Here is a 136,659-nt window from a genome sequence, read left to right on the forward strand (position 1 = left end):
ACTTATCGCGATATTACGAAACGGCGCGCGCTCTACTCTGCCTCTGACCGATATTGTCACCTGACTTCTTTAATGCAGTCTCTCCATTACCAGTCATCATTGTGATGGCCAGCAAACAAATCATGCTATTTTTTTTTCTCATTTGCAATAAAAGAAACTTTGCATTTAATTTGGTTCACCTTTTAACAAATTAATTAATTAATCGAATTATTTTATAGAAGAGGAAAAGGAGGAGGAGGAGGAGAAGAAGAAGAAGAAGCCAGGTCATTTTGTCAAATATTTCGAGTTGAGACTCAAATATATTTTTTTAAATGTAAGCCAATGCAAAGTTTGTCAAAAGAAACGTATTGTGTTTGGATGTGAGATAGTTCTCATCCAGGTAAGCCTTCTTTACATAGGCCACTCTGCTGGCCCCAAAATGTGGTCCACAACTTTCCAGAGAACTGCATTTCCACTGAGTTGCTAAATAGGCTATATTCACTTCCAAATACTTCCAGATCATTGGAAATCCATACATGCATATGCTACGTATAGATAGGGAGAATTTAACGAGCTGCTGCTTTGCTGAGACATACATGTGAAGCTGTGCGGTGGACATTTATGGGACTGAGGAAATATTAACTTTCCCACAAACCTAGCAGCAGATCCCATTTTGAAATATGTTTTTCCCTGTGATCTTTTGACATTATGTCAAAGGTAATTTCAGGCTGAGAGAATAATAAACATTAAAAAAAACATGATTATTTTAGAGTAGAGTTTCGATGGAGATGTTGGGAAATGTAGGCGAGTCGAGGAGCAGTTTTCTTCCACACATTCTTTTTATTTGTAAATAATAAAAATGAACTTTTTTTTTAAAATATAAAACATACACATCATTTGAGCCACATCTGTTATACAAACAAGTAATGTTGCAGTGAATGCTTTACTTTTTTTACTTTTTTTTGTTTTGTTTCAGTGGAACACAGAAGTTGTAAACAATCAGCAATTTGTTCCTGTTAATACTGACAAAGAAAAAAAGAAAAGGAAAACCAGCTTCACCGGACGATGAAAAGAAAAGTTAACTCTTCTGAACATGGCCGGGGGTTCAGACATTGGGTTTGAAGCAAAGAAGTGTTCAGACGACGACCTTCAGACTAGTGGTACACCTGTAGTTTTAAGCTCGGCCAGTTTGTGACCCAAGTCCACCGTCTTGCGTTGTCCCGCTGCATGGTCCCCTAATGACGTATTAATCGCTCCTCATTATATGACTTGGCCCCTTTGCAAATATCACTGAACCCAATCAAAACCCAGTGAATGGCTGTTGAGTATTTACAGTGTATGACTCTCTGTGCATCTGCGTAAATTCTTTATATAACTTAACAGTTCATGTGTTAGCATATCTGAAATCATTATGTTGAAACATAATTCATATTTCCATAGAAGTGGATCTGATTTGTACATATTTATTCATAAATCATCTCAGCCCCTTGGAGGTATACTATGATGTGGAATAACAGCAGGAGGGGCTGTGAGGTCTGCTCAGTACTACTGTATAGTGCTGTACATCTACCAGAGGGTCGAGGAAAGACATCACCGTAATCTTGAGATTTACTTTGAGAGACATTCAGCACCAGACTGAGGGATGTGGAATCGACTGCAGTTGAGTTCAAATGTCTTTGCGTAATGGGAATGGCTTCGGTTTCTTGGTTTTATCTCTTTAATATTCAAGTACGAGCAAACTGTACAACTGCATGCAACATACAAGCGGCCCTACAGTATGTGGAACTAACACACATATCTAGTTCAGCATCTTTTTTTTTTCTGTATCTGTTTTGTTTTACAAAAAAAATGTGCATGCAGCTCGGAACAGGTTCCAAAGTCATGCTCGCCCCGCTGCTTTCCTGCTGGGAGGAGTCTGCTGCTGGGAGCATTGGTGTTGGTGTGCCAACACGTCAGTCCGATTGGTTGCTTTCACATTCACAGAGATGCACAAGGGAAACTGTTAGTTCTTCTTTTTCAGTTAGTCTGTCTCTTACCTAACAACTAGACAAAGACATGAATGGAACCAGTGACGGGATTGTTGCCTTTTTTTTTTCCTATTTTAACTTCTTGTTTTTTGTTTTTTTTTCTTTCAAAAAGTTTAACTTTTTGTTGTAAAAAATAAATAAGTAATCAAGCCATTGTGCTTATGTTTAAATTTCAAAATAAATGTAAACTAAGGGTTGGATAAGGACGTGCTGGGGTGAGGGAATCCACTCTCCCCCCCCAAAAATGTGAAAAATTAGACGGTCCTGTCTTGCTCTTGCGTTTAATTTTTTTTTTAAACTGTGATTTTGAACCCTTGTGATATTTCAAAGTGACATAAATTTTATTTATTGGTCAACCTTCCAGGAGGCTTAATATACATCTATACAAAGACGACTGGCCTGCACGTTTGCCAGTGGTGAAACAAGGAAAGCAACGCTGCAAGCTAATCTCACTGTCAAGTGTAAAAATCTAAGCTGTGTCATCATCATCATCATCAGTCCCCCCCACCCTGCATAACACTTGCAGACATTTAATAGTTTTTATCTCGTGTTTTGTTTTTTCTCTCCATGCACACACCAGACTGACAACATTATCATGAGCATTTCACATACTGTAAAAACATCTTGTGCCAGTAGTAACAAATGGAAAGAAATTAACAACAAAGCAAACACGCTTAAACAGTGTGGCTTCAGAGCAGCCACATGGTAAACATACTGAAAAGAGGATTTTCTTTTTTTTTTTTTTCGAATGAGAGAGGGACCAGTTCCGAGGTCGAGGCACCAGAAGAAGGCCCTGTGCTTCCAGACTGAATACCCACGTGGGAGCATCCTGCCTGGGGGGCAGGAGTGCCGGCAGTCTTTTGGGGTTCTAGAGGAGGCCGCTGCAGAGAGGACTGCGCCCCCTGCAGGTGTGGAGGGTGATTACCTCTGTCTCAGTCCATACATTCCAACGCTTAGGTACATTTCTTTGCTATTGTTGATTCAGTTAAAAATCACCCTGCTTCATTTGATTCTCTGACACCTTTTTCTAACCTCTTGTTGTATGTCAACAGCCCTGCTTCCTCAGCATACACAGAGAAAAACGATGAGATTTTTCTGAATGGATATATGACACACTGAAATGTGGCGCTCCCTACAACAGACAAAATTAACCGCGACAGGAGTGATTGTCAGATCTCAACAAAGCTTTCTTGTTGTGACTGCTTCTGATTGTTGTTGTTCTACTTTTCCGCCATCTTTTTTTTTTTTTTTTTCGTTGTTTTGTTTGTTTTCTCTCTACAGTACGTTTTCGTGAGTTTGTTACTTGCCGAGCAGTGTAGAGCCGTTGGTCCACTAGGATCGGACTCCAGGAGGTCCGGAGGAGCTGTCGAGTGACGACTGGGAAGCCCTCCGTGTTAGGGAGGCCAGTGTCGGATCCACCAAGGAGGACGGTGGGAACAACTTGTACCAACCAATGACTGTGCTTGATAAGTCCAGCTCCTCCAAAAGGATTTGTGCAACTCCCATGAAGCTTTTATGGTCCATGCGGCCATAGTCCCCCCATACAATCACCTTAAGGAAAATTATTTGTTATCAGTCAAATTACACCGCAGTTCCTCCTGCTAAACACATCCAATCTTTCTGAATAATGTAAAACAATATATTATTATATTAAATTCTTATATTAAATATAATATATTATGAAAAATATATCTTGGGCTCACCTGTAAGACTTTACCCTGTGGGCTTTCCTCAAATAGCAGTGCTTGCTGGTACAGTGGGTCAAGTGTTTTCCGTGCAATCTTGGTTTTCTTTTTGGCTACATACGCTCCATTATTCAGCAGATAGACCTTGACATATGGAGCTGAAGGTAAAAGCAAAACAAACATTAATAAGGAACAAAGCAAATCTTCAATATAATCTAGATGAGATCTCACAGCTGTGTAGAGCAAGCATCAGCTGGGTGTAACTACAATATTACACTGAGTGTAGAGTGTTTATCGTATCATATCACAATGTGAAGAGCACATGACTGATGTCTTGAGAGAGGGGATGAGGGGTTAGTTGCTCTTTGGTGTCTCAAGGTTAGTCAAGGTTAGTCAAGGTTCTCACCAGGGAGGGATTTAGATCCTGGCTTTTGTACGAGTCCTCGAGCTCTGATAACTTCCACCTCCAACTGGCCCTTTTTCTCCATCATACCAATCTGGATGTCACCTGGGAAACGGAGAAAAGAGAAGAGGCCGTTTGTTTCATGCGACGGGCAGAGATTGATGATGTGTGTGCTGCAGAGCCAAAGGTGCAAGCAGCTGCAAGATGAACAAGTAGTCCAAAAAACCACACTACATTCATAAAAATATGTAAGTAGGAATTGTGTATTGCATACTTGATATTGTATTATATTTCACTATGTTATTAAATGCGATACTTGGTATTATTTCAATACTTATGTTGCTTATTATGAATTATTAGTTTACATTGTATTGCACCTGTTATAGCAGTTAGTACCATATTATTATTATTATAAGATGAAAGTCAGAAGAGAGGAGAGAAGTATCATCAGTATTGTACCTATTGCAGGAGTAGCCAGTGTTTGCCTTCCCACTAACTGAGCCGGTCCCAGGCCATCCAGGAAGTCACTGAATTGACTGCTGGCACCCAGATTGACTCCAGAGAAGATCAAACTAACACAGGAAAACACATAAATTTGAATAAATTATCATAAAAAGCATAAAAAGTAAGACCAATAGTGCCACACAGCAGCATACTGTACACAGTCAGCATACTTTGACACTTCAGAACTCATTTTACTGCCTTCAGGAGATCCAATTTGCTGCCAGCATGAAAAGTATCTCGGAAATTTGCACAAGAGAGAGAATCCATCACAGAAAACACCAGGGCTTAATTTGATTCAGTCAAAGTATGTGTTTTATCTTCGCATCACTGAGCCCGAGTGCTTTTTTTTTTCAAACAATGTGCTCATTATATTACACTCTGTTTACCGTCAGTCTCCTGACACATACATGCAGAGATGGAGGTGTACGCCTGGATATAACCCCTCAGAACATGCTGGCATACAAACTTTGCTGTCACATCCACGTCATTTAATTAATGGTGGTTTAGTCGGGTGGGACAGCAGCTGCAGTAGCTTTAACAGTGTAGCATTGGCTATTTGATATCCAATGAGAAAGAAAATATATCAACATTGCAGCCTAAAAACACAGGTGGAAATGTAAGGTAGATATAGACACAAATATGCCTATGATTTGGGATATCTTTAAGAGAGAAAACAAATGTATAAAGGAGGGAGACGTAGAGAGTAAAGCAGGACGTGTGCGGTTTACTCACTTCCCCTCAGAGTTGCAGCTGTTCATGCTGCCATTGTTGGACTCTCTGCTGGGCTGGCGGCTCATGTTCCTGGTCAGCTCTACTGCCATGCCGGTCTCTGTGCTCCTTTGGATAGGTGCACCCTTCTCCTTCTTGCTCTTCCCTTCTGGATGAAAGGGGAGAGACAGGAATCATCATAGAGGCCCTTATCTGGCTGAAAGATTTAATTGTCCTGAATGAGGAGCGGGCATATGCGGCCTGCATGACACTGAGGGGTAGGAGATGCTCAGTAACATCAATCTTTCCTCATCGGTCAGTTTAAAAACCTTCAAAAGACAATCTTATGAGTCAAGATGATTTCTTAAAGGGACAGTACGTAGGATCTGGAAAAATATCATGCATTTTTAAAACCAAAATCACAGGGATTTAAGAGAATGATTTTGTTTGTTCTGGTTAGGAAACAAGATATCCTGACGTTTAGTGGTTCAAGCTGGAATGCTGGATCCGACCTTTCCCATAATGCAACTACAAAGCATATTCTTTTCACACCCTAGTTGTGACTTTATGCTATACATATGTACTCTCATAATCCAGGTGGAGATAACCTTGATGACATCATTCTTCCACACCTGAGAACGGTCCCCAGAGCCACAGAAGACATGATAGAACTGGTTTTGCAGCCTGAAAAGTACCTCCCATTACCAACCATTAAGTACAAACTGAACTTCATGTGCAAAATTGACCACAGGCTGTTTTAAACCATTGTTTCCCCACAAAATAATACATTTAGAACTTGACAAATCACAGATTAAGAAATAGACTCCCTTTAACCCATGTTTTGGTTAGGAAACATAAACATTACAGAAAAATGGTGTATAATCTTTTCTTATCAAACAATTAACTAGTAGAAATAAAGTGTGTGTGTGTGTGTGTGTGTGTGTGTGTGTGTGTGTGTGTGTGTGTGTGTGTGTGTGTGTGTGTGTGTGTGTGTGTGTGTGTGTGTGTGTGTGTGTGTGTGTGTGTTTTGGGGGGTAGGGCAGCCTAGAGATCCAGTTAAGGACGTTGTGATCTCTCTTTCTGAAGCACTGCCAGAGTCGCACCCATGTCCTGCTGAATCTGGTAAGTAAACAGGAAATTGTTGGGCAGAGAAACAACCCAAACAGTGTGTGGCATCTTGGACTGGGATGCGTTAACCTTCTGACTCATAGTGTTTTCATAAGTGGTGCAAAGAAAAGAAAATGTGGTCACCAGCACTTAAACAGCATGAGCAATGCCTAAACTATCACATGTGTCAAGTCATAATTATCTTGTAATCACACTGAAATCCTAAGGTTTAAGTCCCTTGCCTGCTCCTGCTCTCATCTACCATGAACAGGAAAGAGTTTTCAAATTAAGGTTTACCTCTGCACCATCTCTACTTCCTCTCTCTCCGCTCCACATCAGGGAGAGAGGGTGAGAGGCCCCTTTAGGCTTAATGTTCTCTAATAGCTTTTTATGTCCACTAGAAATAAGGACACGTCCAGTGTTTGAGTCTAACCCTGTGGTGAAAGTACACGCTGGAGTCAGACCAGCCGGAAACTTTTTTAACTGTGTGACTGGGAGTTAAGCTGAGTGGCGACAATGTTCTGAAAAATATTATTTGGTTGTTTGTCTTTATAACTGCTAGGTCAGCTGAGGTTTGACTTTTATGCAGCAAAGAGGACACTTGCAATTTGTGGTGCTTCGGTACATTCCAATAATTGAATATAAGCACATCGTAATACCCTATTTTTTGAAGGTTTGCCATGTTCATATCACAAACTAGTGGGATATACAGTTCACAGTGAGTGTTTCAGGGTTGCCGTGGCAACTCACCAGGACCACTGATTTGTGAAGTGCTGCGGCTGCGGCGGTTGCCAACGATGGCCACCACCCGCGCGCTGAGGCTGGAGCGTCGTTTCTTGCTGCCGCCACCCACTGTGCCCAGCGCTGTGTCTGATTGGCTGCCGTCTGTGCGCTCCTGGGTGTAGATCTCTCCACTCACGCTGGAGCTCTTCAGCATGCTGCGACCCACCGACGATCGCATCTGCCGACTGGAGAAGAGAAGATGCTGAGTGACAAGTGAGCTGGTGTGGTGGAGGAGGGCTGCTGTTAAGGTCTCTGTGACTTTCTTTATACTGTACCTTCAAAAACAGCATGGTGCATGAAGTGGTGCATGATGACAATGAAACTGATTGTAGTTGAGGAAGGATGTTTAATCACACAACATGTGAATCAAATAACAACAAACATTTGGGATCCCAAAGAAGGAAATGATGATGACAGGAAAGACATAATCTACCAAAATAACAAAAACAAAAAATTTGGGTTTGGTTGTTTGATGTTTGGTGCAACATAATTGTGCCGTAATTTGGGTCATGGCGCTCTAGAAAAAGAGATTTTGGTCAAAAGCGCCTCCTGGTTATAGTTAAATTAGTGCTGATAATCATATCATGTATTAAAGTTCGTCCTTCTCAAACAAGCCAATGCACAAGGACAGAAGCTGCACAGTGATCGATGCTGCCTCCTAGGGGTTTGGAGGAGCCCCCGCATGTCCATACCCTCAGAGGGGGTCAAAGTGCTGCACGAGAGCCCAGCTATGCTGCCCGTTTCACCCATAGCCCCCAGTCTCAGTGGGCCCCTGACAGCCACAGTCCAGTGACCCATGGGATCCAGTGAACGACTGGGAAGGGGGAGGGTGGTTTGAGGCCTCTCCACTACCCCCTGCAGTGGGGTTAGGGAAGCAGAGCGAGAGGATGGGAGGGGAGGGTCCAGATCTGGAGGATGGAGGGGTTCTTGGCAGTCACAACACAGGATGCATGCAAGGAGGGATCGGAGGGATCTGAGACGTGCACAGGGGATGGCAAATCAAACACATACACAGAAAACAAGGGCCACATATCACAAAAATGACATGAAAAGTGACATGCATTTTGAAAAAACATGTTTTTCATTCAACAGCATGTGATACTAAGTATATGAAAACAAATACAACAAGAGGTAGGAAATCTGAAGAGTCATTTTACTTGATTTAAGCAAAAAAAAAAGCTAACCTATCTAGAATATAGACATATCAAGCAGGAGGAACAGGTTGAAAAACAGGAAATATAAGAAGATGGTGTTTCCAGTCATTTGAATGTATAATTTACAATGTACATTAATAATATTGCCACTGCGGATGAAAACTGACCTCTCTAGAAACTTCCCCCTTTCTGAATTATAGATAAGCCACATTACATGCCTCCTGCAACTGATTGATGCATTTTTTATAAATGGTTTCTGACTCTTTAATCTGCTTTTTTAAATTCAAAATGTGTTTTTCCGATCACAGCCTTAGAAAACCAGGTTATGTTCAAGTGTCAACATACTTTTGGCCATATGTTTGTTTTCTTATTGACGAATGTTCAAATAAAGAATACAATTGCATTGTTTAACCCACTGAGAGTGAGCTCTCTGTGTCTCTCTCTCATATCCGACTCTAGAAAGTGTGTCAAAGGCCGTGGGGCTGAGCTTTTATAATGCTCCATTTGGATTGATCTGTGCTAAGGCCATAAAGACCAGACTCTCTCTCTCCTTCTCCCAGACCTCAATACGTTAGCCAGCTAATAAGCTCTACACTACACTACATCACTTCTTGGCCCACTGAGGACCACTGGGATAGGGTCGTTTGTCCTTGTCAGCACACAGCTACAGGTCAGCCAGGGAGGAGTGTGTGTGCACACATAGAGATTGCAATTTATTTCTGCTCACTTGTTTAGTTGAAGTTTAGTTGTCATTCAATTTTGAATTATAGTTTGATATCTTAAAGGTATGTCATTTAAAAAAAAACCAATCATTTAATAATAAATGCCTCAACAAATATTAAGTTGCTGCATGCAAATTTTTCTATGAGTCATTTTATTCATAAAAAGAGTTTTCATTTAATTTAATCTAAATTAAGTCTTGTTGTGATATTTATTTCAGTTGATGAAACTTGTGTTTAACACATCAGTTCTGACAGCACCTTCACTATTGTTTGCACTGTTATCTCTGTTTGCACCATTAGCTGTGCGCCGCTGGTTTGCCGACGCCATGTTGAGAGCCGTAGAGAGGCAACTGAAATGTTCCCAATCCCGTATCTTTCACCTTGAACCTACCATGGTAGATATTTGATGACTTTGACAGTGAGTAAGTGTGACAAAATATCAAATGAGACTAAGCAAATGTTGATATTGATTGCTGATATTCTTTTGAATAACTAGGGACAACACCCTTCAGCTGGAAGATCAGAGTTTAGTGTCAGTGAGTATCCACCCTGCTAAATTCGAGCTGACCTCTGACCTTCCAAACAAAAATAAAATAATGTCACTTGCCAAGAGATCTATGAGGAATTGTCTTTAATTGCTGCCATTACAAATATATTTAATGTTAGAATCTTGGGGATCTTGGGAAGATGGATCGCTCGTCGTCAGGGATTTTGGGATCTATTGATCTTTACCTGGACTCCCTCGTGTCTCCAGCTACAGTGTGTCTCCTGCGCTTCAACTCCTGCGAGAAACGTCTCTTTCCTGCCGCCCTCCTCCTCTCCTCCTCTCCATTCACCCCCCACGAGATCCTCCTGTCCCTCTTCTCCTCCTCCTCTAACGACTTGGATCTGAGTTCATTTTGTTTGGATTCCATCATTCAGCGTTTGTTTGTGTGTGTGTGTGTTTGCATGCGTGAGGAGAGGAGACAGCGTACGCAGAAGGACAGAAACATGCAGCAGTTGTCATGCAGAAATAAAACAGAAAGACACACAGTGAATAGCGTGCGTATAACATATAACTGTAATTAAAATAGGATGGAGTGACTTAAACACACAGCACCCTAAACATCCTAATTGAACATATATATATACATGACCAATAGCTAATGAGGACTGACCTGAGTCGTCCCCCGGGTCGTTCTGATTGGATAGACATGTAGCTGGTGCTACTGAGGCGGGAGGCACTGCTGGCACGGGAGAGGCCCGACCTATCGCTTATGTCACTGTCTGACGATCTGGCCGACATGTTGTCGCTGCTATGCCTCTGTTCTGCGTACATCTACGGACAGAGACAAGGGGGGGAAGGAAAGTTATGATTATGGTCAAATTCAGAATAATACACATACAGTATAAATCATTTATCAAGTCCATAAGGAGAAGGAGGGGATCTGAAGAATGTGACTGGAAAACACAGATGCTGACCTCCCGTTTGGTCTTGAGGTCCGTCTCTGGGTCGTGGGAGGCTGAAGGCCGGTAGGAATGTACTTTCATCTGCAGCTGTCGGGCTCGCTCCTCTACCGCGAGGGCTTCAAAAAGAAGAGTAAGACACAAAGATTATGGACAAAGTGAAAAGCAAAAGACTGGGGGAGAACTGCAAACAGCAGTGTGTTCCCAATAAGGTAGACTGCAGGGAGTATCTGGAAGATGCAGGACCTGGTTTCTGACACTAGATGGAGCATGATGTGAACTGATTGCACTCAAGTGCCCTCGTGATAGGTCATGACAGAAATTCACATAGGAATGCTTTCAAACAGATAAAATTGGGTTTGCCTCATTGGGGAAAATCAGATTGGGATCTTAATTTGTCAGAAAATGACAACTACACTTGTGATTGACTGTAATATTAACATTGTCTACATTAAACCCCACCCAACTGGCAACTCAGTAAGTGAAACGAGCAATAAAAAATATGTAATATTGCTGTTCGACAAAGGTCTTCTGAGAAGGATTTTGGGAGAGATTGAGTATGTAAGACATATCATTGCAGATTTCTGTGGATGCAGATCGGTCTCTTTATTATTTACATGCTGTTTAATTGCACAGACACTCGAAACAGAACAGGAACGTTTCTGAATTGATAAATTCTTTACAACACATTCTTACTTTTAAGGTATCAGGGACGGCTGTCAGGTTCCACTCATTACATGCATACTTTTTTTTTTCCAAATAAGAAAACCGTTTCTACTCGTTAGATGCATATGCTATCATTTAAATAATGTGGCTACTGTTTTTTTGGGAAAGATTTCCACAAAACAGGAGAATTACATTTAACTTTTACTGACAAATATGGAATTCTGATGTTAATTACTTACATCACCCATCATCCATAACTTTATTGTGTCCCCTGACTTCTGAAATCAAACCCATATCCTTGCAGACACCATACCTTGCTCTATACTGCTACTTTTTGCAGGAAGCTGAGGGAGCTGCCTGCCCCTGCGACCTGATGAAGGAGTCCCCGTTGGAGAAGAGGGGCTGCCATGAGGTTGTGCTCTGACAGACACAAGGACAAAAGGAGAGGAGGTATAAAATCACATTCCTATAATTCTGTGCATCACTAATTAGAGTGAAGGCTGAAAAGGAATCACAGAGACAATAAACCGATGGCCAGTGTTGTAGGTCAAAGGTCAAGTTAGGAGGGGAACAGATGAGAACCATCCACGAAGGAGCAGAAGTGAAGGAAGTGGCACTGAGTGTGTTTACAGAGAGTATGCACAATATTTCAGTACTTCTATACATCCCAGTTACTATACTACACTTAGTACACTAAAGTACACTGGACTAAACACAGCTTCATATCTGATGGTCCACGGAATTTACACAAACCACACAAACCACTGCTGAACAGTATAAAATATTTATAATATAATTAGATTTTCACGTTGGAAGTAACTTTAACATTTGATTTCTTGTTTAGGCGTGATACTTGTGCATACAGTATTAGCACACTCGGTGTGACACAAAGGAAACCAGCACACAGGGGAGTGGAGGCGTAGTGCTGACTGTAGCATGCACCTGTCTAGCCGTGGTGAGTTTGGGCAGGACCCAGACAAGGCTGTCTGGCCAAAGGGCCTCAGTGGGCCCCCTCTCCCCCTACTGCCCCTCAGGATAGAGGTGGGCTGGATACGACTGCCATCAGCAAATACAAAGAAATGAAAATATAAAACCTTATAAAAAAAACAGCAAAATGTAATCAAATGAAATTAATATACTCATTTGGGGGCTCTCTGTGCAGAGGTCCCTAATGAAAAGATTGTGCAGCTTACACCAGGCATTATGGTTAAACTCAATAATCAATTAAATATAGATAGTTCACTCTGCATCAAAATACAAGGAAACGTTCAAAGTGCTAAGCCAAGCAAAATACAGTCATTATTTCATAGATCTCTTTGGAGAAGTTAAATTTGCTTTGACTTCACATTATTATCAGAATACTTTTCTGAAATGTGTGGCTACACTACAGTCCATTTTAACGCTCCTCTTCATTCTGAAAACCCAAACTGTGATTTCACGCAAGTGTATGACCTAAAATCTTTTAGCAGAAGCGTAGCAGCGGCGCTAGTCTAGCTAGTCAACCATTCTCTAATTCCAACAGAATTAAACACATTGAACACTAAAAAACAACAGAAAACAGAAAGATATTAAAGATTGGAAAAACAATACCAGAATCATTGTTTGCTCCTAATGACCTCAGTCTAAGAAAATAAATGTGTTGTTGTACCTTGCATCAGATCAAATCTATATATATATTTATAAATGTACTCCAAGATGGAGCAACATCCTCATAGATGCCTTCAATATTTATAAGAGGAAACTGGTTCAATCTGTATGTTATTGTGTACAGTTACAGATGGACGATAGGGGTTCACTGGATGACCAAAAATCATTTCTTGTGTCTTTTCTTGTGTGGATTAATAATTAGTACACTAATCTATCTGTATAATACTGATGAATACAACAAGCAAACACAATAGGGTGCTAAAATGATTCAGAGCATTAATATCGCAATATACAACTATTTGCTATGTAAAGGTATAGATATAGATAAAGAGCAGGGACTGAAATCATGAATGGAAATTGAATTGATGAACCTGTTGGTGCTAAGAGGAGTGTTAACTGAAGCAGCCTCGTGGATGAGAGGCAAAACGTCCTTAAAAAACCTAAAGCGAGTCCAGTCACGATGATAAACCTTTCAAAGAATAACATGACCTGGATGACTGAGAAGCTTTTTTGATTTTTGTCAGCTAGCAATAAAGGCTACATACTGCACAAGCCTTTACTTAAAGCAAAAAAAACTAATTAATATTCCAGCTTTGACAACCACAGACGTTAGATATCATCGCTCCAGAAAGCAGAGGAGCAACGGCAGTAATGAGAAGAGATTGGATAAGGTGAGTGAGTGAGTGAATGAATGAATGAATGAATGATCTTACCTGTCCCCCTCCAGGCTTCTTTTGCTGTCCCTGTGACAGTTTGCACTTGATGAATTGCTACACTGCCTGTTTCAGCAAACAGCAACCACAGAGAGAGAGAGAGAGGAGGAAAAAACAAACAGGATATGGAGAGTGACGACCCACAGAATGGCAAAGCTGAATATTGACCGATGTGTTGGATATAATGTAAAAGTGCTCAAGCTGAGGCTTTAGGGTTTGGTTTGTAAAAGCAACACAGATGAGAAATGCACATTCAGTAAAACGTTTTTCCCCACCGGCAACAGTGTTACGGAAAAGAAAGCGTTTTCAAGCCAGAGGAGTGTGTGTGTGTGTGTGTGTGTGTGTGTGTGTGTGTGTGTGTGTGTGTGTGTGTGTGTGTGTGTGTGTGTGTGTGTGTGTTTGGGGGAGGGGGGGGGGGGGGGGATTCAGCATGGGCGCTCAGCAGAAAGGGCAGGTGCAGCAGAAAGAAATAGAGGGATTACACAGCTTTAGACCACAGATATTTACAGGAAAAAGGGAAAGATCTGTGCAACGCTTTCCTTTCAGAATGAGCCCTGGACTGGATAGGCTTTGAAGGTACAAGCAGGCAAAGCAGAGCTGTAGCGTAGTGTTTCAAGAGTCGGGGGGACAGCAGGAGGGAGCAGGTCTGGTATACCTGTCTTCCTCAGGGGCCACATGTTCTACTAAGATCCTGGGGCTTGGGGGAGTCTTGCAGGGCAAAGAGTTGGAGCACCTATAGGGCGGAAGGGTGGGAGGAGGAACATCCCAAGGTAGGAGCACCGGGAGAGGTTGTTAGTGAGTAAAGGGGTAGTCAAAGCATCTGTGAATTATCTTTTAATCGTATGACATATTATCAGTCAATAGATTCAGTTCGACTTGACTCGTGGTGCTCTTCAAGTCATAGAAATCGGAGCATTACAAGCACTTCCTGTACAGAACAACCATGTCAGCAAAAAAAACATGTATAAACACGTTAAACATAAATATAGTGGAACTTAACTTAGATTATGGTTGAGTCTATAACCTGGTCTGTCATTGTTTTAAACTGCCTCTAAATATCTCAGGCAGAACACTACTGAAATTAGATTCCAGTGCAATGTGTGTAATGGTGAATTAATTCATGTATGAAAGGGACATGTGACATGAACGTGAAGGCATGCAGCATCCGAAACCCCCCCCAAAAAAACGAATTGGAAAGCTGTCGCTGAAGACACTTTTGATCATCGTTTCCCTATTCATCTTTTAAATAAAATACCAGAATCTTGTGCCAGTAAAATTCACCCGATTCACGACCCGCATTCAAAATGTGTGGAATATATTTTTATGTATATATATTTATTTGTTGTTGCTTTTTTTTTGGTACCTGTCTCTGTCAGGGGAGTGAAAGTTGGTGTCTGGTCTCAGACAAGTGGTGCTGGCGCTCCTCACTCTGTCCAGCGGCGGCTGCAGGTCGCTGCACCACCACAACACAGCAGCAGAGAGAGAGAACATAAAGAAGAGAGGGAAATAGAGATGGAAGACAAGATGTGCGAGGACAGAGAGGGTGTGCGAGCAGAGGTGTCGGGAAGAAAAGATTGTGAATGATGCGAGAGAACAAAATGGTGATGCGTGGGAGGTAGACAAAAGAAAATGTACAGAACGTGAGAAAATGGGAGGATAATGTGGAGTAAAGTTTAGAAAAACAGGCAGGAAGGAGATGGAGGAGAGGAAGGGAGAGACAGATACAGAGAGAGAGAGAGAGAACAAGGAAGGCCATCAGACAGTGCAGTAATATGTATTGGCTCTAATGCTGTTTCTCCATTTATCATAGCCAGTCATTCCTCACGGCCATACTCTGTGAGACCACTCAGATGGAAGGTTGGTGAGTTGCCATGGGAACCAGGTCTAAGTGGGAGAGGGGGCTGCTCGTAAGTGTGTATGGGGCTGAATGAGTGAAGAGGAGAGAGGCAGCCAGCGTACACGTTAACTCTCAGCTAGGTTTGCCATGTCATGCTACACCGTGACAACACCGTTACTTTGCGACAGATGTCATCGCATGACATTGCACATGATGTTTCCAGGCCAAATGCCTCACACGGACGGCAACAAGGGCTTATAGGCATTTTGTGTTTATTTTAATGCCAGGACATGCTTAAGCCTCTGCTGTGCATTGTCACTCGAAAGAAGGAAAAAAAAGGGAGAAAGAAAGCCTCTGGGTGGAGGGAGGACAAGGGGGGAGGGGGTGCATGAAGTGGGTGTATTCTTACCTAACCGTGACCTCATCAGTGAACCTGAGCACACGGTGTGTAAGGATGCTACGAGGCATGGTGCTGCCCCCTTCCTGCCTTTGGGGAGGCTTTCTCTTTAGGCATGCGGGAAGGGTGGAGCTGTGCGCCGGAGCCACGCCCACAAGAGGTGGGGGGAAAGACCCGTGTGCAAAGGAAGGCAAAGGAAAAACAAAAATGACACGTGCAAGTGACAGAAATAAGCAGAGGCAAAATAAGTGGAGGGCGAGATAACAAAAGCATGACAGTACGTAGGCTCCTTGCAAACGATAAGGAAAGACAAAGAAGCAACATTCACATTGTGGTGCAACAAAAAAATAGGGTTCCCTTCTCAACTCCCAGTTAACCTAGCTCAGTAAAAAGGGAGTATTCTCAAAAAACACAAGATTGGACAGCTTTCGCTTTAGTCGCTGGTGATTACCGGAAACACCACAGACAGCAAATCACTAAACGAACACATGAGATGAACTGCATCCTCCCGTCTGTGACCTCAGAGTTGCGGAATTAATTATGTAAGAGTGTAGAGATAGTTCTTCTTGCCCTCCCTGTGGATTGACCCCACACACATATATGGAGAGATTACATGTAATGCTCATTATATAACACAATCTACAGATCTAAAGCCATCCAGGCGGCACGTGGTAAGGAGACCCAGCTACAGTAGATCTGTAAAAATGCATAGGAGTGCCACGGAAAGGATTAGAGCAGAACGGGGAGAAATAGAGGAAATTACTTATACAGGAGGTTTATATGCAGTGGCTGTATGACGGATGCCTATGTGTTTTTAATGCTAGTTCCAAGGTAGAAAAAGAGAGAAAGTGGATCAAGATCCACTAAATCCATTAAAGAACAATACTGGTGGTTTTGGGTGATGTTGGGACTTTGAAATTGTATTGACTCTGGAAAGTGTATTCTAGTCCTGCTCAATGTGTTAAGTGTCCTGAGATGACTTCTGTTGTGATTTGACACTATAAATAAAATTGAATTGAATTGAATTTGCAGGTTTTAGCCCATTAACTGCAGCTCACATTTTCTTTAAATGTTTCTAACCATTTCCAAACCATGACATACATGTTTGAAGGCAGCCATGATTACAGTAAGTAAGTAATATAGGTTGACTGTTTAGTACATTTTGTTTTGAGCCCATTTTCCACTCCTCCTAATTAATATCACAGTTATTGTGAATCACAGACGCGCCTCGCTGAATAGAGCTGATAACTTAAGAGTTTGAAATGATAATGGTACCTGGTCCCACTCCTTCGCGCTTTGCTCTTTCATAGGTTCACACTCTTGTCCAAATATTGACACTTCTGGGCCAAAAAAACTGAAATCACGATGACCAAAGTCCCAATCCTGCAGTTTAACAGCAGTAGTCAGCAAACCAAAGGGTTACGTTATAGTGACGATGTCTACTTTCATACAGGCTTTGTTTGTAATGCAGGCTTTCTGTAATAAATAAATCAATTGATAACATCATTTATCCTGCTAATGGCTGATAGGAAAGTCATGTGTTCAGACACACTGATATCCATCCGATAGTGGTGGATGAACCGACTGACCTACGGAGTCGGTTGGTCTACATAGAGCCATGCCACTGCCTGACGAGTGACCAACTGTAGCAGAAATGCAGTGCTGATCGGTGTGTTTCAATAAAGTTTTCCTCGTCGATGCATTCTAGGTCGCTTGACACCCCAGACGACGCAAAATTATTATGTCCTTACTGTTTAGATTAGGTTTGATTATCTGATAACATATTTTGTGAACGCAATACTTTATGGTCACTCTCAAAATCCAAATGACCGCTACCAAAAAGGCAGGAAATCTGTCAAAAAAGGTCTAATATGCATTGGAAAATCATCAGAATTGATGTCAAGTATATGTGATTTGTACTTGATGGTCCAGTATGGTTCTTTAATGCATAATACAGAGGGGAAAGCAACACATACCATGTAATAGTTGAATTAGAGGCACCATGACAAAGCCATATTGCACACACTCTGACCAAAGCAAGCACAAGCAGCACAGTGGTCTGGGAGACATATGGACATGTATTGCTTTGAGAGAACATCGCTGAGACTAAATGACCCACCAACTCCACAAATGAATCTGGGAAAGCTGGAGAGGCACAGAGAAGGGTATGCAAGACTGCCGTTCACGCTAAACGCTTACCTGTAAATGTCTTTATGGATACCATTTACTAACAGGGGCATTTTGGGGGGTAGCGTGTTGCTGTATCTACCTACGCCCCTGGTTGCACGAGTGGAGTTCATGCATCATAAAGCAAGACAAGAAAAAAAGTGGGGAAAATATACAACTGCTGTGAGTGAACACAAAACAAGAATGAATAAAAGAAATTAATCAAAAGAGCTTTGCCTTCTTTGAGGTCAGCCACCGAGCGGGTCTCTAATCCCCTCACACAGTGATGAGCATGTTTGTGTGTGTTTTTAGGAGACGGTTGTGGCTGGAGACAACCGTCAGACATGAATTTATGAGTGTGCTGCTTCTACTTGATCCTGAAGTGACACTTTATTTATTAAATGTGTTTGCAAAAAACGTAGACATACATGCCACAGAATCTACAGTCCATGTAAGATAACCAACACATTCTGTTTGCATTGAAAATATCAACAATAAGTGTGTTATGATGAAGTTGTTAAAGTATAGTGAGAATGTAAATGACCATAAATGGCATATTTTATTAAAAATAAAGTTGAATGGTGGTTGTTGTCTTTTTTTAGTTTTAAGTTTTACCTGTTAGTGTGCAGGCACTCAGCACTCCCGCCCCGGATAGACCTGTGCATCTCCAGGACCTCACTGTCATTGCCATGACGATGGGTGAACAAATGAGAAACAACCCGAGAAAAACACAACAGAAGAGGATGACAACTCAGTCAGGCAAAGTGAGTTTATGAATGAGAGAAACCAGGAAATCTGAGAAATTTGGAGATTTCAATTTAGTCTGCATTCATGTTGCAATGACATTGTTAGTAGTATTAGTAGAACTATAGCTTGGCAACATCACATTTCACACATTAATTCACCAAAACAGGTCTCAACCTTTATGGAATAGAACTAAATATTAGCATGTCAAGGCTCCATGGGGCACCAGATCATTCATTTGGTAGAGTTGGCTCCCCATATGCTAAGGCTGAGTCCTTGCTGCAGCCGCCCAGGGTTCAAGTCAGACCTGTGGCCGTTTGCTGCACGACATTCCCCCTCTCTCTCCACTGTCACTGTCCTTTCCCTTAATACAAGCAAATGGCCAATAAAAATACTTAAAAAAAACGTTATTTCTCCATGATGAAGGCCAGAGCTGTGGTCACATCATTGCTGATTGACCCACTAGCTGCACCAATCCCATGCGTACTTGTTCTTCAAAGGGATGGTTTGGATATTTTTAAAGTGGGGTTGGATAAGGTACTTAGCGTACAGTGCATTACCTATAGTAGATGGTGGTTGGCACACCCAGTACATCGCGGAAGCACATGTTTTTGCCACTTTAAAAATAATCAATATCACTTTAAGTATAGGCTATATTTAGAATATTTTCACCACTTTACCTCGCAGTCAGACAGCCCTTTCTGACAGGAAACTGAAACTGTGATCTTTGCTCTTGGGAAGGTAAAGCAGTGAAAATATTCCATACATTCACGTATTGAAATTGTACAGCAGCGCATTGCTTAGCTGCCATGGCCGTACTGCTGTTTGCTTCTCCAAACGTAGAGCATGCCGACTGCCATGTAGGCAATACAATGACTATGGATGAGTACCTCACACAACCCCACTTAAAAACAGCCGAACTATAGCTTTAACATAATTTTTTTCACAAGTGGAAAGTCAACTAAAACACATTCAAAACCCCACTCCACACCGGGCGACGATCCCCACAGATCCCAACCACAGGTTACCTGTCCTCAGAGTACTCGTAGTCCGAGTCGCCGGATCGTTGGTGCTCCAAGTGGGACTCGTGGTAGCGGGAAGGGGAGTGGGAATGGGACTGGAGACGGTTCTGGTGGATCTCATCCAGACTCCTGATAGAAACAAAAACAAGGTATATGAATCTTAGTCCAGACTTAGTGATTCAGATGATTCAATATGTCCTCTCATATGCTCCTGGAGCAGAAATGCTGTTTTCCTTCACAAATTATTTCCAGTGCATCCACTTAAAGGGAATGTTAATGTCCAGTCAATGAAACACTTCCTGTACTTCCAGTTAAAAATCATTCGATGGGCACGATCCTTCCCTTTCCAGGTAGGCTTTTCATTTGAAACATGAACGAGAAAGCGTTGGGTTTCATTAATGGTTATGTCACACTCACTGAAACAGTGGAAAGGAGGAGAGATTGTAAACGGTGTCTGCATTATACGTCACAAAAACAAACAATCAAATGCAGCAGAAGCAACACAGTGTGTAACTTTGTACGCATTTATAATCAACCCACTTCCAATCTGTGATGTACATCAACCCAAGCATATATGAATAATAGCCAGTCTGGCTTTAACAGATTTGGCTACCTCCAGCTGGCAGAAGAGTTAATAACATTACCCATAATATAAATAGTGATTTGGCCAAGTACTGCGATCAAAAGCCTTAATAAATAAATGTTAACAAGCTGCAACAATTCCAGGGGGACACTGTACTATCAACACTGAAATGTTTGGACATGTAATCTGATATTCATAATTGAGACTTGTAGACAGCGGCTGATGCTGGAATATTGTCATCACACACTCCACTGACAGTCCACCCAGTCTTTCCGGCAGGTGTTGCTGACCTTTGCATGGGCACGTGTGCGGGCCGTGACCGAGCCCTGCAGGAGTCTTCTCTGTGAGGAGACACGGACCGGGAGCGATGCTGGACGGGCCGCTGCTGCTCAGGCACAGCCAACGTGCTGCCCCGCTCCCTCTCCCTGGAGTTACGCTCTGCACCTACACACACACACACACACACATGGATGTATCACACACACAAGGGCAAAAAAAAAGCAGAATTCACACATGCACACATTCGTACAACCGGGTTTGTTGATTCATGGGTACACGCATAGAAACACACGAAACACACACACACACACCCAGGCATTAGGTGTGTGTCCTTTGATAAGGATGCACCAGTTGTCAGTGTTGCGCTACAGAACTACCACTATCGACGCCATTCTCTTACAGAGTGTAGAACATCGCATCAGGATGTTTTACAGGCAAATGGCCAGCTAGCAAACAGGCTAGCTAGTCATGTGAGCTAGTCTGAGTGGCTGACTGTTTCTGCAATGGCTCTGTCCGACTTGAGATCAGTGAGATTTGCATCTCTTAGTTCTTGCATTAACCCGTGTGGAGTGCCAGATGAGACGAGAGTTCAGACTTGTAAAGCCTCTGGGGATACTAACACACAACAGCTGGAAAGAATAGGGAATTGACAGTATAATCCGCATGTGCGTTTAGGGTTATTTGCCACAGAAAACTGAGGGAAAAACATGATTTCTTAGAGATGAACTGACTTATATTTAAGTGATGGCCAGAACATAAACCTGCTTTATAGTATTATTACATAATTATATTTGTGTGGAAAAGGGGGGAAATACAGAACCAACATTTCCTCCTGCTTCATTTATCTCTTTAAAGGATCAGGAGCATCATATGACAGCATAGTGCACTGACAATAACGTGTCAAGGAAATGTATAAATAACAATATTACCAGCTGAAAAATAGAAAAATAGGCATAGTGACCTTCAAATACGTTGGAGATTGTGTAACTCTCTGACTCATTTAACTTCCTCGTGTGGCAAACCATCTGGCATTTGTGAGTGCCAAAATTAACCATAAAAGGGTAATGGATATTTAAAACCAGGTCCACACTCAACTGACAGGAAATGAAGCCACAGCAGAAACAGTCAAACAACAAAGCAGTTGTAGTGATTCTAACAGCAAAAATAGCACAAATTCAGCTTCTACTGTATATGTTCAGCGCCTTTTCAGTGAAGTCCGGGCAGGACTTGAAGCATGCAGTAGGATGGCAGAAAAGTCAGTGGAATGGCAGTGAACAAATATAGCTCTAAAGTCTAACATGCACTCAGTGCTCCATTGTTTCTATGGCCCAGCAGAAGAGGAGAAACTGTTCACTGCAGCCTCGGTCAAGTACAGTGCACTGCTAAACTGCAGCAATATAAAGGCTGCACACTACGCTGTTATTGAAAATCTGCAGTCAGGTACGATATGATGAATTACAAAAAAAAAAAAAAAAGTTTTGGCTTTCGCTGATTCAGCAAATATTAATTACTTTGATTTGGGTGCAGTTTTTTTTTCTAGCACATACAGTGCAGCCAAAAGGAGGCCGGAGGATGCAAAGAAGATGCTCTCTCACCCAGTGCTGGACTCCTACAAGCTAAGACAAGGAAATGCTCAGTACCCCCACCCACCTTTAGTCATTACCATCAAACCATCATCAAACTCTGAATCAATGATGCGATGGGACCCTGTGCACGCACACAACACACACAGAACACACACACATACAGGATAGGGTAAGGTTGAGAGGTTCTGCTGTCAGTCTCCCACACTGAGACACACAAAAGAGAAAGCTCAGTAAAGGAAAGGTTAGCAACCATGCACTCAGACGCACTCTCGGTTCACAAAACAGGGGTTAACTCATATGTACACACACATATTAATATACACACACGGCCTATAAGAAAAACTGTACGTCACCGGACATACTCTGTAGCTTTTTGCTGGGGCTGTCTCCGTGGACGTGTCTGCGTGGGAGGTACGGGGAGGGCTGGGGCAGAGGTATAGAGGACATGTCATGTGTTTGGAGTTTATACCAATGAGGAATGTCGTCCAGCAGGGCCGTCTCCAACTCTATCAGGATCTGAGAGAGGATGGACAGGGAAAGGGCAGAAGAGGCAGATGATTGAGCAAAAGAGAAACAGGGTGGGTCCACTGAGAGATGTCTGGGCATCTTTACTGCAGAAGGTCCCAAACCTTTTGGTTCTCATCAGAAGATTAGAGACCGGACTGAAAATGTAAACCTTATTTTGTGTATAGAAGAAATATTCTTTCCTATCCTGTTAATTACAACCCCCCTGAGCACTTTTTAGCTTTTATTTAATCTATCATAAACTTACATTGTTCACACTTCCATAGCTATATTGTAAATTAAAGTCAACATCCAAGGTTTACATCACATGGGGTGTTCTGGTGACCTAGAGGTTTAAAGGGCCAGTGTGTAGGATTTAGGGTGGATCCAGTGGTGAGGACATGTGTCTAAATAAGGTAGCGTGATAATATTACGATGTGCAAATTCGCCATGTGCACTGCAGGTTATAGAAGAAACATGGCAATGCAACATGGCGGACTCCATGAAGAAGTCCCGCTCCCTATGTCGATATGAGCGCTCATTCTAAGCAAATGAAAAGAAAATAATTTTACACCAATGAAAACATAGATGAATATTATGTTACATTTTAGCCAATAAGTCCCCCTAAATCCTACACACTTCTTTCCTTCTTTTACTGCCCTTTAAATCTGCTCAATCCAGTAAATCCTAGTTGTTTTAAGAAAAAAAAGGTTATTTAGCAGCATCAGCTCTTTCTGCAAATGATTGTACCATATAAATAATACATTGATATTGTGTGTGTCCCACCTCTCCCAGGAATTCACTCTCCTCCTCCTGGACTCTGGGCTGGTCCCAGACTGTGATCTCTAGCATGCGTTCTCTGAAGTCCCGCCGGTGGACGTGGGAATATAAGAAGGTCTGGTTCCACTTGGGTTCAGCGCTCTTCTTCACTGTTTTAGTCCGCCGTTTACTCTTATCACTAACAAAAGGCATGATCACACAGAGTTTACATCATGAGGGGAAACCGTGTTACTGAAAATGTCATTGGAATAAATAATAATAAGGGTGGACGATGGCAGTCCCATTGGCTGTCCCTTTGAATATATTCCCTATTACGGGTATGGCTGGTTTGTCATTCAGGTAATTACTGATGTATTGTACTTGGAGATCTTCAAAGATAATAAATACCACGGCCGTACCTCCTATCAGGCAAGAAATACATCTTGACATAGGGGTTCCGAGGACGTCCATCTGGTCGCGGTGGCAGGTCTATGGCTTGAAGGACGTTGACAATCAACTGATGGCCCACTTTGTCATACCACAGCTTCACCTGTAAAAATGTGTGAAGACCATTAGTCATATCTATATCAATTCACATGAGCCACATACCTCGGCCTCTATCGGACACAATCTCACACCTACTCATCAAATACGATGCTGGTTTGCCTTTAGCATCATGTTTCAACTTCACGATTTACGTTACATACGTATTCTATGTAATTAAATGTTGACATTTGTTTCACACAGGACACAAACAGCATCCTCCGGTGGTGAAAATCCTTTGTTTGTTCTTCTTCGTATGTCTTCATACTTCCTCCTTTACCATGTCATAATTACTACCACGGACCAAGCTTCTGTTTGACTGTTCTCACTCCCGGAATTGGGAGTGAAGACAGGTTGATCAGTCCTGCTCAGATACTCACAGAGAGCTGTCCAGGCACTACTACAGGAAGGTCTCGGAGGGTCCCGGGGCTGGTAGGGGACATCACTGATATGGACGGTCGGTCCATCTTTTGTGACTCAAAGGAACTGGATCCTGCTGTTGAAGAGAACAACAGATGTTGTTAGAAATCAGAGAGAGAAAAATTCTAATAACATACTGTATATCCCAAAAAAAACCTTCAGATATTAACACGTACTAGATTCTAGAGGAGGGTGGGATGACTCTGGAATTCTTGGGATGTCTCTGTAAAAAGAGCAAAAGTGAATTATTCAACTTCAAATATACAGAATATACAGGACAGCAAGACATTTGAAACGTAAAGAGACAGTTCAGGACTTTAGTGCACATTCATCTTTAGAAAATGAATGAGTAAAAGACTTGTGTCGACAAACAGTTTCATGGTAAAAGAAAAGCAAGAAGGCAAATACACATTTACATGTTAAATCATGTTGGGTAGTAGAGGAGAAAAGGGATAGCTGGAAAAAGGGATTCATCTCTCGGATCTCAGGCTGTCAGGGAAGGCACAATGGGAAGGGGCTCCATCCATTAAATCAGCACTACTTACTGATATGCTCTATACACTTTTCTCAAGAAGTTTTTGGATATAATTCGGTGGATAGAGCTTTGAGATAAAGGAAGGAGACATATCGAAAACGCCTGTCAATGCCATCACACAAGTACATGAGACATGATAATTATTACATGTTGATAATGTTAATCTTACCCTATAGGTCTTGAAACAACTATTTCCACTTGAGGTTCAGCCTTGGATTCAAGGATAATGTTGTACACTTCTTTCTTAGTTGCTCCCGGCAACGACTTCCCATTCCACTGCAGCACCTCGTCACCTGGAACCAAGATGGCCAACATACACAATGATGATTCAGCCACATGCTCATACATGTGACTGGAAATAGTCACTATAGGTACTAACAGAGAATTGTTCATCTTCAAGTCAAACTGAAATTTTAATCTGCCTCACTATTGGTGTGAGGAAATAGAAAATATGATGATAATGCAGGTATTGTGCATGCTTTTGGACAAATTTGTGGCTGCTTCTTTTCGCCGCAGTGTTCTGACGTCTGAAAGCTGACGTTGCTAGCAACAGCATCGTGTCATGCTTTGTTTAACGTACAAATGTTGATACAAGACACGTTTCCCCTTTTCCAACAAGACCACATCATGTTGGCTGTCGCACTTTTAGAACATTTAAAATGCGTAAGCTGCTACGTATGTAGGCTTTTCCACTCGGAAATGCAAGTTAGCATGCTAGGCTAAATAGCTTGAGTCAAAAGGTGGAAGCTAGTTAGCCCATCTCAGTAACATTAGCAGTGATTCCCACTGTATGTTGCTATCTAAATCAGAACCTTAAAAAAAAACGTTATCATTCAAGTACAGGCTACAAGTACGCTGGCTACTGCATCGAGACAATATGTTGGCACCTGCTCGCAGGTGTCCCACAACATCTGCAAGGCTGCCTTTCTTGACTTTGGTGATGAAGGCCCCGAGTCTCCCCGTCTCTGTTATCTTCCCTCCTACCACCTGCACACATAGGAGAGGAAGGAAGATGGTTAGCAACAGAGGTTCATGTTAGCATTTCCCTGCGGGACTAAGTAAATGCTCAACAGTCACTCTTCAGCAATGTCTGTTAGAGGAGGACAGGAGTTACAAAACATCACTACTGAATGCTGGGGGAATAAGTCCTAAAACCTTGAGTGAGCAACGTCTCAAAGTTAGCAAATTTTTAAATGGGTTTTTTGCGTTAGATAAGGTCTGTGGTTAACACAAGCTAAAGACATTTTTGTTTTGTTTTATTCTATAGCATATAATACAAGTTGGATCAATCCATTGGAAATTAAATCCAATCTGTTGCTTTTTGTCAAGGAAACCGGTGTGATGCTTACTTCAGGAGTTGGCCTACAAAAAGGCATTATCCTCGCAGCACTCATTTGAACTCAAACAAACGAATGATTTACAAACTATTTACAAGCTTGGTGTGATCTAGTCTGAGACCTGAGGAACTGAGTGAGGGATAGGCTGCTTACTTTCAGGCCAAGGAGGGAGCCAGCCTCACGGGGCATTGCCGACCTCTTGCTTAGCGTGATGCGTCCAATTAGGTGGTCACCCTCTTTGGATGGCTGCCATGTGACTGGATGCTACAGCAAAGGTTAGGAGGCATTGTGAAGGTGGGCAGGAGGAATGTAGGGAAAACAGAGTGGAGGGAAGAACATGATTACATTTTTTATATTTTGGTAATTTTATTAATTCCCTTAAAAAATGTAGGTGAGTTGCTGTAAGAAATCAGAGCAGAAGCAACACATTAATACTCTGAATCGGTCAAGTTCTGCTGAAACTTACATGCCACACTGTAGGATCGAGGGAATGACAGTCCCAGTCACCTGCAGGGGAAAAGAGACAACATGAGGGGTTACTTGGCCTCTGTCCGGTAGATGTACATGTATACCACACACTACGGTTTCAGTTCCAGGTTTGAGAGACTGGGGGAAAAAATCACATGTATCATATTAAATAGAGAAAGCTTTTGACAGCGTTTGGGGCAATTTTGCCTCTCTCTCACCCCCTGTACAACTTACATTAAAAAGCATTGATTTTTTGTGGTTTAACTTACCAAAACAGGGCTGAAATGCAAAAAAATACTTCAAATACACATACAAATTTATGTGTTATAAGTTATATTTACAACCAAAGTGAGGGTGCGTGCACGTGGCCTTGTCTCACACAGGTTGCTGGTTATATGCGGGGTATGTTACAATAACAATCATATTTGTATACATTAACAGGGAAAACGAGCCAAATATCGTCTTGACATCGGTAAAGGCATCGGCTATCGGCGATCCCTCTGACTAACGTCTATCCCTGAGATAATTGTCCATCGGCACAACCCTGCGTCAGAGCATCCCAGCTCTCATTAACACTGGCAGATGGTCAGCTCGAGTAGAAGAACTAACTGGCCCAACATCAGACCAGAGCAGCCTGCAAGATTCATGGCCACTTATCCACCACAGGAATAAAATAACACAAATGGGAGAATGTTCAAACATCGGTTTCAAGGTAAGTGAGATGTTCGAGCCTGGCACACAGCGAGATGATTGATTCAATGGAATCTTTTGCAAATAAAAGCGAATCAAGGTTAAACTTTCTGGGGGCGAAATATGCAACACATGCATTGCTGTTTGTCAAAAAACATTTTTACTACTATTCAATGAGAATCAAATGAAAAAAAGTGACGGCTCTGAAGATCAGAGAATCAGAAAAGGTCTGAGTAGACTTGACTGTAGTGCTGTTTGTATGAAATCTGAAAGTCCACTGAGAATGCTTGAGAGGATAAATGCTGACTCCACAGTTTGTACTGCTGAGTAGGGGTTTTTGGTTTTGGAGAATGAACACGCTGGGCAGATTACAAAAAACTGGGCTGCTTTTCTAACTGATGCTACATCAAAGCATCAGCTCTTTGCAGGTATTAACGTAGTATTGTTCTTGATAAAATCGTGCGTGCGTGCGTGCGTGCGTGCGTGCGTGTGTGCGTGTGTGTGTGTGTGTGTGTGTGTCATGGAAACTGTCCTCTTCCGCTCCATCTGCTATTTTACAAGCTCAATAAAATCCCTCCAACATGACATAGAAAAAAAATCTCTACATCACATGATCTTGAACTCCTGTCAACCTGTTTTACGCTCCCTACCTAAATTACTTTTAACACTTTCACACTTTCACACATCTATTCCCCACCCCAAAGATTTTTTTCTTCTTCTTCGAATGCTGAAAAGGCATTGGATCAGGTTGAACGGCACTATTTATTTGTGTCCTTCAGTTCACATACTATTTCAAATCATACCCCCAATTTTTGTGCTGCATATTTATTTCTGTTATTCTATGTGTAACTAGTTATGTAACTGTATAAAAAGGAGACTGCTATTTTAATTAGAGCTATTGTTGCAATGTAGCTTCCAGACTCCAGTTCCCCCAGGAAGACTGCCAGGCTTTCAAGCAAATTTGACAGTACCCAAACCGTGGAATTAAAACTTCTGGGTCTGTCATGTGATGCCATTGGGCCTAAAAATACTTTCCGCTATATCTTACATTGGAAAGAGTGGTCAGCAAATCAGTGGGTAATTTTTATTTTTTTGGCATCACATGTATGAACACTTAAATCGCTGTTATTTAAACCATTAGGGTCCTAAAAGTTGTAAGATGCACTAATAGTCGTATCCAGCCATATTTTTTTCCACAAGGCATAATGAACATGTCATTCATGTGAGTGAGCCAATTTCTGGCATCAGCGTTCGGCTTCGTATTTGCATTGGTGCTGTACATTGTGGAAAAGACGGACGTCAGATTCTCCATGTTACAAGGCCGTCAATTAGTGACGGACATAATGCCTTATGATTGAGCAGTGACTCAGTTTTCTCAACTGTAAAAATAAACTGCGCCAGCACACACAGTACAGTATAGTACAACAAGTTCACACTTGTGCTCGTTCTCTGGGTACCTTTGAAGTGATTCTGGTAAATGTAGGAATATTTCACACACACACACACACACACGCACACAATACACACAATGTGGGCTAAAGTGCGCTGGGACACAGTGTTATCCCAAGAGTAGACTTCCTCTTCCATTTCCTCGGCACCATTATCACCTTGGTGTTCTTCTTTACACTAAGGAAGTAACCCAATTACATTAAATCACTCCCTGCTTCCATTTTACTTCAAATACTGAGTCAAACCTGCTGTTTCATTAAAGCCTCAGTCTTGGAGACACTTATATATCCAGTGGAATACAATGTATTGGGCAGAATGGGAAACCACGATGTAAACACTATTTACAATAATCCTGCTAAGAGGATTCTTGGAACATATACATAACGGTGTTTACATAACAACATCCTCTTATACATCATGTCTTTTTTGTGAGTGCTAGAAAAAAAAGTCAAAGCTTGTAATCTGAGCTCTCTGTACGCATTTCCTTTAACAACTGAGCTCTGCATTAAACTCATGTATTTCTATCCCTACATGATATGTTAGTGTCATACTATACGCTACCATGAGGTTGTTTTCAAGAAAATTAAACAGAAATTAAACTTTCAATATGGCTCGGCTGTTTATTCCTATCGTTATTATCTTATAATGATCACTAGTGGGAGTGGAGCCTTTAATCTTTTTACGTTAACCACTAAATCAATTGTAATCCAGTTTATAGCTTAAATCTAACAAAGCTTACGGTTACCCGTTAGACAGGCATTTAATCAATGGGTCCAATATGGATCAGTTATTGGCTTTTTTTTAACCAATTATGACTGTACCCAACATGGTGCCACAGCAAGTTTTACTAGATTATTTGACTCTTGATAACATTTTGTTTGCAGGTCCACTATCAGTTATAGTGTTAGCGTTTTAGTTACCTGTTTTTCAGTCCAATTCTGCAGCAGTCTCCCAATCGGTTTAAACTCAACTGGGCAATCATGCCTTCAAACATGAAACATACCTAACAGTAGAGTGTGCAGCGTCTTTTTGTGTTCTTTTAATGTTACAACCATTTCACAACACAACAAAGTAAGGTTCTGACTCAATATTAATATCTCAAATATTACTAACGTGTCTATAATTGATATTTCCACAATAATGTATGAATGGCAATTATTACTTTTTACATGTGTTACAGTCTATGTTTTTTTTCACCTTATTCCAAATCAATATTCCTACAAAGCTGTTTACATGGCTAATGAATATGAAATTGTTCTTAATATTTCCCTTGCATATTACAAATAATGATGTACGTACGTCCTTCACTGTATCATTTTTCAAACTGTGTTTTTCTAGCTAAGAACAGACTGTAAACCGTGAATATGCATCAGGCCATGCGTCGCAAACTGCTAGTTACCTCAATTCAAAAGCAAATTCTGAATGTGCCGTCCAAAGAATGCTCCTCAAACCTGCAGCATACCCCACGTTTTGGTAGTAAAATGTTACAATCTAATAATGCTTAGTTTTGAATATCCAGACAGAACAAGTGTTTAGTGTTTACGTGATCCGCGTTACATTCAGAAAAATTGTCGCATGCGGAATAAAAGTGGAATATTAGTGTGCGTGTAGATATTGTAAGCGTGACAATGTGTTAGTAGTGATGAACCCACAGAGAATTCTCAGCTGGCATCGGCTTTATAAATCTTGATAGTAGCTGCCCACTCTCATAATAGAATCAGCAAAAAAACATTAACCCACTGTACACTACCTGCTCAACAGGAAACAGCAGCCGGACACAATCAACAAATAGCTGGTGAACATAGAGGAACATTTCACAGCCAGCAAAAGCTGGATAGAAGAGCCACATATTTCCCTCAGGAGTTGGTAGAGACCAAAGACAGAGCTAAAAGAGGTAAACTCCTTGATGTGTGAATAAGGCAGTTTGCGAACACATTCACGGTATCAACTTGAAAAGCAGTCATATGTCAAAAGTCATGTTCAATCTAAATTCACACACATTGAGGTAAGAATTGGTGTCGCAGATCCTCCAGTCTAGTGAAAAAGATAAATTGACATTAAGTAATAAGTAAAATGAAGTTCTCTTAAATTTGAGGAGGGTAAAGTCTAACGCGGTTGTCTATCTTTTAACTGCGAAGGCCTTACACTTCAATCATGAGGCACTTTAATTGCAGGCACATAACATAAGGTCGACACATTTAGACTTCATAATGTAATCGACCGACACCCCATTGCAACAACATTCCAATACTTGACCTCGTATTAAAAATGCACTGAACCTTATAGATCTTTGTGGGGAAACACACGTTATCTGGCAATACTTGCTTTGAGACATTCTGTATTATCACCCACCTAGCTAAAGAATGTTTAAAACAGCTAATAATCCCAATCCACACCATCTACCCAGTCCCTGAGTTATAGTAATCTGGATTAAAACATCTGGAACAGGCCCTTTCTGTGACCGGTGAGAGAGATAAGCTGATAGAGCACGGCTAACTCTACCTACTGACTCTTGAATTTAGACGCTCCCCCATGGCTTATAATACAGCCTAGCATCGCTCCTCTAATAGCACTGAGCTGCGAAATACATAGTGAAGCCAGTGGTGACCGTGCAACATGCAACCACGGCCAGGCTTGATTTCAGCTGGTGGTCCACGGTCGGCTGTTTGCGAAGCATTACATAGCATGCGAGCCACTGACCTAATTCCACAAATCTGCTGTCCTAAATCACAGGGACTCTCCAAATGAATGAGAGCTGGTCTGGGAGCAGCGGGGTTTAGCCACAGCACAGAGGTGTAGATGACACATGAGGGTAGTAATTCACTGTATGCTGGGTGGGTGCCTCATCCTATCACTTATCGTAAAGTTTTACAGTCCGAAATTAGAATGTGATGGTATTAGAATAATCTTGTGAGCTAAAATATCTCTATAACTACTACCAGGGCTATTTTAGATGCTATTGCTAGGGAAATATGGCCGTGAAGTGACACTGCAATGGAAAAGAGCTTTATCTTTCTTATTTTACTCAGCTGTTTAAGGATAATTTATTCTTTAGAGCCATCTTTTATCTGAATACTCTCCCAAATTGAAAAATGTGTCCAATCATTCGTCCATTTATTCAATCGCTAGGTGTAGTATTAGCTGCAGGTCAATCAGCAGCTACAATTAACCATCAAACCTGTGACTCTAATCCTGCCCACACTACACTGCGTAAGTGATGCAACCAAGGCTCTCGACTAGATGAGCATATGCAGGGATCAAAATTAAGGTTTGATTCAGGCGGACAGCATGAGGATCATGTGTTAAGGACAAAGCAGGATTAAGGACAAGCATGTGAGCTTTCATAGGTGAGCAGCTCATTAACAAGTTTTAGTGTGTGGAAAAAGATAGCGGAGGCTTTGCTAGCTTCAACAAATCAGGAGCCAAGTCTAATGTAAGGAAATGGGTGACAGCAGACAGTGTAAGGTATGCAAGAGTGGATATATTTAGCTTAGTAAGCTAGCGGAGTGAGCACATCTGTCTGACTGACCTTTCTCGCTGACGCTTTCCATGTCCACGTCCTCACAGCTGGTGTACTCGGGCGTGGAGCCGCCTTCCTCCTCTGAACTGCTGATGGACATCTGCCTCTTGTTGACTCCGCGTTTGCTCTTGTATGACCGCGGAGGGGGCGGCCGCAAAGACTCCGACTGGTCGGAGCTCTGAGAGTCCTTCCTCAGCAGGTTATCCCCACCCTTGTCCCTTGGTGTCCGTGTTGTACTGGGCTCTATGTGGCCTTTGTTTGGGCCCCAATCTGGAGGCACCTGTCCCCCAGGTTGGGGTCCTGATCTCACTCCACCTCCTGCAGGTGGAGCTCCCCCTCCAACCCCCACGGTCCTATCCACAGAGTAGGCTCGGTAGTTCTCCAAGAGGGCCTTGTGGTTTCCCTCCCCACCTCCACCCCTCCTGGCCAGACGGTTTTCAGGCACCTCCCCTCCCCCACCTCCTCCTTCACCAGGCCCGAGTCCGACCTCGTTGATCGCCAGATCACTATGTCGCCGCTCATGGCGGACCTTGGACACCTTAGCATGCATGCGCATCTCCTGCTCCTCCTTCTGCGGTTTCACCGGGTATCGCGCCAGATTGGGATCACTGCGGTAACGATTCTGGAACTCCTCCTCACGGCGCTGGCGCTCCCTCTGCTCCTCTTCCTCTGGGCGCCGCCGGTGCATTTCTGAACGACCCAAGTTCCCCTCCACGTCGTCGTAGTCCTGAGAATTAATTTTTTCCAGCCTCCGTCCATCTCCCAAGCGTCTCTCTCCTCTTTCCCCAGGAAGCACTCGCTCATCCAGGGATGACTGAGATGGCAACTTCCCAGCAGGTCGCCGGCCACTACCACGCCCCATGCCTCCCTTACCATTTTGTTCATGGAGAGAAACTGGCCTTTTCCTGTACAAGAAGAGGATTCATTACACCAATGTTTCACAAAGTCTAGAGAGACAGACACAAAAACAGGCATTTGTCAAATACAGGCTGAGAAGAAATATTCTGTCCTAAGAACATTCCTTTATTTGATTTCTATCTGCAAAACCTTGCTCGCCTTTATACAAACAGATTAAAACTTCTACTAGACTGCAACATTTACTGAACTCGCCCACTGGATGAAAACAAAGGGATTGAATCAAAGACCTCTCAAGACTAAAACCTGTGACCTAGCTTCTCCATTGGTTTAGCTAGAACAAACACTCATCTTTTCTTTTTTTCACCACAGGGATTAAAAAAACAACAGGAGCTTTAGCCAGCAAGCAGTCCTAGATATCTGGTTTTGGAAGAAATATGGTTCCCATTTTCCAAAAAAAGTGCAGGTGGTACATATAAAACATAATCTCGTGGCAACTACTGCAGCATAAAGATGAAAAATCACGGAAGTTGTGTCAATGCGTGTCTCTTAAAGCCTTACTTTTCCCTAGGTGGTTCACTTTGGGAGCGGGAGCCAGGCATGGTGTCAGCACCCTTGGCAGCAATGACACCAGCAGGCGGCTGATTCCCGTCCGGTGGCCCCGCGTTGGCGTTGGTGCTGGAGGGCGGGGCTTGGGATCTGGAGCGGAGTAGCTTCCTGTCCCGTTGGGCCTCACCCCCAATGGCTGGGTTGTCCAAGGAGGTGCCCAGGCTCCCAGGTCGCACCCCTGACCCCGAAAACCATTCTCCTGATTTGGTGAGAATCTCCTGCTGTTTACGGCACAGGTTGCATACCCACATTACCTACATGGGTGGAAAGTACAAAAGTGTTTGCAAGCTGCGTTTGGTGGCATTAAAGAAAGACATTAAATAAATGGAATACCTAACAAAAAAAGTGGTTAGGCATGCCTGTGACACAAAAACCTGCACAAATTACACAACGCAAATTAATCATATTGAGCTCCGCACCAAACAAATGCAGCGTTGTTAACTTCATGGGAGTGGATTCAAGTTCTCCTGGATTAGGGATGTTAAAACTAACCAATCACAGTTAACCAGCAAATCATAAAACCTTTGACTGATTAATGCTATCAGGTAAACAGTTCAAAGAGTTATGAGAACCAGAGGAAAGCTCAGAGGAGCGACTTGTCACTTAATAGCTGGTCCACCTCAAGTGACCCGATGGCGTTGTTGTGGTTGTTGACCTTCAGGGCTAACCCCCTTCAATTTGATCAGCAAGACACAAGAACGCGGCTTGAGGAGTTGAAGCACTTATTCAGCGACAAACTACGCACGCTGCATACGACTGTTATAACATTGCTGCTAACCTCCTGGTCATCATCACACACTAACTGCAGAACACTGGTGGAAACCCAGACAGACACACAGCTGACACCCTCACAGCTAAACTAATGCAGAGACTTACTAGGAAAAGTGGCTGCATGTGTCATCAGTGCATCAGTTATAGTGGCACCTTTTTAGTACTTCGACCACAGCAACCCTGCATGCAAGGCGCTACTAATGTCGGTTAATGATCGGTTAACGCGGGTCGGCAATCGGTGAGATAAACATATTCTAAATGAACATTCTTATCCTAGACATATTTTAAATGCAACTTTCATTTATCCAGGATAGTACCACTGATATGTAAAGTGTCTTTTGTACCTTCATGAACCTTCACAAATGGCGTCTTTCAGCTCACATACATCTCGGAAAGCCACCATTAAAAAAAGAAATTCCCCCACATGCTTCCCCTCCTTCCTTTGCTAGAGCTAATCAAACATACTAGAGAGCAACCACACATGACAGACTATACCGTTTCAATACTTCCATTATCTGTGAATACAGTTTGGTGGAGACTATGGTAAGCTCCGTACTGCTGTTAAATATATATATATATATATCACCTGCCATGTGGTTGTATTGCTTTGAATTTATTGCATTGTAAAATACAAAATGTATTATATTTCTATCCATTAAGTTCATGTTGATGATATAATAAAACATTATACTTTAGAGTGCTACAACAATACTGTAATACTGTAGTTGGAGATGAGGAAGACAACATTTTCTAAACATGATTGTACTATAAACAGTTTATGTATTGTTTTCACCCAAAAAGGAGAAAGAGTGAGTGAAAGAGTTCATTCAAATCAGTGCACCATCTTTACACATGCAGGCAATGATTTTCTGTTATTAAGACTTTTATGAAATGCATCAACACAAGATGACTACAGCCATGTACGATAGCCAATGATAGCATTTGATTATTCGCCGTCCAAATCAAACCCTACAACATCAAATACTCACATGTCGCCATGGCTACTGAATACCGCCTCACTTTGACAGCACAAAAACAGGATTTATCTCCCTCCGTATTTATAATCCCAACGGTTTATTTTTTCAGCGAATAAATCCAAAGCAAAGAAGAAAACAGTCGCCCGCTGCTATTCCGCTGCAGAATCTTGGCACACGTTTAAAACAAAACACCTCTGGGACCTCCAGAAACCCCCAAAATGTTACTCCTCGACGGCCACTGAGATGGACTGTTAGTAGTCAGTGTAGCAGTTAGCAGTTAGCCTTCAGCGCACCAAAGCACATTCATCATGGCCTGATTGAATCCTAGTTGGCGCATGTCCAGACTAATCTAAAGTAAATCAGCTGCCCGCACGGCCCACAGCTGTCGGGCAGCCGCCCAGCCACACACACACTACGTTCTCTTTCTCTCTGTCTACCTCCACCTCTTTACCTCCGATGAGGGGCAACAGATTAGCAGTGGCCAGTAATCCCTTCAGCCCTTCACCATTATTTAACTCATCACCAGATGACTATACCAGCTCACAGTTTAGAACTTCTAACCCCCTCCTCCATCAGCACCCTGAGACAGAACTAGACAGGTTAGAGATTAAGCCCAGATGCTCCCAACCCCCCCTCTTCATTATTTCCCAGTGCATGATGGGAGATAACATACTTAAAAAATGTACAATGTACACTAGTCTTCACCTCTAGATACCAGTTGAATTTGAAACAGCTTAAACCATTTTAACTCAATAATAAAATTATAGAAGCATATCAAAATAATCCTTCTCAATCACTCATCACTTATGACCCACTTGAAGTGTCTGTATCAGCAAATACAGATGTGGTGTTCTGGATGTTTCTGGGCATCAACCGCTACAAAAACATAGCAATGAGGTGCCAGATCGTAAGCACACATCCAAGAAGAATCTACAAAGATGGCCGTCAAAGAACCCACCCACCCACCCGCAGTAATAGTGAAGCAAAAGAGGTGAATCTGTGGTTGGCTTTCAGCAGCTGATGAGCCGGGAGGAGGGGCCAACTTTAAACTGCAACCACCAAATCCTACTCATTCTGCCGTTAAATAAAGACCTACAATTCAGGCTATTGATATGTATGACTGTGATATACATTATATTCCAATTTGATGTCTTCCTTTGAATAATTGAAGTTTTTAACATTTGATGTTGGCCTTCCTTCCATTGGCACTCAAGTAGTACTGAGTAGGGCTGGTATCAAACGTACTGGTGCCAACTTTCAATGATCTGGACAGATGTATAATTAGATAGTTCCTTATTAAAACATTTTTTTATCTCTTGTATAGCTGCAAACAATCACTGAAAGACTCCAGAATTGGACAAGAAAGAAAGAAAATTGACTTCTTTTGGGAAATTAAAAAAAGGGATTTAAAAAACTATCCAACATATATTTCTATAGTATTGATCCTTATATCTATATGGCTTGCATCTATAGTATATATAGGCTTCTTTGCTAATCGCTCCTAGTGAAGAGGAATAAATGTCCTAATCCACAAATCCACAATTAATCCTTGAATGAAAACATATAGAAAAAACCTCACATCATGGGACGACCACTCATGGCCTGTTTATTCTCAAACAGATCTCATTTTCTAATGGCACGCCTCCATGTGTTAGTTAAGTGGTTAAAGCCTACACTGCAGGTGGGGGGAGGGTAGTAAACAATAAAGAAGTAACAAAAATTGGCGCACACACACACACACACACGGGATATAATACATATAATCCTTCACTGGAGTGATTGTGCTCTGTGTTCCTGGATAGCCTGAAAGATATTGTAGGGGGAATTAATTGTGAGTGTGTTTATGTTTATGTCCATAAAATGAAAAAGTCTAAAGTCAGCTAAACTGACCAATTGACTCCGTCCGTCCAGAAGCAGCGCATGCTAGCGTCACGTCCAGTTCTTCTATTCACTGTGGAGCAGGATGTGCTGTGAGAACGTGTCTGCGTCTGTGCAGATATGCGTACAGCATGTATATGTGGGACATTTCTGGAACCTCCTTGCCGAGGAGAGCATGGCGTGGGCGACTGCCTGTAGGCGAGATGTGTATGTGTGTGCGGAAAATAAGCCGTGCCATCTCGCTCATGTAATAATGTCAACCTCCTTCTGCCTAAAAAATGTACTTCTCCATGGTAACCAAATCACACAGAGCCAGTGAGACGAAGGGGGGCAACACATTGTGTGTGTGTGTGTGTGTGTGTGTGTGTTTGAGCCTGTAAAACTGAGAAAGACAGACACAGAGAGTGTCAGTACTGAAGGACAATAACAGAAAGAGAAACATTTAAAATTATAACTGCAAAAATGTAATTTAGACTACATTGAGTTACATTTGCCATATGAATCTGAGCATGGATTCCCTCTCCTCTCCCTTCCTTTCCTTGCCATTTATTTCACTTCCTTTTCATTCCTCTCCTTTACTCCTTTCGGTTATTTTCCTTTTCTTGGGTGTTCTTGCTCTTTCCCTCTTTTTCCTTCCTTTTCCTCCTTTCCTTCCATTTTCTTCACTCTTACTCTTTCCGTTTCCTTTTTTTATTCCCTTTAATCTCTCCTCAGTGTCTAACTCAGCTGACACACCTGGCTGACTTGACAAATGAAGACGCCACACACCTGTCACTCACACTCCTCCATCCCATACTCCCTTCCCTTCATCTCCCGCCCCCCAGCAGTGCTCCATCCATCTGCTGACAAAGTGATGAAGGCATGCGTCTGCAGCTCTGCCAACAGCAGCACCATTCAACAGCAGCTCGCGTCGAGAACAGCATTCATTTAGGGCCCGAATTGTGTGAACATCAGCTTTTCCTTAAATGGGCAGAATAAATGGGAGCCTTGGGGGGGGGGGGGTTTGGCTTCCAGTGAGAGTGTGTAGTGACCCTGCCCTCCACACACACACACACACACACACACACACACATAAACACACCTCGACAGAATGACATATGAGGCAGCGCCGGGTGTAAACTGTGATTGTTCAGGGAATGAATCCTGAATGGTGGGAAGAGGGACGACCGCAAAAGACATAATGCTCCATTTCCTCTAATAAGGGCGTAGATCACCTCTGCAAGCAGGCCAAATGCATTCAGTGCTAAAGATGACTGAAAGGAAAGCAGCAGAGCTCAAGATCGCGGTGATGTAGTGTTCTCAGTGCTTTACATCACCCAACAAGTCCTCCAAATGAAACAACAAATACTGTACGTTGTATGTAACTGGCTTCCAAAGCGAAGCATATAAGGGTTTCCTGTTCCGACGCCTTCCAAAAATGTTACACATCATTGTTGTAAAATTAATCATTCATGATGTGACAACACTGTGGTTAAGATTTCATTGGGTTTGGGAACATTTACATTAGTTGTCTTATTTATAAGCGTATTCAATTCTGTGTGCTCCCAGGTACGATCTCCTAGGAAAATGAAGGCTTTGTTTACGGCACAAAGGAAGTGCGTCAAACATGACTGTTAAATCTCCATACAACTTCCCCCCTCTTCCTCCTTCTCGCCTGATAGTCATTCCTATGACCACTAGAGGGCTTTGATACTTGAATGTAAACAAATGTAATTTATGGGCATTTGTTGACGCTGTCTATGAAATCTTGGGATTAAAAAAAGATTAAAAAAGATTAAAAACTGGTGGTTGATGGATATCATGAATATAGAGGAAATGATGATGATGTTCAGTGGGTGATTAATATTAATGTGAGCTCCACTTCAACCTCTAGTGGTCTGCTCCATTATTTTTTAGTATACGGATTGTAAACCTGCAACATGTTTCTTTTTTTAGAGCGAGAGAAATGAATCATGTATAAAGCATGCCAAGTTGATGGACATTGTACATGTCATGCCTATGCGTTTTAAGCTTTGTTCGCATCATTTAACTCCCTGTTCTTATTCCCAACTCATTACATATGGACGCACGGTTGCAATTTTAAAGATGTGATTTAAATTGTGACTTCAAACAAAGTTATTTGGTTAGCTTCAGGCAACAAAAGTACTTGGTTAGGTTCAGGCAACAAAACGACTTTGTTAGGTTCAGGCACCAAAACACTTGGTTACGTTCAGGCAACAAAACTACTAGGTTAGGTTCAGGCAACAAAACTACTTGGTTAGGTTCAGGCAACAAAACTACTTGGTTAGGTTCAGGCAACAAACCTCTTGGTTAGGTTCAGGCAACAAAACTACTTGGTTAGGTTCAGGCAACAAAACTACTAGGTTAGGTTCAGGCAACACACCTCTTGGTTAGGTTCAGGCAACAAAACTACTTGGTTAGGTTCAGGCAACAAAACTACTAGGTTAGGTTCAGGCAACAAAACTACTAGGTTAGGTTCAGGCAACAAACCTCTTGGTTAGGTTCAGGCAACAAAACTACTTAGTTAGGTTCAGGCAATAAAACTACTCAGTTAGGTTCAGGCAACAAACCTCTTGGTTAGGTTCAGGCAACAAAACTACTTGGTTAGGTTCAAGCAACAAAACTACTAGGTTAGGTTCAGGCAACAAAACTACTAGGTTAGGTTCAGGCAACAAACCTCTTGGTTAGGTTCAGGCAACAAAACTACTTGGTTAGGTTCAGGCAACAAAACTACTAGGTTAGGTTCAGGCAACAAACCTCTTGGTTAGGTTCAGGCAACAAAACTACTTGGTTAGGTTCAGGCAACAAAACTACTAGGTTAGGTTCAGGCAACAAAACTACTTGGTTAGGTTCAGGCAACACAACTACTTAGTTAGGTTCAGGCAACAAAACTACTAGGTTAGGTTCAGGCAACAAACCTCTTGGTTAGGTTCAGGCAACAAAACTACTTGGTTAGGTTCAGGCAACAAAACTACTAGGTTAGGTTCAGGCAACAAAACTACTTGGTTAGGTTCAGGCAACAAAACTACTTAGTTAGGTTCAGGCAATAAAACTACTCAGTTAGGTTCAGGCAACAAACCTCTTGGTTAGGTTCAGGCAACAAAACTACTTGGTTAGGTTCAGGCAACAAAACTACTAGGTTAGGTTCAGGTAACAAACCTCTTGGTTAGGTTCAGGCAACAAAACTACTTGGTTAGGTTCAGGCAACAAAACTACTCGGTTAGGTTCAGGCAACAAAACTACTAGGTTAGGTTCAGGCAACAAAACAACTTGGTTAGGTTCAGGCTACAAAACTACTAGGTTAGGTTCAGGCAATAAAACTACTTGGTTAGGTTCAGGCAACAAAACTACTCGGTTAGGTTCAGGCAATAAAACTACTCAGTTAGGTTCAGGCAACACAACTACTTGGTTAGATTCAGGCAACAAAACTACTTGGTTAGATTCAGGCAACAAAACTACTTGGTTAGGTTCAGGCAACAAAACTACTCGGTTAGGTTCAGGCAATAAAACTACTCAGTTAGGTTCAGGCAACACAACTACTTGGTTAGATTCAGGCAACAAAACTACTTGGTTAGATTCAGGCAACAAAACTACTTGGTTAGGTTCAGGCAACAAAACTACTTAGTTAGGTTCAGGAAAAAAATGTGCTTTGGGTTAACATAAGGAGGTTTGTTGTCTAAATACATAAGTATTCAACGTAAAGAATTCGGTTGACTTTTGGTTTCACACAGGACATGAACAGGGGTCTCCTGAGTGAAAGCCATGCTTTAGTTTTCACCACCATCTATCCACCACATATAATTCGTCATCAGACTTCCAGAACACTAGCTCTGAGCATCTTATATTGCCACAGCATGAAATGACATGCAAAAAGCAAAAATTTGCAGCGATGATGAACATGCTAATTGACTTAAATAATTGTTGCATTATTCCCTGGTAACACCAGGCTGCAACAGCAGCTTGCATTATGGCGATGTCACGACTTATATTCAGGTTGTTAATGTGCAGTCAGACTGCACGTTTCTTGCCTCACCAACTTGTTTTAATAATGTCTCAACTTTCCCAAATCCAGTAATTAACTTGATGAATACGATGTTAATTTTATTAATTCATGCATGGTCTTTCACTTTTCACAGGTGAATTTTCAGTGAGGGTTAGAACAATAGCATCTGTAACAGTATTACGAAGCACTTTACATTCACACAAACATTTAAGACTTGAGCTTGTAGCTATTGACTTTTGCCTGATCCAGTCTGGAGGTCCTATTATTAGACATACAGGCCATCAGGCTTTGCTATAATGTCTGTCAGACTCATAAGCACATTTGTTTGTAGTCCAGTAAAGTGTGCAGTTGCATGGTGACGTGGGGAAGGATATACTGGGAGAGAGAACAAACAGACATAGGGTCAGACAGCCATAAGAGTTAAGTGGAGAATCAAGATGCTTTAGAACGGACAGAGAGGAGGAGGAGGAGGAGGAGGAGGACTAAGTCAACTAGTACCAAGATCCATGATAGAGATTATGCAGTGTATCCTCCCTTCCGGTAAAAAGTGCAGCGTCAGCTTGATGCAGGAAGCAGGCAAGACTCTGTGTGGCTGTATCACTGAATCTGAGGATGTTGTGTGTTTGTGGTAAATTGTAGGCCATAAACTGATTCAAGCCACACAAGGTACCAAATACTTACACATAAACATCGGAAAGGCCTGCAATGCACATTACTAAAAAACTAAACATGTGCACCTACATCATATATGAGAAATAATTAAATACAATGTAAAAGTGTTGAAATGCTGACACTTCAACTGAAAGCACTATAATGGGATAATGTGTGTGTGTGTGTGTGTGTGTGTGTGTGTGTGTGTGTGTGTGTGTGTGTGTGTGTGTGTGTGTGTGTGTGTGTGTGTGTGTGTGTGTGTGTGTGCACTAGGACCCAGCACCTGCCTGCTATCCACTGGGAGGCAGTGCTCCTCTATAAAAAGGAGAATGACTGTCAGTGCTTTGGTCAGTTTCTGGAAGCAATCTGGAGCCGACATTGAACACACATAAACAAACACTCAGCCATTAACAAGCTATAGCACCAGTGTTAGCGGTGCAGCTCGGCAGAGAGGGCTATGAAATAAACACCAGCTTCTTCACACACTTCAGAGCTAGCTTAGCTTCATCAGATACTGAAACTGGTTTCAACTTGAAGCTGATGACATTTAATGATGTGTTCTGTTTACAAAGCAATGGCTGAAGTTCCCAACACTAATACTATAATTTAAATGATTAGAAATGCTCCAATAACGAATCGGACACATGACATGCATATCCGCCGATACACTAGAATACCAAAAAAAAATTTAAAACCCAGAAAAGGTCATAATTCTCTCTCTAATCTAACATCGGCCACCTAGCTTACATAAACCTTTACCATGTTTACCAAAGTTGTGTGATATTTGAGAAATTTGTTTGGTTAGTAAAACTCAGCTCGTGGGTAAAATTCTCCTTCTAGCTCAAATTCTGGTTCAAAATTCAGTTCATGTAAGAAACTATTGTTCCAGGCGTAACAACATCCATCTTGGCTCTATTGACTGACAGCTCAGAGGGCAGAACCAAAGTATAAAGAAGCTCAACGATTGGGAATTTTACAAGGTTGAGTTATCTAATCCTCGTCTCGTCGAATGTTTTTACACACTTTTTCAACATGAATGGCATTAAAACAGGTAGGATTAGCTCTACTAAAGTATAGAACACTTCTCCACGGAAGAAAATGGCTTGCTTTTTCCTCCTGCGTGTGTTAATCAGAAGGGATGGTAACCTGGTGAAGGGAAAGGATTTAGATGAAGGCTTTCACCAAACATGAAAGTATCAGGAAACATGGTATTTTGGGATTGCTCTGCAGAGGAAACACAGCTAACCAAATTGACATGTCCCACAAGAAATTGAGGAGTATAACAGCAAGTCAAGGAGAAGAGATATGTTCCCAGCTGGATTGCCACTTATTGAACTGTAGTAGGTGCAACACCATTTCCCACCTAAAAACACAACTGCCTATATTTGATACCTTAAGCAGCACATCAAACGGCTGTATGAAGAACGTGAGTCAATTCTGTTTTCCATCCTGACTCATTTGCTGCCTTATCCGGAAGCATAAGCACAAACAATGAATCCTCTTTCTGTCAATTCAAGGGCTCCAGTGACTTCCCAAACTATAACTCAACCATTGTCTTCACCAGTCCTGACTTTGACAGGGCTCAGCAGTAAACAACACTTTGTTGACATTTCACAGCGACCAAGCATAAAAGGGGAAGTGGACAACGTGGAACATATACCTGGGCCCCTCCCATCTCCCCATGGCAAGGCTGGTCTGGTCTCAAACACACAGGCAGGGAAAGCATGCACGGGCATGAGTGTGCGTTGCGCATTCAGGTAAATAGTCTGTAGGTCGAGTGCTTTCTTATATGCATGCCGTCTGAAATGCCAATCTTCCATCCCCGTTTTTTGTCAAGGATTTAAATCAGTATCCAATGGCCCCCTTTTCAGCACAACCATGCCTACAGCCATAGGAAGAGGGGTCAGGATGGGTCAGTAGGGTCAGACGGACTATATTAAGGCTCATGCTCGCTCTGCCCGTCAGTTTATTTTCCGGGTCTGCATTCATTCTCAGAATTAGAGTGCTGCCCTGGGACCTCTTAACCAAAATCATCAGTGGAGCGAAAACTAATAGTGGGTCTGAATTCCCGTTCTGATACTGTGAATGAGCACAGACCCAAGTGTGAAGGGGAGACAATAGTTGTGACCCATGCAGCAAAATCCATCACCCAGCGAGCCTTACCCTGTCCTTCACTATGAGACACTTTGCAAGGGGAGGAGACAAACAACGGACACAGAGTTAGTCAGGGTTTACACTGGGGAGAGAATCCTCGGGAGGACACAGCAGCTCCACCCCACACAGTACAGTAAGTGCTCTGAGGAATCAAAGTGAACAAAAACCATGACCTATCAGGGACTCCCTCTGTTCAGTTAAGTCAGTAATCCATAAGTGGATTTGTGTACACACACTGGCTCCGTTCCAATCCGATAGCTTGCTCTCTTGCATCTGATATTGTTGGTTTTCAACCCTTCCCCCCCCCCCCCCCTTTGAGCTGGGAAATTATAGATCCGGCCAATATGGAAGAAACTAAAGATAGAAATATTCTGCGTCACCTTTTCCAGGGTAGAAATCAACATGCTGTAAACAGACAAGAGAGTTCTCAGCTCCAGATTTGAACACAGCCAGCATTTTTTTTTTTTTTTTTTACTTTTAGGTGGCACAAACATCACATTCACAGCACAGAGAAAACACAAAAAAATAAAAAAAGATGCTAACCACTTTGTCCTCCTTTGTGGCATGCAGTCCAGGTAGCAGTGAGTGTTGAGAAAAGTGATGGTGGAAGTAAAGCAGGAGAGGAAAGGAGAGAAGGAAAACGGAAGAACATAAAAGATATAAGAAACAAAGATGCAAAGAGGGTGAATTTGTGAAATGGAATAGTGACGAGATTGTTGGAAAAGAGGGGAAAAGAACAAAAGGGGGGGAAAAGAGGGAAAGAGGACGTGGTGCAAACATTTGTTAATTACATTCTGCAGAAGCGATACACATACTTCATATTCATGACAGAGTGAGGTGGCGGTGACAACAGTATGTGAATGTATGTGGCCACTGACATGTTAGCAACATGCATGACCTGGCTTGGCTTGACCTTGGCGTGACCTCGGCAGCATCATGTGTCACAGCTCCTCAGTTCTTCCACGCTGTACCTTTTACTAAACCTCCATACAAGTCCATGAAAGTTCACATTTAAATGTGCTTTGTAAATGATTTATGCTATAATGAAAGCAGCTTGATGTGGGTAGAAAAATAAAAACGGATCATTTGATCATCTTTGTATCCACCGCAGGACACAAACAAACAAGTTCAAAGAGGTCGCTGCATGAAAGCTGTGAATACGTTTAAATGCAGGGGTGATGAATAAATGCATCTGTTTCTGATTCACATTTAATAATCATAAAGTATGTTCATTATTATGCCAAGCGGGGGCAAAACTTTGTGTTTGGATGGCGTTTGCACAGCGTGTTGCTGTGATGCCTTCTGCAGGGCACAGCGCAGCACTACACACCTCCGTCATTAGAAGCTTATATAAGAAGATGAGAAGTTATTGAACCAATCATTTTCAAATTGTACAGAGCTATGTATAATTATAATAATATAATATTCCAACATGAATATTTTCACTGCCGTTAACGTTCTAAACACGCTCAAATAAGGTTCAGTAAGATGTTTGTGAGCTTATGTTGAGAAATCATTTGGTTCATAATAATCTGGTTTCATGTGGTCCCTTTGAACACCTTTGGAAAAGTTATGAGTTGTAGCTGCAGCTGTTATGCACAAATATATAATAATTGATTATTGATATTTGATTTTTTTGATAAAGTGAAGATATCTGCAAACCTGGACGAATACAAGCTAAACTATCTGCATGGATGGAAACTACTAGAGGTAGACAAGAAAATATGTTTTTGTTTGTTGCTTCTTTATGATATTATTTTTTATGGTTTATGTTCAAAAGTTTAAAAGCTTCTGTAGTTCTGGCTTTCCTCTTCATGAATTGTATACAGCCAATCCATACACTGCATGGATACAGCTGATGAAGCAAGCTGTACAGCTGATTTATATTACAAATATTTTTGCTGAACTACAGCACACATTTATATTAATACAGTGCTGATGTCTGTTTAAAACTGGATAGTGCTAACTATGGTAAAACACAGTGTGCTGCTGGGGGTAAATGAGCAAAACTGTAGGCAGGAGGAGGTTTTTATGTAATGAAACAAAGCATCACACTTTCCTAACCCTGTTATTCTGCTTGACTGGCCCGGATGACCCGGGACAGAGGCAAGCACCGCCGAGACCAAAAGAGCTTTACTTCCAACGCTTTCCTCCCACACATGACCACACACACACACACACACACACACACACACACACACACACACACACAGACACACACACACACATACACACAGACACACACACACACACACACACACACACACACACACACACACACACACACACACACACACACAGAGAGAGAGAGAAAGGGTTTCTGAATTCAATTGCTCAGTGAGTGTAGACATTCAGATGTGTTTTGGTTGAGTGATGCAAGAAATCCTTAAATGTAACTTTGATGAATCATGATCAGAAATAATATGATATAAAGGAACTAGGTATTGGATATGTTTTGTATTTGGTGTAAACCCAGATTTACTCCCTCAGCCCTTGCATGAACATCGTTTCTCCATCATCCTGCTGAGAAACGTCCTTGGCTCAGGTAATAAATGTACATTACATCTGCCCTAAATCACCCTGTCTTTTGAATGTGTCAAATTATTTTGGCCCCTGAAATTAATTCCACATTTGAGTTCTGCTAAGTATCATCCCAAGGAATTAAAATTCCATATTAAAACACTCATTATTTTTTCTCTATTAAAATGCGGTGTGGACTGATGTTATTTAGAGCTAAATTTCCCTTTAAATAAATCCTTTATTTTATTTGTGTTATTTATAGATTGCATTTAGGCTACGTCATGCTCATCTCATTCCCATGTAACATCCTGTCTGCCGTGGATGTCATTTTAATGGCTTTACCAACAGGGATACTATCTTTATCCCCTGTTCTCACTGGCCAATGAGCTACATACGCGCGTTGCCAGTGTGAATTCAGGCCCAACTGGGCTCGGCGGATCCTGAACAGATTGGAGACCAGCAGGCCAAGGAGGGAGGGCCCATAGTCAGGTATGATACCCAGGGGGAGGTCCTCTCTCTTGGTTTGGAGCCCATAAAATGCTACAATGGAAAAGGGCCGCGTCTTAAAATAGTGCAAACATGTTTGGTTTATGGATAATTTGGTGATATTGCGTGAGCCTTTGTTTTATATTAGTTTGGCCTCAAGAGCCTGTAGCGCATTGTGAGTTAAAGTAAAGTGATGTTGTTTATTCGTTTATCCTATTAAGCCATGCTTTATTCCCCAGAGACGAAAGCCTGCTTTCCTACATCGGAAACCTCGTGCCTCTTTTTTTTTTTTTTGTCTTATTTCTTCGGGACGATGTTTGAGAAGGTCAGCCCTGTCACTGTCTGACATGCTTGTTTGATGGCTGCAGTGAAGTCACAGGAGACGCAGGACAACACAGACGCCGTTACTTGGTGGGTTTTCACATTCAAGTGTGCTTCGATTTGTAACCATTCCACAACACTACAGCCTCAGACTTGAAATGAACCTTGAAGGGCCTATGACTGGTGCCAAGCCATTCTTCCAACACACTTTGGTGAGACCAAAGTGTGACCATGAGGCAACAAAGCAGACAGAAACAAACACAGAAGCAGAGGGACCATCCGCTATAGCAGGAATGAGTGTGAGAGGGATGAAGGGAAAGCTATAGGGAGGTCAGGGGTCAGGTTCCTCACATTGTTGGAGCGCAGAGAGACCCGCCCCCCACAGCGAGCGCAGAATTTGGTCTGGCAGTAGGAGCAGATGTGGCCGCAGCCGTCGGCAAACTTGGTCTTGCGGCAGATACCACAGGTGGGCGCGTCGTCCTTCAGCTGGGTCTGCTGGCGCCGCGTCTCCGCCCCGATGCGACGCACCTCCTGTTTGTAGCTCTCAAACTGCTGGTGCAGTGTTCTGAGAAGGGAGAGAAAGTTGAAAATTGCCCATAAGTGGTACATAATGCATTCACAAACTTTATTTGTACTTTATAAACTTCACCCTCCAGCGCCGGTTAGACAGTCCTTCCTGTCTAAACATCCTCACATTCACCAAAAACACAGAAGGACGCGGTGGCATTTCTGAATAACTGAATCGTTTAAAAGAAGAAAAATCCATAACAAACAAAAGCGATGTTATGCATGCATATGTTTCAGAACAACATTTCAGTCCCGGCAAAAATAACAGGCAATTAGAGCACCACTTGAAAGGTGGCTTTCAAAAGAAAAACAAAATCATACACGCAATTAAATAAAACTTCATTTCAGTTTTGCTGGCTGTGGCTCACAGCCTTTCCCCTCCTTGCTTCCCAGGATGCCTATGATGAAAATAACCCGAGAGTGAATTGCAAATCAGGCGATGTGAAAACACCCACAATGTTTGTCTCAACAGAACCGTCAAAGGAATACTGCATTAGCATACCATAGCTCCCATATAGGGGACCCAGACAGGCACTTTAATTACCTCGCTGAGTGAGAGAGATAGAGAGGAAGGAGATGGCTTCATTCACAGCTTTGCAGCCAATTTGCCTATTTGTGGAAGCAGATGAACTTCAGTTGCGCCTCTGGCAGCACACTGACTTTACAGTGGGAGTTATTTTTTTGGAAAACAAATTCATCAAGACAATGCAGTGCACTCATTCACACTTTTGCTGAGGTAAAAATGAAATGTTCATATGAAAAATACCCCGAAAAAGAAAAGTTGTGGAAGGCCCCACTGGATAGCCGGACAATGAATGCCTCCTGTTCATTTGTCTGAATAATTTGATACAGAGACAGAAAATCTGCAAAACTCCTTAAATGTCATAGAGCCATTGATACATTTTTGTTTAATCATCGAGAACCATCTGAAATATCAAATATCCTTTTTTTTTTCTCTGACAATCAGTCCCAAAAAATCAAAGACATTCAGATCACCTGGCTCTATTGAAGGCAGACATGTCCTCCCTTCCTTCATGCTCAGCTGCTGGGTACGAAACAGGTAGAAACCATTACACCTGATCTGTTGTCAGCAGCTATCAGCGGTAGAAAATAACAAAGAAGGGAATAGTCATCCGCCATGACCTCTCCAAATTCCAGGAGCGATGCTGTGTCTTTATAGAATACGCTTGAGATGAAAAAAGGGCCGTCTCCACCTTGACTGAAAACCAAGCAGTCCAAACGAAACGTTATGTAATCGTCACAACCGTCTTTAAAAAAAAGAAAAGCCAAGGAAATGAGTTGAGAGAAGCCAGTGGTACATTCCTCTTCACCAGTGTCGTTCTCGTCATCTCTGAAGAGGGCTACAGCAGACAGCTGACCGCCGCCACGCAGAGCTGAAACAGCGAGGCGGTTGGCTGACTGGGACACATTTGGCCAATCAGCTGTCAGAGGAAATGTTTGGAACAAGGACAGCGATTTTTTGAAGGTGAATGAAATGCGTATAAAATAATGTAATCACAAGGAATATCTTCTGTAAAAGTACACGTTGAAGATATTTTGATTATTATCACATATTCTAGGCATTTTTCTCACATAGTTGATATGTAATGTGTTCAAATGCTGAAGTTTTGGAATTCCCGAAGGGGACAAGTCATGATAACCTTGGACACTGGTGAGGCTTTGAACACATGATACTGTGATACAGCATCTAGTGATCTTGTATAACTTGAGTCCTCCAGACAGACGCGGACAAAAGTTTTTTCTGCACGTGCAAACATACTCCAGAGAATTTGAATTGCACGTTTTCACTCATAAACTTTTCAAGTATGCCTTACGTGAGAAATGATAATGATAAATAGACATTGGCTAAACTGATCCGTACTTAATTCAAATGGAAAAAAAAACAACACGTCACCGCCACGGTAGCGACGTCACAAACGTGACCTCTGACCCCGGAGAAGCTATCTATCCTGCCAATGGCGGTGCAAGGGGCTGAGCCGAGCCCAGGCGCCATGGGAACAGCTGTCAGAGCAGAGGGCGCACAGCCGGTTGTCATGGTAACGTGGTGGCGTCAAGCGCTGGGTGTCAGCGCACCAGCTGTTCCTGTTCTTAGAGCCGCGGTTTCATGCAGTATTCCACCACTTCCACACATTGGGCAGACGAGGTGACTTTTTCCGATGTAAAAATAAACCTGTGTTCTCAGCTTAAAATCACAAAAAAGAGCTCTGCAGCAGAGAGTAGGGTCTCATCATTCGTGAGAGAGAATCTGTATATAATGTCAGGTCTGGAGCATTTCCTGCCCATTTGTGATAAAACACAAAACACTCTTAAAAGTGATCCCTGCGTAACTCTTAGCTATCAAAATGGAAAGCTTAACCTATATTAATTAATGTCTTGCTCAACTGAGAGAAGCACAACGAGCTGTAAACTAATGTTTCGACTTTTTTCTCCTTATTTGATCACTGACAGTGTTGCACAGTGCATCATCGATGATGCCAAAGAAACGTAATACAGCCACAGTATTCATTCTCACACACACACACACACACACACACACACACACACACACACACACACACACACACACACACACACACACACACACACACACCATTTAAAATTTAAAACATATACCCTATTAATAGACAGTGTTACGGTCCGGATTCGTGCCCTCTGACTCGGCACACAGTTCCCATATCGATCATAATTCCTACCTTAATGCATATCATGAATTATGTAAATCTTAACCATGACTCAGCAGGAGACCACACAGAGCGTGATCACTCCGTGAAGACACAGGGAAGGCTGTCTTCTCAGGTAAGGACTTGCTGTCTGTGTTCGCTGTAGTGCCCGTTCATCGATTACAGACCTGAGCCTGCTGCCTCCCGGGGGTCGGCGACCCCCCCTGGGATCACAGGTGGTAGAAGGAGCATTTCAATATTTTTAGTGCTCTCCATCCGTGTGTTGTAATCCGAGCTTTTCTGTCTTTCTGCCTTGCCTGTCATAGTCTCTGTTGTCTGTAAATGCTCTGTTTAGCATTTAAAGAGCCGGATCTTTTTTTTTTTTCATCAATGAACTTCCCAGTACAAACATTTATAGAGCATTCATTTCCCCTGGCATAATGAATGGGCATCAGACCCTCAGAACCTTAATGCTCCACCCTGCACTCCTACTTCCTGCTCGCTGTATGCAACTGTAATAATGGATGTATTGGCTGTAATTCATCACTTTTATTGTTGTGTAATACATCCATGGGCTGTTTGCCGTAAAATAATCCACTATGGTGGATGTACTCCGTTCCAAATAAGCAGAATGCAATGCAGTATAATTAGTTGTAGCTATTTACTAACACACGGGGCAAAATCACAGGGTCTTATGTCTTTTGGTCATCTATTTCGGAGGTTCGTGACATGAAACATTTTTAGATTCCTCTCAAAATCCCAAGAGAGCTGTATTTTCTAGCTTCCATCTACGTCCATTGCTCATTTCATGGTCGTCTAGGAAGTGGGGCAAAGAATTAAATACATAAATAAGTAAGTGACTAGAGTGCTGCAGGGATGACATGTTTTTGTAGGCCAACCCGGAAGTTAGCATTACACCTGTTTCCTCAAGAAAAAGCCAATGGGACTTTTTTTGTTTTACTGGTCTTTTTCTTTGACTTACACGATATGTTTAGCAAGATAATCTTCATAAATGAACACCGCTTTTGTGACTTTGGAGGCATAAATACAATCAGCAGAAGTAAAATATGCAGTTAAGTAGTCAAATGTTAGCAGCCGTCTTTTTAAAGACACGGAAAAGCTTAAAAACAAGAAATCATGAGTGGGATTCACAGACTCAAAGCTCAGCATGCCTCTCTAATATGACCACGCTGAACACACACACAATATCACAGTAGGCTACACTTCTCATTACGCAACAAACACCTAATGGCACAATGGAAATGTGTTACCAACACCTTGACTAGTGACCAGTGGGTTCAGTGGCGTGGGGCGGCTGAACTGTGGCTGTCTCCTCTCTCTAGGTCACGACATCGGCCAGCAGGGACAGCCAGAGAGCCAGATGTGGGTTAGCCCTGCTTTGGCCTTGTCAAAACAAGCGTTCAGAAGAGCACACACACACACACACACATGCAAATATAAACAATGACACAGACAGGAAACACACATGTACACACGTATGGGTTTGCCTTCGCCTAGGGCCTCACATATTCAGCTCAGCATGTCCAAGGACTCCCTGCCTCCCTCCCTCTCTCTCTCTCTCTTGTATCTCCACTCTCTTTACCAGTCAATGATGTGGAGTTGTTAATTAGCACCGCTATGAATACATCGCCCAAGGATGGGGAGGGGAAAGCTGTGTGTGTGTGTGTGTTTGTGTGCTTAGGGCACGACTATTTCTGTCTCATCAGCTGATTCCTGGCGACGCCTTGCAGAAGACTCTTCCTCAACCGGAGGAGACGCAAGAAGTTAAGGCCCTTTCAGTCCAATCGCTCGCGCCGCACCGAGACAGCTTTACGCCGCATCGAGCAAACCAGCTCAAAGTTTGCGCTGTGACAAACAGAAAGCCGATAGAAACGACACAGCCAGCTAGGCACGGCCCGGAAAGTTGAAGAAAAGCTGAGATTTTGTGTCTGGATTCCCTGAACTGAACGACACAAGTTTGTGCTAGTATCAAGGAGGGAAACGTTTCCAACCAAGTTGGCATATCACGTATGCAAGCAGGGATAGCGATGGCACATACGTCTCAGTATAGGACAATAGAGTATATTATATAGATAGAATATTGGAAATGGACGTATGGACCATGATGGATACGAGGGGGTGGAGCTAAGTACAACTGAATGAATTGACATGAATTGCTAAGACGAATATCCAGTCAACTCCTAGACTTGACAACGCGGTGGTAGAGACCCTTCAATCACAAGGCAGACTAAAGCATACCTAAATACTCTTAATAGGGATCAGGGATAGGGAATAGGGATTTCTACATGACTATCACTCTGTATTGAAGATGTTACGAACTTCAGAATACAGGTTGGGACCCCAATGCAGACACGGAAGAAGAGGTAGCAGCGACAACGATTTAATGAAATAATGGCAACTAAAGAAATCCCTCCACAGCACAGGAACACAAAGCATGATGACAAAATAACCGAAGAAGAGGAGCACAGGAAAACCGAATGCTTCCTTCAAACTGAGGCCGAATGATAGTGAACCGATTAAACAGGAAGTGACTAAAATTGCACAAAGACAGAAGTGTTTAAAAAAAAATGCATGGGCTTAATGCAAGGTCAGAAACAGAAAAGACTCACAAACACCGAGGGAAGCAAAGACTAAATACACGACGAAGACGAGGTGTAGCTAATCAGGGCGGGGCAGGTAATCACGCTCAGGAGGACAGGAAGTGGAGGTATCGACAATGAAAGGAAGTAAAACCAACAGCATCAATTGGCAATTAGAGGTTTGGAGCTCGTTGAAAGAACAAACGGAGCATGCTGGAGAGCCCCAGCGCTCCATGACAGCAAAACGTCTCGGCTCGTGATGAAGCCAGAGATCGCAGAGACGACAGACATGTTGACTAACGCTGAGAGGAGGAAAGGAAAGGAGGAGTCATGGGTGGAGTGATCAGAAGAGGTAAATGAAAGGGAGCCGACACATAGAGAAGAAACAGGAAGAACGGGTCAGGAGCGATTTTATAAACAATCTCAGGAGTCTTCCTGTCTCAGAAAGAGAAAGATAGACAAACGGCTGTCTTCGGGGAGGAGGATGAGATGGGAGGAGAACGAGTGGAAAAGCAAAAGGATGAACAAAGACAGCCAAGACGGAAACAAGCGTGGGCCAGAGACCAGCGGAGGAGAGAAGCCGATGCATCCGGAGCCACTCTATAAATACCACTCGAGAAGAGGAGTGGATGATGGAGAGAGGAAGGAGACAGGATGATGGAAAGAGGAACGGCAGGAAGAAGAGGGGGGAGAGAAATGAAAAGAATAGGTAGATCTGCTCAGGAACGGCTCGTAATCGCAGGAACATTTATAATTGGTCGGAAATGACACGAAGTTATGCGTCAACATTTTTTTTCTTTAATCTAAAAAAAACCTGCTGGTGTGTGGTGTGTGAAAGTGATGAAAAGGAGGCAGAAGGCAGGGAGGGGGAAGAGAAAAAGAGCAACAGATGGATGCTTAACCAAATGCAAACATCTTCTTTGTTTTCTTGTTTGCCTTGCCATGATGTTATCCATGACGACTTTTACACATTTGGCTTCCTCCACTGTCAAAAGGCTATAAAATAGTACTAACGTCATAATGCAAGCAGAAACAAAGCCACACAGATGGCCAGTGTGTATCTATCTATAGGGCAGCAATTTCTCAAGCAATCTGGTCAATCCTCCCTGGCTTGATAGGGTTTGATTCCCAGCTGTCATTCTTTCCACGATTCCAATGTTACAGCCTCCGACTGCTGCAGGCAGATAAACCTGCTGGTTTAGTACACAGCTTTAGGGGAGCAATGTTCAATGAAACAAAATCGGACCTGCTGTGGTCTCTATCGTTTTCTTCTGGAAGAATCTGGACTTCATAGTGTCTAGAAGGTAGACAAAAGTAATCCTTTAACCATCATATCAAACCCTTATTATACTCCAGAACAACAACATGATGAAAAATGTAGGATAGAATCAGTTTTTCTTTGATTGTAAGACGATGGGGAAGACTTGAGTGACTTAAATTTCACTTAACTCACACGATTTTGTCTAAATCCACACTGATGAGCCGGTCTAGGACGAATTAAATGTTGATATTTAATGAAGTGGCCACACAGAACTTAGTTTCAACAATGTTGCCTCCATGTTCCACCACTTCCACTTCTGTTTAGGGAAACATAAGCAAATGAAAGTGGAGTGGATAAGAGTGTACAGAGGGCCACGATTGGATTGTTTAACCCTGCGATCTGAAAGCTACCCCTTCTGGCGTGGAGTGCCCCTACTTCCCTTTATTCACAGTCAAATTCATCTAAATGGAGATCAGATGTCAGACTTTGGTGCAGACATTCATGGTCCCCAGAGGATGAACCCCCAAAACTCAACAACTAGTGAACATTGAACAAACATTAGCATGTAATGCAGTAATTGTCATTGTAAGCATGCCATTCATAATCCCGTTGAATCCACGACGACGTATTAGATATCTTTACATAGAATGGGACATTGACGTGAAAATTGTCCATTTGTAATGATTGTGTTGCTGAAATGTCTTTTCTTGTGAATTCAGCTCGGTTTCCTTGGAGTGCTCCTTCAGGGTCCCTTAGCTTCGTAGCGTTAGCCTGTCTCCAGCCTATAGCATCCGCCGAAGCAGCCCCTCCCAAAGCCAGCGCTCAGATGCTGATGACTGTTTTTATTGATGTTGTGAGTGGTTTACCCGTATATATGGGGCAGAGTGCTTTATTGGCATGGACTCCTCACTGTGTGACCATCCCTCTCTCTCTCTCTCCTCCTTGTGTATTTTTTCTTTCTTTTCCATTTATATCTCATTAACTCTTCCTGCATTCTTAATGTTTTCCCCTCTCACACCTCACTCTTATGGCATATCTTCACTGCTTCACGTTGGATTCCACTCTGTCAAAGTCAAGTTCTCTTCCACATCACTGTATATATACAATTAACTTTGCACCCTCTGTTTCTTTCTTCTGGAATACTAAGACCAAAGCCTCTGACCTCACACAGCCTGCTGGGTGACGTAAGCCATGAATCTAGTTGGCGGAGGAGTTATGGAGTAATCATGGGCGACCTCTATTCCCCTCACTCTATCCCAGAAGCGTCGGCTGGCAGCCCACTCCTCCACCGAACCCCCTCCTCCTCCTCCTTCTTCAGCCCCCTTCAACCTCCACATGTAGTAAACTACAAACAGATTATACTTGTTTACTGGTTACTCCTCTAGTCATGCAGACAACAAAACAAGTTTTAATTATATCACCTTTGTATGTGTTTTAAATAACAGGAGTTGACAACGATCCTCAGGATCTGAAAGTTGCAGAATCTTTTGTATTATGGGGCACACTTTTTTTTACTCTGAACATGATTTATGGCGTTATTATTTTATACTAATGTTGCATATTTGATTCCAAATTATTTTTGTATTTAATTAATTGTCTACAGTGCAGATATATTTATACCTTTTGAGAGTTTTTCCGTTATTAAAGTGTATTATCTAAGAGTAAACAGTGCTTTGGTGTGTGTATACCGACAGTTAGATGAATATGTTGCCGCATGCTAACAGTACACCATGGCCACTTAAACGATAACAGGGAGGCATGTTTTATCAGCTATATTTGAGTTTAGTTTGCGTTCATGTTAACCCACTGTTAGTTTGACGAGATGAAAGCGAAACCTGAGTGGAGAAACCCAATAAATGGGAACGCTTTCATGCAGAGCACCAGAGGTCAATGTTTTGACGAGAAAGGAAATCATGTGAATCACCATCATGATCTCAGCATCTATGGGAGATGTTGGCGCAACATGTTAGTTTGCGCTCAAAACACCAAATAAGGCAACATCTTGTCGGTAAGGTAGGTTTAGTATTTTTGGACATTTCTATTTGAGGAACCACAGCAGCCTGGTGGTGTTTGTGTTGGGCTTTCTGAGGCGGCTGTGAGAGGCAAACATGGTGTAAAGCAGCAGGTACTTTGGTCTTGCTCTCACACACAGTCACATATTTTAGACACTCTTCACGACACATTCATTGACCCTTAACATTGTCTAAATAAGCATACAGAGACTTTTTTGACTGGTGTTACCAGAGGGTACAAATGTAATGTGTTGTGTGTGTGTGTGTGTGTGTGTGTGTGTGGCTGCTCATGGTATAATCCCATCACTTCCCCCGACCACAAACACACACAGATGGAAGGAAAGGCAGAGAGATGTAGAGAGCCTGGTCAGCCCAAGTAGAATGCATTCTCATTAAACTTTAATCCCGGGGAGGTCTGAGAGCACTAAAGAGGCTACTCACCGAGGCTCGCTCGGGTCTCTCACTCTCAACACACTCTCTCAGAGTCCCACCCAGCCACACCATCTCTACCCAGTCTCTACCAGTGAGAAAGGCCTGGTGTCCTGGTTCTCCGTCACATTTCGTCAACTATGGCTCTGCTGCTGCGGCTAATGATTAACCAAATCAGCACAGCTGCATAAACACTCAAATGCAAGGCCGTTTCCCAAATTGCATAGGATGGTATAAAAGATGAAAGATAGCGCAGCAGTTTAAGGTTCACTTGAAAGGAGGGCAGAACAAGAGCAGTTCAAGAGCATGCAACATCAGAACCCATTGGCCATTAGTTTGATGACAATAAAACACTGTTTTCAGGGGTTTCTAATGTCTCCAGAGGATATCCAGCTATCAGATGTCCGAGCTAAGACTTCCTATTCCGTGCGCTAGTTCGATTACCAGATTATGACACAACAACGAAGTTGGAGTTGAGAGACAACCAGATTGTTTCCCAAGTTGCCAGTTTACTCAATTAACAGTTTAGCAAATAAAAAGTGAAATCGTCATCAGACAGTTGCCTATAGTGAGATTGCATTGTCGTTGCATTCCACCTCTTTGGCTCTCCGTACAGACTGTTTACCTGCATGCAAGCTACATGATTGGTCAATAATACTTGAACTGTGTTTGGACTACGAACGGCAACCTGAACACGCCCGAGATCAAGATCTCGCAGCAGGTCGAGGCAAGTAAAGCTCACAAACACACGCTGGCTAGCTAATGGCTATAGCTCTGCATCCATACAACGATAGGCTGCTGGTAACGCACCTTTGAGTTTCCCTCCAAGATAGCTCTGCCAGCATTGTTGCTGTTGTTTGCTCTGCTAGTGCTGTTAGCACTGTTAGCTGCTAGTCACTGGCTCAGACGTCACCATGTTGAGAGCCATGTTAAGACTTTTTGACACCATCAAAACTTTCAGAAGAGACGATGATCATGACTGTAACTTTGGCTGGTGCACAAAAAAGGGGTCCTTTTAACTCACGTACTGGCCCTGAGGTATACCAAAACCCAAACGTGCACCAGTGTTTCTTCTTCTCTCTGATAATGAGGGGCAAACACAGGATGCAGCGTTTTGAGAGATGCAGCTGAGAAGACAGATATGTATAGAAACTCACAAGAGTGCCGCGCCCCACAGATACACACACCGGTGTCGCACAAACACAAATCGTGTACACGCAGACGCCGTTATCCCCCATTGCCCACTGGCGTCCATTCCTCCAGGTGTTGCAGACACACCCGACTGCTTTTGAGTTCTTTTAATTAAGAGCAAAGTGTGGAGATCCGTTTCAGCACACTCTGAATACACACACGTACATACATATGGTGCACATGGATCCGCGCCCTCTCCAGCTGTCTGGGAAGACAGTGGAGGCTGGCTGCAAAGCAACAGGACAAACTGTACAGTAACAGTGCATTCTGTCTTTGCAAGAGGATAGTTTCCTTCTGCAAGCGTTCATCCAGAGACCGACAGAAACACCATCTGGGTTTGCGGTGCATTTTGTGTGCTGCCTCTAAAAAGTACTGCAGTACACCTGCTCTCAGATGTACTGTATAGATGATATGTGTGCAGGTGAGTGTGGGTTTGTGTGGATTTTGAGTGCTTGTTGAGAGCGTGTGTTCTTATGTGTCTATAGGAATGAAAATGCTTTGCTTATTTACATGAGGATCAAATTCATACACACACTTGGATGCATATGCTCACACACACACACACACACACACACACACACACACACACTTTATATCTGCATTTCACACTGTAATTCAATTCAACAGTGGCCCAAAACCGAAAGAGGTTAACAAGAAAAAAACAAAAAAGGAGGTTCAGAACATCAACTGCAGCCAGCGGACTGAATATTTAAATATTTCAGGAACTGCTTCCAAGTGTGCGCTATTTTCAGACTCGATCCATAATTCAACATTAGCATTTTTTCTCACAGAAACCTTGAAACTCTTTAGCCTGCTTGGGAAAATGTTTCTCTTTATCTCAGCTGAAACTGAACTGACGTAACGTCCGCTGCTACGGTTTTTAGCAAACAAGTGACAACTATCAGAAAAATATATTGAACTATATATTGAATGAGTGTATCAAACAGGATGCAATAGACAGTCGGAGGCTGGTATTAACATATTTGCCACAAGAAGCATTCAGTCAAGATTTTGAGTGAAATGTTATTTTTAGAGTTGACATTTGCTTCAACGGCACAATGTCGTCCGCAATCCTACCCGGCTATGATTTAAAATTCATGTTGACACAGAAACATTTTGAGCTCGCAAACATACCTTTTCAATCTCCAAGGGTAAAACAGCCGTTTTTAAAAATGATATGTAACAAAAAAAACATCCTAACACAACCTAAACTCAGTTTAGTGGTTATTTAATTTACAGATTGAAGCTTACCATCGTGAAACTAGAAAAGCACAACAACACAAACTAGAGAGAGTTAAAGCCAAAGACAACGAGGCACAGGTGAGACACATTAGGGCAGGTAGGTCATTAATCAATCACACATGAGGGCAGGGAAGTCAAGACACCTGAAACGAGAGGAGGGAACCGGAAATTACAAAATAAAACAGGAAATGAAAAACGAGAACATAATAATAATAATCATAATAATCTTCCTGTAATACATTGATGGTACGTACCATAGTAGATAAAGACAAAATCATTTGTTATCTGTATTTTTTTGAAGGGGAGAAATGCATTAATGAGGATATGATTAATAGTTAATGGTCTCTTTTCCAATGGCATCACATGAAGGCGGCCCAGAAATTGTAATTCCATCATTTGGCCACTATACAACGATCATTTCAAAGCCATGTTTGAATAGGCAAACAACAACACAAGCATATGTTATTAGAAACGTTAAATACTTCATAAATGAGACCAAATAATTTAGCTGGAGTTAAAAAGCTACCTCATTCTTTTCATTCTCTCTCAGTTAAACAATATATATTTAGGTGAAGAATATTGATTAGTGTGGCTCTAAACTCTAACTATCTTTTTAAAATCGAGCATCCAAACAGAAGTCGATCTGTTTCTCCAATAAATTAAAGTCTTGACCTTGGCCACCAATTGACCTCGTGGTGGACAGTAGCAGCCATATCAGACAGCATGCAGGGAGGGGGGTAGCTGCCCTCTATATGCACCCTGAAGCCTGCAGCCTCAGGGAGCCCTGGTAAAGAGATTAGCCGTGTGTATGTGCAGGGGGGCGGGGGGGTCCATACAGAAGCTCTACCCACTCTTTCTGTCGCCCCCTTTTCTCCCTCTTTCCACCACTCTAATCCTTAAAACCTCTAAATCTTCCCTCCTCTCCTTCCTTCCTTCTGTGCCCTCGGTCCTGATTGCTTCTTCCGTCCATCTGGTGTGAAGGAAGCCAATCCTCACCTTGAATTGTGCCACAGATCCAAAAGGTGTTTGATAAATGTCACTAAAACATAATACTAATAAGCCAGATGTGAGCTCCAGTAAATTCAACCACTTCCACTCATAGTGTTTGCTTGTACTTTAGCTCCATCAACACAAAGGGGGTGGCTCCATTAACCACACCCGCCACTCCGACCTAAAGGCCCTGTGCCGAGCATCCAGGCCCGTCTGAAATGTCTACACCCTCTCCGATGAGCACATGAATATTTTACACTTCATTTCTATATTTACATTTTGGAAACCTCCGAGGCTCCCAGGGGTGGATGGGAACGCGGAGCGTTGGGGCTGCAGAGAAAAGATTTCCCGTCTCACTACGAGGAGGCGTTTGAACATCCCGGCATCGGAGAGAGGTTGGTCACTGCTGGGTTCAGCACTTTGCTCCCTCCCAACAGCATGACGGCTCCCAGCCACCGACATCCTCTGGATTAGGAAGTCAATGGAGGTTTAGCAAGTCAGAGGAGGGAGTCTCTGAAGTCTATAGCGTATTTGACACTAAGTGTTCGTTAGTGCTGTGAATTAGTGACGGAGGGCCCATATGCTGACTTCTCAGCAAATAATTAAGCTAGAACCAGGTGTTCAGTCTCAGAAACAGACCAGGACACTTCAGAGTCTCTCATGACTGATAAAGTCCAGTATTAGTATAACCTTATCTCGGCCAGCTGCTCCGCTCTCAGGCAACACTGCGTGGCGCTGACCAGGTGAACAGTGTTGACGTAAGTTACAGAAGGATCTGTTGGAGGTGTGTTTTCACTGCATTGTTGGCTGTAATTTACGTCCACTCTTCCGATGAATTTGCTCTTCACAGATTGGGAGATCGTTTTGAATTACTGATAAGAAACTCATACATGTACATATGGTGTCAAGTTTTGGCTGTAAAATGACACAGAAATGCATAAATGAAAAAAATTTGTGATATGTAAAAAAACGACAACCCCCCATTATAATCCGTGAGAAATTTCTTTCCAAATCGTAATTGACAATGTAGTTTTGTTGTCAGTTTAAGGATTTTAAGGAGACCAGTTTAAGAGTTATTTCTGTAAGTCGACTAACAACAACCAGTGGAAATGTATTGATCTAATCCATGTTTGTTCTCTTGCTGTTTTTCAAGAATGCAACAAGTTAGTTAGCTATGCCGGAAGTGCTTAATCCCACCTTCAATGCTCCAATTGATTGGCTGTTTCTCCAACGTGCAACAATAGCCAACAGTGAGCACAACACCATATATGACTTGCTGGCCAACTCCTGTGATCAATAACTTAATAGTCTGGAAACCACAAATAGCTTGTTTTTTTCCGCTAAAATCATTTGTGTGGCAGCAAAACCCCAAAACATGGTGTTGACTAGTGCAGTAGCCACATCTACTATAACAATAATGTATATTAAATAATGCCTATGTGTCCAAATGAATCATTTGGATGTGCATGGTTATTATACGAAGCTATCCCTGTACAACCCATCATTGCCAGTGTTCTGTTTTTGTTCAGGAGTCCAAAACTCACCAGTATGCCTACTGTTTTTTGGCAGTAATTATAGAATCCATTAATCATAAGCCATAACTATGTACTCTACAGAGATATACATGCTTTGTGTGTGTGTGTGTGTGTGTGTGTGTGTGTGTGTGTGTGTGTGTGTGTGTGTGTGTGTGTGTGTGTGTGTGTATAGCAAATACATCCCCATCGTCTGGGACTTACTGAGATGAAAAGAAGTTGACATGCCGATGTCAGAAATGAAACAAAATAGCCAAATTGTCTGTATCTTCTCCTCTTCCCCTCTTCCATGTACTCTGCCCTCTATGTGATACACATTAATGGCTGCTTACTAAACATTATTTGCATATTTTCAAACATTTCTCCTTTGTGCATGGTGTGCCGGTCTCATCGATGGTTAGCCAGATGATGAAGCCATTATTGACTGACCCTGAGCCTGTGCCTCATGGAACATTAAATACATCACTTCCTCTCCCCGAGGCAGCTCTCACACTGCTTCCCCTTCAGGCTGCAGTCACTAAAGGAAAAGGGGGGGGGGGGGGGTAATGCCTGAACGCTATACTCCACGACACAAACAGCCATCGAAATCGAAGCGAGAGTGCCGTGGGATGCTGCTGTGCACCTGCTATGGCAGTCTCCTTCATTATGAAGCCAGAGACGTGGCTCCAGTGCCGGTGTGGATTCAGCTCTGGTGGTTTATATTGCTTATGGTAGAAATCCCCCGAGGCATCAAACTGCCATGTAAGCCTTTGTATGAGGCAGCTGTAGCACACCCAGCCATCAAGACAAAACACTCTGATGTCTCTTTAACAGAACAGACAGTGTGTTTAAAGTGACCTATAGCTGTCTCCTGTCATTTACCCACAATGCTCCTTTAGTGGCTCACGGTTTCTCTACAGCCAATGGCATCCTTCTGGTTATGCTTATTCCTACACAGCTCAGATCCGTATAGGATTTGACGACGGATCGCAATTGAATCGATATACAGAAGGTGCTACAGCATATCCGGTCTCCCTTCTCGTCTATATCGTGTCCGGTTCAGGGCTGCTAAGATTTCCCAACCACACCCCATCTTCTCTTCTCCGCCGGAGGGGAGAACAAACGATCGTACACGCCGCCTCGCCACCGTCCGTCTGTCGGGCTTATAAAAAGGGTTTGTGTCGCTGCAGGCCTGTGAGCTATAATGTCATTGTTGTCCCCGTTATTGTCAAAGCGAAGTCTCTCTCACACACAGAGAGAGAGAGAGAGAGAGAGAGAGAGAGAGAGAGAGAGAGAGAGAGACGAACACTCCGCGGTTACAAAACGCATCCACAGTGATAAAGCCACACCAGCCTGCGTGCGTGCGTGCGTGCGTAAAAGCAAAGCGGTGTTGGATGTGTAAACTGAGGGATGGGGTGCAGTCCCCATTGATGAAAACGAGTAAGGATGGATAACGCTATGATTCATCCCCCCCCCCCCCCCCCCCCCCCCTCCCTCCCTCCCTCCCTCTTCCACCACCAGCACTGTCACACCCCATCCTCGCGGCCCAACTAGCCTACACCTGTGAAGCGTTTGACCCTGTTTCGGGTCATCTCCATTGACTGTGACTGTATATTGTTTTAATTGATTGATTGATTGATTGTATCGAGCGTCGTAAAGCCCCCCCTCCTTCCCGTCTCTCTGGTGACTTCTTTTAGAAACACCATCCTGATCTCTCGCTGCTCCGCTGTGCCTTTATGCTGCATGTTCAGGAGCACACTCCTCTCCAAGATGGACCCACAAGTGCATCGCTGGCCACACTATAGTTCACAATGAGCATCTCGGTGCACGAGGGCCGTCTCTTGTCACGAGGACAGCTACACGCGCGTTACATGACACACAACTTCCGCGGGAGAGAAAACATGTTGCCCCTTACTTTAGCATGGCTTGTTCTTTATCCTCTTCCTCCTTTTGCCGAGCCATCACCCCCATGATGATCTTCCTCTCCTCCTCGGTGAGATGGCTGAGGTCCGGCAGATCCGGCATGGATGGCGGCACGGTGGGTGGGCGAGGGCCACCCTGGGGCCCCACCGAGGCGGACATCTTTTCCACCACCACCACCACCCCACCTCCTCCTCGGCGAGTCGTTTCGGCTGACAGGTTTTCCCGGAGCGTTTCCGAGCCACACCTCACGACATGGTCCGCGGATCAGAGCGGCAGCGGCAGCCGCAGCCCCGGCGAAAGGTGCAAGTCGCTCATGGTTGCAGGCACCCTCGGTTGTGCTTCAGTTTGTCCTCTCTGGGTGTTTCTCCCACCACACTCTCGTCGTCGTTCCCCCCCACCACCCCCCAGCCACCCCCCAGCCCCCGCCTGCCCGCCGCTGCCCTCCACTGCTCGGATTCACGGGGAGCCCATCGTTTTTTTCCCCCCACGCCGGTAGTTGAGTCGAGCTGAGGGGGCCCCTGGATCACGGCTGGTCTATGGTGCCGTCGTCGGGATGGAGCTGGACGTTAAGACGGTATAGGCGGAGTCCGTGTGCTGCCTCTCTCTCTCTCTCTCTCTCTCTCTCTCTCTCTCTCTCTCTCTCTCTCTCTCAGTCAATGGGAACGCAGCCCTCCTTCCTCTCCCGTTTGCGGAGGCGCGCTTACTCATGTGAGAATGGGGTCCTCACCATCATCACATGCAAGAGCGCAGCCTTTACTGTGGCTACACACACACACACACACACACACACACACACACACACACACTCACACACACACACACACACACACACACACACACACACACACACACACACACAGTTAACAGTCCGTATTTGTCTATTTTCGAGATATTTTCTTTTCGGCGTTTTGTCACTTTAAATAAATCACATTAAGTTTTCAAGTTTTAGCCTGTTCAAATTCGTGTTAGTTTAAGTAGTTATATAAACACAACGTTAGTTAAAACAGTTGTAGAAATACACGTTTCCATCACACAGCCCAGCAAACAGCATACAGGCGTCTGTTATCGATGCTTCCTCCACATCAGCACCATGGACAGCAGCTCGTCTGCACCGCACACACACTGAATGTTCCACTGCTCGCTTCACTGGTTTCTGTTTATCCTTGATTTGTCTCCACCTACGTCTCGTCTTTTTTATCGCATGCTTTGTATGTGTGTCTTCTGTTTAGCCTCAGTGTGTATGAGTGTGTTTCAACTGCAAGACAGACGTTAAAACTGAAGAAGATCTTTCGTTGCCTTAATAGAAACTCGGATATCTTATGTTACGCGATTTTATATCGATATATATGTATATACATACTGTTTATGTATTCATTTATTATGTAAGGTATAAGGAAATGTCCCTGTGTTTGTACTGCTGTCAGCTTTTCCCCCCCCGAGAGGTTGAAGCTCCAGCTCGATCAAACAGCTCCTGTCCAATGACAGCCTCAGTCAGAGTTACTATAGGCCAGCCCCCCTCCCGGCTCGTTGTGCATTCCGATCAAGACTCTCAGGCTATACCGATCCAGAGCTGCCACCGGTTTCTCCCCGATGACGTAATGCCGGGCGAGTGGCAGAGTCCATCCACCAGATGGCATTAACCCCGACTGCTGCCACCCAGCTTCACGTCACGTGACGTCACCGCGGAGGTGACAGCACCGCGCGGTGACGTCAACTTCCCGTGGTGCAGAATTTTGTCATCATTTCGTGTCGTGACTGGGGACCACCAGCCTTGAGTGCTACAGCAGAACAGATCCGTGCTGCGGATAACAGCCTATAAATAAATCCTGAGTGGAGCCTGTAGGAGGACGGAGAGGCCCTGCTGAAGCCCTCGTGTTTTTGAGTCAGACTTAGGATGAGTTCATCCAATAATGTTGCTAAACATATATGACATGCATTCATAGCTTTGAAATATGAAATTCCATATGTTAACGCATGGGAGGTGTTGTGAAAGTCTTATTTGCACTGTTTTTAATCCAGCTGAAGGGGTGGAACAACATGCAACTACATCACGTTTCAAAACTTTTCCCACATCCATGTCTTCTCAGTAATAGATCGAAAAATGTCCTGCGTGGATGAGAGTCTGACCACAAATGTCATAGCTATTTCAGTGGGAAATGATTCAGCAACACCTTGAAAGGCTGGGAATAAGTTGTGATCTTATTCCTCCATGTGAGTGGATCTCCAGCACAAATGCCACACAGGCAGCTCTGTGTGAGCCTGCAGGGCGCTCCCTCAGGCGATGCTGAAAATATACAAACACGTTTCTTGCTGTGTAAAACAAGAATCTCAGAAATACACATACAGTGAGGATTGTTAGTGTTAGTGGTGTAGGTGTGTTTGGTGAGAGGCCTAAGAATCAACATTTAGGTTGTAAGCATTTTAGACTATCAACCAGAAACGTTATGGTAACATTAGGTAACTTATTTCTATTACATTCAGTAATGACAGCATTCTGATCAGGAAGTACTGTAACCTGGAGGAGATAATCACTCAGAAACAGATGGACGTTTCCATCTCCAACACGTGAATAAAGTGAACACACCGACATCTAGTGGACAAATAAGAACACTGCATGGGAGATCATCTAAACGTGACCACCACTTGCTACAATGTGATTGAGGTCAAGTGTGTAAGGTTAACGTGAATTGAACAGTAGCCATTGTTACCTAAGGAGACAATGACACGCCCAGAAAGTGAATGTCACCAAAAAACTTTTACCTTTTGTTTGTATTTTTAACAAAACTGCTTTTAACCTGAAGCCCTTTGAGATCTTCGGATGAAAAGGGCACTATAAATAAAATGTATTATTATTATAATTATTATTATTATTTCATGGATGCATTACTGAACGGGCCCAAGCCGAAGGGCCCACAGAAACAGAGGCCTATACATCACGACTACAAACAGACACAAAGGAACTATGAAGAGACACAACGACCACAAAGAGACAGACAACTATAGAGAAATGCCTCAGGACCACAAAGAGACACACACCCACCACAAAGAGACAGACAAACACAGAGTAATGCCTCAGGACTACAAAGAGACACCCACCCACCACAAAGAGACATACGACCACAGAGAGATTAGACCCAAAAGAACAAAAAGAGGCTTATAAAGTCGGTTTGTCATGCCCTTTGCATGTCTGTGCCCAGGAGGCCCATTCTCTCAAGATACACCCATGTCTGTTAACAATATTTAGCTTAAGTTTGCTAACATTTGCTAACAGTTGCTAACCAAACGCGTATGCAACACCAGACCAACAAAGGGGCTGTTGACATTTCATATGGACCCTCCCCTTGGGGAAAACAAGTACGACACTCCCTGAGCCAGCTGTCTGCACAGCGACACACAATGCATGTTTTTCACATAATTATTTTGATGTAATTCATTTTTTTTAGTAAATTTCACAAGATACAGGTGAATTAAGGGACCCTACCCTCCTTTTACCAAAATGAAAGAATACACAATTCCCCCCCCCTTTCCGACCCCCTAAAGATTTAACAAACCATTCTGAAGGATTTCTTTGGAGAAATTGAGCCAATGAATATTTTAGGAATATTTGCACAAAGCATGACGGTAAGCAGATAAATCAAATACTATTTTTGTGTTCAATAACAGGAAGAATATTATTCGATTTTTGTGTCTTCTATAGAACAGAAAAAAGTGCAGTTGTACCCAATAGCCTCTGCATAGCCTGCATTATTATAACTCTCCAATGTTTGTGCAAAGGGAGATCAAACGAGTAGAAGGTAAGATGTGTATTCTCTGCAGAGATCCATCTCAAAACAGCCTAAATAGAAACTTACTATAACCTTTCAACCTGACAGAAAATATACGAAAGGCCTCCATTTGGGCCACACAGTGTCACCTAGCAGCTCAGAGGACAGTCAGTATATCTGTTGTCTTTTAATAAGTAAGAACATTATATTATTGGGGGTTTTCACAACATTTATTTATTCTTTTTATACATTTTAAAATAATTGTTTTGGATTTGTAAATTTTAACAATACATCAGAATAAAAATGTATGACAATTAATCTAAATATCAACTGAACACATTATTGTTGTGAAATATATGAAATAATACAAAACATTTTCCTGGTTACTTTTAGTCAGATGGATGTCAGAAACAAGAAAAATAGAGCAAATTGTTTTTCTTCTGATTTATAATTTAAACCCAGACATGTTGGGATGTGTCTACTTCTTGATGACCTCTGTGCCCACATCTTCTTTGCGGGACACCACCTTTCCATCAACTATCTCCTCAATCACCACCTTCGTCCTCTGGGTTATGACTGGTGTATCTGCAGAGGAAATCAAAACAAAGTTTAATCTGTGGTATATTCTCATTTTAACAAGAAAAGAGCTAAACACACAGTGGTGATGTATACTTACGTTTGGTTTCTACTACCACAGTTCTCCTAGAAGACAGACAAAAGTCACAGTTACAGTTACAGTACACAGATTGATGTGAATCAGGTCTTATTCAGGTCCAGCTGCAGTTGGACTTTTTGTGACAAACACATCGCTAACATATTCCCTTACTTCTCTCCATCCAGCAGTCTTCTGTACTCGGCGATCTCCATCTCCAGCCTGGTCTTTATATCGAGCAGCTGCTGGTAATCCGAGCCCTGCCTCTCGATGTCCCCCCTCATATTTCGGAGCTCTTCCTCCAGCTTGTTGACCATGGTCTGGAGCTGGCCCAGCTGCATGCCGTAGCGGGACTCTGTCTCATTCAGCTGGCCCTCCGTGGCAGATTTCTACACGGGAGAGAAAGTTTACTGAGCGCCTCAGGTGTAAAACAAAAGAAACAAACTGAGTGGGGAAGCTGCTACAAACAGTGACTAACAGGTTTACTGACTTATTTATAGTGTGCATATAGTCAAACGTGGTAAAATATGTAAATACGGTATGTTGTACACACCAGAGATGGTGGTATGTGTGCGATATGTGTATTGCAGTATGGACTTGTGCATGTGTGTGGAATCTGAATTACCAGGCTCAGCTGGGACTGCAGCTCAATCTCCAAGGACTGCAGCGTCCTCTTGAGGTCGTTGATCTCAGTTTGTGAGGACTGGAGGGTCTCTGTGTTGGATTCCACCTGCTTGTTCAGTTCATCGAACTAGAAGACATGGAATTTCGACAGGGAAATTGTCAAAATGCTATTCAGGCTAGTTCATATTTAGGACACATCCCTAAGTTAAATGAGATGGTACAAGCGTAACGTATTGCTCATCCTCCTCACCTTGCTCTGGTACCACTCATCCATTTGGCGACGGTTCTTTTCAGCGATGCCCTCGTACTGAGCTCTGATCTGTTCCAGGGCGGCGTTCATGTCCATCTGAGGCTTGGCGTCCACTTCCACGTTGACAGAGCTGGTACTAATTTGGCTTCTCATGGCTGCCATCTCCTACAGGTGTCACCAGAGAGTCAAAGGTCAGGTAAGGTCAAAGATAAAATCCCATATGAATGGTGACTAAAACGCATTATAACTATGAATATAAAATATTATAACAGACAGTGTAATTGACCTTACTAAGTCAGTCCACTGACTGTATTAGTCTTTTTTTACGTGCTGCCCTACTACTGGATTTTAGAATTTACCATTCTGTAGTTGCCTCTTGTGGCCACAGTGGGCGCTGTTCATTTTAATAAACGTATTGATTCAAACTATCTCAAAATGAACCCTTATATAATGCATTTGTGTATAATTTACAAGAGCTTTTATTTAATCATGTTACAAATCAAATTCACATATGAGATGTGTTGTTCTTCCGGTACCGGGTAGCAGCACTTGCTTAGCGGTACAGTACACAACCTGAAGGCACAGCAGTCAAGCCAAACAAGTTTGATATTGTTTGTACAGGCAAAATAAAACACCTTTGGCAAGCAGTTGACTAACTGTGAAAAAAATATCTGAATCTTGCTTTTACCTCCTGGAACCGGAAATGCTTCAGGAGGAATGGATACCTCATATTTCCTTCTGATTATGTAAAAACACTGAAGGTGATGTATGCCTAATGCAGCTCACTGTGATGGCGTGATGCCGTCCCTAAAAGCAGAACGCTCACCTCTTCATGGTTCTTCTTCAGGTAGATCAGCTCCTCCTTAAGGCCCTCCACCTGCATCTCCAGCTCAGACCGGGCCATGGTCAGCTCATCCAGGACCCTGCGCAGTCCGGCGATGTCCGCCTCCACTGACATGCGCAGTGCCATCTCATTCTCAAACCTGTCAAGGAGAAGTCACAGAGGTTCGTGTTACCATACCAGCCCGAAACGGTGTTACCACCAACAAACCAAAACCAGTTACACTGGTTGTATCACTCTGTTGACCGCTACACCCCTGGGACAACGTGTCCACACTCAACAGACATGATATCATTTTTAATATGCCGGTGATTACGTCTGTAAAGTTCCAGCTGTCCTGCCATCACAACCCCTATTATGTTAATTAGGTGCTTCCACTCACTTGATTCTGAAATCCTCTGCTGCCAGTCTGGCATTGTCAATCTGCAGCATCAGCCTGGCATTGTCCTGTGTGGCAAGGGCGATCTAAAACAACAACAAAAGAGAAGGGGAGCACTGTCAGTAGTGTGTTAGTGATTCATTCAATGTGGGCTGGCACTGTTGTGTTGTGTTACACTGTTTCACTTGCATTACACTGTAATTGCTTTCGATTCGGAGGGCATCATATAATTATAATCATGTATTATAGTACTTATCAGTTGTTAGACCTTGCTTGTAAGCATGACAAAGAAAAAACAATAAGCAGCTTTGTTTGCGAAGTACAATATGGAAAACAAAATAAGATAATTAATGATAACTATGAGTTAGCATACAGTTAATGAGGGCCCTTTATGGTGGGAAAGTGATGAATATGTATGAAGTAGCCTCTGGCGTTTTAACCTAACATGCGAGTAAATAATTACATTTCTGGTTGTTTTGAGTCACATTATAATAACTATGTCATTGTCTAAGATGACTTTACCATATCAATCTATAAATAACGAATTACAATTTTGTTTTTAAGCAGGCCTACATGGAAAAGCGTGGAGGGGAAATCTTACCTTTTTGCGCAGTTCGAGGAGAATTGGCTCATACTTGCTGTAGTCCCTGACGGTGGGGGTCTGTTTATCGTACCACTCGCGGATTTGAATCTCCAGCTGCGCATTGGCCAACTCCAGGGTGCGCACCTTCTCCAGGTAGGCGGCCAGGCGGTCATTGAGGTTCTGCATGGTCAACTTCTCGCTGCCCGAAATGCTGAAGTTGTCCATACCACCTCCGCCACCACCACCTCCGCCACCCCCGAACGATGCAAAGTTATAGCCGGAGCCGGAGCCGGAGCCGATGCCGGAGCCGATGCCGTTGGAGGCGTAGGACACCCTGACGCTCTCACCCCCCGAACCGCCGTAGACGCTCGCCCCCCGCCTGGAGCCCGACATTCTGGGCGCGGAGGACATGGAGAAGCCGGAAAACCCAGTGCTGTACCTGCTCATGGTGACTTCTGCTCTGACTCAGGTGCAGCTTTCACGTCAACTTGTCAAACCCCAAGAGTGGCGCGGAGGAGAAGGTGCTGAGGCGGCCTGGAGGCTGGATTTTATACCCTCCTCCCTGGAGGTGGGAGCGGCCGAACAGGTAGGTGGAAAGATGCTTTCTCGCCAGCCACCATCACAGGTGTGACCACAGGGCGTGGTGGCTCGGCATTCAGGTTTACTGCCCGATGTAACGGCTGTCAGAGCACGTCAGGGAATCGTTCATTAAACCTTCAAACTGTCACCTTTAATTAAACCAACTACATCTGAGACACTTGGTCTCAGGCGGATTCATATTCCTCGCATAGGTAACAACAAAGTAATCATAGGCTGTGAAGCATATATTGCATATATTGGCCATAACACATGAATTAAATTGTCAACATTAATTTCAAACTTTGAGGGGGGACTACTGTAGCCTATTGAAGCCCAATAAGCATCATGTTGTATTGAAGACTTGAAACGAGTGATCGAGACAATAAGTTCATGTTTACACTGTTAGTTTGAAGTAGTTCTCATAGACTTCTATACAATCTGACTTCTTTTTGCAACCAGAGGAGTTGCCCCCCGATGGCCATTAGAAGGAGTGCAGGTTTAAGGTACATTGGATTAACTTTTCAGAGCTGGCGGTTTCCGCCTGCTTCATGCCGTCTGGGACCCCATCGGAAACGAGATGGCACATCTCAAGGGGCTATTCCTAATAAAGAATTTCATATATATCATGAATATCTGTAACAAATAAATAAATGCAAAAGTCGGGACCTTGTCATATCAAAATTCTGTTTTCTTCTACAGCATTCCTTAGCCGTGATGAAATAGTTAAACCCCTGATGACACTTTCTCTTTCTTTTCATCTTAAAATTGCAACATGAAAAGTCCCCTTTTACCAAAAGACAGAGGTTTGCCTCCTTCATTTAAAATTCTTTCATGCCATGTTATGGTTTGATGATATCCAGGTGGGATGAAGTCCTTATCATTCTCTTTCCCAATGCAGCTGCCTTGTTTCCAGTTCTGACAATCACTTTGAAACTGAATCTGAATAGGCTCCAATTCCCACAAAACACGTCCAGACATCATTTGAATGATTTGCTTATCTAATTACTCGTGGATTATATTTTTCTCAGGAGGTTGTGAAATCAGAGACAAAACGATGAGAGTAACAGCCTGGCTCTGTTGGTGGTGAATTCTTTGGAAAATATTTACAATCACTAGTCTTGAGACACAAGTTCTTAATATATAAGAGACCGAATCATATCCAGCTCTGCAAGAGTTAATCCAACATGGTTCAAATTGGGGTTAGACCAGGAAACATGGTCGCTTAACCAATGGCACACAAGCAATGAGTGTGTAAGAGAACTTTTGGAAATGTTGAAGCGCCCCCTCATCCGCATGCAAAATTACCTCTTTCACAGCTATTGGCAGTTGCACAGCCTGTTATTTATGGAAGTTTGATTGAACCGCATACAGCAAAAACCCATCTACTCTGCCTTTGATTGAGTAGTCATTGGGTTCTCTGCAGAATGAGAACTGTGCTTATAATTTGTAACGACAAGAAAAAAATTACAAATACTTGTTAAGTCCATCGCCGACGAACAAGATTGGTGGAATGTTGGCTGATTTCAACTCAGATTGGATGTTTTCATAAGGGTGGCAGCCTTGTTGTACAGTGCTGTCGTTTATAATTGCAATCTTCTGATAATGGGAGGCTCATTATGGCCTATATGGTATATACAATTGCAGATATGATGGAGGTTTAAATGTTTGATGCGGTGTCATTGATGTCACCTTAAGTACGGTGATGAACAAGAACATTAGGAAATGACACGGCAAGGTTGCCGACCCCTGAGTTACACCAATATTTAGTTTTTTCAATACTAGTGTCGGGCCAATATTGGCCTTTTGTTTGTCCATGTCTCTTAGTGAGATTAAGGTAATTCTCTCCAGTTTTTATGAGTGTGTCTTGTGCCTGTTCAGAGTGGGAAGACTGCTTGAGCCCCTCATGTGCTAAATATGCCTGGCATTTTTGGCCAAGACCTACAAGGCACCACCTACAAGTACACCATCCGTGCTGCCCTCTTAATCATGCGCACATACTCATTTTCATTTGGGATGTTTTTCCGGAGGCTGCTTATCTATCTCACCTGGTTTATAAGCTTTGCGGACCCGAGTGTCACCAGCCTAGCCAGTAATTGAGTGATTGACAGCCTATGAGTGAATGTGTATATAAACCAATCGGATGAACCCAGTCCGTAGAGCTCCGCCTCCACCGATGCAGCCCAGTGCTATCACTCTTTTTATCCAAAGTTTCTTGATATTGAGAGTGCCATGTGTCCAAATTGCACCAACTTCAACACTTCAACACTTCAACACTGCATCACGACGGCGGAGTCAACCATGCAGGGCGACAGCCAGCTCGTCAGAAACAATTAGGGTGAGGTGTGTTGCTCAGGGGCACCAGGCACTCAGCTAGGAGGCGCCGGGGATCGAGCCGCCAAGCTTGCGGTTGCCAGCCAACCCGCTCTACCTCCTGAGCTAAACCCCCCCCCCCCCACACTTCACATGTGAAGTATACGTACAGTATACAGACACGCTTGTTAGATTAAGAGATTAAGTATGACGTTTTGAATTCAAGACTAACAAACCTAAGTCACTTAGAATATATAACTCCTCAACTAATTAAACTATAGCTAGGAGCTAAGATGTCATATTAAAAACTAAAAAAACATTCTTCTTGTGAACAGATCAGGTTTCTGCGGTCGCAGAATGCCTCGTTAGTGACAGGTCGTTCTGACGAGGTAATTTGAGTTCATCATGTTGTCACGCTATCACATGTTAGGTTGGATCAAACAAAGGAGAGCCTCTTCTCACTTTATTTAATCGCCTTACCAAACATACCCACACCCCATCACCAACCTCCCTGTTGACCCCACTAATCACGGGGACAACGTCAAGTACACGGCCCTGACTTGTTTTCGGTTGTTTGAAATATTTGCCCATCCTTGTTTTACAAAACACGAAATGACACCAAAGTGTGGCACTCCTATTGTAATTGTTTTGTGAGACGCAGAAGCATGGTATAACCCTGAGGCGAAAAATGTCAAACAGATTATGTCAAGAGTAATAGTTTTTCAGGCACCGTTGCAGTACACTTTTTCAAATTATAATAAAAATATTTAATGGTTAACTGTAAGTCTTTAAAAAGTTCCCCAGTTTTTTTACCTTAACTTTTCCTTTCCAGTCTTGGGCTGTGGCTCACTGTTGTATGAGAACCATTGTCAGATAAAGCAGCATTCATTATGGTCATTAATGACACATTGTTATCTGTTCTCTAACAAGACGAGCCAACATGCCTGATTAATGTATGTTTTTCAGAAGAATCAAGAGCCATTCCCTTCAGTTCCCTTTATTTCATAGTTGTAAAACATCTTCAAAGACATTTCTTTTCATCTGCATAGCATGTTAGTTCTTCCAGACTATAAACTATGAAATGTTTGGAATGACGTGGGCCTGGTACTCTAACCGCTAATTACCTCCTGGCATGATCAGTATTAAAGTCTGAGGTGTGGATGCTTTGGCTGATGGAATTGAAAATGTGCACATTCTGGTTGCGTTAAGCTCCTGAACTGAGATAACAATTAACCCCATTGATTCTTGAGAGTCTGTCTGTAAAGTTACTGCTTGGCTTGGGTACAAGAGATGAACGGCTCTTTACAAATCGAGGTTCAATGTTTATTTATTGTCATTGTACAGACTCGTTTGCAGTCTGAAACTGAAAAAATAGCTTGTCAAGCTTTACATGAACCACCAAAGATTGTAAACTCATGGTGCGCAGGTGGTAGAGTGGTTAGAGCGCATGCCACGTACGAACGTACGCAGCAACCCCGGTTTGAATCCCGGCCGGAGGTCCTTTGCTGCATGTCACACCCCCTCTCTCTCCTATGTTTTTGATCCGTCCACCGCTAATAAAAGGTTTCCATGCCTCAAAAAAAAAGATTGTAAATGCAACCTGAAGAAAAAGACTTTCCAGATCCACGCAAAGTGGATAGTTAGCTTGTCTGGATGGATGGGGCATGAAGCTGTGATGCCATCGGGTCTGTATAGGGTTGCTCCTTTTATGCTACACATGTAAAACAAAACGCACACCAGAACAAGGAGTGGAAAGATTGTAAAAGTGAGCTGACAGAAACTGTAGGGCTGGCTGGTTTCCTGGGTTTGTCACTACAAGCAACCCCTTTCTCGTTACAAGTAATGTAATAATAATGATTATATTCAGGAGAAGCAGTGCTGAGAACTTGACAGAGATAAATGAGACACGTGGGTAGCGGGTTGAGTGATGTGGTATCCTTAAGACCTGCTGTCATTGCGATTGTGCTCCTGACAATGCCTTTACGCAGCAAGTAACAGCACATGAAACTTGCTTTAGCTGAACACGGCCCCTACAGCGCAGTCTTGTCGAGAGATTTATGGGAAAATAATCCCTTCTACTGGTTTGGATTCAAACCAAAACACATTCTAGTCCAGAACTCAAGAGGAGGTGTAATGATAACATGTACAGACAAAAAACCTTCTGGCATGGAGGTGTGTTTTGTAACTGTAGAGAATGGAACAAAGTGTTGTGTGTTTTTATAAGGGATGTTTCTTTTCTTTGTCTGTCAAACACCTACAAGGTGTTAAGAGAAAATGAGGGATTGCATGAGAAATGATCAGAGCTCCAAAGAGCCCACCCGAAGGCAACAGAGGCAGAGGAATGTAAAGTCGCAGAGGGTCAGGTACGTGAGGGAGCTCTTAAGACCGTGTTAAACCCGCAATCTGAGGCTGACTTGTTTCGTTTTCATCCCCTCATAGGCACTGTCCACCTCTGGAGCCTCCACCTCTGTTCCTGAATTTTGACAAAAGCAAATCACCACCTGCTTTCTCCAGTAGCCCTCAGTTACAGGATCCCCTTTGCCGTGCAACAGAGAGAGATTTCTTGGATCTTGTGAGCAACATGACAGCTGAGAACAGGCTCGGTGGCATTCCCTGTTTGCTGTCACAGCAGAAATCGTCGGCCCCTGACGATGAGAACAGAGCTACCTGCAACGCCCTGACAGGTGCTGTTTTTCCAGGATTTTAACCAACATTGTTATTAATCATCACCGTCACTGGTCTCGTGCCAACGGGAGGCTCACTTGCTGAGAGGAGGGTGTGGGAGTTAAACGGCGGTAAGTCTCCCAGTCCTGTCTGGCACGGTTCAGTATGTCAGTTAGGATGTACTTCAAGCTGCAGCGTGTGGCCACTCTCCTTCAGGGGTTAATGACTGACAGCGGAGGGATGGTGTGTGTGTGTTAATGATTAAAATGTCCCTCTACCGACACATTTCCGTGTTTGACTGTTTTCCCCCTCTATCAGTCAGGGGTGAAAACGTAAAACCCTGACAAAACGAAACCATATGGGAAAGTCAGCTGCCTCTTCCTCCATCCTTCCTCTGCCTACAGAATAAAAGTCTAGATAAGTGCAGGCTCATTTCTGCATTAACAATCCTCACATCCTGCCTCTTAGCAATGCTTGTTTACCATTTTAAAATCATCAGATTAGAGAGGAAATGACATTAGCAAATCCTCAGGTATAGAAAAAAGGTAGAAAAGTGGCTCCGTGAAGACGCATTATCGGCACACAAAAACAGATCTATCAATATATCTCTGAAACTCTCTGTGAAACCTAGCTAGCTGTAGCGTTTGCACTTAAGCTACTACATGTTTGGAATGTTCTCTATGACACTGAGAGCATTTATATACAATCCAACAAATACTTGCTATGTAAAGATAAAGTGGATTTGCAGAGAATGAAGTCGCTCTCTCTGTGTGCGTTGTTATCTGAGTTTCTCGGACAGTGTTGTCGCAGAGGCGTTATGTCCACCCTGCAGTTCCCCCTCAAGTAAACACTGTCAGCTGTAAGATTGGTTGCACTGTTAGCTGCAAGCCGCCGGCTCAGCTGTTACCATGTTGAGAGAGGTTGTCAAATTAAGCACCTTAACAAGTAACTTTTGAAAGAATAAAATAACATAACGTTTTTTTTTTACGTAATTATCATAAGCAAAGAAACACAAGCACCAATAGCATGGCGGCAATCGCCTTGCCTTAACTTTTTTGAGGTAGTCAAACTAGCTACAACTTACTAGCTGGGGTTGTGCGGTAGCATCCACTTTAATTAACTGTTTAATTTGAAGTTTGAATTACGGGGGAGCTAAGGGGAAGTCGGCTCCCCTGAAAAGGTCATGAGGACCCTTGAAAGCCTCCCATGAGATGTTTAGGGGGAGCTCTGAAAAAAATATTTCCCATCATTTATGGCTCCGAAAAAATAAAATAATAGTATAAATATGTCAATATTGTGTGTTTAGTCGCTGATTACGTTCCACCACGTCTCTACTAATTAACACAATTCTGTTTATTCCTGCTGTGGCCATCTATGCGTGGCGGCGCTGCACTCGATTTCTAGATTTACGTAGACACCTGAACTCCTCATCATTAAACGCTGTCGGGCCTGAGAGCGGACGCCTACGTTTGGTTTCATAGCTTGCTTTCTTGTTGTGGTTGGGAACAGAACTTTAGGCCCTGAATCAGTTTTACTTTGTTGTTGTTGTTGTTGTTGTTGTTGTCCACAGACAAAGATGAACCGTGAGGAAAGTGAGGGCACAGAGACGGACCGACAGCGGACGGGAGAGGGAGCCGTGACAGCCGTTTCATTTTGCTGTGGTTAAAAACAAGTTACGGCAGCTAAATAATGCTCAGCTTTTCTTTTTCTTTTTTTAACTCAAGTGACGTGTTCCTGAAAGTGTGTGTAGCCTAATGGAGGCAGTGAGACGTTACCTGTGTTCCTCTGCTCTGTGATTATTACCGCGCACTTACATGTATGCGCGTGCACGTGGCTTGTGAAGTCGTGGTGCACGCCCGGAAATAGAGCTCCGCAGTGTAGTTCCAGCCGGGGCTAGCTTGGAGAGCTATTTTAAATGATGAGCATTCGCATGGGGTTAGCATGTTAGCAGAGCTAGCTCTTCAGCTGATTAACTGCTCTGCCACTTTATTGCACATCAAGCTTCTTACACTTTTACACAAAGGCATATAGACTTAACCTCAACCTTTGGTTTGACAGGACTATTATGCTATATTTGACATTTAGCCTTCCACTCAGCAGGTTACATACACTCATGTTAGTGTTGCATACATTTAGTTGTAATATAGTGTTCCAAACATACATTTTTTTTTATCATAATACTTTTAATATTTTCAGTACATTAGTGAACTCCATCTGCTGGAGAAAATATGCATGATATAAAAATCCAGAGGCACTAAAGCTGTAATGAGGGCAGGCACATTTGTGGACATTGTACCCAAAGATATTATTTAGAAGAAGATGAAACCTTTCACCCAGACGGACACAAAAACTTTATTCCAAGAGCTATTCTGAAACCAGACAAGTCCGTTATTGAGCAAGCATCAGAAATTATGACTCGACTTCAGAGCAATGTAAAGGGACACATTAATTATAGCTCATGCATAGAGCTTCACTCACACAGGTTCTCTCACTGTGTCTCCCTGAACATTCCCTCCACCGCTTGTGTTGCTGCCCATTTGAAAGCGGTTCAGTAATCCTGGATCAGAGAGTACAAAGGGCCCCAGAGTGCTGGTGATGTAAGCACAGTGTCCAACGCTTACCCCACCGCTCTACCTTTTCTCCCATGCTGCCTAGGGGATGAGGTGGGACATCCCTGTTGTGGGAGACCCTGAAGAATACAGCCTGACACACAAACGGTAGATACTGGCAGGCTAGCGGCAGCCCGTCTACTCAGTCTCAGGGGCCCTGATGACCTGGTGGCACAGTGGGAAGGAGAAAGTGTTGACCACATCGCTGTAGAGGAATGTGGCTAAGCTGTGGGGAGTGGTGGATCAGCTCAGTGTGACCAGGAGAAAGGCTAAGGGACATTTGCTGTCCTGCTCGTTAAAACACTTGCTGTGCCTTATTCGTGGAAGGCCACGTAGGTGAGTATGACTGGGTAAACATTTACCTAGCAGCGTGTGATCTAAAATGGGTGGTGAACTGTTTGCTGTCACAACTCTGTATGAGTGCGTATGCGCTCTGCAAGAAAACGGAAGTCTGTCGGTCGCATACGATCTGAATGTTTTGGCCATCTACGGCGCTATCTGCTGTGTCAGCGCCTGGTTGTGTGTCTGTAAACACTCGGATGTGCTCTGTCTCAGGTCTCCATGGACTTGCTGCAGGACTCCAGTCACACCATGTGGGGTCTGAACACCCGCTTGCAGGGCTTCTTGGAGCATGTGAACAGGCTGCAGGAGGCCAACCAGCGCCTGGAGGCTCAGATGGCAGACTGGGGCTCCAGGAGCACCTCACGCTCCCGGGACTGGTCCAAGCAGGAGCTGACTGTCAAGGATCTCCGTGCCCAGGTCAGACTCTTATTTGTTTGTAGAGACTTTTTAGCATTCAGGTGAGCATTCAAAAAAGTTGCATGGTCTATTAATACAGCTGGAAATGTGTACGGCTGCACCAGACAAAAATATGACAATGTGCAGATTTCAAAGTGGTATTTATACTCACGTGTAATGATTAAATAATGGTCCATGACATCCGCTCAAGGCCATGTTAGCTGGCACACAACAGGAGCAGGTGTGAAAGGCAGCTGTTGCTGACAACTGATTGTGACATTCATTTAATTGAGTAAAACCACCAAGTAATAACCTCTTAATGTTTTTGTTGGAACATGATCTTTATTCTGGAGAAACACTGTTCTGAAACAAGGCCAATGGAAGGCAAAGGTTTTACTATGGTAGGCTTCTTTGAATCTGTATTTTGAAAAAAAAAAAGCATTCCTCACTCGAAAAATCCATAAGTGACCAAAAGTAAGCGCTGAAAGTGTATTTACAGTAAGTCTCATTATGGTGAGAGGTAACTCCACATCAAACAAACGTGTTGCTGAGGATTAGGAGCAGTTATGGATGTAATTGTGCCTGGTTCACAGCCAGAGAGACATCAGCCGTCACACACAGAAAGAATGCTGAACTCTTAATTTCAGTCAGGAGTTAATGTAGTAAGTAAAACTCGTTGTTTATTGTAAGAGATTATATATGATAAAGAAAGTCCTTGACCCCAAGGGTAGATTTGTAATCGAGGAGCGTCTCCCTGAGCAGCAGCGAGATAAATACACCCATGGCGTCCAATCACTGGTGGTGGTGGTTGGCGAGGGTGATGAAATGATGATGCTGATGAATCTGGGAAGAGGTGGACGTGCTTGTGTAACAGCAGCATGTGTACGAAGAGAGGGCAGCAAGATGATAAGTGTGTAAGTGTGTCACTGGAACGTATAGATGTGACCCGCTGATGAGACAATGACGGGAAATGAGTGTGATGAGTGGAAATGAGTGAGCATGCCTGAGAGGAGGGATCGGAAGGATGTTTGAGACATATACGGTAAACTACAGGCCTAAGCATGCAAAAGAACTTTCCTCCTTACTGAACTTTAAAGGCCATTCCAATTAGTGAACTGTGTTCACGTTAAGCAGCATGGTGATCTCACATGATCTGACTTGATGAATTTTAACTGCTCCCTGGTGTTGACGTCACTATCATGAGTCACTGACATTTTAATGGCTTGTTTCTAACTACATAGCGCGTCTCCAGAGCTTGGCTGTTATTCCCATGGTTATAAGCAAACTGCTAGTTTCATTGTTCGGTGATCCAGGGAATGCTTTCATGTTTACATATGGGATTACTTTGTTATTTACCGTCTTATTTACAGCGCAGCGTAAGCTAGTGACACGTCAATGAGAGATCTTGTCTGTGTGCTGATTCGCTCGCCTGACTAAAGCTTAAATAATGTGATGTAATGAAACGTGCACATAATGTTGCGTTTATGTTTAAGGTGTAAATGTTCTGGAATATTCCATGTTATCTCTGGTTTCCCTTCAGCGTGGGTGTGTCTTATTCTGAAGTTGTTGGACTTAAGCGAACAAAAGGAAATAAGGGTGTGTTAAGATCTTGTGAAATGTGAGATAAAATTCAAGGAACCACCTTTTTTGTAGCTTTGGGATTAAATGAAACTGTAGAATTGTAGATTTTAACTAGTTTATACTCGTTTTGCTGGCTTTGTAAAAGATATTGTTTTTTCCATGTATAGTATGTATACAGTATTATTAATATCTGCTGGTGTATTTAATGCTGTAGAAGAAAACATTTAAATATTTTAGGTTGTGTTAACCACATACCATGTTTTAGGCTTCTAACCAAAACTCAAAACAAAAAGCCTGTTGGCTTTGAAACGAGAATAGTAAAATTGTGAACTCAGTTTTGTGTTTTAGGACTCATTCCTCTATATGAACTGTTACTGGCTCCATCGATGTGCTTGTAAGCTTTTAACCCCGAATGACGCATATATACTCTGGCATTGCTAGGAGAGGCAACTGTTTCATGGCAGGTGTATTGAATGAACCATTGAACCATTCAGGAGAAAGCTGCAAGCAGCAACAACGCCGGCCAAGCAATTACATTAATTATTACAACCTATTACTTCACCTTGATCATTTCAATCTTCATAATTCCCCTTTTCAAAAGTATTGTAATTGTGACCACAACCAGACATTAATTCAGAAAGATTTGTGCAGCGAAATTACTCTATTGACCGATTCCAGGAACACTGACACTGATACATGTTTATGTACTATGCTAGAGAAGAAACATTCATACTGATTATAATCAGAATAGGACTAGCTGGTGACACAAGATTTAAATGCATAAGGGATTTACTATTACTATTTCTATACATTTGAAATATTTTAAAATGGCATTTGGTTCTTGCCCAAATTTGAGTAAATTTGTAATTGTATTTGTAATATAAAACATCATTTGTTTTAGTCTACTATGAATAGATTTGCAGGAAGTTAACATGTCCTGAATTGTTTGTCAATATATTAATATTTCTTACAGGATGAAAATGTGATTTCATGTACAAGCATTGAAAAGATACAGAATTATCTATTACGCCTATTGCATAGTAAATTACACATTAATAATATTAGGGTGAACAAATAATTACAGTATCTGCATGTACTGATGGAGGACTACAGTTCAAAATATCACTTGTTTCTCGTAAAAACATCAAAAGCAGACTGAATCTTTTACTTTAACGTTTGAGTTTTCATAGAAAAAGCTGCAGTTTTGCATATAGTTGCACTTTCCTGCATCTAATGTTGTGTCGTTGTATTCTTGTTGTTGTCAGGTTGGTAACCTACTGATGGAGAATGCCCAGCTGGCATTACAGTCTGACAGCATGAGGTCCAGAGCTACTGCCATCCAGGCCAGGTCAGCTGTATTTGGCTGTAGTTTTCTAACTCCTCTTCCCTACTCGATACAGCACACGTGTATCAGGCATTAGATCGCATCCCACAAACATGTCACAGGTGGCACACCGTTTATGTCCAAAGTGATCTGATACAGAAGAGGAAAACACAGTGTTTTAGTATCTTCATAGGTAGCGTGTCAGGAGAAAATGTGCCATTATTATTACCGGCCCATAAAAGCATCATACAAGAAGCATAGATGTGGAATAACTACCAAACACACCCTTCCACTTCCTGCTGCAATGCTTTTGCAATCGTCTGTTATCTAACACGGGCCAGTTCCCACTCCTGCGAGCCAACCTGCATACAAAACCAGACCGGGCTTTGTGCCGCATAGGCACTTTCACTTATGTATTGATGCAGAGTGACACCGAGCTCCCACCACCACCCTCACAACACACACACACACACACACACACCATCCCTTCGCTGTCGGCCATTAACCCCTGAAGGACAGTGGCCACACGCTGCAGCTTGAAATAAATCCACCAGTTCTATTTTTAGCCCCACCTGATGTGTCTGCTGACAAGCTGTGAGTGTAGTTGTGAGACTCTGGACTCATGCTCATGACACACTTTAATTAAGTCAAGTTTTTTTTTTATCCTTTGTACTTTGTACTGTGATTTATGCAACACCCACCTTCACTGGCATGCATTAAAAATGGGATCTTTTTAAGCTAAAACCACAATCTACAACCCGTGAGTGGATACTCACTACCTATTATCTAGAGACAATATCCATTCTGATACCTGAACAAGCGTATTGGCTGATAATGAGTACTGATGGGATCAGTACATGAACCTGAGTACTTGTCGATACCCACCAGTATTCCAGGTTGTTACTATCCCGGGATCAGTATTCGTAGCAATTCTACTATTATCGAAAATCCCTTTTCAAAATTAAAGTTCAACTGGATATTTGGCAAGTACGAGGAATGTGTCAACACTTCAGGGAATAAAAACTTTCCACATGACTTTGATCTAATGCCCTCTATTTGAATGACTGTATTTTCTCTGGCCACTTTAACCCCTATTTAAGTATATGTGCGATGGTTTAATGATTAAGAACAAGCGCAGGATGTGACTTAATGATTAGCCTTGGGTGTTGATGGCACATCATAGGTGTGAGACGGAGGAGAGGAACACCAGACACCTGGAGCAACAGGTGGCTTTGCTCCGAGAGTCGAAGAGGAAGGCCGATCAGAGCAGCACAGCGATGCAGGCGGAGCTTCGGCACTCCATGACAGATCTGCAGCAGATGCACCAGGAGTTTGTAGGTCCCTCAATGTGTTGCCTGCAAATGCTCGTCATGACGTCTTTGTCATTCTTTCTTTTTTTCTGTTTCTTTCCAATTCGTGTCTGTCTTGTCCGTCTTTCTGATGGTGCTTTTCCATCGGTATGCACAGTCTCACAGTACAACTCTTAGAGTAAGGGTTAGGCACTAGTGGTAATTGACGTTTTTTTGCTTTAATATTATGCATATATAACAGCAAGTAAATGTTGAGTGACTGTAGAATAATGACATAATCAGTGTTTAGAGTGGTTCCCTACAAGCCTCACTTTCAGGATGCATATCTGCCACCAGGTACAATAACCCACGAACATGAAGGCTCCATATACAACGGAAGTGTTTAAAAAGTTACAAAACCAAAACAGGAAAAGGATAGCGCTTCTGTTCCCCCCCCGTATAGCTATCAGTAGCTATCCACAGGTATCAAAGGGTATCAATGTAAGTTCTTTGCAGTTCAAACGTTGAAAAGTTGATGATCCCTCTAACTGGTTCCAAAACAAATAGGAGAACCTTGCTGTCAAGTACCTGGTGGCTGGATTATCCAGCAACTGTAGGCAAAGCAGTGTCTTCTGGGCAACAGTCAGTGGTAGGACAGACTGCAGGGTTGTGGAATTAGATGAAATGACCTGGATAATTGGAAGGTGGAGTTGGAGCATCTTTGTGAAGTTGGCTGGAAGTTGAGCGGTTGGACATTGTTGGACTAAAGCATTGGCTATGAAACCAAGCATGTCAGGATTGGTCTGTCTTCTAGTTGTACAGAGTGAGAGGCACTCACGAGCCTCAAGCAGTCTCACTTCGATGCAAGAACACGGGAAAAATAGGGTCCAGTTTAAAAGAAATATCAAAGTAACCCTTTAAGTACAACCTTTCAGAACCTTTTAGTCTTGCTTTGCACAGTATTTTTTGATACAATGCCAATATTGCTGTTTTGCCAGCTTGGCATTGATACTAAATTTGACCACAGATAATGAGGGAAAGGATTTTTGAGACACTGACCCTGGACCAGGAAAACTGGTAGATACAATGTGTGATCTACTTTATTTAAATGTCTTATTAGCATTATTATAATAGATAAGTAGCCTGTTGTACTTTCATTTCCAACCCTGACATTATAGGTGTGATTCAAGAGAGCTACGTTTCCCGACATGTAACGATTCCTTGTCCCTTTAGTCTGACCTCATCCACTCCTCCTCTCTTCCTCCTTTCCTCATCCATCTCCTCATTTCTTGTTCCTGCTGACTAATACCTCTCTCCCTCAGTTTCAGTGTCTTTTGCTGCATACAGACATGCTCACATACACATGTAGGGCTCAGTATTCTTCTTTCTTCTGTCTCTTGCCTCTGCATTGCGTGCACTCGGCCCTCCACGCACTCATAAACCCACACCATCACTCTTGTCCTCTTTTTTATCCTCTGCATTCGTTCACCTATTCACTGACGCACAAGTTCATCTCCTCATTTTTCTCTTCTCACTCTTTACATCATTCAGTCTCCTCTCACCCTGTCTTATGTTTTCTCTCCCCTCCTTCTCCCTTGCTCTCTCTTTCTCCCCATCCCTCCCCCTCTTGCTCCATCTGGTTGGCTGTTTACAGGCAGCCCGGGCTCTGCAGCTGCAGCGGGCCGGCTCCTGCGATGCTCTGTTAGTGACGGCCACAGCAGCAGCAGCAGCAGCAGCAGGAGGCGAGGAGGAGGATGGCACAGGGATGGAGCTCACCCAGCTCCTCGACCGAATCAGAGCGCAGTGCGTCCAGGGCAGACTCCCTGGCCCGGGCGAGAGACACCTCGGCCTGGGTGCTGTGTCTAATCCACTCCCCGGCCTGGTCAGGCCTAGCCGCTCTGGAACAGCAGCAGCATCCAGGACAAACGGAGGAGTTCTCAGTGAGGTACTGCATCTTCACTTATCTTTTTCTCTTTTTTTTTCTTCTTTTTTTTTGCCTGTCTCATGTTGTCCTGGCCCACTGCCAGCATGACACACCCTCAAGCCCAACTCCAGGCTGTCCCATGGGCAAGGCTGTGTGATGTATGTGCTCGGCTGGACTTAAACGCTTAGCAGAGAGTTTGTTGACTGTTGAAATGCTGTAGGTTTAGGACTCAGCATGCCTGCAGGTTTGAGTATGTTTTTGCACGATTGTCTCTTCGCTCACTTCACCTTGTAAGTGTTGCACTCAATTAGAGTATTGTGTTACAACAATTGTTACTCCGGATCAATGATCCCTGGTCTTCATTTAAAATGCCAGATGTTTCATACTAGTAATAGTTTAATTCTGCATTTTTACTGATGTTTTAGCCCAACTCCTCCTTTTTCTTATACATGTAAGAAACGCAGTCTGGGTGCCTTTTGACATGCCAGTGTTCCTGTGCCACAGCACTATGACTTTGGCCTGTGAGTGAAAATAAAATGCCTTCGCCAGGTGCTACACAGCTACCACAGTGCTCAAACAGAGCAGATTTTCATGAAATGCTGTTGTTTTTAGCAGACCATCTCCATCTGTTCCAACAAAGTAACAGTTACACAATGGTGCAGTCAAAAGCCTGCATGATGTCTATAAATATCATGGCTGATATTTAAAAGAGTTCTCTGTGTTTTTGAGGAAAAAGTGCTGCAGTCATTTAAGACCCAGAAGAATAGAAAAGGAGCTACAATAGAATTATAGATAGAAGAATAGAATTATTTAATTGATAAGGCAACAGCAACAGAAAAGTCTTCGGTCTTGCATTCTTGCTTTTCTATGTTTAGAGTTGCAGGCTCCAAAACTATATTACTTCCATTATTATTTTCATTGACCCTGTTTAAGCTCAAAGGTTTCCTGTGTTTCTTACGCAAACAAAAGTTGTGTATCCTTCACTGTGCTGAATGTGGCCCCAAAAATGTTTGCAAACTGATTTATTGCATTAGTTTCATCCATTGTTGGTAGCTTGTAGTGTGTGTTAGCCTGTTGATCAGTAGAACAGTGTGAAACCGCTGGCAGGTCTGTTTGTTGGGACGTGGATGTCCATTCTGAGGCTCAGTAGCGCCTCTAGTGGTCCAAATAACCACAGAGTACCTTTAAATTAGTTCCAATTCGAATCTCTGTAATGATTTATGATGGAAACAGAGAATGAGAACCGTTGGAATATTACATTTAAGAGAGAATAACTTGCATAACACGAGTCATATTCTTTTGTTTTTACTGTCAAAATATTGTCATAACTGTGCTGAGCCAGCTTTGCCGCTTCGCTGCATTTGAACGGGACAAGGACGGTGGGTGTGAAGCGCCTTACAGCTGTACAGTGTCAACACAGCGGTTCACAGCTGTGTTGACACGCAGGCCTGGGTGTCTGCTCCGCTGTCTGTTTACCTAAACTGAAACACACACTACCAACAGCACCACATGGGGCTGCTTCTCCTCTGACTGTCTGACTGAGTGCCATTGGGAAAAGACCTGTTAACCACAAGGTGTGTGTCCGTGTGTAAGGTGGTTGTACATGTGTAACGTTTACGGGTGAATAGAAGTTGAAATAATCACTTATTTTTACCTGTGTGTTTGTCTGAGATGGTGCCAGTGGTGGTGGTGTTGGTGTTCTTGCACCTCTTTTAATGTCTGACCCGTGTCACCTCACCCAGGAAGAGGCAGCATGGACGCAGGTGAGCCTTGGCGGTGCCGCCCTGAGGGAGGCCCGGGCTGAGCTAGCTGAGGCCAGGAGGCAGTGGCACTCTCTGCAGGTGGAGATTGAGACCCTACACGCCTTGGTAAGAAAACACACATCATCACGTATCAGGACGGCCAACTCCCCAACTAACACACTGATAAGACTTTGTCCACGGCAAGTAGCAGATTCCATGTTCATTTTGTAGAAATATAACATGACAAGTTAAGAAAAACGGAATATATATAATTAAGAATCTACAGCCATGTTCGTGGCTCTGTGAGGCTGTACAACTGTGCTTTTAGCATGGTCATGTACACCATGGCAGTGTGCATGTGGCTCAACGCTGCAGTCCTGGGTTCAACTCCCGACAGCAGGGCCTAGGGCTCGGTCAGGCTAAGGGTGGGAAGCCAGGGAGGAATGATGATTTGTTTTTCTAACTATTGGACTACGTTCAGTTCAAACAGTATTAGATTCTACATGGCCATTTACAGTCAAGGATAAATATTATCCTAATAGCTCCTTGCCTCTTGACTCCCAGGAGAAAGGCCTGGAGAGCTCGCTGCAGAACACCCAGCAGCTGTACTCCAGCCAGCTGCAGGACCTTTCCCAGGTGATCGCTGGGCTTGAGAGCGAGCTGGAGCAGGTGAGGAGCGGCCTGGCAACCCAGCGCGAGCGCCACAGCCAACTCCTGAACAACAAGATGAGGCTGGAGCGAGAGATCGGCACTTACCGACGTCTGTTGGAGCGTGAGGAGGGCAGGTGAGGGCAAGAGGAAGGAGTCGTTTAGTTGGAATTTTGCGATTGGTGGTTTTCTCAGAAAATGAGAGCAGCTTTATACTTCTTAAACAACTATGAAAAGGAACTGTACCGCAGATACAGAAAAACGATACGGAAATGTACAAATTTACATAGTAAAGTGCATCTAAAAAGCAGACTACACACATACCGACATGAGTAAACAAAATTATTTCTTAACCCTTCCTTTAGCTGTCAGACTAATAGATTTAATCTGGTGGAAGCCTATTATTTTGTTAGGGATCATGTTGAATCTGTGTGTATACAGACTGAAAATCCACAATGTTAATTGTAGGTCAAGACTTACAGGAGCTGTAGAGTTCGGTGAAATTTAACAACTGTGATTATTGACAACACATTCCAGTAATTTTATACCTATAAAAAAACAAACAAACACACAAACTGGTAAGTGAAGATGACAAACCTTCTACCAGTGATTCATAACCTAAAAATGCAGTTCTGTCTCGGATCAGACAAGATGTCTGGTCTCATGACTTATTTCCTTGCCATCGTCAAGCTGTTTTATTAGGGAATATTCCATTCTTTTGGCGTGGCCTTTAATTATCGTAGACACCTCGCATCCATCTCCTTTGCAATTAAACACATTGGCTTCATCAACCATGCTATTGTCATTTTAAAGTTTGAGGAAGGTAATTTGATTTTATGACTCCTAGAGGTTACAGACGGATTGGAGTGCCTGCTTTTCATTCAGGATATGACTTTGTTATTGGAGCAAGGAGAGACAGGACTTGGCATCTGAAATTCACATTGTCGGTTCATATTTGGGAAGGGTGGCATCTGAGCAGGTAGATAGTGGAGGCACAAAGGGTTTTGTGACCCAAAAAAAGACAAGAGCATCCTCATGCAGTGAAAACAACTCTTTGTCACTGAAGCATCTGCACACATAAAAGCTCAAAGGCCTCTGAGTTGGGTATCTCTGCAAATGAACCAAATGAAAAGGCACAAAAGATAATACTGAATGGTCAGATCCATCTTTTAACCATCCAGAGTCTTGTTCAGGTGGCGCAAAGAGAGTTCATATGAAAGAAGGACAAAAGGAGGTACAGAAGGAAGAAACGGCGGGACAGATGGTATTTCAAGTAAACCATGAATCTAGTTTTTCTTACACTCTCTCAGTTATCGTCATGGAGGTTAGCAATGAACTTCAATATAACTGGTAAATGGACCTGCATTTATATGGCGCCTTTCTAGCTAACTAGCTACTCAAGGCGCTTTACACTACATTCAGTCACTTGGTCTTTTTCAGCCTTTTTCTAGCCTCCTGCTAACCACCCATCATGGCAGCCATAATTGCCTGTACAGAATATTCAAGGCTGTCTTGGGACATCCCATGCCGATATAATTGATGCTCTATGATCATTGTCGCAATAATCTTGCGGTTGGTTTGAGCACACAATTAAATATGAGGCACCCATGCCTGCCAGATATTTCCACTGATGCTTTGCAGACATCAGATATTGACCAGATAAAATGCCTTGGTGCGGTGGTCCCGGTTTCACAGCTGTAAAGGAGTGTGGTGATACATCCAGCAAGGTAGACCGAGGTAGAAGAAGATGGAGATTTTCAGTTCATGAAGACCCTCCGGCCTCGCCACACAAAGGCAGCAAAGGCTTGTTTGTTCTGGCTGTGTACTTCAAAATCAAGGTTGTAGTTATTTGAGATGCTAATGCTCAAATATTTGAAGGACAGAGCTACTGTCAGAGGCCAACGGTGTAGACAGCAATGATGGATGAGACCTGACATGTCAGGGTGGTGTTGGAAGACATTCCCATCATGCTAAAGGCTCGACAAGGATGGAATGAAGGGCTTTTGGGGAGCTGTTTCACCGTTTCCTGGCTGCCTGCTAAGCCAAGCTGTCTTCTCCGAGTACAGACACTAGAGAGGTATCGATCTTCTCATTTACTCTGGTCTGCCCTTCTGCCTGCAGGTACATGGGCCGTAATGGGCAGTCAATGGGCCTGCAGCCCTGGAGGTCTTCCATGGAGGAGCCAAAGGAGGACGGGCTAGAGAACGGCTTCAGTGATCCTGCTGTTACTCCGGACGAACCAAAGTCTGAGCCCCTGCCCGAAATACCACCACTCCTCCCATCAGACGGCGGGCTAAAGAAAAGCATACTACGTAGACAGCAAAGCCTCGTTATACTCACAGGTATCACACATACACACATAGGAGCGCACTCTTACTACAGTCATATCGCGTTACAGTTTGTCATGAATGTGTTTTCACAGAGCCAGAAAAAGATCAAAACTTGCCAATCTCCACTGTGAAGACGCAGGAGATTCTTCAGGGCAAAGTGGTGCAGGAGAGCGCAGAAGGCCACGGCACCATCGAGTAAGTATTGATCTTTTTGCCCCCCCCATCGACTTGTAGTCAGCACCTTTGGTTCAGCCTGACATGTAGGAATTTTTCAAGTAGCAAGCACTACCAGCACATCAGACTACAAGACAACAAAGTTTCTTGTTCGCTTGATCTCCTGAAGCCGTCACACCACTTTGACTTTGACTCAGCAAGTTTTTAATGACTTGTAAGTCTACGATTACACAATCATCCATGTCATCCACACCCCTGCAACGTCTAGTCCAGCAGACTAGATGTACAAGCGCTCAAAGGAATTATCATTACACGTCAAACAAGTTACGAGGCATAAAACGTTTAGTTGGCGACACAGGTTCCCATGAGTAATTCATTATAGCTCTGCATGGGAATTTTTCCGACTTTAACGCTTGTGTTTGATGTGGCGATACTGGCCTGGTGTGGAGTCTTCAGGGTGTGGCACTTGTTATTGTTGGACGAGACGTGGGAGGAATTCTTTAGTCATGCTTCAGTTGTTACCAGCCACATGCAGACATCCAAAAAGCGACACATGCACTCATGCATAAAGTCCAAAGAGAGCTACACACATGCACAGTCACTCTGCCTGAATATTTACTTTGTCTGTGAGCAGCAGATCCCAGTATCCCGAGTCATTCTTTGGTGGTCCGTCCATTAAATGTTATCCTTATCCATCAGACGGGGAGAACATTATCTTATTGAAAATACTACTTAGGCTGTTTTTGAAGCCTTCAAATCAATTAAGTTAGCTATAACTGGGTTAGGTTTCGCTTCATTTTGAAATCGTCCATCTCTAAATATTGATGGAAGCAGTGTTAGCCAGCTGAATGTTCCCCAAACCATTACACTACGATGATACAAACCTTTTTCTTGTCACTGATGTTTATTGAATCACTGCAAATGCTGTCAGCCCATTTTTTAAGGATAGCAGATTAATTTCCCCCAATGCTCAGATCATCAACGAGAGACAAATTGTAGAGTGCTTTGAATCATATATATATATATATATACGTTATATAAGAGTTACATAATGTCCCAATTCACTTTTTTCACCCAGCATTGTGATGTTTGCTGTAGTAGTACAGACAAGCTATTACTTGTTTAAACTGTGTTCATCCATCTATTTATTTTTACAAATGGAAAAACGTGTGTGTAATGTGAAAGAAGTTGCCGGTAGTGAAACCGACAGAAAATAATTACTAGGTTCTGCAATTTGTCAGGATTTTACAAAGGTATTGTTTTGGCTCACTCTCACTTCTCTCTTTAATCTGGTTTCTAGTTGCAGCAGGCAGCTATTCTCAGCAAAAATGCTATAAAACCCCCGCTGCAGGCTACGTGCCAGGCAGCAAACGGCGGACAGAGTTAGCTAGCTGGTGAAGATGGTGTAGCATTTAGCAGCTAAGGAGACCGATGTTTTCCTCAGGTGAAGCTCAATAACGGAGCTAAAAGGAGAGTGAATGTTGAACTTACATTCAACAATGATGAGGTAATAATAAGGTTGCTCTATGTCTGCTGGATATTCAAATAGGCAACTAAGTTCACTATGTCAATGTAGGTTCCTAGGTCCTGATCCTCAGTGAGTCTATTCAGTGCCAGACCGGATACATGCGTGTTACAAAAGCAGGTGCATGTTCTGTTATACAGCTTTTAATACCAGGTCACATCTAAGGCAACTGAAGAGTTCTGCCTTGCTGCCCTCTGGTGTCACTGTGCAAGCAGGCGTGTCATACATAAATGAATGAATGAAAGGATTTGAAAGGATTTTGCCATACAGCACCATTGAAGTGGCCGATCCCACATGACAAACAATAATACAATACAACTTCCGGCAGAAGACATCCACATTCAAAGGAAAGACCATTCATTTCTGCACACTAGAAATGTCCCTGAACAAAAGAAAATCTAGATGTAAAGCATTAAATATGCCTATCCAAAAACATTAATTGATGTCCATGTGTTGTTCAATCATCGCCATGTTTCCCACCAGGACAGAGAAGATCGACAAGGTGATAAAGCAGTGGGAGGGCTCTTTCTTCAGAGGGAATCCCAAGCTGCGGAAGAAGTCGGTGTCGCTGCGCTTCGACCTGCACATGGCTGCAGCAGACGAGGGTTGCGCGCAGACTAAACAGGACAGCCTCCCTGACGTGGAGGTGCGTCTGATCATGAAGAGATCTCGCAGCATCCCAACTATCACGCAGTGACTCTGGCCGGTTCACCGGATTTAAAACTGCTTTGCAGTCGTTTGTGGCAACACTAGTGATGTTGAAGTTACAGAAATAACAGCTGTTTCATTGACATTGGGATATTAACATCCATTGCTTAATATGTATTTTCAAATCGCAACATTCATTGAACTTGGAATCGAAAGGTTTCTCATCAAATCTGGACTCGTTGGGCCATTTTTATAGCGTCGGAAAATAATCATCAGATAAATCAGACCAACAGCCATTACCCTTACAGCGGATAACAATTTAAGATTAAAACATATTTCTTTCGTCATCACTTGTATGAGGTCACTGGACAAAAGAGATGATAATGACCGGATGACTCCGCTTAACTACAGCATTTAATTCTAATTAGCACTTGGTACAGGAGAGGAGTGCACAGATGGAAATACATGGAGGTGTGGAGCCACAGATAAGTATGAACTGCGGTGAACTTAAGGTGGATGTTTTTTTATTTCTTTAAGAGACTGTACAAAAATTATAAGGGGGATAAGGGTGCAGAAGAGGGATAAAGAAGGCATATTGTTTTGTTATGTTTATGTTCAAAGCACTGAATACAGGATAATCAGTAGAAGATGGATGGATGGATGTTTGAAGCACACACTCTCAAAATTGTTTGTGCACCCCTTCCCACCCTAATAATTTCTCTACAGTTGTAATTGCTTGCACTGCAGACACAAACAGCATTTCAGAACATCAGCATTGAGAGATTGTGTGATCCAGATTGTGTGTAATTTGAGAGTCTTTTGTCATTGAAGTTCATTCTCTTTGTGGAAAAATATATTGCAACTCAAACTGATAGCTACATTTTACGATTGCATTATCGCAAAAGAAACAAAAAAAGAACAGCTCACTGTGATCTTAACAGCAGCGAGGCTCCTAACACTCCCCATGTGTCTCAGAGGATCTAGATTCCCAGTCTTAACCAGATGAGGGCAGTATTTGTAAATAGTTAACACTGCAGTGTATCTTCAACGCTCAACTCTGGTCCTGTAGCACATGCTATCTGTTACACCTTAGATAAAGAGTTTTTATGCTAAATTTTGAGTTAGCACCAAAGATATTACAAATAACAAAAGGACCATTGTGCATTGCATTTGGGTGCCTCGGAATATATTATATTTAAAGGTATTATCTATGCAGTTGTGCTTGATTTTGCTTTGCTTTGTGAAGCACACTTCATTTTGGGAGCTCTGTAACTTCAGAATGAAGCTTTATGCTTTATCTAATAATTTATCATTTAAAATAAAAAAAAATAAAGGTGCGACTGTTGTGTTTTCTGTCAAATGTTTATCATCATTCTTAGTTTGATTCACTCGAAGACGCATCGTGGTAAAACCACAATGTCTTACATTTTGTGTACAGACAGGCCTTGATGATGATGAAGGAAACGATAAAGCTCAATTTTTCACAATGAAGTTTCTCTTTCAAAGACAGACATTTATAGGGGTTATAAGTTCAATATGTTTATTTCTCATCGTAACAATTTGAAAAATAGAATATACAGAGAAGAAATTGTTTACAGTGCTTAAAATAAATACTTTCTGAACTTTACAACAAGGGTATATGCAATGTTTCTGCTTTGAAATGAAAGGACATGACAATATGTCCGTTGCTTTTCTTCTAGTCTGTTAACAGAATGTTCAAAATCTCTCATCAACATATTTAATCGCAATAATCACATTGCTATAATAAATCGGCTAGTGCGCATTCACACCTCAGTTTATACAAATCAACCCGTTTACCGTGCCCAAACTCTATGGACAGTGTTTTTAAGTGAGCTGCATGAATTAAGAATTACAAAAAATATTGTTCACTTAGTTTTAACATTTTTACAAACTGGTTGGACGTCATTTTAACAGTAGCAGTGTGCCATGTACTAACTTTCAGTCTTGTATATCTTCATATATGCCATAGTGACACCTTTCTTTTCAATATGACTTTAATCATGTCACCATGGTATGAGTCTGGGTCGTCCGATTCAGTCAGATTCTGCTGCTATTGCAATCTGCCAGATACAGTATTTTGTGCAGTTTAGCACAGCAGCAGACACTTATGATGACCACCATATTGGACAGGTTACTTGAGAAAATTCCCATGTAAAACAGGCAGTGCCTGGAGATCGATTGCTGTATCAGGTTCTCTCAGTCCTTGTGTGTCTACGGCTGCGTTATGGCAGCGTTAATGACCCCGATGACCTTGTTGTATGGCTGCAAGGGTTCATGTTCTGCAAAGATGTGGCATACATTCTCCATACCAGCCTCCACGCCTTTTGCGACAAAGCCAAACATCCTGTTGGGACAAAAAAAATTGACATTATTGAAATTCAAGAGGCAACTATAGTGAGACATTTAGAAAATGTTCAGACCATAAATGGAAAGAGCAAGTATATATATATATATGGTAACCCGCAAAGGACTTAAATTCATACTTTTCGATAACAGCTACCAATAGCTACCAGGGAAAGCAAAAGAAAAACGGTTAAATATAAGTATAAGTATAAATAGCATAAGTATAAATAGATATGTATTGGAGGTGAGCCTGTAAACCTCAATGAATCTTCACAAATGCAATACGTAAAATTTAAAGTTACCTTGCACCAAAATTGGAACCTCTCATCCACCTGTAATAGTAAAAAAAAAAGAAAGTTTACATTTAAAAGATGTTCACACAAAAAATGTGGGTTTTCGTTGAGAAATGTCTAATATTGTATTCATCATAGCAGGAAAAATGACTTCTATCCTCCATTAAGATGTGCCAGCTCCAATCCTCTGGCAATATGCATACTGGCTCGTTATTAAGGCTTACTGGGATGACAAAATTAAATTAAGCCATCATTAATATGATAAGTTGCATGTGTGTTTTTATTTGGTGAAAAAAACTATCCTATGTATAGGCTACTGTACACATCATAAAAATCTGTACTGATAAGGTAATTTATCAGCTCTTTACATACAGCTACTAATGAAAGAGCATGTAACCATAGTGAATGACACATAAGTGTGTATCATTCTCAAAAGGCCTTTGACTTCATCACTTGTTACTGTAAACTCACAGTCGATTGTCTGGATCTTCACCGCTGTAGCTGAGCAGGTGAGCAGGGTAATGGCGTCTGAAGAAAAGCCTGTGAAGAAAAGATGATGGCTGTTAGAAAATCAACAGAATGTTGCACATAAACCACCACGGTTTTGTGGTGTACTGTTAGTAAAAAATCTCAGCAGCATCGCAACAGAAACTGTGTTTTCTTACTTCCTGTTGATGTCTGTCAGTGTGACACCCTTCAGAGACGCCTTCAGGTTCACTATGGTTGGTGTGAACGAACCCGGGGCCTTCTCGAATGTAGAAGACACGGCCTTCTGCACCGCACAGGGGCCCGTCAGCATCTCGGTGGGTACTGCATTCAGGTAGACGAAATTGCAAGCTGTGGAAAAAAATGCAAACATTTTGATTACGAATAGAGGTTGAACGCACGCACACGTCATTAAGCACATACAGCAGTACATTTAGTTCAATTAAACTCCCTCCTTTGGCCCAAATGTAGGTACATAGAATATTTATTGCTGTCTTTGTACCAGTCTGATCTTATTCACAGCCAATGTTTAAACTAATAGGAGGTAAAAACAGAACAGGTGTAATAGATACCACTGAGTCTGGGTAAGCCACGCCACATATTACCCTAGTCCTGGCACACCTTCAGTAATTAAGCTTATTAGTCACACCTGTGTGTGCTTTTCCTGCCATGATCATTCAGATGATGGGGGTCAGTAGCTATTGAGGTTTTTGTCGAGACTCGCCCACAAAGCCAGCAAGATGGGGTGAAACAACGGTGTGTAGCTATTTGTCATTGATGGTTTTCTGATAAGTTGTAAAGACAGACTGTGAAGCTGGCCTTCAACACGAGCTAATTAGCTAACGTTAGCTGTTAGCTAATTAGCTAACGTTAGCTAACGTTACCTCAATTAGCAAGCTGTTTGGGACAAGCCAACATTTGGGGTTAGCATTCCTATATAGCTGCAAAACGAGGTTTGTGACTACAGAGGAAGAAATGGTGAGTTGATATAATTTAATGCTGTTCAACCCACACGTACTTAAATGTAAAGCATTGTTCATTCTCCTGTTACTTTTTTATCTCTCTGACATTAGCCATTCTTGACCTTTTTCTTTTATTTTTTTCTGCTGCTGCTAATTTAAGTCAATTTATTTAACCTTCTTGTCTTGCTCTTATTTACATGGCCCCTTTTTAGAAGCATAACTTGTGGATAAGTGTGAGTAAAATGAAGTTGAGTTCATATTATTTGTTATTTTCCCACCTGTTTTACTCTTGTCCTCTGATGCTGCTTTGTCATTTGCACTCTCTTCGGCTACACCCAGAGCTGTGAAGGCAAAGATATTAGGTGTTAATTTTCTACACACACACACACACACACACACACACACACACACACACACACACACACACACACACACACACACACACACATGTCTTGCAATAATGGCCTACCTTTGGAGTGGAGCAGCAATTTGCAGGGTAAAGCGTAAGAAGAAATCGTGTGCTGGTAGACCAGGGCAGAGAGACTTCCTGAAAACACAATAAAAAGCATTGTTAATGGAGTATAGTGTTTTCTGTAGGTTATTTTCTTGACGGGAAAAGTAATTTAGCTTTCTACATTGATCTTACAACTATAGCCCATTCCAGGTTCAATCAAGTTTTTTTAGTTTTTTTTAAAGTGGATATTTTTTTCACGCTATAAACACTTTGATGGAAGAATTGAAATTAAAATCTGATTCAGAGAGCTGTTTGTAGTATTCCCAGAGCCCTCACAGTGGAATCGGATAAGAAGGGAAGGGAGTGCAATGATACACTCCCTGTAGGTGTTGGAACACACCCTATGAACTCATGCCAAATAAACAACTAGATCCACCCGCAGGAGGCCAGACATGGCTGACTCATATCTGGTGTGGCAGTCATCAGCCACATCAGAACGTGCACTCCGTCTGTGTAGGCAAGTGCATTTTGAGTTGATTATTTTTATGATACCGTGGTCTTGTTGTTGACCTTTACTTACCAAAGTACGGTTCTTGAGAAGAGCCTTTAATGCGTACGCCCTTGGCTGATGATTCAATAAGGAAGTGTCTGACCTGATCTGAACTGCTCTCCCCTGTTAGATGAAAGGACACATTTCAGAAAAACACATTTGTGAGAATATTTAGCAACATCCTTTTAACAAGCATAATTGCGTTCTCCAGTTATCCTCGATGGAGGGATGATTCAGTAATTTAGCATTGTAACAGACAATGACGTTCATTTTTTTCATATTTCAAGGATGAAGTAACAAAAATTAGTTTTTCGAAGGTCACCGTGACCTCACAAAGCACATTTATGACCATAATTCTCAAATTCATATGCTTATTATGACAATTGACCACTTATGTCTAATGGGATGAAATGATTAAGTGATGACATTTTGGACATGTATTGATGTAAGCTGTAACAAGACTGGTTGGCAGAGCCAATACAATCGTGAATTGGTGATATTATGCAACTCTTTGATAGCTCTTGTTTTCTTTTGTTTTATCCAGCGTATACTGTGGATGGGAAAACATAACAGCACTGTCTCCTGCCTCGCCACAGATGTCTGGATGTCATCAGACAACAGCACAGCTGGGTAAGTGATTGCTTGTGAATTCCAGGTCTCTGGTACAAACAATGTGCATGTTGTTTGCCTGCGATTGTGGTAGTAGTGGCATTCATGACCTTCTCTTTGCTGTAGCTGACAAAACACTTCTGTCTTTTATAATGGCACGTCATTCAGAAGGAGTCATAAGGGCAAGCCGCTGCACCGACAAGCTTACCTAGGTAGGGAGTAGTATTGAAGTTGCCGGCCGTTTTGTCCACCTTCATAGCCAGACCGAAGTTGCCCCTGTAGGAGGTGCTGTCTCTCACCACAAATGCTCCTGATTCCTTGTCCCTTACCAGGGCTTCAGCTGGAATGAATGAAACATCACAGAAAATGCCATAAGACAATTGCAAATGTGTGTGTAGTACTGTATCTGTACACCAGAGGAATGCCCCAGCCCTGAAGGAGAAAAAACAATGGCTCCTGCTCGATGAAATAACTTCAGAGCTGGAGTAATGTGTTGAGAGTCTCACCTTCTGCTCTGTTGATATGCGGCCGGAACCAAAACTTTGAAGTGTCCATGACAAACTTCATTGAGGGCTGGCTGCCATTAAAATGGGCTTGAAAACCTAAATAACCAAATATGACAGTTGGGTCAGACATGGTTTAAAATATAGTTGGCAGTAAAATGGACATCTGTGAGATGTGTGACTCACTGTGTGGAGAAACTGGCTTTGGGTTGGACACATTAAGGATGGTGTGTATCAGGTCAACTTCTGGTCCAGGAGGCGGGATGTGCAGATCCGGCTGTGGTGCACCATTGATTAGCAGTACAGGAATATCGTTCAAAGACCGAGAGAGTGAAGCAGGACTGCTCTGTGCTCCTTTCCAGTGAGGCTCCTGTAGCTGTCCTCGCCTTAACAGGGGGGGCTTGTCTGGGCTGTGGCTGTTAACATATGGTGTCATTGTAGACCCATCGCTGAAGGAGTCGGATGTGCAAGAAGAGATGGACTCTGGAGAGTCGGCCTCTTCACTGGCCAGGGACAGATTGCTATGGAGGGAGGATATAATTGAAAATGAACAGATGTATATGCTTTATTGGTAAACTTTCACGTCGCAGAAAAGAAGAAATGTTTCTCCTGGTCATTATTGACGGCACCACATTGTTCCTGGGAATATGGTTACAATTTGTGGTTCCCATCGGTCCACTAAGTCTGCTCGTGAACTGACTGTGATGAGCTTCTTAATACAGTACAGCTAAGGATTCGCAGCATGTTTACAAGTCACTGCATGTGAAAATATTCATATTTTAGATTGGCTTCGTTCGTGACTTTTACCTGCCAAGGATGTAGCTGGTGTCTGAGCATGTTGACATGGAGAGGAGTGACACGACACTGTTTCTGTTCGAGGGTGATAACCGCAGGGATCCTTGGGAAAAGCTTGCATCGTGCCTTCGCCGGGGGGCGCTTCCACATGGCAGTGGAGGCAGGGAGGATGAAGGGGAGCTGGAGAACACTAGTGTGCCATGAGGACTGCAGCTGGCACTCTTGTATGCAGGGATGGGTATACTGGGTGACAAGGAGCAGGGAGGGCATCCTCTTGGGACCAACACGCAGTGGGTCTCATCTTCATCTGAGTCGTCTAAAAACGGAGAGGGAAGTGTTACATAAAACACTGAAAATGGATAATGTGGAAAAAGGCTGTGTGTTCCAGATTTCTGATGTCATGCTTTGGTTTTCTGTTCGCATAAAGGGCTTGGCCTCCTTAAACACATAGCTGCACAGTCTCCTGATAAAGACTTCTCATATTTCTCATGCAGGTACTTGCTTGCACAGCTCAGGTTGTTCCTTCCAAACTGAATGCTTTGAATTTTGTATTTCTGCTGTTGCGATAATAGCAAATCAGCCAGAGGTGTCCCAACTTGTTCTTGTGCACTTGAGGATCTGTCTGCCTCACTGTGTTCATGGGTGACTTTATGCCCTCAGGAAAATAATGTAGCCTGTGGTCAATGTGTGACTGCTGGAAACCCAAGTTACATAATAACTAATGTTGAAACAGAAATAGCTAAATGAGTCTAAAGGCAGGTACTGAGGTGAGTGTTGTTTCAAGGGGAAATACCATATTTTACAATTATAGGAAATGAGCGCTCAACAACGTGCGTTCATTTTCTTTTACTGTTGTAACGGATTAAATGAACCTTCCTTTTGCATGAGTTATCATCAGTGTTGCTTGATCCTCCATCAACATACCACCAAACACCTTTTCAAGAAAATATGATCAACAGGAAATCCATTGATATGCTTTGTTGACACTTGTACACACTGACAGTGAAAGCAGGCGTGACTGCCGCACCACCCTCAGTCTACTTAGTGTGCATCTCTGCGTCTGTAGATCAGCATGTGCAGGGTGTGGCATTAATGTGGGCAGTAATCCCAGAACAGCTAAAGTGGTGAAATTACCCCATGATTAAAAAATATATATATATAAGTATCAAAATGGGAGGGTACATTTCCAAAGTACCAGGCTAAGTGTACTTTTTGTTCTAAGGGTGGCTGTGGTTTTACTGTGCTCTGCATCACACCTCTGTAGGTTGGAGGCTGTCATGTGTTGCACTTTGTTGACGTGTTGTGTAGCAATATGTAGCAATAAAGGTTTGAATAGTGTAGAAACTGTACCTGCAGGCCGACTGATGCTCAAGGGACTTTTGTTGACCTCAATGGGTTCAAACGTCGGATCCATTTCCAGGATGAGCCGGTTGAGATTATCCAGGGAGATGTCGAGATCACAGTCACCATGGTTACTGCTGGGCTCCATGAGACTGGGAGGTTTGACTGTCTCCTGCACCCCCGAGTCCAGGCGGATGGTTTGACCCACTCTCAGAACGTGATTAGGTATCATCTGGGACATAGATGTAGGCATCCCGTTAGGTACGCTTAGTCTTCTGGGACTACAAAAGATACAATAGAGAGAGATCAGTTACAGATACTGATATTCATAGACAATAAGGTGCATGTAGGCCACTGTTGCATGCACTGCACATGAACACCTATCAAGTTTTTCATTCTTGCCTTCTGGGATGAAAGCAACATCTTGCCAACATTTGCACTGCAATTGCATTTCATTTGCCAGATTTTAAAGATGTTCTTCAATAGATTCATACATTCGACTTTAAAGTGAAAATCCACCTTTTTATGTTGTTGTCAAATCAGTGTTGATGGTAATTGTATTCAAATGAATCGGTTCCTCAGTGACTGCTATATTGACCGAGAAAGCCGGGTTCTCCTGCTTGCGGAGCAGCTATTCATGTACAAGGATGCATTTCGTGTGAGCTTCTGATGCCAGAGGGTGCCCAACATTCATATGTTCTCGCACAGCTTATGATCAGCTGGCACCTTGGCCTCTTACTGCTGCATTTCTTCATTTGTGTCTCAAATTAATACAGCTATATTCCCGAGGAAGACACTAGAAATCCAAGCTGAAATAATAAATAGTTATTCCTCTCATCCAACTATGTCGCATCAAATGGCAGCGCTGGTGGCAGGAACGGATTTTTGAACTGAGAACTGGTCAATATTGCTCACATGGATGAGTTTATTGACGCAATGGACTACATCACCATCCACCACTGAGTCGATACATGTAGCCCAAGGCTCCCTTAATTTCTCAATCCACCCGTGAAACAACTCGGATGAATAATGACACAAGCTGAGTAAATGGCTTACCGGTACTTCAATGCTGATATCGACATGAATAGAAGAAAAGGGTGTGTCATGAGCGGGATGATCAGATCATACTGTGTCTACTTCATGTTTCAGACTAGGAGTGGTGCTCAGTGAGTCACCCAGGTGACTGGCGGTTGCCGTGACTACACGTGTTTTCCTACAACAGCCAAAACACTTTTTAGTCTACAGATTTTCTTTAGTCGGATCATTTAATAAAACTTTTGATAAGCACCCAATCAGTTTCACTAAGTCTTGCATCGGTCAATAACATAGTGCGCCATGAAATACAATTGTCATGAACTGTGATTCAACTTTTTTCATTCTAAAAAATGAGAGCTTACATGTGGAGCGTGCCGAGATCTGCTATTATTATAAAAGTAATTGGAATGATAATAATACTAATAATATAGACTGCTTAAAGACTACATTAACAATGGGAAGGGAGCAGTCCAATAAAAGTACTGTGATATTTGTTGAAAGGTGCTGATACATTGATTGATCATCTATTTACTACAACTGATCATATATCTTAAATTGAGGCAAAGTAAGATCATCTTACCTTAATTTCTTCTGATCAAGATTCTGTAGCCGTAAAGTTGTTTTATCCCCGGACTGTGCACTGTTTTCGATGACATTCAGTGTGCTGCATGCTTTTATTAATGAAATCCCAACCCTCTTCCCTGAAAGCCTATCAGTAGTGAGGATTACTAATCCCTGCTGCTCCGAAATGATGATGTCATTTCAGCAGTGTGAAGTTTATGGCTGGAGGGGTGTTTTTTTCCACAGGGCTGAGTTTAACTGTTTAACCACTTCAACTCAACCGGTTCATCTTAAGCATGCTGACATATTACCCTGGCCCAACAGTTGTGAAGAGTGTTTGCAGAGAATACAGTGTGTTGTAGGAATCATTAAAAAAACAGGATCTTAGCTCTGTTGATCCCGTGTGTTATCATCAGTCTACTCGGGGTGTTTTTTGCCTCTCTTATCCTATAGTGATCTCTGTATTAATGATGACATTCTGTTCTGTAAAAGACTGTACGAAGCTACATTTTCAATCATTTTGTTGGAAGAAAACATAAATCATTATTTTCTTTTTGTTGGAGCAAATTAATCAGCAAATTCAGCCAGCAAACCCAGCACCAGGGGTCACATCCCGGACTGCCCCGACTCCCTGCCAAATCGGCAAACTTTCTGTTGCTGCCGTTCCACAGGTTAGAACCCGCTTTACCGCTGGCAAACAACCCATGGTTTAAGCTGTCTGAATTCAAGTTGCTCCAGCGGCTAACTGAAGGCCCCGTCTCCCTGCCCACCTCTCTCCTCCCGGGGAAGTCGTCTACTGGCGGTGCAGAGGATGAAATCAAAACGCAACTCGTATTTTCATTTTTGTAACTTTACATTTAATCCAGTAAACGGTCAAAGTGTACACAAGCAATACAGCCCCCATTTAGTAGCACGGTAAACACACATGAACATTATAAGATAGCAGTGTTACTTTGACCGGCTGTCAGTTCTTCCCCTGCTGTTAGATAATTGGCTAGTAACTGATGAATTTACATTCAGATTGTATGGAACCAGTGGAAGAGGTGAAATGCTACTCCCTATCTGTTAGGAGTATGTAGCCAGTTATTACACATTACAGCTTTAAGCCTTTATTTTATGCAACAAAACATTGAGTTTCATTTTTTCCTATACTTTATCAAAGTTCCTGAGTGTAAATGTAATGTTTGTCTTCAATCCATATTAATTCTGTCAACACAGCCCTTTAAAGTCTTTTATCCGTGAATATAATCTTATTTTGGATATAAGTCTTATATTGGATCTTCCAATATTGCAAATTAGCTCAGAATATAAAAAAAGAGAGTTTGTTCAGTTTGTTTTAATATACATGATTTGGTGCTAATCAAATAGTTGAGTAACAGTTTTTCATTAACATTGCATATTTTTTTCATAGCATCTACAGTTTAAAGTTTTACAAGAAATTCAGTCTTATTTCATGTTGACTCATGAGAATAAATGCAAACAAAGAGAAAAACACACAAAAAAAACAAATTATCTACATGTACTACATTCTGTGTTTCAGTACTTCAATACTTTTATCCTATTGTCCAACAGTCCACTGTGTGGTCTGCAGGTGTGAATAGGAAATTGTTTGTACTGAAACACCTTTTAAGGGTAGAATGTGGTGGTGGTCTCTGTGTCGGTGGCCGCTGAGCTCCTCCTCCTGCCACAGGTATACCTGAAGAACCTTTCCTGGCTCATGCAACCCAGCTCCTTCAGTAGCTTCAGGAGGTCATTACGAAACTTCACACCGATGAAGGCATAGACAAATGGGTTCAGGCAGCACCTCAGGAAGGCCACACACTGGGTGACATCTGTGGCATAGAGAAGTCTGTTCTCGAAGTTGCAGTGTATGGTTCCTCCTTGTGCTGTGACAACCGTGTTCACAAACAAGACCAGGTTATAAGGCATTTGGCAGACCAGGAAGACGGCTACCACCGCCAGAATCACCTTTATGGCCTTATTGCGTTCAAAGCTACGAGCCTGGCAAAGGGTCTGGATAATGCTGCTGTAACAGATACCCATGACCAGGAGTGGGAGGACAAAAGCCAAAACGATCTGGCTCGCCTGGATGTTGACTCGGAGCTTGTCAGCATTGCTGGAGTATGGTGTGCAGGTGTGGTTATTGATTGTGGTGTATTTCATTTCCGGTATGGAGAAGATCAGTGCCATTACCCAGATGGCAGCTGATGACACCTTGCCGAGAAACACTGCTTGGGAGCGGTAGCGGTGAGCGGAGACGGCCTTGGCGATGACAAAGTAGCGTTCCACACTGATGAAAGAGAGAATGAACATGCTGGCGTAGAAGCTGACCTTGTAAATGGTATGCATAGCTTTGCAAAGCAGCAGGCCCAGCACCCACTCTGTCATGGCGTTGGCTGCCCAAAAGGGGAGCGACAGAGAAAAAAGCAGGTCCGCAAAGGACAGGTTGAGCAGGTACACATCCGTCATGGTCTTGAGACGCTTGAAGTAGAAGAAGGTAAGGATGACCAGGAGGTTCCCTGCCAGCCCCAGGAAGCAGATGATGGAGTAGAAGGTAGGTATGAACCAGAGGCGGAACTGGCGGTTGGATTCTTTCACACAGGGCTCAGGGAAGTCTTCATAATCTATACTGGAGCTGATATTATAGTCCAGGTAGTTAATGAAGGAGTAATTACTGTCATGGTAGATAATAATGGTTCGATTTGAGTCATGTTGAGACGTGCAACACTGGAATCAAAGACAGAGTAACTGATCAGATACAAGCAAGTAACATGGAAACCTTTTGCATGTGTAAATCAGAAAAAATAAGCTACCTGCTTTAACATCATCCACCTCTTTCGGTCTTTGGTACACCTTTTGAAACCACTTCCTTAGAGGAAATGGTGCTCGTCAGGGGATGGTTGTGGTTACTTACATTCTGTCTGCTCTGTTCACCTCTAAGTGTATACAAATTGCTATAAATGTGTCAACATCTAGTTATCTTTCATGTTCACTGTAGTAAGAGGTGCTGAGCATGTGTTTTATCCTTACCTTAAAATTCATTAAACATATCAGCACAGCTGTCAGGCAGTTTGGGAGATCTGAAAAAGAAATGAGTGATTTTTTTTAGAAGACCAATCGCTGTAATCGTAAAGCATAGCACCATGTAGATGATCATCATGTGTAATGTTGAAGAGTAGAATCATCAGTTAAAGGGGTACTCTAATCCCAGCTTTACAAAAGGGATAAAACTGAAGCAACAAAAGGCCAAAAATATCCTGAATTCCACTCCATAGACTTTCTGTTATACATGGGTAGTTTCCGACCCCAGACTTCAATTAATTTTCTCCGACTTCACAAAGCTAAATGAGTATTCCTTATCACTAGTAACATGACCTTTATGTGAAAAGTGGTTGTGAAACTTTAAATGCTAGCCTTGACATGCTGGTTGATGAACCATGCTTATTGTTAGAAGTTCGTCTTCCGGTGGTACTGTGGTTTTCGTCAGTAGCTTAGTTCCATATTTTTATAAAAGCTGCATTAAAAACAGTGTCCAGTTATTGACAAGGTTATTTAAAATGTGATTTATAACCCTTCAATACATACCGCACCATCAGTCAGATAACTTGCCTTGATATTGATCAATTGATTTGTGGTTTCACAGGTTAAATGTCACAAATTGCTGTTTGGCAACTGAGATAAGATAAGACTGAGATATTTAAAGTAATTGTTTATTTCAACTACGTTAATCAGCAAATATTACTGTTTGTCAGTGACAGTGGCGGGCAGATTTGGGCTATACGAAAATAATGTTTGCTCATAAACGACTACAGATGTACAATTCTAATTAACACATACTGAACGTGACGTTAAACCTTGCAAAACATGTCTGTATCTCACTTTCAGTCACTCTACTCTTTAAACAAACAACTGAGGCTGAACAAGTGGTAGACAAACTTGCTACTAATTATCTAACTAATATTTTTAAATACTGTATGATCATTTTGCTGGCTATTTTTACATGTATTCATTAATCACAGTACATAAAACATCCTTTTAATGATCTTAGTTAAGGTACTCACCGCTGACAGTCATGTTGACTGAGTGTAGAATGCTGCACTTAAAGCTCAAAGGTGTTTTACACAGATGAGTTGAATGTGCCTGCTTGTTGGTGAATTCCCTTTTGACAAAATGAAAACAACCGACTCTGTGAAAGGTTTTTCTCCCCAGCCCTCACTTCTCATGTGAGGAAACCACAGACTCCTACTAAAATGTGAACCAATTTTTTCCCCCAGCTACTGGTACTTCTGTGTACTGTTTATTTAAATATGTATGAGATCATTATCAGCTGTAATAGTATTTATCATTATATTAATATAGTTTTAATCTCAGTTTGAGGTGTTTGACAGTTATAAATATGCTACATTGTGAAACGCTAATATATCACAACAATTAGGTAAAATCCATTTTTAAGTACTAAGAAAAGTATGGACAGCTCTTTTTTTTTTAATTTTTTTAAGTTTGTGAAGTTTGGTGGGTTTGAGTTCAGTTATTCAACATGATTAGCATCAACTCATGTTTCCATGAAAGACACTACCTGAGAAGGGGCTGAGGATTAGTTTACCTTGTACATTTCTCTGCCATGGGACTAATAAAGGATCATCTTATTTTCCACCATGTTATTGTTATATCACACATATGTTTTAGCATATGCGTTACTTATTGCCTGATCTGTATTTGTATACACTCGCACTCATACAGGACACACAAATGGAAAAAAATGTCCCTTTTTGTCATTCGACAGGACTGGGCCTCTCTCCACCAGCTGTGACAATGACGCTGCGGTCACCTTGGAGTCTGTGTGGCTAAATGTGGTCTTGAGACAACTAATGTGGTGGGAAATACCAAAGAGGTTTTGAATACATTGACAGGTGTTTATATTTCTGTCTGTCAGTGGACTAATTTTGTCATGTAAGATGCAATCATGAAACTTGTGTAGAAAGTTGTGTAGTGATGGGCATAGACGTCGGAACTAGGGGTGCGGGGGGGTGCACCCTCCCATCCGCCCCCCCCATCAGCCTCCCTACCCACAGCATTAAGCTTAAAAAATTAAAATAAAGAATCTGAATTTAAACTCAATTTGTCTGCCTTACATTTATCTCATAATGCACAGATCTAGCATCTGAGCGCTCTTTCTCAGCCTTGCGCAGGTTGAAAACCTGGCTGCGCAACACTATGACGCAGGAGAGACTTACTCATTTGGCCATTATGAATGCGTATAGTGACCTTATGGATGAATGTGATGTTTCGACCCTGCTTGAAGTATTCATCAGCAGGTCAACTGAGAGAAGGTCCACTTTTGGAAAAGCCCTTAGGAGTGCAGGGAGGGGGGGGGGGGGGGCAGAAAGAGATGACTTCGGGGGGGGGGGAGATCACTTCGGGGGGGAAGAGGGGGGAGAGATGACTTCCGGGGGGGGGGAGATCACTTCGGGGGGGGAGAGAGAGAGATGACTTCGGGGGGGAAGAGGGGGGAGAGAGAGAGATGATTTCGGGGGGGGGGGAGATCACTTCGGGGGGGAAGAGGGGGGAGAGAGAGAGAGATGACTTCGGGGGGGGGGGGGGAGATAAAGGGGGCAGAGAGAGATGACTTCGGGGGGAAGAGGGGTGGGGGAGAGAGAGAGGACTCTGGGGGAGAGGGGGGGGAGATGACTTTGGGGGGGAGAGAGAGAGAGAGAGAGAGAGGACTCTGGGGGGGGGGGCAGAGGGAGATGACTTTGGGGGGAGGGGGGGGGAGAGAGAGAGAGGACTCTGGGAGGGGGGGGGAGATGACTTCGGGGGGAGGGGGAGAGAGAGAGAGAGAGAGAGAGAGGAGAGGGGGGGGGCAGAGGGAGATGACTTTGGGGGGGGAGATGACTTCGGGGGGGAGAGAGAGAGGGAGGGAGGGAGAGAGAGAGAGAGGACTCTGGGGGGAAGAGGGGGGGAGAGAGAGAGAGAGAGGACTCTGGGAGGGGGGGGGGGAGATGACTTCTTCGGGGGGGGGGGGGGGGGGGGGGGGAGTGAGAGGACTCCGGGGGGAAGAGGGGGAGAGAGAGAAAGATGACTTGGGGGGGGGGGGACAGAGAGGGGGGAGAGAGAGATGACTTCAGAGAGAGAGAGAGAGAGAGAGAGAGAGATGGACTGTACCCCTGGGCTTCTACAGTGAGGACGCAGCCTTAGTAAATCGGGCGTGAACTCTACCAAGTGAGCCATCCTAACATGTATCCTAATGTAAGCTAGTCCCAACAGACAGTTACAGATTCAAGGCTCCTAACTATCAGGTCATGTTATATGACAGACCTTATTCACTAGTCAGCTTCTAGGTCTCTTATATGTGATGGTATTAAGTCATATTTTACACAGAATGTATCCGTTTCTATCATTGTTGTTTCTGTAAAATCAGTATTAAGATTTGTTTTCCCACCAATAAAAAAAAAAAGAAAGTGAAATATGCATTATCTTATACAACTGCAATAACCAGATTTATCAGATTCATTTTTGGGGTTTCAGCGTGTTCATCTGCAGCACTTAATATTCAAACCGTTATTTTTTGAAATTTCCAACAGCATTTCTTTTTGTATTGTCTTGCAGTGTTTAGTTTTATGGAGACAGAGAGCTGGACAGCATGAGGCCGACAACACAATCTGCAAAGGTTTCTGCACACCTGTATCTGCGGTTGTGGTTTTTCTACCTACCTCTTGAGGAGGTGGTAACCGCACGGTACAAAGTGTGGCACGTTGCATTGCAGGGGACATCTTTGACACTGAAACTCTAGCACTATCATTACACCATCTTAAGAGGGACGGAAACCATATAAAACATTGCACATTAAGCTTAAACCTCCCGTCAGGTCCAAGTCTCTACTTTAAGGAACTGATTCTGAATTTTGGCACAAAAGTAATAGAAGTCTCAGGAGGATTATTCGTTCTACACTGAAAACAGGAAATCAGAAAAATTCCCTCATCTTACCCACTTCCCTTTACATATACTGTGCAAAGAGCAAATCGCTTTGTGCAAACACTGCACTCTATGCAACAATCACGTTTGATACAAGCGTCTGCATACCTGTATACACCTGTACTTTTTTCTAATCATTTATGCACAATGACTGCTTACAATAATGTAATGTTATCAAAGAATACTGTAGTATTCAGTAAACCGTTAAATGTTCTACAATGCATTTTAAATTCTGCATGTTTTTATCAAATATTTCTGGAAAAATTTGTTCAGGGTAGAAAAGTTTATTGGTATAAATATGCAAAAGGAAATTCATTGTAAGACTGCATGTTCATGACTGTTCTTCAAGCTGTTTCACAACATGAAAATCCATGTTTAAGCAAACCTCGTTACACTGTGTACACAATTACGGTACATTTAAAAGTTTTCTGCTGAAAATTGCGATATTGATCATTAACGGACATGTTCTAAGCATACTGCTTTTGATTTGATTGACAGCTAGCAAACTTGAGAACACTGGTCGAGCATTGTACAGCATTGATGGTTATGTGATATACTTATTGGATGGACTGGGACAACCAATACACAGGTATAATCCATCCATCCATCCATTTTCTACCGCTTATCCTGTATTTAGGGTCACGGGGGGGCTGGAGCCGATACAGGTATAATAAAAATGCTAATAATAAATAACAAAAATAACTACTACTGCCTACAAACTCCTGAGACAATACCGTCACTGTAATACTGATACAGAGAGTAAACAAATATTCTCCTGCCAAGGAGATGGTCACCCAGCACCACTTCACAAGTATGCCAACTTATTTTAAAAATATTGCATCATGCAAAAGTAACAATCAAAAGCAACAAGGACATTACAATACAAAGGACAAAGTTAAATATAACACTCAACGTTTGTTTCATGTGACGGCTTTGTTTCATATAGCCTCATATAGTCTTAATTTGCAACAATCAGGCGGTCTGTCAGACATAGTGCTAGAGATATGTATCAATGTGTGCTCAAGAGGGCTTGTATGGGTTCTTCCTTAATGGCGATGAGCCCTGTGGAGGAAATGTAGTGCTTCCACATGGGTGCACTTAGCAGCCATTGGCTTAAGACAGGACCATTGCTTTGTCAGCTTCACATTTTTTTTTTTGTAAATGTATTTGTACTCAACATATGCCTGTGAGCCTTGCTGTTTTCAAACATAAGTTACTAAAACATTATCTTTGCCTCAGACGTGTTAAACGTTGAGCCCATCTGAACGTTCTTCATACGCTTTGACAAATTAAAATGATACCGTGAAACATAATGTTGTCAGAGGGTGATAGGGGAGGCCAGCCAACTGTGTTGGACTCATTGGGCTGCTCTTGCCCTGCTGGACCCCTCTGATGGCTCACTAGTTGGGGCATCTTCTGTCTGAGCAGAGGTGGTCTCTGAGCCTGTGTTACTGTCGCTGGTTCCCTCCTCCATGGCTCCCTCTGGGACGCTCTCTTTGCCCTCTGACGCCCCCTCCTCACTGCCTGGATGAGCCTCAAGCTCCTCTGAGGCTTTCAGCTTTCCTGAGTCAAAGCAACAAGAAAATGACATGATGTTAAAAAAAACATGAAACCCTGTTAGAGATGGCACTAAAGCCATAAATAAAAGCCAGCGTGGCCTACCTGGTGTATCTGTGACATTTGATTCTACGTCCTCGCCTTCTTTGTTGCTACTTTCACCTTGAGGCTTGTTGCCATGTGTGGCACAGATGTGTTTTTCTTCTTCTGCTAAGACACAAGATGGGGCATCTCTTGCACCTCTGTCTCCTGCTTCCTTGTCACGTTCTGCCATTCGCTTGCGGGCTGCCTCTTCTGCTGCAGCAATCTCTGCAGAAATCTTCTCCATGTCCACTTCCACCTTCATACAGCATAGCTTTAAAGTACAGTAATGGGGGAGTTTAAGGCAGAAGAATGAAAACAATTGCTGCAATCTTGACTTAACAAAATCTACTATTGATTGAGCATGTGTGCGTGTGAAGGTTGGACACAAAGTAACAACTTACTTCATGTAAGTGAATGAGCTACATTAAGGTTTCAGTACATGCTTGAAAATACTACATCTCAGTCAGTAAAGATGCTCTGTGATGGATAAATGGCGCCACCTGTTGTGGACAGCGCATTCAACTGCATAGAGCAGCATCTCATTTCAGAACAAAAGTTATTACGGGGGCAGGTAATTGTGAACAATAACAGCTATATGATTGTCAAAACAGGAGCAGCGGGTGGCTGTAAGGCAGATGTAGACTGTCGAATAACTAGAGCTGCGTATTGTACAGGTAAACATGCAAGATGAAGCTTGCGTGCAAGTAAATACCCTTTTAAGCTCATTTGTGAATGACTCGGTGGCGTCGATGAATTTTCTTTTCTTGTCCTGGTGGCGGTCTTCAATCTGAAGCAACTCTGCCTCCAACTTTCTCTGTGACACAAGACACACACACGATTACATTATTAACCCATAAAAAGCAAAGCTGTCTGCTAAATGCCACCATTATTAGAAGATTAGAAGACCACAACTCGATACCTGGTGTACCATCAAAGACTGGACCTGGCGTTTGAGGACCTGCATGCGAGCAGTGGTAACAACCGAGCGAACATCTGGGACTACACTCTCACTGAGGATCTCGCTGATCAGACGGTGGTTGCGTTGGAAACGAGCTGCAGCTGAGTGCTTTATAGAAAACCCGTCATCGTAATCTGAAGTCACAAAAGAACGTACGAGTTGGGAAGTTAGGAAATCGTTTTTCACACAACTCACAAGTATGAGAGGCTTCGGCAAACGTGATGCAAACACTGCTGTATCAAGACAAAATATTGCTTCATAAGTATAGTAAGGTACAAACTGTTGATTATAAATATTCTTCCTTGTCTTAGATGTATACCAGTACTCCATTGGCATTTAAATACAGGATCATTCCTGGTTAACTTTTCCACACTGCAGTAATGAGGAATTAAGTCCAGGTGGACTCACAGGATTTTTCTTCAATTTGCTTTTCTTTTCCGCACAAGCTCTGTAAATGACAGTATTGAAAATGTATTTCACCAACATTGATTGCTGTGAAGTTGCACATTTAAAGAAGGGATTAACAGACAGTAAATCTAATCTAAATGTTGGATTTTAAAACCATTTTAAAACAAGGTAACTAATCAGCTGGATTTGCAAATATGTTAAACGATGCACTTTCTTAGAAATTATTTTCTCTATCTGCATATTCATTTACCAGTTGGTTCCCCTTTGTATATTTAAATTTGTAACACTGTTCAACACTATCGTATACAAGCACTCCATTTGGCTTTGTTGTGGCAAAACCTTGCTAAACCTCCTGCGTGATGCAAGAACAAGCTCTCATTACCTGAACTTGTCATTGCTGAAACTTTCCAGAGAGCAGAAATGAATCTCATCTGCTATGTTGAAAGTTTCAAGGTTTCTAGTGTACTCTTAACACCTCAACAACAGGAAACAGTACAATCAAGTAATGTATTCTGCAGGTACTGTGTGAAAAATACCAACTTTCACACAGTTTTCAAAAAACTGTACGATTCATGCAGTTTCAGGTGATTTAGCAAGATTTTAAGTAAACATGGCACTTCCTGAATACCAAACATTGTGCTGATTACATTATACCCATGACAAACTTTCAATAAATATAATTAAATGTGTGTTGCTGGTTAGTTATATTGCTGAAAATAACCACCATAAAGACTTCCCACAACAAAGCATGATAGACCATCCTTTGATTTTATGCATTTAACAGGCCTGTTAACTCTGGACATTTTTGTTGCACAACAGAAAAAGGAGAAAACGGTATAAGGCAGCAACATAAAAATGTCACTGTATTTATTAATAAAGCACAATTTCTGAGAATGTAGCCACACAGAGAGCTTAATCCTATTTAATCAATGACGTATGTCTGTTCAGAACATAACCCACTGGGATACCAACTCTGACATTTTTATGGTCTGCAGTGTTTCTAAATAGCAATTGCTTTAATCTCTAGTTTTCCTGTACATGATTATCTTCTACTGTAACCCAGCCAGACCCCAGGCAAGCGTCATTTCCTTGGGTGTAACTCAAACATCTTCTGGATTGTGTTTCGTGTGTGTGTGTGTGTGTGTGTGTGTGTGTCAGTCTTTAAAACAACAGACACAAAAGAATGTAAATTTTGCATTATGTCTCAACCAATGTCGAGCATACCTACAAAATGTAAACGGTTGTGCAAAAAAGAGTTTGTTACATTTTAAAAGCAAAAATGGCATTTCAATGGTAGCAGTAACAGGAAAAGTGGATGTAGAAACGTGGAAAGATAACAGTCTCTGGGTGTGTGCGGACAGACAACTCTTTGTGGTCGTGCTATAGTAATTACAGCTGTCGCACCGCTCTAAACCTTGGGAGACAAAGCATTTAGCTCAGTGGCCTTACCATCTGGATCCTCCGCAGGCTGAATGCTCATATAAGGCTCGCCCTTGTCCAGTCTCGACTGCCTCTGGCGGCTCTCCTCTTCCAGGGCTGCCTCGGCCCGGCTTTTTGCAGTGACGTAGGCCAGGTAAGCTGGCGAGTTGTGATAGGCCTTCATGCTCTCATTATACTCAATCTATGGGTGGAAAAGATGGCAGGAATTACGGGGAAACAGAGATGGCAAGCAGACCACAATGTGGACCCTTGTTTCTATCAACTGTGACAAGATAATGAAAGAGGTTTACGCAGGACTGTCAGAGAGTAAGTAATGATGACAGGAAGGAACCCACAACTGTTGGCGACACATCTACTAGTCACCCATTAGAAAACTCCCATAAACAACCCTTGTAAAACAACCAACCTTCTCTGCTTCGTAGTCATTCAAATAATCCTGTTTCTCCTCATCAGTGAGGTCCCTCCACATGCCACCGATTATCTTCCCAATTTCCCATAGCTTCAGATCAGGATTGGAGGCTTTTACTTGATCCCAAACCTGGTGATGAGAACCAGACATGGGTGTGGGGTTGGGTTGAGTTGGAGGGGCTATTAAGGGGTTATCTCTTTGGCAGAGAGGTCACAAACCAGAGGAGGCCGTGTGCTTTAAACTCCATCTCCAAGTTGATAAATCCCACTATGTCGTGTGGACAGTCCTAGCTAAACTAAAAAAGCTATTAGTGCCTGAAACAAAATGTACATCTTACTTACGCTGAGCTCATAGAATATCTTAAAAGCAAATCATCCCTGTCTTCCAACAGAGCACATGATGGTGCAAAAGGAAGCAATTACACACTGTGTACTTACCTTACGACTATATCTCATATATGGCATCAATGGCTTATCAGGTGGCTTGGGCGGCTTTGGGATATTTATTCCAGGGGAGTTCTGATAAATAAAGAAAAAGAGTCACCTTGAGGCACGGTTGCTATGGAGTTATCAGGCAAACATTTAAATATTCTCACTGACCTAGGCTGAGTACAGCTTATGAAACAGGTGCATGGTGATGTAACCTGACAACCTATCCAAAAATTAGATTTAGAATGAAATACAAGATGCATTATCACTTGAATTAACTTGATTTAATTAATGACAGTTTGAGGCCATACACAAGTCAGGAACCCCCACAGAGTGCAATGGAATATCTCTGACTGTGAAGGAAAAACACAAAAACCTCACTTAAGCTGAGATTTGCCCATAATGCCATTATCAGATTCAACCAACCACAGCTTGCATGCAGCGACTAAATTACTGCTCAGCAGCCAGAGTCATGCAGCGAGTCTGTAATACCATGGCAACACTGATGGCATGGGTTACTTTTCATGGTTGTCAGAAATGCAGACTTTGAAGGGCAGGTGGTATTTGAATACACACAGATGGACTCTTAGCTAGCCTGCACTGTGATGGAGACAGCAGAGGGAGTTTAGAGTGGCACGCATTTCAGATTAATTCTCAGTAACCAAATGAGTTAGGTTTCTCGTACTAACTATTCTGCAGTATCTGCTCTTTGAACACTAGCAATGTAAAAATATATCTAATCTCATTTGCTCTGAACGAAGCAAAGGTCAATCTTGTGAAAAGCTCAAATCCTATTGATACTTAGCATAGTTTTCTGCAGTGTCTTCCGTTGACTAAGCAAGCTGACTGTTCAGTGTTGTGTGAAATGTGAGTGGAAGTAAACTGTTACAGATTTGAATTTCTCCACTTTCTGCCTGGTATTTTTGGTCACCTTGTTTTCTCTATGTTAATGTCCATACCGTTACCCGACTGTTGCTGCTTTGGCTCCCTCCCAGTCTGTAATTGTTGTAGGCCAGATGGCTGTATGGGTTGTACCCCACAAACCCGGTAGTGTTGGGCATTTGCTGATGGAAAAAAATGAGACAGAAATATGAATGAGAAATGACATACATGAAGGAGGGGGGAGAACCCAAGGCAAATATTTAAGAAAACCAATGAAAGAAGCTGGGAAAATGCAAATTCAAGAAACTTGCATTCATGCGGAGGCAATAAAGAAATTATCTTGTCAGAATCAGTGATGTATCGGCACATCAGTATGTGTCATGAAGAGGGGTTGTGGTTTGAAAAATATATTTTAAAGCATGTACTAAAACCACTTACTAAAATAAAGTGTCCAAATAGCAACATCAGCTTAACTTGTGATACCAGATAATATATTTGGTGTTAGGAATTCTTACTGTTGTAGGGGCAGGGGGAGGGGGAGGGGCATAGGACGGTCTCTCTGTTGTGAAAGAAAAAGGTCCAAATGAAACATCGGCATCAGTCCAGTTAAACAGCAGATTAATTCCAATTTATCTCTAAACTAACCTTAACTATTTTCCAGTGATTTCTTCTAAACAAAAAATAAAGTATAGCACGAAATAAAACGATAACAAATTAGATTTGAATTCAATACTCTGGTCTATATTAATGCACTTTACATATTGAAGTGTTATAATTGTATCCCTTAAAATGGATTTAATGAACCTGCAGGTCTGATGTTTTTGAGTTGTTAATATCGTACAGAGACCGTCATTACACAACTAGCTAAAGCAGCCCCCAGATCCTTACTTGACATCTTGGCAGTGGGGAGTGGGTATCAGTCTATTCCAGTCATTGGCTCTGTAATAAACACATTTTAGAGCAGGATAGCGTTTGATCATGTATTTATGAAATGAATTGTGTGGACAGGGTGGTTCATACATGGCAGAAAACAAGAGATTCCGATTGTAACGCTGGCTAGAGACGACGTTAGCTTAATGTCACGATGAACGCTGACCGGCTGGATATAGTTGCATGTTAACGAAAGAAATGGTATTTAAAACAACGTTGATTTGTTTTTGGTCGTACGAAGTACCGAATTAGTTTTGGCATTTTGGTTGTATGGTAAAAGGTGAAGTGGTACTGGTAGTTAGGCCTACGCCGTTCATCGAACTGCTAGTGCTACATGTCTGCGTAATCCAATAAACGTGAAATGCAATTTAGCTAGCACGCTAACGTTAGCTTGTATTCATGCTAGCTGGTAGCTAGTGACGTACGCTAGCTACTGTAGTTTGTTGTTTCTCCTTAGCGTTGTCAGGTTAGCTCGTATGTAGCAGACGCCAACGATTAATAAAGCGTTTGTTAAAGTAAGTGCCGTTGACTGTAGTTATATTTTTTTAACAGTAGCTAGACATCCGATATTATATCGTTAGCTTGGCCCATGAGCTTGATTAACGTTAGCTGGTCTGGTTACGTAGCTTAGCTAACTACCGTTACACGAAAAGGAAAATGACATCTCTTGAGCTATTATTAGCATGCAACGTCAAGTCAAACCAGCACACAGATTGTGATGGTGACAAGCAAGCTTGTATAACGTTACTGAAGTGATGGCCAGAAAACTCACCCTAAAACCTTATGTCCCCACCACAGCAGTGGCTTTGACAGGGAAGGCTAACCCACCTAGCTCCTAGAAACAGTCCCCACAATAAACGAATGAAATGGGGTCCACTCGTAAGATTCCTGCAGAATCTTCCAGAATTGCACCCCCCACCCTCCTCTAATTGCAGCTATGCCTAGCCCCGATGCTGATGCTCTCATCGCACTCAACTGTCACTGCTGCAGCTCTCACTTGTCAATATGACAGCGAAACATCTTTCTCCTCCAGAACTGTCATTCGATTCATAGAAAAGAGAAGGTAACTTAACAGTGCAGCTGAGTTCACATGTTACCTACATTGTTAAGAAGTGAAAAGCCGCTTAAAAGCAAAATACATCAGGTCGTGCCAAGAAATGTGCCATGAAAGTGCAGATGCTCTACAGTTTGCCCCAATTTTTCCACAAGGTAATAATCCTAGGCTATATAATTATTTTGTAATATTAGACTTCACGGGCCACCAAGCTTTTGAGAAAATCAAGGTTGCCCTATTCACTGTTCCATTGTTTTGAGAACTGAAATACTTTGCATTCTTGTTCACATTGTTTGAGAGCCGCCCAGGTCAATAGTTTTAATAGTGTGTTCCCTAAAGATAACAATCAAAGCCTGTGGGATTTAGCTTACATCTCTGTCCATTCAACCTGAATAGTACTTGTTTTGGATTTGTTAATTGATTGTGTTCATTGTGACCCCGTTTCTGTCTGTTTGCACTGCACACTTTATTTCTGCTTGACCTGCATCCTGTATTATATGCATACAGACACTGTTGTGATCGCGTTTGCAGGTGTGGTGCTTCTCAGTGGCCAGAAAGCTGCACGCATTGTGAAGGGAAGCAGGTTTCCACACAAGGCATGGGCAGGACGTTGTTTAGCAATTGGACACCTGTGATGGTGTACATCTGGAGGTAGGGTTGAGGTCACATGCCTCCTGTAAGCTACTGTGCAGGTTTTACACTCGCACAGGGCCTCCCGGGCACAGCTGTAGGATTGTGGATGCCCAGAGGCAGCAGTGCCTGTGACATTTTGAATCAATCAAAAGAAAACCTGTAAAGCTGTTCTTTTAACCCCGCTTCAGACCCACTTCTTAAGCCCGTAGAGCTCCCCAAAATAGACTCAGGCAGTGGAACTAAGCAGACATGAAAGTTTACTCTGGTGGTGGATGGTGGAGGTATTTTTAGAAGCTGCTGTAGTCATATTATTATGATGTATCATTCCAGAGGCATTCCTTGGACAAATTCCTTGAGTAGTATCATTAATCTGTCTGTCAAACAAGCCTTGACCATATGCTTAGGGAAACATGCGGGACATTGTCCTTCTGACTTGGTTGCTTTCATACATTCCTCAAAGTTCACTGTAAATGTCCTCTGACTCAGACAGACAACAGTTTTACTTTTACTGTTTGGAATAAACGAGTAGACTGATGGCCTCTGAAGTATTCTCACACATGCCCGTTTGATTTGTGAACATGTACATTTTGATGTGAAGTACATCCTTGTACACAGCTCAATATGTAGTCAAGCACTTTCAACCTTTTATCCAAAGGTTTGTTTCCTGTTGGTTTTGGCACAGTATCTATCACTGCTTTGTTTACTTTTTTGCTGATTTGAAGACTCAAACATGGACCAAAATGTTTGATATGAGTTATTTTTCAACTATAAAATTGTCTGACAAACACTTAACCAAATATAAAGTCATTCTTAAACACAAAGGTTGGCAGGTGAATTAGTATCAGTAACAACTACAAACAACACAAACACATGAAACAGATTTAACATTAAAAACACATTTAAAACATGATTTAAGACTAAAAAAAACTAAAATAGCCTACCTAAAAATATGTGGCAGTCCGCAACATTTTCATCTATTTTATTGTCTTTGAAGCTATCAAAGAGTGAGTTAAAACAATGGTGATTGATCACATGACCCACTAATTAAAGTGCTTGTACTTAATCAAATCATACTGAACCATGCCAAACATTCAAGTCATGTGATGTGGGCAACATTATGGCTACTAAATGCATTTGTGGTGGATAGAACAGTTTGTCAGCAATCACTAGTTCATCTTTATGTATTAATTCATTCTTATTGTATCCGTACTTTTTGTATTTTGTCTATATGATACAAATTTCTCTCTTGGAAAACTCATTGTTACCATGTCAGCACAACTTTGGTCAAAACTGTCTTTTCAAACACATTTGCAGCATGGCTTTTCTATACGTCCTGTGATTAATTGGCCAACATTTATGCTGTTAAAAATACTGTGATAAGCAAAAATCTTCCAATACTACTTCTTATAGTACTGCTGCTACTCGTAATAACGGCAACTGAAACAAAAGTGTAGTTTCTAAAGTGTTTTAATTGATGTATTACAATGTGTACATTTTCCTCGAGTAAACATTTACAATATAACTGAACATTTCATTGGTTGAATCTCTACATTTCAGTTCTCTCATCACTTCAGTGTTTTATTACAACAGTCCTGTTCTGGACAAGATACACAGGACCTGAGCTGCTTTCAGTCCCAGTCCATTTGTATGCATGCAAATATTACTCTACACATGTATAGATAATACAGTTCAGTACAGCAAGGTTAGAGATCAAGCGACACACTATAGCTTAAACAGTTTATGTAGTTAAAAGGCTTTTACAAAGTCGAAGCCAGAACCATTTGTCAAATATGACAAGTATACAGAGACATGTGTTTAGTTACACTTCAATACTTGATGAAAGATAAGATAGGATTTTGCTGTGTGCATGCAGTTCACTTAATCAGTATTAATGTCCCCAGATACTTTGCCTGTATTCTTTGGAACAAGTTTTTAGGATATTTGGTTTTTGACGTATTTAAGCTGTAGCAATAATTCTCCACCCGTACCATCTTCTATCTGTTTGCGTTTTGGTGAACTACCTTTGGATACATTTATTTATTTAGTGACAAGTAAAAGTGGTCATCAGATGCCAATGTGCTGTTTCCAGCCAACTGGCCTCAGTAATTACATTAAATTAACCTGTAGTTTTGTAGTTGAGTTAGTAACTGGGAAGCAAAAGCATTTTGAATTCTGACTGATATTGTATATGACAGAATAACTAGGCCAACACGGAGACAGGAAATAAGTTACCTTTCATTTTTATTTGAATAGTTTACCATGACTAACCATATAGGAGGTGCGTCATGGCTCAGCTGACTGCAAACTTCTCGCACCTGAAGGTTCTATGATTTACTACCTTGCACAATAACTCAATGAGAGAGGCACCAAAATTACAGTCGTCTACTTTTCTCAGAATCAATATTTATATATGCATACACTCCAGTTTTTTTTTTTTTTTTAGAAAGAAAAGGTAGACCAAATTTAATATGGAACAATGTGCAAAAATGCATAAAAATAATAATAATAATAGCAATAATAGTTTTCATGGCACTTTTTAATTTCTGTGTGGAGCTGAATGGACCTCCCTTAAGTTTGTTGTGCTCTAATAGTCCCTTTTAAAGCTTACCTGATCAGCGCGGAGACATAGAAAAAATAAAAAAATGTGTGACATTAGCTGTGAATATGTCTTATTAGAATCTTTTTTCGTTCTTCTTTTCAACATATCTGATATTACTGCACTGTAATCTATACACCAGTGATTTGTTAGGTTGACATTTATGCTGTTCTGTTTGGGACAGCAACACGAATAATGACTGTCCAGACACACAAGATGAATTTGTGCTTCAGTCATTAAAAAACCAAAGTGGAACAGATCGCGCGAGCAGGCTGCCTGACCACCACCATTAGCTTAAACCTGCTACTCTGCCCTGAACTCATAATGCACACCACCAATACAATCAAATAGCTATACGAATATACCAGTCTCGCCTACAGCATCTAACATATTTGATGTGTGGCTACATCACTTTCACTGGTAATACTCTCCTTTATTTATTAGTGTGATGCCCTACAGACGATATGAAAACTGAAAACTAGCGTGACAGATTCACAGAGGAAATTCTGATTTCCACATAATCATTATGCTATCTTTACTGCTACACCTCCTCCATTCAAAGGTTCACGTTCACTAGGAGTTGCTAAGCTGCCAAGAGCTTAATTATTAAAACTTATTACACTTGTATATGTAAGACACGTGACGCCTGCTAATTATAACATGACCAATGAAACAATCGGCCAGTTTTAGCTGCTGTGATGGTGGGTTGTTACTTTTATATTTTAACAATGGCATTGAAAACACTCAATGGAAGCAGCCTTTGCCAGTAGCTAGTGCAGATGGTCACACATTTAGGTGATCCTCACACTTGCTGATGCTAATTGCTCCACTTCCTGAAAATCCCAGTCTTCTGTTAATCAATGCCCAGAAAGTGCAGAAGATATTTTTCCTTTCCTTTTTTTTTTTTTTTGTATTTTGGCACAATCAGTATATAGCACCACCAAAGTTCTGCCAAACAGTCCGTTTGGAGAGAAATCCTGTATGTTGAAGCATATTCATACAAACACGAGTCACACTGGCATCTTAGCACCAGCTGGAGGAATAAGATTATCCTATCAGCAGTATACAGAGTTTCTAGCCCCACTATGCTGCCAGTCCCTCTGGAGCACGATGCTTGAGAGAGCTCTTCAGCAAAGAGAGGAAGCAGAGCAAACCACCGGGTGATGAAGCAAATCTATTCTGGCCTGTCAGAGATACAGTTGTTCAAACTAATCTCACTTTTTCGTTTTGGTCTTGATGTTGTGAAAAGCTATGGCTTTATCATTTGGTAACTCAAGGCAGGGTTCTTTTTTTTTTTTATTCCTTTGTTTCCCCCGTTTCTTTTTTTCATTTCTTATCTCATCTTTTATTGCTTTTCTTGTCGTCACTGATCTGTTTACTACCACATTTTGTGCTTTGTTTTGACCTTCAGATCAAATGGGTGGGGTTTTACGACATAGGATAGCCACGCATGATATCCTATTACACAAAATGTGTGGAAAACTAGTACACGATCCTTCAATTTATAATCTTTATGGATTGTCCTGATGCGGTTATTACAACTGGTCTAGTGCTCCAGAGAGAATGCAACACACAGCTCCTGATGTATCTCAGGTCTGGTTATCTGGTGGGGTTGATGCATTTCCTTACTTTTCAAGGATACGCTACTGAAGTTAGACTTCAGAAGACAACACATTTTTTCTCTCAAACAAAAGATCACAATTACAACTGTTATCTGTAGGGGTTTTTTTTCTGCCACCTGTAACTTTTAAAGCGCATGTGTCTAAAGACTATCTGTCTTCAGTTCACATAGTAGAAACAATACACAACAAGTGCTCAAAAGACTCAGAGATCACATACTCTCACACACACACAGAAACAAAATAGCAAAAGAACTAAATTCAATGGTTTCCTTTTTGTTGCGCAGGCTCAAGTACCGTTGGCCTCAGGTGAAGCGAGGCTTTAGAGCAAAGTCCTTTCCTCGTGTAGTTCTACTAATAAGTGCCAGTAGAATTCAGCTGGTCCTGCTCCTCCACTGCCACTCCACTCCTCAATCCCTCAAGGTAGCAGTCATTAGCTGGTGGCAGTCCAGATCCCCTCGCAGCTCCAGCGGGCCTGGCAGCCTCATGCCGGTTTTCTGATCCACACACCAGCACTTTCCCCGCTGGCCGTCACGTGCGGGATGACACTTGGGCCAAAAAAGATGCATAGAATATTCTAGTTAGATATAAAAGCTTCTTCAACTGCAGGTTCAAATAGTAAAGCTGCTCCAATACGTGTTTTTATATTACAAATGGGTCAAAGTACGACTCGGCAGTTCTCCTAAGCTTCACTGCGCTTTTACAGCATTTCTTAAATTCATATTCTGGTTTAACCGCTCGCAGCTTTACAGTTTTATTTCGCTCTCACTGCTCTCATCGGCTTATTTAAAAGTCCCACTGTGCACGACCTGTCCAACACCAAATGGCACACTGGCAAGATTGGCGACTAGGTCACACAGCGGAGATAGGACTTAAGTTGCACACACAATGACTAGAGACTTGAGTAGGAGAACCAGTGTAATACAATACAATATTCTATATCCAACTGCTTGTGAATATGTTTGATAACGGTGATCATTTGTGTTTGTGTTGCGTTAACAGCTGCCTCTTATAATCAATGAATGGAGGTTTGTATAAAGCACTAGGTAAGAGGTTGCAGACTGAAGAGCAGACAGAAGAGCAGTCAATGTTGACTTGCAGGGTGATAATTCTCAAAGATGACATCAGATATGCAGCTTTTAAGCTTTTAAAGATGTTTTCCTTGTTTTGGCTTTGTCTGCCTGCATAAATGGCCAAATAGCAGAAACATACGTACATTAGGGCAAACTACACGCAGCTGGTGAGTCAATTATTTGATTCACAGCTCATGACATTCCTACTGTGAACGTTTTAAAAAATTCCTGTAATTTAAAGAAATCATCGGGTTATTTTGTACTTTTTCCGCAGTGATTTACAGTTTCCAAAAGTCCCCAAGACCCGTTAATCTCCGAGCAACCCTGCCATGAAATGATTGCCAGTTGTCCCTCGTGACCTATGCTTTACTTACCAATAGGGGTTATCACAGAGCAGTTTTAGTTAAACAGTAAACAGATGCCTGTGAATCTGAGCAGACAGAGACACTTTAACCACGTTACACAATCGACATAACTCTGACTCTTGATGCCTGGTTGCCTTAGCAGAGCTTTCCTTTTATCTCTCACTCTGCGTCTGCTGTTTTGATAGCATACACAAGTCACAGCAGTCTTATCTATGTTTTTATGTTCTCTGATTCTCTCACTCTTATCTGCGTAGTTGCCCAATCTTCCGAAGGCAGAATAGTAAAGGCTAATTGCATCCATCACAGCAATAAAGTGATTATTGTTAACGGTTTAGGGGAAAGCACTTTACACACACCGTTCAACTCTTGTTTTCCTGAGAGAAAGAAAAAAAAAAAGAAGAGAAAAAAAACACACTTTCTTTTCTGCTCACACTTTTCAAGTGAGCTGAGAAAAATAAGGACCTAGTATGACCACGGTGGTCTGCTTGGAGACGTGTTTGTGTCGATCTTGAAATAGTCAGAGACAGCACTTCATCGGCTACAGGCCTTTTTTGGTGTTTTGGCTCCCAAATTGTTGATGTGGTTTCAAATGAACCGCTTGAAGTTTCATTATGTGCATTTTTATTTGTATTGGCTTGATAATTGAGATTGACAGTTCACCAGAATAAATGGCCAAGTGGTCTGCTCAGTAATTCTATTAAGCTCATAACAAGTGTGTGCTTGAATTCACGAACCTGTTTAGCGTGGAAATCTCCGTTCTTGTCACAGTTGGGTATGGGGATCGTGAAGAGATCATCATGCGTGCGGCTGTTTGACGCCAATCTGTCCAAAGCTCTCTGCAGCTCCGCACGACATGGAGCCTGCAGGCGAAATCATTTTGCATTTGATGTTCATTCACATCATTAGAGCGCCAGACATAGATATACATAGACTTTTTTGCAATGCTGCAATAAACCGGGTGTTTATAAAAGAATGCCACACGATTATCTCTGCTTTTCAGAAGAGAATGATAATAATCCAACACCATAAGTAAGGATAATATTGCAGTTAGTCACGCTAACAGGCGAAATGTCTCCCGGGGGCCTCTGCACGCTCTCCTCCTGGAGAAGCAGCCTCCTAGTGGCGGGGAGGACAAAGTGAGTCGCTTTCTCATTCCCGCCACTTTGAAAGTGCACACGGGCGTCTTAAACGTGATTTAGGCGTGACGCATTTGAGTGTCCGTTTGGCAAAGTTACACCATCGGACACGGCCCATTCCCAGTGGTTCCGCATGGCGGCTTTTCGGCCGTTTTGTGCGCATCCAACACTTTTCCAAAGCCTTGGTTAAGCTTTCTGCAAGGACGGTTGCACAGACATTGGCTGACGTGGAATTGTCAGCTCAATTTCTCCTCACAAAAAAAAAAACGATATTCTAAAAGCTCTCTCAAAGTTCTCCATTTTCTCTGCTCATCTGCATGTGCGTAGTGAGAAAGTGTTGGACCTCAGCAAAGTAATGTCTGACGGTGTCATGTCACTTTGGCCTTGTGGACACTCACAACCCTTCTAGCAGTGGATATCACTGCAGCAAAAATACAGAGCAAGCGAACAGGGGAAATCCCAACTTTAATATTGCCATCATGGTTTATTTATTAGAATCAAAGTCAAAGTGCTGGAGTCGGGGTGACATATTTTGATTTGACATTAAATGTCAACACCCTTACATTGTTTGTACAGCGCTGAGTGGACTGCATCGAATTCACAAGCCAACTAATGGTTTGCATGTGGATGCATCATTCCGGCAGATTCTTTTAATCAATCGGCACATCGAACTGCATTCCCACAACGCCCTTAAAGTCATTTAAAATGATATATGTGGGAGACTGTGGTATTACTCTGCATTCATGTTACACATTTCTCCGTTAAATGGATGTACTAAAATGTGATAAAACCAGCCTGTTACTGATTAATGGGGATTTTATGATGCTGCGCTTGCCGATGTTAAAACGGCAAATCGCATGGTGATGTCAATGTGCACCTGTACTTCATTTCGAAAGACTGCAATTAAATGTAATTGTCTGTAAATAACTAATTTGTACATTTACAACCTGACAGTTACACTTGTGGCTTTGGAACTATAAAGCCTTAATGCAAAACACTTGCTGGGGCCGAGGCATGTGCTGCAGAGGAGATTGCTCCGTTTTGTTGATTTCTGTGAAACTGATAATACGTCAGAAGGTCGGTTTCTCTCACCAGCGCCGCTTTGGTCTCCTCCCTGGCGGTGTTGCTTCTCTGGTTTGTGGATTTCGGAGGATGTCGGGCCAGAGTCTTCTGTATGCAGCGCTTGTCCTGTGGACTGCACCGGATATTGCTGTTGTTTGGGTGTTCTGGGATGATCTCATCCTGCCTTTCCATTGCTAAAGAACAAGGGATAATGGTTTAGTTTGTTAAATACAACAACATGTTCAGTTTTACACGTGTCAAAAACATTTGCAGGGCTTTTGTTGCAGGATTATCAGTACAACGTAATAATATCACATTTCATATGAGCATCATTTAGTGCCACATGTATTATTTGAAGGTGTGAGATATAGAGTAGGAGCTTTTCCACCTTGTCCTTTTACATAATGTCCCATACAGCTGGACATGGTGATATGTAGGCTAAAAATTAGGCCAGGTTAACCTCAAGGACTCGAAGCTGTGTTCCCACTCTGGGGGGGGGGGGGGGATCTGTACCTTGACTCGCGCCCTCTACTCAACTACTGCACCACAGCCATGCAACAAGCTCTGGGGCTTTTTGAAGGATAGCTGGGGTTCTGTGGGTCTGCAGGCAGGCAGCTGCTTCCTCAGGAAATGCCCCCCACCCTCTTCAGTCTCCGTCCCTCCACAACAACCTCAGTTTGTGCCAGATGGAGGTTGTTAGAGGGGTATTTGCACTGTCACAAGTGGGCACAACGGTGTGTGAGCTGGTCGGCGGCCGGCGGGCACAAGACGGGCAAAATGGAGGATAAAGGTTGTGAATGCCTTTCTGACTGCTCATGCGTGCTTGCCTTTCACCTGTGACTTGTGAAACTTGGAAGAGTTTCTGCTTTCTGCTCATACCCATGGTATTTTACAGATTGGAACTGGAATCAAAGCACTGCGGTTTTACCTTTTTTTTTAAGCAGTTCTCCCTCTGATCATTGAACCAAATCTGAGCTCTGGTTAATACCTAGGGTTACTTCAAGGCATTTACTTAATTGCTGCTGGCAGGGATGATGAAGTTGGCTCTATAATCTTGTGCAATGTGCAGCCTTTTCTCAGGTCTACAATGCATGAAGGCTAACACATATTCCAAATCAGTAAGCTTTCCGTTGCAGTACTTGAGCTAGTACTGGCCCTGTTATTCAGGAAATTGATCTTGGGCCATATTATTGTTGTTTTTTTTGCAACTTGGTGACAAGAGTTGGAAATTGACCATGTTTGTTCAAACTTCATAGACAGTCATCTTGCTTGGCTTTGTTTATCTGGGGGGGGGATCTCTTGGCTGTTTGTATTTTTAGTCTTGTTGCTGCTAAAGCTTGCTCATCAGAACTTTCTTCCACAACAGCCAACAGCGTTTCAGCTGTTTCCTTTGTTCCAAGTTGTTCTTTTTCCTCTCCTGCCAGTTCACACTTTTTCCGATTCCGATAGGGTGTGCCAAAGTGATTTCGAAGTGGGTCAGGGGTGGCGTGTCCTGTTTGCTACCACTGCTGTTTTCTATGGAGGAAGTTGCCACTTCTCTGTTTGGTTTCATTTTGGGCAGCTCTTGGCTTTTAAAATGTAATTCCTCCAGTGCATTATCAGCCCCGGAGCTGATGCGTTGCAGTGTATTGCCAGTCACAGGTGCACAGCAAAGATAAAGGCAGATCTTGTGTAAACATATAATTGTTGCTTGCTCGATCCAGTTCTTGGTTAAATAGTTGTTGTCGGGTATCGGCTGCCACACTTGCGAAAGTATTTGTCATACTGGCCACCAGAGATTCATTCATTCTGGGACAGAGAGCAGGTGAACACATTACATAATTTAACCTATAATGGCATGTCCATGCCAAGGCTTCTGTTTGTGTCTTTTCTTTGTAGTCCGCATAATAAGGAAAAGGATGTAAAGGGGTGATCAGATTTCAAATTCCACTGTTTGTGGCTTTAAGGCTGAACTTGTTCACCTCAGAGACAAATATCCTCCTCAAATAAATATTTAGTTAGGCTCAGCGAGATTGGCAGAGTGCTTTCCTATGGTTTATACTTCCACTAGCTTAAATATTGGAAGAGAGTCCACTATGTGAGACATTTGTACAAAAGCCCTTTAAAAATAACTTTAATTTGTGTTCTGTTTAATACAGAATGCACTGAGGATTGTTACAGGATGCAGGTAGATTAGTGAGCTTTTGCATTTTGCAACAGGAAGCTGCTGGGTAACTCAGTACAGACATTTGTCCCAAGATCTCAATGTAAAAAGTTTCCAAGAAAATGTTTTTGTTTTTGCTGAGCTCTTGTGGTTTAACATCTCATTTTGCTGCAGTGATGTAGGAATGTACTTGGCCTGCCAGTAAAACTGTGACATCACTGTTGGGTGTGGTTACAGGTGCAACGTGTTGTTATGGGTAGGGCTGAACTGGAAGACCTTTTTTATTGAGGTTTTGGAATGAAAGTTCAAATGTCTGTTGTTTTATTTATGACGTCAACATTTTGAACCGCAATATTTTGTTGGATAAAAACATGTGAATTGTGGAAATGATTACATCTATCTTCTTTCAATAAAATGTGACTTTTGGACTTCAAAACCCAGTTATTGGAATGTTTTGACCTCATGAGTCAGAAACGATCCCAACTAGCCACTAGTGGAATCTAATTCTACAATGGAACTTATAATATAATCTTTTTGTAGCCTAATCTTCACACAATCTTCTTCACTCATGCTGTAGCACTTTTCAGCCCAAACACATTGAGGGCAGAGGGCAGTAAAACATTACTTTGCTCCTAACATTTGTTTAAGGAACAAACGAAATGGAAAGGGAATAGTAGTGCAGTTGTGCTGCTGAGATTTCAAAAACTATTAATCTTGTATAAGCTATTTGTCTTGTGCATTTCAGCTGTGCTCACTACACAGGCGTCAACTCCATTCAGCGCCAGGGCCATTCCTGTTCTGCTGCCTTATTCATTTTTGTTTTACAAACATTGGGATTAGCTTGTTTTTTACTAAAATAGCGTTCCATAAAAGTTACCTAGCAAGGCATGAAATGTGAAATTCACAGTAAAACATGGTGTGTCATATTGTGATCTTCCTTGAAACTAAATACAATAGATTATTCTATATTGACATCAACTAATCTCCTGAAAAATGAATACTCTCTGGGGAGGTTACTCCTCCAATATGTTTTGTAACACTTTGATATGTGTTTTTTCAACTGTTTCTGGCAGCGAGCTCAAAAGTTGACTCGGCTCACTACCAAAAAAATGTTCTCTTTAGTCAACACTGGATCCTGGTTTCCAGGCAGGAGACTTCTTTGAATCCGTTAATCATCAGAGTTTGTGTCTAGTGCAGTTAAACACCATTGTAGATGACAAGCATGTGCTGAAAGAAGGCCAATGGAAATTTTGGAACAGTCTGGTTTGTCGAAGGAAAGATGTGAAGTAAAGTTAAATCAACAATGAATCAAAACGGCAACCTCCGTGTAAAGCAAACATGGCATTGCTGTCTAGCTAATCCTATTATCTGATGCTGTTTTGGCCACTTTTCATTCAAGTGATGTTTAAACAGACATCCAGTAACGGCCTACGACATATTTGTGAGTTTGAATCAAAATAGAGCAGAGCAGCAGAGGTTTGCTGTCCTGTTTGATTAAGTCTGTAAGGAGCATAATTGCAAACACATCTGAAAGGTTTTAAAGATGCATGCATTTCAATCCTAAATTGCACAAACCAGTTTTTAATTTCACAGGCATTATAGATTATATTTCGAAGAATAGTCTGCTTAACATTCCTGCTGTAGAATTAAGTTCAAAGCACGGAGAAGGTCGGATTACAACACACTCAGAGGGAGAGCGACTTAATTCTGGGTAAACTCAAGTAAACATTGGGTTTTCCTCGCATTCAATGCCTCCTTTGGGATTCATGGTTTCTTTTGTTTTCAGGAAGTATTCCTATTTAGATCTACTATCCCGATCATAAACACGTGTTCAAAGACATGTGTGTTATCCAACCATATAAACTGAACCGAGGTATTACAGCCACGCTTAACCTCGTGGGACATAACTCCAAAGGCCAGACTTCCATCACTACTTGTTTTGTAGATTTATCTCTATTTTTTGCCAGCAGATCTGTGAGTAGATGCTGTCATAGTGAGCTGGGGAAATATCAGCCATCCATCACTTGTTGATGCACTCGTACTACTACTTCTATATGTGATGAACAGATCTATGAATAGAAAGAAACCTGCAGCTGCAGTGAATTAGGTCAAACTATTTTGAGTTACATCATTAACTTAATTGGCAGAAATGCAAGGAGAGGAAATTAACACTACAGCATTTTTATGGGGGCAGTGAAGGGGCGCACTATGTAGAATAGTTTTAACAAATGCAATATTTAATCTTTAGGAAAGGTTGTGAATTGCCAGTAATGACCACTGCTCAGAAAATACACTTATCAACATTTGTCAAGATGTTGACTTGTAGATTGCTGCATTGTTATTTCCATAATAGGAATTTAGGCCTGTTTCATGGCAATGTTGGATTGTTTGTGTATCTCTCAGCTCCAAAACTAGAAGGGGGGATAATCACATTTACTTCTGCACGAGAGCTCCAGCTGTACAAATGTGCTGGACAATCCCAAAAAAAGCAAATACACAACTTTAAGGGACATCTGCCGGGAGAGGTTTGGGGAACATCCTCAGCTAGCACTCTGAAAATATCTTAAACACAACTCCCAAAACAGGCTGAGGAGTCCTCGGTCCTGGGAGAAAGGGAAAACTAGATTAGCATGCTGCTTTCATAAAGACCTGTGTGCTTCACAGTGAACTGGAGCATAGTTGGACAATGTCTGGCTCCCACCGATTCATTCATGCAACTCCTTCAGAGCCTGTAGGTGAAGACTTTTCATATGTGACATCTGTATCAGTAAATAATATCCATTTCACTGTCAGAGGGAAGCATTTGAATACGACACCAGGGCAGACGTTGCAGGAATGCATGAAGAGATGCCAACACATGCATGATGATTTATTCTAAGTATTACGATAGCGAGAGTTTCTAAGAATGGCATATTAAGATGCACACAAGCCTGTCTTAGACCTTGACATGAGATGCAGGGTAGTGCTTGTTGTTGCTATGGAAATTTGGTTCAAGAATAGCCTTCAGGTTAATACATTTTTGAGAGAAATGGACTGTTTTCAACAAAAGAAACTGCCAGCCTGATTTCATGAATTTCCATTATTTCACCACTTCTTTCATTTGTAGTGAGCAGAAGGTCACCCTTGAAATGAAGTTGCAATCATGAGGCAGCACAAATCTTTGTGATACAAGTGTCATGTTGCTGTATCTAGATGCAGAGCTTTTGCTATTAGACTGAACACCCCAAATACCCTTCAATTGGCTGTCGAGATCAGCCTCCATCCTAGGGTCCTTTTCATCATGAATTCCATGAAATAGAAGAGGGTTTTTAAAAAAAAATAAAAAAAAATGCCCTTCTATTTTTATCAAGCATGTTCACTGTTGCTAGGAGTGGGGCAGCATCAGACATGTATTCAGGAGATGCACCCCCTTGTTTAATAATGCATAAGTATGGTGAATGCGCCACAAAGGAAATCTCCTGCTTGCGACTGGAGTTGCTCTTCGCCTCTCCCCCACGCCTTTCTGATTGTCTCTCCACCAACATGGTTTACATAGAACATTCTTATACGGCGGTTCTGAGCCCAGAAGAACTGATTTACTGTGAGATTTATTGGGCAGCACCGTCCCTGCTTTGTTATGACAGACTGCAGGGGTGACACAGAGTGTGGAGGCAAACAGAACTCACCACTCAGATTACAGAACACCAAAAAACTACATTTATGAACTTTCCAAAAAATCTTCCATCTACCGCTGCCCCACCTCCCCCCTAGAGGAGGGACCTGAGACTCCCCCCAGTGCACTATAACCCAGATCCAGGCCAGCGGATCAGACAACGCAGCATCAAAGAGCAGAAATAATGAACATCTTGCAAGATAAACTGGTGTGGATGGACAAAGTCGGGCCAAGCTGAGACAGCCCTCCGTTTTTATCGTGCTGTGAACAGCTTTCCTCGTCTTTCTGATTCCATTTAGTCATGCTATGTGCCGGCCTAACCTATGCTGGCCCTGCACAGAGAGCAGAAGGCTCTCATTTCAGTTCTGGCAGCAGGAGTGCCGATGAGCTCATCCTCATGAAGGATCTGGACGCAGTGGGCAATGCGCTCAAAGGCTTGTTTGGGGTGGGGGGGGTGGGGGGGTGCACCCATGGCCAGGGAAAACAGATGCTGCAATGAAGATGAGAGTCCTGGGAGTTTTATATTGGCTAAGTTCACCCAAATCTTTGGTGTTCTGGCGCAAGCAGATACTGCCATGACCAGTCACTGTCTGGGAGCCTGGGCTCTGTGGAAGCAGCTAGTTAGTTGATAATCTGGAACAAACGGTCGAGCCACCTCGTCTGCGACACATTATAACAATCGTCTCATATGGAATAATGAAATCTACACCACTCCCTTTGTGGAGAGCAGAGGGAGACAAATAGTGGGGACTGTTTCTTCAGTAGAAAGAAGTTAAAGTCAAAGCGGGGGAACTGGAATTGGATCTGCAGATAAGACGTCCAGTATTAGACATCCCACTGTGTGAAAGTGGAAACAGACTTTCTTCTTTGCAGAAGGAATGCGACGGCGAAGGGGAGAATGAGAAGCCCAAAACGGCTGTGATAAAGACATCAACAGCAGATGAAGAGTTAGACATCTGCAGCAGCAGAAGGAGGAGGAGGGGATGGGGGGCATCCATGAAAGGGCACCAAGTGAATTACTGATTGCAGAGAGCTCTAATAGCCCCAGGCTGGCCACACTCCATTACAGTCATTTCATACAGCAGCTTTTATTACCTCCTCCCATTACAAACTCACACACATTCACTTCCCCACGCACACTCAGACTCTCACATTCCCAGTACCACCACAATGCATTTCATTTCACTGCCTGCATCATGCGACTACCTGCAGGAGCTCGGTTTAACGTTGGCGTGATGGGGGGTAAATGCACACCCAAGGGTTGCTGGGAAAAGGGAATTCACTCTCTGCATTCACCAAAAGCGTAGTTCCTTCAGTAAAACTAACTTGCACGCCACATAGTCATACAGAGTGCCAGACGCATGCAGCGGACAAATACAGCAGAAACTCCTCATTCACACTTGCACACACGCCCACCCCCAGCTATCGCCACAGCGCTCTCCTCTCTGATGCCTGCTCTGCGTCTGACATCAGGGCCCCTTTCACAGCGAGTGGCCGCAAGACAGCAGAGGGACTGTGTGCGCTCTCCCATCAGGCCATGCGTGAGGAGCTGGTGTGTGTCCACGCTCTGGTTCAGGGCTTAGCTGAGATTAGGGTAAACAAGCAGTACATTGTCACTGCCCCTCCCCATCCCCCCCCCACCCCAACTCTGATTCTGCCCAGCTCAGGTAAGGCCCAGGGAGCGGAGACCGAAAATATTCTGGTCTGCTCGATCGTGGGTCCACAGAGCCAGAAGGATGCAGAGATGCCAGTCTGGGTTTGGAGAGACCTGGACCTGTGGCTGACAGATGCTACATACTTCATGCTATGAGAGCATCTTGATAAAGACCTGCAGATAACAAATGTTTTGTAATGCTCTGGTGCTCTCAGCCTAATTGTAATTGACAATTAAAAGGAAGAAGAAGTGCCCAGTGTTAAGAAGTACCCACACATAGACTCTGACCCGGTCTCCCTCTCACCTGAGTTCTCCTCCACCTCCCTCTCATCAGTGCACACCCCCTGGCCGTGCATCAGCGAGTGAAGTGGCCTCTCCACGCCACGAGGCGGGTAGCAGCGGAGTCCCGTGCCACATCGGGGTGAGTAGACGCCACAGTGCGCCCCTTTTGGCAAGGCGCATGTGGGGCAGCAGCCGCAGCCAGGCTCCCGCACCGTCTCCTCGCAGCCGTCCGGCAGACGGCAGCTGGCTAGCCTCTCCTCGGAGCACACCGGGCAACGGATGGCCTGGTCCGACCAGCACAGTGTCACCAGCGACAGGGCGCCAAATGCCCAAAGGCCCCAGCAGGATGGAGCTACCGCCACGCCACCTCCACGCACCATGGCAACCCCAGCACCTGCACGTAATCCTTTGCCCTTGTATATGCTCCCCTTTGCTTCCCTCTCCTCTGAGTGTTGTGCAGCTTTTGATCACTTTCTACTTCAACAGCAGATCTGAGACCAACAAGGGAGGTTTGAGAGGAACGCTTTGTCCAGGATGGTCTTTGATATTTTCAGATGGTTAGTATTTCAATTGCAAGGACACAATGCCTCTGCTGTATTGCCTCTCTCCGTTCCTCTGATTCAATTTCACAGCGCAGAAATTGGAGCCTGCTCTTGATCTGCTCAGCTGGCGAATGTAGTGGTGATAAGAACTAGTTTTTGTTATGTTGGAATGGACAGTTGCAGGAAGGATATCCACCACTGTGTTCAGGTGTGTCTTGCTCTCTCTTCGAGTTTGAGTCCGGAGGCTCGCCCGCCCTCCTAATGAAACACCAAAAAATCTGGTCTACAAGTGTCCGAAATGCAAAGCAGGTCATCAAAAAGCAGCGTTTTAAGTAACAGCTGCAGTTTCCTCCTCTTGCTGGTGTGCAGTGTAAAGGACTCGCTCCTGAGAATGGATCAACACGACTGGCTCTCCTTGGACTTTATACTGGTCCATGGACACGCCTCTTTCTACAGTGAGAGAGGAGCTGAAAAGCACAGCAGAGAAAGCCAGGCTAAAGCTCGCTCCCTCTGTCTCCCTCTGTCTTACTCTCTAGCTCTCTTTCTCAGATACACAAGCTTTTATACACTCTCTCTCTCACTTGTCCTTTCTCAATCCTGAGTGCACACAGAGAAGCAAAAAAAAAAAGAGCTGAATCGCCCTCTCACTTGTTCACACACTGATTACAATTTCAAGTAAAACTACAAGACACTCACTTATTTCGTGTGACGGATACATTGATGTGATGAAACTTTTGGGTCCATAATAAGCTAAAAAAAACAACAAAAAAACAGAACGTATCAGTGTTGTTCCACTTTAATCAACCCCAAATGCTGTGTGTGTGTGTGTGTGTGTGTGTGTGTGTGTGTGTGTGTGTGTGTGTGTGTGTGTGTGTGCGTGTGCGTGTGCGTGTGCGTGTCTGCCTTCAGGGTCGAAAACATTGTTCAAACAACAAAGCAACCTCATGTGTGTTCCCTTGAAGGTCTCTGTGTGCGTCTATGTGTGTTTGCATACGTGTGCGTCCAGTGGTCAGTCTTTGCTGTTGCCCCCCCCCCCCCCCATTATGTCAGCCCCCAGATCTCTCTCTCTCTCTCTCTCTCTCTCTCTCTCTCTCTCTCTCTCTCTCTCTCTCTCTCTCTGCTAACTGGAATGGGCAGCTATAAAAGGCAAATGGACAGTCTAACCCCCCTCTCTGCTGCCCTGCCCCCATCAGTCCTAAAAAAGCCTCCCACCAGTGGGATTTGCAGGATAAGTTTTTAACAACGCTCCAAACCGGAACAGTTTATTATTTATGTGTGTGTTTCCAATCATGAAGGAGTCTGTAAATCAGCATGTTACTTTGTTCTTGTCTGCCCGTGTCTGCAGATATGCCCTACACCCAGCCGTTAAGGTTTTGAATCATGGCTTTTTTTTGGTCGACGTCTCTCTTTTTTTTTTTTTTTTTCTGTGTTTCTTTGCCTCCCTTTTGCCATGGAAACCCAGCATGTATTGTAATGCCTTTGTGAGTGTGCTTTCTTTCAGCTTTTTTTTTTTTTTTTTCTTCTGGCTGGTAGCTGGTTGCCATAGGCCACAGCCAAGCCTTCCTAGGACGTGCACCACTCAGGTGGGTGCTGCAGTGTGTGTGTGCACGTGTGTGTGTGTTTGTTACACGGCA

General features: G+C 42.6%; 7 protein-coding genes across 18 annotated transcripts; 1 reads left to right on the forward strand and 6 right to left on the reverse strand.

Annotated features, from left to right (window-relative positions):
* Positions 1 to 799: 799 nt before the first annotated feature.
* On the reverse strand, positions 800 to 64,392 carry rims1b (regulating synaptic membrane exocytosis 1b). 8 transcript variants are annotated; one of them, XM_084005923.1, is made up of 34 exons: positions 64,008 to 64,392; positions 47,960 to 48,173; positions 44,291 to 44,311; positions 33,800 to 34,101; positions 32,393 to 33,288; positions 26,723 to 26,763; positions 26,410 to 26,520; positions 25,807 to 25,906; positions 25,089 to 25,212; positions 24,561 to 24,607; positions 24,345 to 24,460; positions 23,841 to 23,971; positions 23,449 to 23,620; positions 22,521 to 22,674; positions 22,223 to 22,279; positions 20,584 to 20,737; positions 19,717 to 19,839; positions 18,560 to 18,622; positions 17,978 to 18,055; positions 15,791 to 15,910; positions 14,908 to 14,997; positions 14,200 to 14,277; positions 13,545 to 13,610; positions 12,127 to 12,240; positions 11,498 to 11,604; positions 10,534 to 10,637; positions 10,230 to 10,390; positions 9,805 to 9,960; positions 7,164 to 7,381; positions 5,331 to 5,475; positions 4,554 to 4,666; positions 4,098 to 4,199; positions 3,710 to 3,849; positions 800 to 3,557 (listed from the first exon to the last, which is right to left on the reverse strand). In XM_084005923.1, the coding sequence occupies exons 1-34, from the start codon at positions 64,172 to 64,174 to the stop codon at positions 3,339 to 3,341; spliced, it is 5,004 nt and encodes a 1,667-aa protein (XP_083862049.1). In that variant the 5' UTR covers positions 64,175 to 64,392; the 3' UTR covers positions 800 to 3,338. The 8 variants fall into 8 exon arrangements, with proteins under 8 accessions (XP_083862049.1, XP_083862050.1, XP_083862043.1 ...); XM_084005924.1 differs by lacking the exon at positions 14,200 to 14,277; XM_084005917.1 differs by lacking the exons at positions 9,805 to 9,960; positions 14,200 to 14,277; positions 15,791 to 15,910; positions 17,978 to 18,055.
* Positions 64,393 to 67,951: 3,559 nt separating this feature from the next.
* Positions 67,952 to 71,586, reverse strand: LOC311011152 (keratin, type I cytoskeletal 19-like). Its single transcript, XM_084005932.1, has 8 exons — positions 71,127 to 71,586; positions 70,529 to 70,611; positions 70,132 to 70,288; positions 69,306 to 69,470; positions 69,057 to 69,182; positions 68,606 to 68,820; positions 68,456 to 68,481; positions 67,952 to 68,364 (listed from the first exon to the last, which is right to left on the reverse strand). The coding sequence occupies exons 1-8, from the start codon at positions 71,553 to 71,555 to the stop codon at positions 68,258 to 68,260; spliced, it is 1,308 nt and encodes a 435-aa protein (XP_083862058.1). The 5' UTR covers positions 71,556 to 71,586; the 3' UTR covers positions 67,952 to 68,257.
* An 8,206-nt stretch (positions 71,587 to 79,792) lies between these two features.
* krt222 (keratin 222) lies at positions 79,793 to 93,482 on the forward strand. The gene is made up of 9 exons (XM_084005986.1): positions 79,793 to 80,029; positions 82,855 to 82,937; positions 84,097 to 84,247; positions 85,857 to 86,147; positions 87,869 to 87,994; positions 88,433 to 88,653; positions 90,638 to 90,858; positions 90,939 to 91,041; positions 93,029 to 93,482. The coding sequence occupies exons 1-9, from the start codon at positions 79,832 to 79,834 to the stop codon at positions 93,240 to 93,242; spliced, it is 1,608 nt and encodes a 535-aa protein (XP_083862112.1). The 5' UTR covers positions 79,793 to 79,831; the 3' UTR covers positions 93,243 to 93,482.
* Positions 93,483 to 94,753: 1,271 nt separating this feature from the next.
* Positions 94,754 to 103,277, reverse strand: LOC311011186 (tensin-4-like). Its single transcript, XM_084005985.1, has 13 exons — positions 103,166 to 103,277; positions 101,560 to 101,831; positions 100,222 to 100,525; positions 99,601 to 99,935; positions 99,418 to 99,513; positions 99,120 to 99,251; positions 98,333 to 98,425; positions 97,768 to 97,845; positions 97,577 to 97,639; positions 96,516 to 96,687; positions 96,322 to 96,390; positions 95,860 to 95,889; positions 94,754 to 95,558 (listed from the first exon to the last, which is right to left on the reverse strand). Exons 2-13 carry the CDS (start codon positions 101,801 to 101,803, stop codon positions 95,426 to 95,428), a joined length of 1,749 nt encoding a protein of 582 aa, XP_083862111.1. The 5' UTR covers positions 101,804 to 101,831; positions 103,166 to 103,277; the 3' UTR covers positions 94,754 to 95,425.
* Positions 103,278 to 104,607: 1,330 nt separating this feature from the next.
* Positions 104,608 to 107,335, reverse strand: ccr7 (chemokine (C-C motif) receptor 7). The gene is made up of 3 exons (XM_084006727.1): positions 107,208 to 107,335; positions 106,177 to 106,226; positions 104,608 to 105,873 (listed from the first exon to the last, which is right to left on the reverse strand). The coding sequence occupies exons 1-3, from the start codon at positions 107,218 to 107,220 to the stop codon at positions 104,773 to 104,775; spliced, it is 1,164 nt and encodes a 387-aa protein (XP_083862853.1). The 5' UTR covers positions 107,221 to 107,335; the 3' UTR covers positions 104,608 to 104,772.
* A 4,125-nt stretch (positions 107,336 to 111,460) lies between these two features.
* Positions 111,461 to 118,189, reverse strand: LOC311011286 (SWI/SNF-related matrix-associated actin-dependent regulator of chromatin subfamily E member 1-like). Of its 5 annotated transcripts, none has more exons than XM_084006140.1 (11): positions 117,987 to 118,181; positions 117,173 to 117,223; positions 116,800 to 116,843; positions 116,362 to 116,466; positions 115,412 to 115,492; positions 114,972 to 115,103; positions 114,575 to 114,746; positions 112,679 to 112,851; positions 112,472 to 112,573; positions 111,781 to 112,015; positions 111,461 to 111,681 (listed from the first exon to the last, which is right to left on the reverse strand). In XM_084006140.1, the coding sequence occupies exons 2-11, from the start codon at positions 117,177 to 117,179 to the stop codon at positions 111,476 to 111,478; spliced, it is 1,257 nt and encodes a 418-aa protein (XP_083862266.1). In that variant the 5' UTR covers positions 117,180 to 117,223; positions 117,987 to 118,181; the 3' UTR covers positions 111,461 to 111,475. The 5 variants fall into 5 exon arrangements, with proteins under 5 accessions (XP_083862266.1, XP_083862264.1, XP_083862265.1 ...); XM_084006138.1 differs by having other exon boundaries at positions 111,781 to 112,030; positions 117,987 to 118,176; XM_084006139.1 differs by having other exon boundaries at positions 111,781 to 112,030; positions 116,368 to 116,466; positions 117,987 to 118,173.
* A 2,143-nt stretch (positions 118,190 to 120,332) lies between these two features.
* Positions 120,333 to 135,517, reverse strand: LOC311009248 (insulin-like growth factor-binding protein 4). Its single transcript, XM_084003291.1, has 4 exons — positions 134,506 to 135,517; positions 126,783 to 126,946; positions 125,289 to 125,414; positions 120,333 to 123,664 (listed from the first exon to the last, which is right to left on the reverse strand). The coding sequence occupies exons 1-4, from the start codon at positions 134,861 to 134,863 to the stop codon at positions 123,527 to 123,529; spliced, it is 786 nt and encodes a 261-aa protein (XP_083859417.1). The 5' UTR covers positions 134,864 to 135,517; the 3' UTR covers positions 120,333 to 123,526.
* Between the last annotated feature and the right edge of the window lie 1,142 nt (positions 135,518 to 136,659).

Source organism: Eutrigla gurnardus (genome assembly GCF_963514095.1).
Source record: "Eutrigla gurnardus genome assembly, chromosome: 3".
Taxonomy (NCBI): Eukaryota; Metazoa; Chordata; class Actinopteri; order Perciformes; family Triglidae; genus Eutrigla; species Eutrigla gurnardus.

What these genes read in the sequence shown, in the direction of transcription:
- LOC311011152 (XM_084005932.1), bottom strand. Translation starts at nt 71,555, where the DNA reads ATGAGCAGGTACAGCACTGGGTTTTCCGGCTTCTCCATGTCCTCCGCG. An exon ending in TCCTCGAACTGCGCAAAAAG is followed by an intron (nt 70,612 to 71,126) that starts GTAAGATTTCCC and finishes TTGTTGTTTTAG; the next exon opens with ATCGCCCTTGCCACACAGGA. An exon ending in TGTGGTAGTAGAAACCAAAC is followed by an intron (nt 68,365 to 68,455) that starts GTAAGTATACAT and finishes TTTCCTCTGCAG; the next exon opens with ATACACCAGTCATAACCCAG.
- LOC311011286 (XM_084006138.1), bottom strand. An exon ending in GCAGCAACAGTCGGGTAACG is followed by an intron (nt 115,493 to 116,361) that starts GTATGGACATTA and finishes TTTATTTATCAG; the next exon opens with AACTCCCCTGGAATAAATAT. An exon ending in GCCTGCGGAGGATCCAGATG is followed by an intron (nt 112,852 to 114,574) that starts GTAAGGCCACTG and finishes TTGTGACTTCAG; the next exon opens with ATTACGATGACGGGTTTTCT.
- rims1b (XM_084005923.1), bottom strand. Translation starts at nt 64,174, where the DNA reads ATGTCCGCCTCGGTGGGGCCCCAGGGTGGCCCTCGCCCACCCACCGTG. An exon ending in TATTTCTTGCCTGATAGGAG is followed by an intron (nt 23,621 to 23,840) that starts GTACGGCCGTGG and finishes GCCTTTTGTTAG; the next exon opens with TGATAAGAGTAAACGGCGGA. An exon ending in AAGTAGCAGTATAGAGCAAG is followed by an intron (nt 10,638 to 11,497) that starts GTATGGTGTCTG and finishes TTCTTTTTGAAG; the next exon opens with CCCTCGCGGTAGAGGAGCGA.
- ccr7 (XM_084006727.1), bottom strand. An exon ending in TATGTTTAATGAATTTTAAG is followed by an intron (nt 105,874 to 106,176) that starts GTAAGGATAAAA and finishes CTTTGATTCCAG; the next exon opens with TGTTGCACGTCTCAACATGA.
- LOC311009248 (XM_084003291.1), bottom strand. Translation starts at nt 134,863, where the DNA reads ATGGTGCGTGGAGGTGGCGTGGCGGTAGCTCCATCCTGCTGGGGCCTT. An exon ending in AGGAGACCAAAGCGGCGCTG is followed by an intron (nt 125,415 to 126,782) that starts GTGAGAGAAACC and finishes TTTCGCCTGCAG; the next exon opens with GCTCCATGTCGTGCGGAGCT. An exon ending in GAGATTTCCACGCTAAACAG is followed by an intron (nt 123,665 to 125,288) that starts GTTCGTGAATTC and finishes TTTTGGCCCAAG; the next exon opens with TGTCATCCCGCACGTGACGG.
- LOC311011186 (XM_084005985.1), bottom strand. Translation starts at nt 101,803, where the DNA reads ATGCCTACATCTATGTCCCAGATGATACCTAATCACGTTCTGAGAGTG. An exon ending in AAAGCCAGTTTCTCCACACA is followed by an intron (nt 99,514 to 99,600) that starts GTGAGTCACACA and finishes TTGGTTATTTAG; the next exon opens with GTTTTCAAGCCCATTTTAAT. An exon ending in CAATACTACTCCCTACCTAG is followed by an intron (nt 98,426 to 99,119) that starts GTAAGCTTGTCG and finishes TTCATCTAACAG; the next exon opens with GGGAGAGCAGTTCAGATCAG.
- krt222 (XM_084005986.1), top strand. Translation starts at nt 79,832, where the DNA reads ATGGACTTGCTGCAGGACTCCAGTCACACCATGTGGGGTCTGAACACC. An exon ending in AAGCCTCGTTATACTCACAG is followed by an intron (nt 90,859 to 90,938) that starts GTATCACACATA and finishes GTGTTTTCACAG; the next exon opens with AGCCAGAAAAAGATCAAAAC. An exon ending in GAAGGCCACGGCACCATCGA is followed by an intron (nt 91,042 to 93,028) that starts GTAAGTATTGAT and finishes GTTTCCCACCAG; the next exon opens with GACAGAGAAGATCGACAAGG.